This window comes from Nicotiana sylvestris, chromosome 7 (genome assembly GCF_000393655.2).
Source record: "Nicotiana sylvestris chromosome 7, ASM39365v2, whole genome shotgun sequence".
In the NCBI taxonomy this organism is placed as follows: domain Eukaryota; kingdom Viridiplantae; phylum Streptophyta; class Magnoliopsida; order Solanales; family Solanaceae; genus Nicotiana; species Nicotiana sylvestris.
The window spans coordinates 3088876-3233054 of record NC_091063.1 but is presented as its reverse complement, the minus strand read 5'-3'; the positions used below and the strand labels follow the sequence as shown (position 1 = coordinate 3233054).

The window sequence follows — 144179 nt, the reverse complement described above, 5'->3', positions numbered from 1 at the left end:
CACGTCATTGGCAGTGGGTATGAACCCCAAACCGAATGTTCCCCAGTTCTCGGGGAGAGATACTGGTTGTATAATTCCTTGCAAAGATAAACCCAGACCTTTGCCGGGTATAAAGCCATTCTTTAACATTTCATAAGCTACCATGACTGATGCAGAGGATATCTTTGGATTTGGAAGGTATTTCCCCTCTGGAATTTTCTCTATCGACACTGTGTCGGTCACTTGGTATACCCATGGTCCCTGGTCATTTTCTGTTCCCTCGACCGGTACAATGGTACTGCTGTGAGCATTTAAACTTTCTTCTCCATACACGACTACTTCTTGATGATCCCATTCAAACTTGACAGCCTGATGTAGTGTTGACGGGACTGCTTTAGCAGCATGGATCCATGGTCGACCCAATAACAAGTTGTAAGAAACAGTTATGTCCAACACTTGGAATTCCATTGTGAATTCAACTGGCCCTATTGTTAGTTCCAACACTATGTCGCCAAATGAATCTCTGCTTCCACCGTCAAATCCCCGTACGCAAATACTATTTTTCTGGATCCTCTCCTCTTTAATTTTTAATTTGCTTAAAGTGGAGAGAGGGCAGATATTTGCACTTGACCCATTGTCAACCAATACCCGGGTTACTACGGAGTTTTCACATTTCACGGTGAGGTAAAGAGCTCTGTTGTGCTCGGTACCTTCCACAGGTAATTCATCATCAGCAAATGTAATTCTGTTTGTCTCAAAGATTCTGTTGGCTATTTTTCCCAAATGATTTACAGAGATCTTTTCAGGAACATGAGCCTCATTCAGGATTTTCATCAAAGCCAGACGGTGCTCCTCTGAATGGATCAGTAATGACAACAATGAAATTTGAGCGGGGGTCTTCTTTAATTGATCCACAACAGAATAATCATGGAGTTTCATTTTTCTTAAAAACTCCTCCGCCTCTTCTTCCGTCACAGCTCTCTTTGTTGGCGTTGGATTATTTTTAGTTTTTCTTAACTCTTCGGGAGTAAAACATCTTCCCGAACGAGTCAAGCCTTGCACCTCACACACTTCTTCCTTGATTTCTTTTCCCTTGTACATTACAGTCACTCGTTCGTAGTTCCATGGGATGGTTTTGTTGTTGATGACCGGCAGCTGGATTACAGGTGCAATAATAACCCGATCTGTACGGGGCCCTTCCACAAATATAATGGGTTTGTTAGCAACCCCTAGTACTATCACTTTCGGCTTTTCTTGTTTTGCGGCAACTTTGCTCGATGATTCCTCCTCGATTATCATAGATGGTCCATTACCATTTCTGTTCTGCTTGGATACCGGCTTCTCCTCCATTAACTACTTATCTAGCTTGGTTTCATGAGACTTGATCATCATGATAGTTTGTGACGGCTTCTTTGTCTCCCCATCAGTTTGTATGATTTCTATCATATTAGCCTCTTGATGGGCTGGCATTGGATTTCTATTGATATTTGGGGCTTCGGGGGTTTGAACCTCGATTTTATTAGTATCAATCAGCTCTTGTATTGCATTTTTCAAATGCCAGCATTTCTCCGTATCATGGCCTGGTGCACCGGAGCAATATTCACAGCTAATGGTGTAATCCAGATTCTTTGGAGGAGGATTGGGTAGCTTGGATTGTATTGGTCTCAGCATGTCTAGCTGTCTCAGCCTGTGGAACAGACTAGTGTAAGACTCTCCCAATGGAGTGTAAGTTTTCTTTTTCTGTTCCCTTTCTCCCCTGAATGCTGGCCTAGGCCTGAAACCTGGTCCGGGATAGGCTCGTGGGTAAGTATTTGGTGTGACAGGAGCACGCCAATTGGTGTGAACAGGTGGCTGATTGTATGCTTGAGCATGGTTAATGGAAAAATGAGGCTCTGAAGGGTGATAGTAGTGTTGGGATGAATCATGGTGGTAAGCTGATTGGCGAGGTCGTTGTTGATTATAGTAAAGCGGTGAACCTCTGGGTCCCGGCCAAATTCCTGAATCAACTACTGCTGCTTCCTCCCTCTTCTTTCTTCCGATTCCTCCTACCCCGCCTTGAATAGCTTGAGTAGTTGCCTTAATTGCTGAATAGCTCATGATTTTATTTGTCTTGAGGCCTTCTTCCACCATACCTCCCATCTTCACTACTTCGTTGAATGATTTCCCAACCGCTGAAACCAAATGGGCATAGTAAGTCGGTTCCAAGGCTTGGAGGAAGTAGTCTACCATTTCGCTCTCCTTCATAGGAGGATCCACTCTTGCTGCCTGTTCTCTCCACCGAAAACCATACTCTCTGAAACTTTCATTATGTTTCTTCTCAAATTTTGTCAAAGATAATCGATCTGGGATGATTTCCAGATTGTATTGGAAATGGTATGTGAATGCCTGTGCCAGGTCATCCCAGGTGTACCATCTCCCATGGTCCTGGCGTGTATACCACTCCAAAGCTGATCCGCTTAGACTTTGACTGAAGTAAGCCATTAATAATTCATCTTTTCCCCCAGCTCCTCGCATCTTGCTACAGAAACCCCTTAAGTGGGCTACTGGGTCACCGTGCCCGTTGTATAAGTCAAATTTGGGCATCTTGAAGCCAACTGGTAATTGTACGTTTGGGAACAAGCACAAATCTTTGTAGGCTACACTGACTTGCCCACCTAATCCTCGCATGTCTCTGAACGATTGTTCTAGACTCTTGACCTTCCTGGACATCTCTTCTTGTTCAGCATTTTTAGCTGGCTTGTCAATTTCGGTTGGGAGATCAAAACGGGGAGTAGTTGAATGAATTTCGGAAGCTTTGAGGGTGGGCACCGGGGGGCAATATTGGTTGTCCTGGGCCTGGAATGTAGGCTCACTAGGAGATTTGTGGAATGTAGCAAGGGGAGGTGCTACGAAAACAGGAGTCATAGGTGGAGGAAAATATGGAACGGGTTTCGGAGGTGGAGACTGCGGTGTCTGAGAGGTGGTGCCTCGGTAGTGCTGGTAAATGGGGAAGTTTGGGGATAATTCAGTGGTGATATTATCCTGAGTTTGGGTCATTGATGGAGCAGGGTTATTTGGATAAGATGGGGGTAGCTGTCCTGTAGACCAGGCTTGGTACATCTCAGCCATTTGCTGCTTGAGCTTAAACATCTCTTCTTTCATTTTCCCGACATCCATCTCCTCTAGTTCCATACCTGTGTCAACATCTGGGATAGACATACTTTCGGGTATTGGTCCTTTTGATCTTGTGTGATAGTGATAATATGCCAGTATACTCTTTAGAGAAACTAACTGCTTGAATTCTGGAAATGAACAAACTTGTTAGTTTTGAGAGTTTAACACATATATAATCACACGTTGAGATGCAATGCTCCTAGACAAATAATCCCTTTCTATTATGCATTTGCTCGGCTGCTTGTGTCGTCCCAGCTTTCTTGAAATTTTTATTGTTATTCACTTTTATTTATTATATATATCTTTTATCGTGGTGGTCGAATCTTAGAGATTGCCTACGTATCATGCCCTTACATGAATCAGACCTTGCGTAGTTCGGACTAAAGGCAATCACTTTTATTCATTACACAAAGATGGAATTACATTTGAAAACTTTAAGAAAATGGCTTGAAACACACACACTTAAATCAAAATAAAAGATACAATTCTTAACATCTCACAACATGCCCCACTTTCCACTTTTGTTGTCAAATATTGGATTATCTGCTCAATGTGGGGCTTGACCTGGATGGCCTCCCAGCGTACGATACATCCTTTCCAACTCCATTGCTAGATGACGAGCAAAAGTGGGCGCATGCTCTGTAAACCTTTCATAATCCATTCCTTGGCAGTTTACATAACTTTGAGATGTGAAGACTGCCAGGTCGTGGATTTGTGCCCTGAAACCTTGGAGACGTTGGTCTTGGTCTTGCAATTGCTGCTGACGAGTGGTAGCTATATCTCTGACACGGTTTTCACGATCTAGAGCTGATTCTAATAGAGCTCGGAGTCTGGCCTGCTCTAATCTTGCTTGCGATCTTTCCCTGTCGAGGTCTGCTTATTGATATTCTCTGTTGCATCCTCTTGCCTCTTCTAGTTGTGCACGAAGCTGGTCTTCTGATCGCATCCAATAGTCTTTTTCCTTCTTGAATTGTGCCTTGTCTTTTTCGGATTGCCTATCTTGGCGTTCTTTGTTAGATCTGGCTTCTTCGTTTAATTGTTGGATCCTTTCTTTTGCTTTGCTCAATGCCCTTTCGTTTTCCGCAAGAATGGAATCATAATCTTGCATTTTTTCAAAGAGATTGGCGATGGTTTTTTGATCCTTCCAGCTCCTCTTTGGCGTTTCAGAAACTCTTTTCATTTTTTGGAATCGAGCATGAAGATTTTCATTCTCACAAGCTAGACTCTTTTTCTCGCCTTCGGCTTCTTGTTCTTGCAAATCTTTCTCCAAACTGAGGCTTCTTAGATTTTCTTTTAGGGCATGGATAGTTGCTTTGTACCCTTTTTCCTTTTCTCCCCAGATCAACCGTTCTTGGATTTTATCATTGAAGTTTTGAACATGGGGTCTTTTTGTTGGCCTTCTTAGCTCAGGCTCTGGTACATCATCCACGCGAGACCGTTTTTCAAACCACCTTGCATATCCAGGATTTATCTCACCCTTTGTAGCGTCTGGGACTTGAGTATCACTTTTCAAGTATCGGCACCCATTCCACATCTGCTGAAGTAGAGCCTCGGGAATAGTGGCTTCTGGGTGTAATTCGATTACTTGCACACTCAAATCTTCATCATCAGGAACTATTTGATATCTCCCTAATTGCCTTAGGACTCTCAGTGGTGCATACGGCTGAATGCTTCTCAATCCCAATAGTAGTAGATAACTATTTGAGGCTGACATGTGTATTACTTCCCTCATCGGGAGCCATCCCAGAGTCCATTCAATTTGATTTGCCGTTAAAGCCTTTAGATGAGATACCCATGCTTCTATCCCTTCTGGAGCCTGATAATTTTTTGTTCTTTCCTCATAGCTCTCGATGCAATTATCATTGTTTGACCCATACTGTATGATCTTGGGCTGTTGTTGGAGATGCTCCATCACCCACATTTGCAACAAAATTTTGCATCCTTCGAAGACCTTTGCTCCTGATTTACATAAAGTCAAAGCCCGATAAATGTCTGATAGAATGATGGGGACAAAGGTGTGATTTTCTTTGGTGGTGAGGATTTGCACAATTTTTGCGGTGCGAATATCAATTGTTCGCTCTTTATTTGGGAAGACCATGACTCCTAGAAAAGCCACCATGAAAGCAAATCGACGGTGCATCTGCCAAGTGTCTTTGTTTTGCTTATTAGTAAGGCCTTTCTCATGAATTTCGAACCCATCTGACTTTCCGAACCTTGAATACAAAAAGTTGAAGGAACAACATCCATTGATGACATTGCTTTTCCTGATTTGACTGCTGATGTTCAGAAGACCGAAGAATCGATGTACCGAAGGAGCCTTTGTGAATATCAAGCTTTGATTTCTTAAACTTCCGTCAAAACCAACATAGCCAGCTATCTCCTCTAATGTAGGAGTAAGCTCGAAGTCAGAGAAACGAAAAACATTGTGAACAGGATCCCAGAAAGTTACTAACGCCGCAATCAGATCATCACGGGGTTTAACTTTCATAATGTCCGTGAGATTTCCCAAATGCTTGACGACCCATTTTTGACCGTCTTCGCCTAAATCATACCACCACATTTGAAGCTGACATAGAAATTCTTCCGTACTTGTGGATGAGGGGCTTTGTGTGGTGCTCATTTTGTATCTGAAATTTAATTTTGATAAAGTCAAAATTCATTTTGAAAATTTATACTAAAAAAAATCATTTTCGAAATATTTTTTATTTATTAAATACCTTTATTTCAAAATTTAAAACTATATTTTTTTTTCGAAATTTTTAAAACAACCCATTTTATTCCTTTCTTCTTACCATGATTTTATTTAAGCTGGTCAACAAGCATGTTCGAGGCAAATGAATGCACAAGTAACAAGTAGGATGCATCATGATGGTCTTTTTATTTTGGGTTCACCTGTCCTAGACAGACCCAACCCCTGTGTTGAGTCTCCAAGGCCAAATGCATATGATGCAAATATTCGTTCCTACTAGGGATCCGGTACATGGCTGAGTTATTCTAAGTGTAAAACCTTAGGTTGATTGTTCTAAACCTGGCTTACCCAAACGGACAGTTTGAGCCGAAGCGGGGGCAACGTACCGGGAGCACGAAAGTCTGCCCGGCCTAGTTACTTGTCCCAACTCCGTCTTATTTGGTATGACTTTAACATAAAGGTGGGTCACGCGCACGTGTACACCATAAATTCAGAAGACTCAGAAAGAAAGGGGTTTCGTAGCAGTTGTATATATTCACAATTCAAATAATATTAAAGTAGTAAAAAAAACATTTAGCATGTTAAGCATGTAAACAGTTGAAAATCATATAGTAAATAAAGCCAATTATTGCAGTTATTTTAAGCTCGAATTCTTTAAACCCTGAACCAGTGGTACTGGGTTACAGTGGAAGATAGAAACCACTAAAAGTCCCCAGCAGAGTCGCCAGAGCTGTCGCACCTCCTTTTTACCGCACCCGTGGGGCGCGTGGGGAATTTTCTCCAATTGAAGGACAGTCGAAACGGGATTTATTTAATTATTTCAGAGTCGCCACCTAGGAATTTTAAGGCGTCCCAAGTCACCAATTTTAATCCCTGAATCGAGGAGAATATGACTCTGTTTATTATTCTGCGAACCAGAAATCCTGAGTAAGGAATTCTGTTAATCCGGAAGAAGGTGTTAGGCATTTTCGAATTCCGTGGTTCTAGCACGGTCGCTTAACTGTTTTTATTATTGGCTTAATTATCTTGATTTTTACTAAATACGTTTTTATTGCATGATTTTACTACCGCTTTTTACTTATTGTTTACAATTATATGGACGAATTACGCGTACGTATATTCGTATTATATATTTTTTATAAGTACCAGGGATTGTGCCACGCGTACGTGTACACAATAAAATTGTCCATGTTATATAAAAATATATATTCGAAAATTAAAAATAAAATCCGGAACATCATCATCCTTTTATTTGGACAATGAACTACACATCTCGGGTTATATGAAATTATTTTGACATCCGCGGAGAAATCCTTTAAAATATTCGCTCGAAATTGCGCGTACGCATAATCCGAATTTGCTTTTAAATATAATCAGGGTACGCGAACGCATCCCTAATTGCGCAAAATACTGTAATGATATTATGGAATTTCCACAAATTGTTTATTATATCACGAGAAATCTCCTTTTAAGATACCCTTTAATTCTTGAAAAAGAATCCACAATTTATTAAATGTTGCCCGTCGATTAGAATTTCCGCGTATAATTTATGTTCATCCAAGACTATTCAAATTCAAAATAAAGAATAAGAACATGATTAATACTATTCTTCACAAATACAACATATATACATATACCAAAGAATGAGGGACATATGAAACTCACAAAATGATTTATGAAGGGAAGAAGTATTTTTGAACAATTTTTATTTATTTCTTATTTAGTGCAAATTCTATTTCTACTTACCATTGATATAAGTATTGCAATTTATGCTTGTACACCTCATTTTATTCTCATATACTTGCTTTTGATCTAATTGGCCTAATTGTTTGGTTAATTTATTTATGAGGGTGAATAGGCATCAAGTTGATAAGAAAAGAATTATTATTCAAATTGATTGACAACATTGCCTTACATGCGACGTATTTGTATGTCTTGAAACATTCATAGCATTTTAACATCATAATGAGCCATAACAACTCAACTCACCATCCACTAATGGTTCTATAGATACCTGTTATCATACCACATAAGAACGTACAACTTATATCATTCCATCCATAACTAAATCAAGTATCAGAATAAACTAGCAATATGGTTTTGACATTTTCACTCTATTCTAACAACGCCACAAGGCCTAGTTAATGGCCAATCTTTATGCCATGTTTCCTACCTTGACAGTTCAAATATGACTAAACTAATGAGATGAAGGGCTAACATTATTACAAAGCTTTATACGAACTTTCAAAGTAAGACAATTAGCTCATAGCTATCAAATTGAATTCACTACTAATTAACTATCATGAAACATAAATGAAATTTAAACTGATGAACTTGGACAAATGGAAAACAGAATTTCAATTCAAGCTTCATTGATTAGTCATGTTGAATCTCTTTCCAACTTAAAATTTAAAAGACATGTACCTGAAAATGAAGGTAGAATGAGTAAATTTCAGCAGTAGTAGCAGTAACAAAATCAGCAGAATAGCAATCTTTCCACAGACTTGAGTAATAATGAGACCCGAGAAACCCAGATGCACAGTAACGGTATTTTTTAAAAGGAAACTTCAGATTTTAACTGAACTATGGATTCAAATAAATCCGAACAGATTCAACAAAGGGACAATATTTTCAGATTTCAGTTTCTTTTCTGTTTCAAATTCCTGTTTTTTTTTATTTTTTCTGTTTCTTCTTTCTCTTCAAATCTGATTTTTTCTTCTCAGATTTCTGTTTCTCTCAAATGTATATGTATTTCTATGTGTATTTTCTATGCTTTAGAAATCAGCTTCTCCTTTCTTTCTTTTTCTTTCCTCTCTTTTCTTTCTTTTTCTCTGATCTTTTCTCTGTCTGAAAAGCTCTAAATCAGATTTTTTCTCCTCTTCTCCTAAATCAGATTTTTCTTCTTCCAAAATCTGCCCTCTAAAGTCTGTCCAGCTCCCTGTATTTATACAGGGCTGGTCCTATACAATTTAGTGCTGGATGGACCCTTTTCTCCTTTAAAAATCAGAAAGTTTTTCCATTAAAACTACTTTTGAATAATTTAAAACTAAGTGCTATTTATCCTGTTTTTTTTTCAACAGCCCCATTACCCTTTGTTTCCCATTATCACTTTAAATAATAGCCACTAACTTTTCACTTTCAGCCCATTATGCTATCATGTTATCCTTACTGTTCTGTCTCAAAAATGTCCCAGAAATCCTACTGTGATCACTATTATTACTGCCTTAAATGCAAAATCATAACAGAATTTACAAAACAGATTTAAAAATCTGTTCAAACTTAATTATCAACCTGATTTAAAACAGCTATAACCAATTCTCTTAAGTTTGGACTGAATCCTAAGAATGTAAACCTTCTATCACAATTACATCTAATCAACATTTGTAAACTTGAATTCAAACTTGACAATATTACACTGAGTTCAGCATAATAATTCAAACTGAACTTCAAATTGAACTAAGATCAAACATACACAGGAGCATTGTCAATATACTGACAATGCCCTGTTCAGAAAACAACATATACAGCATACATTTGAATTCACTGATTCACAAACAAACATGATTTAATTGACGAGTATTAATCAGTTGACTATTTACAACATTTGTCAATAATTAGTCTAAAACAATAGAAGCAGACTGTTTTAGTCAGCATTTTCAGAAATGAAAATTCGTAATATAACTAATCGACGAACTTAATCGAGTCGATTACACACATTGTAAACAATCACAACAAACAGAAATAATTTCATATTTTGATCATGACGGGCATGAGACAAAGATGACAGAATTAATTAAAACAAAATATGAAAAATTAACAAGTTATTAAAACAAACGAAAATACATACAGAATATACAAACAGAAATAGAAAAGTACCTCTGAATTTTAATCAGACTCGAACTCAACTCGGCTTCGGATTTTGTTTGAAATCAAACAGACCTTAGTCGAAGTATTTTCCACTGAAAATACTTCGACTAAGGTCGATTAAACCTCAATCTTTACTCAATCTGAACAGAATCCAAAAGTTTGGTATTTTTAGGGTTCTTGAAAGTTCGATTTGGGATTTAACCATTTCTGGTCAGATTCGAGGAGAACCAAATATGATACAAGGGTGAGGGTAGCCTAGGGGTCATTTGGTGTCAGCTTAAAACGGATATGAGTTTGTTCTTGTTTGGGCCGAATCTTCAAAAAAAGATTCGAGAAACTCGGAACTGATTCGAGCCAAACAAACAATAGATCCATACTCAGGGTGGCTAGAGGAAGCTATGGTGTCGATTTGGGGCTGTTAGGTTTAGATTTAAACTCGGCTCGAATCTTCAAATGAAGATTCGAGAACCTTTAAGCAGATTCGAGCCAAGTGGCTAGCATAACTGGATAGAGGATGTTCAGGGGGTTCTAGGTTGTTAAGGTGGTGACCGGCGGCGTTGATGCCGCCGGGTTTCAGGCAGTGGGGAATAGGGGCAGCTAGGGTTAGGGGTCTGTTTGGGAAGACGATGAACAGGAGAGGAGGGGGGTGTTAGTTAGGGGGTCGGGGTAAGGATTATGAGTTTATATAGGGGAATGGTGGGTTAATCTTGACCGTTGGATCAAAGAGAATAGATGGCCAGGATTAGTTCATTTAGCCAAACAGTGTCGTTTGGTTTACTGCTGGGGTCGGGCTGAATCGGGGCATTGGGTCGGGTTACGGGTTAAGGGTAAAGGGGGTGAGATCTTGACCGTTGGTTGGATTTGATCCAACGGTCCCTGAAAAGCTACGACCAAACGCTGTCGTTTCGGCTCTTCTGGTTTGGACCAGACTTGGGCTGCCTGGATTGGGCTAGGGGGGGGTAATTTTGGTTTTGGGCCTGGATTTTAATCCAGGTCCGATTTTGTATATATATACATTTTTTTCATTTTTTTCTAATTTAAATTTCTAAGTTTAATTATAAAACAATTTTAACTTCACAAAAATATATTAATTACTCTATAACAATTATTTAACACATAGACAAAACATCAATCACACAGTGGAATATTTAAAATAGAACTATTGCATATTTTTTGTGATTTTATTTAAATTATCTTTTAAATGCATAATTAAATCCTATATGCATGCAACATGTATTTTATTTTATTTTTCATTTTATTATGACAAAGTAAACATTTATGGATATAACACAAATATTTAACACCACGCAAATTCAAGAATTACACAGTAAAAGAAATTTATTTGATTTTTGATTTATTTTGGAGTAGTTTTCGTAAAGGCAAAAATCACGTGCTCACATGATTGAAAGTAATTTAGGCCATAATTGAAATAGCCAGTTTTTCCCTTTTGATTTTATAAAAAAAATAGTGAAATGTTTAAAATCAAATTAAAAACACTGAGTTAATAAATAATATTTAATATTAATTTAAAAAATATTGGGATTGATTTTGTAATAAAAACGCTATCAAATCTGAAAGTGGGCTAAAAATTGCAATTATATGCAATTTAGTTTAAATATCAAATGGACTTGTAAAATTATGCAAAAAATCATGTAAATTATATTTTGGTGTAAATACGAGGATGGAAATAAATTATTCACCAAAAATGATAATTTTGAAAATAATTATTGGATTTTGTACTGCTAAAAATAGGCAATAAATTGGTTTAAAAATCATTAAAAATGCCAAAACCCTTCGGGGTGCTTATATACGCGCATATATGTCACTTTGAAAATATATATGGTAAAATTGGGTATCAACAAGAACGATCCACTATTGCCTCCTTAAAAACCTTGCCGGAAAAATGCATTTGGGACAAAGCCAGTTCAAGGGGAAAAGAGTGCAACGCATGCTTTCAGACCAAAAGACTTTGTGTCGCTCCTTGTCGATCACCTACAGGTGTTAGTCTGAAAAATAAAATAAAAAATAGACGGGGTCTTACCTTAGCAGTAATATCATTTTAGGTGAGTTATATTCCAATTGCTCGATAGTTGTTCCTCGTGCATCGTTCCGAGCTCATAGGATCCTTTCCTGGTGACCTCGAGAATTTGGCACGGTCCTTCCCAATTCGGACCCAACTTTCCTTCGTTCGAGTTCCGGGTGTTTAGTGTGACCTTCCTTAGTACTAAGGCCCCAATATTGAAATATCAAAGGTTGGCCCTTCGATAATAATACCTCTCAATCAGTTGTTTTTGAGCAGCCAATCGAACAAGGGCTGTTTCACGCCTTTCATCCAATAGCTCTAGGATCGTAACAGCCTCGACCTTTGAATTTTGATTCCTTTGTTGCATATCGGAAACTAATACTTGGCTCCCTTACTTTGATCTATATTAGAGCATCGACTCCATAAACCAATGAGAATGGAGTAGCCCCGGTACTGGACTTTTAGGTCATGTGATATACCCAAAAGGCTTTAGGCAGGATCTCCTTCCATTTTCCTTTGGCGTCGTTTAACCGTTTCTTAAGGTTTTGGATTATGGTTTTGTTGGTCGATTCGGCTTGTCCGTTACTACTAAGGAGATAAGGTGTCGATAAGCTTCTTTTGATCTTATGATTTTCGAGAAACTTGGTCACTTTGCTTGTCACGACCCAAATCGATGGGTCGCGATGGGCGCCTGAGTCTTACCTGTCAAACACCCCTAAGCATGCATCTAAAATATGAACCTGAATACATCTGCTGCATTACAAAATTAACCTATGTGAAAGAAGCCTTCCATCAAGGAATAGGTACGTATACAGGCAGAATACAGTGGGCGAGCCGGCAAGGCTGGTATAGACAACTATACATCAAAAACTGAAAGCCGACAAGGCCACATACAACCAAACTAGACATACTGTCTACAAACCTCTAACAGAAACATAACTATACAAAGACGGGACTGAGCCACATCATACTCATATACATATATATGTACAAACGTATCGTACCAATATCGAAAGCAGCTCCGGATCAAATGGAGCACGCCAACTCTCGCTGATCAGGGATCCTAAGAAGGGGGACCGTCAGCTTGCCTACCTGCACCTGCGGGCATGAAATGCAGGCCCTGTGAAATAGGGCATCAGTATGAAAAATGTACTGAGTATGTAAGGCATGGAAATTAGTACGTAAAAGACATAGATGAAACATGGAATACTGAAACACATTTTTAAATTTGAATAACTTTGTAAATACTAAAACGTTTATAACGTCATGCACGTGCGTGTAAATGTCATGCCATGCATAGGTATGGTGTACATAATATCATCAAGCCACTGAGGGCATCCCATCATATCATCTCGGCCACTGTGGGCAATATCATCAACATATACCAGCTGATCAGGTGGTGGTGCATATATAACGCCATAACCTTTCCCATATCCCATATACATATATATACATACATATATACGCGTATATAACGCCGTTTGAATCCTATTTTAGCCACTGTCGGTCATATCATCATCATATACTAACTGATCAGGTGGTGGTGCGTATATAACGCCGTAACCTTTTCCCATATCCCATATACATATATTTACATATATACGAGTATATAACGCCATCTGGTCATGGGTCAATATACATGTACGAAATGCATGAAAAATACGTAATAATCTCAATATTCCTTCCGGATAAATTTTTCCAACTGCATATTATTTTGAGACCCATGAACAAAAGAAAATAATAATTCTCATGGGGAATCAAGAATATAGACACCCCTACTATTTCTATGAATAGAATAATTTATAGAAACCGTGTATTTTTTCGTTTCTTTCGTATAATCTAGACCATGCCAAAAGAAAGAAGGGGGGGCCTTAACATACCTGTTCCTGAAATTATTTGAACGGAATGAAGCTTCTGCTTCCGTGAAATATGCTGAAACCAACGAATGAAGCTCTGCTTCTAAATGTGAATGCAATTTTTCTTGGACCTAAAGCTTCTGATTTCAACTTTTTTTTTATCTATGAAAGTTGCTTGGAATGAAGACTTTGTAAGGATTTCATTCGCCTCTAACTTAAACTAAGAAGGCAAGGCTTCCTTGTTGTTGGGATTTAAATCACACGTTCTGCCCCTTACCCAAAGCATGAACTAGACAACTTTTTTAGTTGTATTATTCAAAAGGCTTACAGATAGCCACCTAGGATAGTAGGCCTTAAGAGTCATTGCCTTGATTTTGCTGATTTTTGCCACTTTTTTTTTGGGGGGGGGGGGTAAATTTTATTAAATTTTTATCCACTTATTAGTTAATCAAGTAATGTCCTATTACCCAGTAATTAATTACCTGCATAATTTAAAAATTACCCCAAATTACTTAAAATTGTATTTATTTTTAAAAATACTTCATATATACTTTATATATTATACTACCATGGTCACATGGTACCTTGCATGGTACTAGTTTATAATTTTCGGGTATTATCGCTCGACCCGTATTTTATTCCAAATTGTCCACTTTCAACGAAACTCGTTTTCGTTAATCTGCGTACCCCTTTATCCCTCATAACACTTATTTATTGCTTGTTAATACGTTAATGTCAAGATGATCTCATCCCCGATTCTACGTCAGTTAACCGAAGACGAAACTTTTAACGTACGAAAATGTGAGATGTAACATTCTTTCCCCCTTAGAAACATTCGTCCTCGAATGTTCCACTCTCCGTGATCCATATAACTTTGGCAAGGTCGCCTTTTGTAACAATACTACTACCAACTCTCCCCGTAGAAGCTTAATAATTCAACGACACACAGGACAACGACAATAATCAATAGAAGAATTTATACACGCACCTTGAGGTTATGACGTCTCAGTTGGACCCTTCTATGGAAGAGGAAATAGGTAGGGACATATAGACTTCATGTTTTCCTCGGCCTCCCAAGTCATCTCTTTCACATTGTTGTTTCTCCAAAGCACTTTCACTAAGGCTACCTCCTTATTCTGTAGCTTGCAGATTTGTCGGTCTAGAATGGAAATCGGAATTTTCTTGTATGATAAGTTCTCTGTAATTTATACATCATCCATGGGCACTACTCGGGTAGGATCGCCAATGCACTTTCCTAACATAGATACGTGAAAACTGGATGGACAGACTCCAATTCTGAGGGTAATTCTAGCTCATAAGCTACTCGGCCCACTCTCCGAACGATCCTATAAGGTCCAATATACCGTGGGCTAAGTTTGCCTTTCTTGCCAAACGTCATCACACCCTTCATAGGCGACACCTTTAAGAATACCCAATCATCAACACTGAACTCTAAATATCATCGTCGCAGGTCAGAATATGATTTTTGACGACTCTGAGCTATCAACAGTCGATCCCGAATCAACTTTACTTTTTCTATGGCCTACTGAACTAGGTCTGGCCCGTATAATCCAGATTCTCCAATGTTGAACCATCCTATAGGCGACCTATACTTTCATCCGTAAAGAGCTTCGTATGGAGCTATTTAATTGCTGGAATGGTAGCTATTATTATACGCGAACTCAATAAGTGGCAGATGATCATCCCAACTACCCTTGAAGTCTATTACACAAGGTTGCAACATATCCTCCAGTGTTTGAATAGCACGCTCAGCCTGTTCGTCTGTCTGGGGATGAAATGTTGTACTAAGACTTACTTGAGTCTCCAATCCCTTTTGGAAGGACCTCCAGAAGTTAGCTGTAAATTGAGCTCCTCTATCCGAGATAATAGATACAGGGACACCATGCAGTCGTACTATCTCCTTGATATAAAGCCTCGCATAATCTTATGAGGAATATGTAGTTATAACGGGCAGAAAATGGGCTGACTTTGTGAGCCTATCAACGATTACCCATATTGAATCGAACTTACACTGGGTACGATGTAAGCCTATGATGAAATCCATATTGATTATTTCCCATTTCCAAGTCAGAATCTCCATAGCCTGCAATAATCCACCGGGTTTTTGATGCTCAATCTTAACCTGCTGACAATTAGGACACTGAGCAACAAATTCTGCTATATCCTTTTTCATTCCGTCCCACCAATATATTTCCCTGATGTTATGATACATCTTTGTCGCTCCTGGATGGATAAAATAACGGGAATAGTGAGTTTCTCACATAACCTGCCGACATAGCCCTGCAACATTAGGCACACATAATCGCCCTTGATATCTGAGAACCCCATCTTCGGTAATTTCAAATGGTGTCTTCTCCTTCTGAAGAGTGGTATCTCTATAATGAACGAGCACAGGATCCTCGTACTGACGTTCCTATACTCCAGTTACTAAAGAGGATGTTGTCGTATCCTAAAGAGTAATTCCAGTTTCATCTGAGTCCAGTAACCGAACTCCAAGACTAGCTAGCTGATGAACCTCATGGGCTATTCCCCTCTTTTCTGGCCGTAAATACGATAGACTACCCATAGATATACAGTTGAGAGCATCGGCAACTACGTTTGCCTTCCCCAGATGGTATAAATATAAACGTCATAGTCTTTAAGTAGCTCCAACCATCTCCTTTGACGAAGATTCAATTCATTTTGCTTGAAGATGCACTGGAGGCTCTTATGATCTCTATAGATATCAACATGAATTCCATACAAGTAGTGCCTCGACATCTTTAGTAAATGAATTACCGTGGCTAACTCTACCTCGTGGGTTGGGTAGTTCTTCTCGTGCTTTCTTAGTTGTCTAGAAGCATAGCCACAACCTTACCATGCTGCATCAGCACACAACCCAATCCAATGCTTGAAGCGTCACAATAGATAACATAACTATCGGTCACTTCTAGAAGTGTTAGAATTAGTGTTGAAGTTAATCTGTCCTCTAAGGCCTAGAAAACTCCGTTCACAAGCGTCGGTCCATTGAAATCTAGTTCCCTTCTAAGTTAACTTGCATATTTTTCCTAATCTTGCACAATTCAGGAAATTCCCTTCTTCGGAGGCCCAATCTTCATCTTTTATCCCTCACAATTGCGCCCTTATCCCACTATTAGGGCAACATTTCGTCTATTCTAAACGTTACTAGTCTTAGATTCCTTTGAGTTCATTCGGGCTATACTGAGCCTCTTATAACTTAGGGAAACCATCATCTCTCTTATGAGCTTAACCCCAAGGACTTACCCATTCCCGTTACCTTTTCACTCATCCTTTCTTATCCTTCCTCGTATCTTTCTAAAACCTTATCGATCTACCATACTTTTTAGCTTGCGACATACATATATCTATCTATACTTATTCGTAATCTTTCTTCATCTTACTTGAATCATAGATTTACTTATGTTATTCTGGAACATTAAGCGAGACAATTACAAATTTCCTGTAATATCCTGCCAAATGGAGAAGCTACGAACCTTCATCGGTGTTGTGGGCCTAGGCCAAGTCTTTACTGCCTCAATCTTTTGTGTATCCACCAGGATGCCTTCACCCAAAATGATATGCCCAAGGAAAGTTACAGAGTTCAACCAGAATTCACACTTAGAAAAATTTGCATACAACTTCCTTTCTTGTAGAACTCTGAGCACCGTACGCAGATGACCAACATGATCATCCTCTAAACGAGAATATACCAATATATCGTCAATAAATATAATTACAAACAGATCTAAGAAAGGCCTGAACACATAGTTCATCAAATCCATGAATACTACTGGGGCATTGGTCAGACCGAACGACATAACCCGAAACTCAAAGTGCCCATATCTAGTCCTGAATGTTGTCTTCAGAATATCTTCACCCTTAACCCTTACCTGATGATATCCGGACCTCAAGTCTATCTTTGAAAAGCACTTGGCACCTTGCAACTGATCAAATAAGTCGTCAATCCTCGGGAGCGGGTACTTATTCTTGATCGTCACCTTATTCAGTTGCCTATAATCAATACACATTCTTAAGGAACCATCTTTCTTCCTTACAAACAATACAGGTGCTCCCCACGGTGACGTACTAGGTCTGATAAAACCTTTTTCAAGCAAGTCTTTTAGTTGTTCTTTCAACCCTTTCAGCTCTACGGGGGCCATTCTATAGGGAGGAATAGATATTGGGTGAGTATCATACCTAATTAAAAGTCTCTAAGTAGGCATAACCAATATATATAAAAGTCGGGACGGGGCTCCCTACATCCTCATAAAACAACCAAACACCTTTAAAACCCTGTCATGGTAATATTCTAAGAAGAGGGGGAACTCACCAACCAAAAACTGACACTTGTAGGAAGCCTACAGTAGAGGGTCCTTGCCTCGTCCTGTATAAGAACCTCGATCAGACACACTCCGAAGTGGAATCCTCATGTCCTTATCAGTTACCTTCCTTCTCTTGGACCGACTACTATCTTCTTCCTATGCGTATCCCATAACATATACTGAAGAACCTTGATTGACGGACTCCTAAGACTGTGGACTATCCGGAACCTCAGAAGAGCTGGTGTCCTCAAATACCTTGACATAGTTTTGAGCCTGAGGGAATCCCGGCTGTGCCAATCCATGCACTACTCCCCTTATACCCTGACCAACGGGCTGTGAAACTAAGGGCCTTGGTGAGGTCGGAACTCCTTTGACCTTATCTACTGCCGGAGTGGTTGAAACAACTCGAACAGATCACTCATATGGATCCTCCTCAATAGAACCCATGATCTCTGATGGGTCTGAATCCATAGTATAACTTATCTCTCTTTCTGGCACCTTTGTAGCCTTCTGACCCGTGCTAGCGGCTAAAAACGTAACACATCGTTAGGAACACGAATGCTTATATTGCACGATCTAAGATAAGAAAAGAGGATAACATCCTATATGTCCTGTAGCCTCCTGTCTATAAGTGAGGTACACGACACACCCATAAATAAGACTTTACTAGACACGGTCTGTAGACAACCCTAGGATAGAACTGCTCTGATACCACTTTTGTCACGACCCAAACCGATGGGCCGCGATCGGCGTCTGAGTCTTACCTATCAAACACCCCTAAACATACGTCTAAAATATGAACCTGAATACATTTGCTGCATTACAGGCAGAATACAGTGGGCGAGCCGGCAAGGCTGCTATAGACAATTATACATCAAAAACTGAAAGCCGACAAGGCCATATACAACCCAACTAGACATACTGTCTACAGACCTCTAACAAAAATATAACTATACAAAGACGGGACTGAGCCACGTCATACTCATATACATATATATGTACAAACGTATCGTACCAATATCGAAAGCAACTCCGGATCAAATGGAACACGCCAACTCTCGCTGATCAGGGATCCTAAGAAGGGGGACCGTTAGCTTGCCTACCTGCACCTGCGGGCATGAAATGCAGGCCCCGTGAAATAGGGCATCAGTACGAAAAATGTACTGAGTATGTAAGGCATGGAAATTAGTACGTAAAAGACATCGATGAAACATGGAATACTGAAACACATTTTTAAATTTGAATAACTTTGTAAATACTGAAACGTTTATAACGTCATACACGTGCGTATAAATGTCATGACATGCATAGGTATGGTGTACATAATATCATCAAGCCACTGAGGGCATCCCATCATATCATCTCGGCCACTATGGGCAATATCATCAACATATACCAGCTGATTAGGTGGTGGTGCGTATATAACGCCATAACCTTTTCCATATCACATATACATATATACGCGTATATAACGCCGTTTGAATCCTATTTTAGCCATTGTGGGCCATATCATCATATACCAACTGATCAGGTGGTGGTGCGTATATAATGTCGTAACCTTTTCCCATATCCCATATACATATATTTACATATATCCGCGTATATAACGCCATCTGGTCATGGGTCAATGTACATGTACGAAATGCATGAAAAATACGTAATAATCTCAATATTCCTTCCGGATAAATTTTTCCAATTGCATATTATTTTGAGACCCATGAACAGAAGAAAATAATAATTCTCATGGGGAATCAAGAATATAGACACCCCTACTATTTTTATGAATAGAATAATTTATAGAAACCGTGTATTTGCTCGTTTCTTTCGTATAATCTAGACCATGCCAAAAGAAAGAAGGGAGGGCCTTAACATACCTGTTCCTGAAATTATTTGAACGGAATGAAGATTCTGCTTCCGTGAAATATGCTGAAACCAACGAATGAAGCTCTGGTTCTAAATGTGAATGAAATTTTTCTTGGACCTAAAGCTTCTGATTTCAACGTTTTTTTTATCTATGAAAGTTGCTTGGAATGAAGACTTTGTAAGGATTTCATTCGCCTCTAACTTAAACTAAGAAGGCAAGGCTTCCTTGTTGTTGGGATTTAAATCACACGTTCTGCCTCTTACCCAAAGCATGAATTAGACAACTCTTTTAGTTGTATTATTCAAAAGGCTTATAGATAGCCACCTAGGATAGTAGGCCTTAAAAGTCATTGCCTTGATTTTGCTGATTTTTGCCACATTTTTTTTGGGGGGGGGGGTAAATTTTATTAAATTTTTATCCACTTATTAGTTAGTCGGGTAATGTCCTGTTACCTGGTAATTAATTAATTACCCGCATAATTTAAAAATTACCCCAAATTACTTAAAATTCTATTTATTTTTAAAAATACTTCATATATACTTTATATATTATACTACCGTGGTCACATGGTACCTTGCATGGTACTAATTTATAATTTTTGGGTATTATCGCTCGACCCGTATTTTATTCCAAATTGTCCACTTTCAACGAAACTCGTTTTCGTTAATACGCGTACCCCTTTATCCCTTATAACACTTATTTATTTCTTGCTAATACGTTAACGTCAAGATGATCTCATACCTGATTCTACGTCAGTTAACCGAAGACGAAACTTTTAACGTACGAAAATGTGAGATGTAACAATGCTCCCGATAAATTATTTCCCGTTGTCACATAAAATTTCGGATGGCATCCCGAACAGACATATGATGTGGTCCCAAATGAAGTCGATGACTCCCTTCTCCCTAACCTTGTCATATGTCTGTGCTTCAACCCACTTAAAAAAATAGTTAGTCTTAAATAAGATAAATTGAGCCTTACCTAGTGCCCACGGAAGAGGGCCGACGATGTTCATTCCCTACTTCATAAATGGCCATGGTGACAAGACCAGATGCAACAGTTCCCCAGGTTGGTGAATCATCGGAGCATATCTTTGGCACTTGTCACATTTTCGTACGACTTCGCATCTTTTTCCATGTCGATCCAATAATATCCGGCTCTGATCACCTTTTGAACCAATGATTCAGCACCTGCATGATTTTCGCAAGTGCCCTCGTGAACTTCCCTCAAAACATATTTGGTATCTCCCGGTCCTAGACATATTGCTGGGAGGCCATGGAACATTTTTCTGAACAAGGTTTCGTTCTCGGACAAGCTGAATTGTGCTGCCTTTGTGTGCAGGGTTCTCGATTCTTTTGGATCTAAGGAAATTTTCCCGGTCTTCAAATACTTTACGTACTTATTTTTTCAATCCTGGGTTAAGCTTATGAAGTTTATTGGCATGACCTTCTTCTACTACCGATCTCATGAGTTGTACGACTGCCCCTGAATTGTGCTCGTCGTCTTCGACCAACGACCCTAAGTTTGCAAGGGCATCGGCCTCACTATTTTGATCTCGAGGTACGTGCTGCAAAGTCCACTCTTTGAACCGATGTAACCTTATATGTAACTTATCTAGGTACCTTTGTATTCGTTCTTCTCTAACTTCAAACGTTCCATTAACTTGGTTCACCACAAGGAGAGAGTCACACTTAGCTTCGATCACCTCCACCCCCAAGCCTTTGTCCAGTTTGAGACCTGCAATCATGACCTCATATTCAGCCTCGTTATTAGTCAATTTCACAGTTCTAATGGATTGTCTAACTATATTGCTTGTGGGTGGGCTCAATACAATGCCAAGTCTAGACCCCTTTGCGTTCGAGGCATTGTCTGTAAAGAGGGTCCAAATTCTCGAAGATGTCCCCGAGTTAACCAACAACTCTCTTTCGACTTCATGTATTAGGGCCGGTGTAAAGTCGGCCATGAAATTTGTCAAAAATTGAGACTTAATGGTTGTCCTGGGTTGATATTAGATATCGTACCCGCTGATTTCTATGACTCATTTGGCCAATAGCCCCGAGAGTTCAGGTTTATGCATTATATTTCATAATGGGTAAGTTGTCACAACACATATAGGATGGCACTAAAAATATGATTTCAGTTTCCTAGAGGTACTTAGTAAAGCGAGTGCCAATTTTTCTAGGTGAGGATATCTAGTTTCTGTCACGACCCAAACCGATGGATCGCGACGGGTTCGAGTCCTACTTGTCGAACACCCTTAAACATGCATCTAAGATATAAACATGAATAATATCTGCTGAACCACTAGAATAGCATACGTGAGGAAACCTGTCCAAAAGACATATATACATACACGTGCGAAATATGTATGGCGAGCCGGCAAGGCCACATACTATCCAACTATACATACTGTCTACAGACCTCTAATAAAAATACAACTATATAAAGACGGACTGAGCCATATTATATATATATACAAGAATATCATACCAAAATCAAAAGCGGCTCCAGATCAAGTGGAGCACGCCAATTCTCGCTGATCAAGGATCCTAAGAAGGGGGACTGTCAACTTGTCTACCTGCACCTGCGGGCATGAAACTCAAGCCCCGGAAAAAAGGGCATTAATACGAATAATGTACTGAGTATGTAAGGCATGAAAATCAGTACATAAAAGACATAGATGAAATATGGGATGAAGAAATTCATCCGTAATTCTGAATAGCTTTATAAATTCTGAAACATTTATACCAACTGATCAGGTGGTGGTGCGTATATAACACTGTAACATTTTCTCATATCCCATATACATATAAATACATATATATATATATATAAATACATATATATATATATATATACACACACACACACACACACACGCGTATATAACACCATCTGATCATGGGTCAATGTACATATATAAATGAATGAAATGCATAAAAATATGTTAAGCTCAATATACCTTTCGGATAAACTTTATCAACTATGTATTTTCTGGGACCCATGAACAAAAGATGTAATAATAAGATACATGAAAGTTGTGCATTTGCTCGTTTCTTTTATATCGTATAGATCACGCCAAAAGAAAGGAGGGCATAGCCTTAACATACCTAGATTAGAGAAAAATCCGTATAATATTCTTGGAAAAGATTGCATCGTACTCCTTTAGAACCGCAAAATTTTACGTTGCTACGATCCTAACAATTCTCGTTGGAATTGTTTGGTTGCAAGAATTTCGTTGGAAACTTTTTCGGATGGAGTTTAGCTTTTGTTATTGAAGTACTTTTAACTAAGGAAGAAAGATATATGATTCTTACTTTGTTATTTTCTGTCCAAATGAACCAAACTTGTTTAAAAAAGACCAAACTTTTTGTAACTTTGAATGTTTTACACGTTGATGACTTATTCACTTTAGGTAGTCACCTAAGCTCATATGACTACTTAGTCATATATCTTAATCGTGACCTACTTCCACGTGGGGGGTGGGGTGGGGATTTTAAATCTTTATCCACTAATTTATTAATTAATTAGGTAATGTCTCGTTACCCGATAATTAACCAATTACCCATATAATTAAGAATTATCTCAAATTACTTAAATTACTACTCATTTTTAATACACTTTATGTACCCTACTATCATGGTCATGGGGTACCTTGTATGGTACTAGTCCACAAATACTAAGTATTATGGCCCGGACCGTATTTTATCCCAAATCGACAACCTTCAATGAAACTCATTTTCTTAGTTTCATTTACCATTCATCCTTCACGAATCGCCCCAAGGCGGCAATGTGCCTGGTTAGACTTTGTACGGCCTTCACATTATCCACTACTATGATATCCTCGATAGCTTTGATCTTGTCAAGGTTGATCTCGATTCCTCTGTTGGATACCATGAATCCGAGAAATTTACCTGATCCGACTCTGAACGCGCATTTTTTGGATGCAACGTCATGTTGTACTTCTTCAATATACTGAAGGTTTCCTGCAAATTCTTTTAAATGGACCTCTGCTTGTAGGGACTTAACTAACATATCGTCAATATAAACTTCCATGGATTTCCCTATTTGTTCTTCGAACATTCGATTTACTAGGAGTTGGTAAGTGGCACCGATATTTTTTAATCCAAATGGCATTACGTTATAGCAGCATGTGCCATACTTAGAGATGAAGTAGGTCTTTTCTTGATCATCCTGGTTCATCCGTATTTGGTTGTACCCGGAGTAGGCATCAAGAAAACTAAGGATCTTATGGCCGGCCGTGGCATCGATCTTGCAATCGATGTTAGGCAAAGGGAAAGAGTCTTTGAGGCATGCCTTATTTAAATCTTTATAATCCATACACATTCTCAGTTTATTCCCTTTTTTAGGTACTACTAACTAAGTTTCCTAACTATTCCAGGTATTTGACCTCCCGGATGGAACCTAGCTATTTGAAGGAGTTAGTTACCTCGTCCTTGATGAAAGCATTCTTGATCTCAAACTGGGGTCTCTTTTCTGCTTGATCGAATGGAATTTCGAGTCCAGACTTAGCTTATGAGTAGTGATCTCTGGTGGGATCCCTGTCATGTCGAGTTGGAACCAAGCAAAACAACCCAATTAGCTATAAGAAATTGCATAAGTTTTTTCCTGAGCTTGGAAATTAACCTTGTGCCCAGGTATACCTTCTGATCGGGTAGATGTTTGATCAGTATGACATGCTCCAACTCTTCAACTGTTGATTTGGTAGCGTCGGAATCATCGGGGGATATAAAGGATCGAGGAACCTCGTAATCACCATCTTCGTTAGCCCCCTACTTGTCCGATTGGGTCGAGGCCGACATCAATGATTGCTATTTGGATTCATGTTGCGCTTTCGAACCTGGATCCTTTGTCTATGAGAGTGTTGATATCGGAATTACTTCACCAACAGCAAACATCTCCTTTGCGGCGGGTTGCTCCCCGTAGATCGTTTTAATCCCTTCTGGTGTTGGGAATTTTAATACCTGGTGAAGGGTCGAGGGAAAAACCCTCATGTGTGTGTATCCATGGTCTCCCGAATAGGGCGTTGTACCTTATGTCCCCTTCGATCACATAAAACTTGGTTTCCTAGGTGGTTCCGGCTACGTTTACCGGTAACTTTATTTCTTCCTTAGTAGTTTCGCAAGACATGTTGAATCTGTTTAGCACTCCGCCGCAAGCACGATTTGGTCCTGAAGGCCAAGTTGCTCTACGACCCTTCATCAAATGATGTTGGCTGAACTACCTGGATCAGTTAACACTCCTTTAACTCGAGTTTTATTCATGAGTGTAGATATTACCAGTGCATCATTATGGGTTTGCATGATTCCTTCTGAATCCTCATCGTTGAAAGATAAAGTTCCTTTTGATATGTAATCTCGAATCCGTTTCTCCCTCGTCATTGATACTTTGGTGCGCTTTAACATCGGACCTTGAGGAACATCAACCCCTCAGATGATCATATGAATGACGTATTGAGGGACTTCTTATTCATTAGAATCCCTATTTATGAAATGATTCTTGGCTTGATCGCTCAGAAATTCCTGAAGTTGCCCATTGTTGAATAACTGGGCTACTTCTTCTCTCGATCGTTGACAATCCTCCGTTACAGGCCACGAGTGCCATGATATTTGCACATTTGGTTGGGATCTCTTTGGGCTTGATCGGTTTGTAAAGGTCGAGGCCATTTGGCATCTTTAATGCGTCCGATAGCCGATACGATGGCAGTTGCATCAATATTAAAGTTGTATTCTGATAATCATGGTGCTTCTTTAGGTGCGATAGGCCTGTCGAAGCCGTTCTTGCTCATGAGCCCTCGAGAGCTCTCGCCTCGATCACTTCTCCTTTCATTTTGTACAGAATTTCGCCCAGATCCGCTGCTCCTATGATCTCCATTATATGGTTGGTATCTCTCTCTATTCAACCTTGGTTCTCAGTCAATATCCCTTTTGATTCTATTGACGGGTCTGATAGGATAAACGAACCCGGAAGGAGCCCTAAATTGATCTTCCTCGACCTTTATCTTCGATTGGTACTGATTATGTACATCATCCCAAGTGACAACTAGGTATTCTATCAGATTCCACTTCAACTGCTGCGAAGACACCGAGCTTCGAACATTGAGTCCTTGGGTGAAAGATTGAACGACCCAATCATCAGCGACCGGTGGCAGGTCCATCCATTCCATTTGGAATCGAGACACGAATTTCTTGAGCATTTCATTGTCCTTCTGCCTTACCTTGAAAAGGTCTGACTTCCTGGTTTCAATCTTGATGGCCTCGGCGTGTTCCTTTATGAAAGAATCTACAACCATAGCAAATGAGTCAATAAAATCAGGTGATAAATTATGGGACCATATCATAGCTCCCTTTGACAGGGTCTCTCCGAATTTCTTTAGCAAGACAGATTCGATCTCGTCATCCCCTAGATCATTCCCTTTGATAACATATGTATAAGAGGTGACATGCTCGTTTGGATCGGTTGTTCCATTATATTTAGAAATCTCGGGCATGCGGAACTTCTTGGGGATCGGCTTGGGAGACACGCTCAAGGGGAAAGGTTTTTGAACGAACTTTTTGGAGTCCATTCCCTTCAATATCGGCGGTGCCCGAGGGATTTGATCGACCTTGAATTTGTAAGTTTCCACCTTCTTGTTGTTTACCTCGATCTTCATTTCCCTTGACTCAATTTGTTTTGTCAGTTCTTCGAGCATCTTCATGATTCAGGATTGGTTTCCGATTCTTTCTCGTTTGATTTCCTTGAAACCGATTCGACCCTATGGACAAATTCCTGGGATGGCTCGGGCTTGATCATACTCGGTGGGTGATTCTGGTTTTGGAGCTAGTCTATCACTGCATGTTGAGCCGACAACATTTCGAAGATCACCCGCAGGCTGATCCCGCCATCTTCGCTGCCATGTGTGCTTTGAGCGGCTGATCGAACATCCCCACGGATGCTGGCCTCGGGATCGACGACCAAATTTGCGTTAATGGCTACATGTGAGCTGACATCGATTGGATCGACAACCGAAACTCCATCGAGGCCAACTGGGGGTATGTTGTTCCCAGGTGCTATGTTATCATTTTCACTGTGGTGGCCGAAATCATTGTCAATGTGTAGGGGTGCTGACTGAGAATTCGACATTTTGGTCCTGGAATCAAAGATACTTCAAAGAGCAAGTGTAAAATAGTGTGTGTTATGAAAGTTTATACCACGTAATCACTATTATCCTTAGCCCCACGGTGGGTACCAAACTGTTTACCCTCAAAATCGAATAATAATTAAATTTATACGCGGTTTTAAGGATATGTGATATGACTTGAAATTAAGAAAATAGATTAATATTGAAATTGATGTTAAGAAAATAAATACAAACCACACAAATTGAACAGCCAAGAAATGACTCAACTAACGTTAGAACAGAGCAACAAGATGGTAAGAACTAGAATTGATCAGTATATTGCTTTATTTGTGCGTGTTACAGTATCCTTTACAAATGATCAATCCTCCCTTTTATATAGTATAGGAATCCTATTCTTGATACAATTATATAAAAGGTAACCAATCTCACGATTTGCTAATTAATCGGTCTCTCCTTGATAAGTGCCGAGATTTCCGCCGTGATCTCCAACTGATTCCGAATATTTCGGCCTTCCGTTATTTGCCTCGACAAAGTCTCCTCGATCTTGTTCGGTCCTGGAGTCACGAGCTCAACGATTTAACTTCATGCCTTGGTTCGATATAACCCGGGCTCGATCTCTGACTTGTCACGTTTCAGCCTCGGCCGGTCATACAATAGACGAATCCGATTTCGACCATATACAATGTGGTTGATCAAAAACTTCTATACTAAAAACTAATATTCTTACTTTATTTAAAATAATAATTTACAATTTATAGTCATACAATTATAGTTGTATTACAACTGTTAATTATTATTTTTAAAAAGAAAACTCCGTACCCGATTAAACACCGTTACATAAAATAGGATGGAGGACTAAATTGCTACAGAAACCTAATTGACCATTGTATTGGTCCTTATTTAAATGAATTCTTCACCATCTTGTTTACATACAAGCAATAAATATCTAACATGTATTTCTTGTATGCACTCTTTTATAACTTAACTATGCTTACTTGATATGCATGGACACTTAATTCATTACTTCAATTTCATGTGAGATTTAGGGTAAACACTGGCTAGGTGCATGTAAGTTTTTTTTTTTCCTTTTTTAATATATATAGAATAGAATCGTCATTGGATATGTATAGAGTTTAAATAAAAAGCATAAACAACTTATGCGATTTTCTTTTTTTTTTAATAGAAAATAGCTACAAATGCACCGAAATATGATAGGAAGACCATAGGTTGCTTCAAACAGAAATTAAATGATACGTCTGACAAAAGGTTCCTTGACAATGAGGTTTTGAAGAATATTGAAGAAGAACGAATAATATTGTTGATTTTATAAAGAACAGATCCATTTACCTCATTGCAGCCTTAAGAAAGCAGGAAAAGAAATTACTACATTTTAAAGTTTAGTCTTTTTTTTTCCTTTCTAAAATAAAGAGTGATATCTACAAGCATATATGCATGCTCTCACATGGTTGATAAAAAGCAACAGCAAATACCCTTGAAATGAAATGATGGTCTTTACATCCTCCTTATCTGGAAACTCATTGTTCATTTTTGCTTTTTCCTTTTAATATTATCTTTCAAGTGTGACATCTAAACTTGCCTGGCTAAATTGTTCCTATTGGTGAAATTACAAGTAATTACAGTTGAAAAATAAGATGAAGAAAAATAAATAATATTTTTTCAGACTGAGGCACGGATATCTCGCTCTTTTTAAAGAGATTCAAGCCCACTGCAGTAGCATCTTCACCGGTACAGCAGTAATAGTCTTGACTTGTCCCCTCCAAGATATAACAGTCTGACAACGTCATATGACTCGAACAAACTCTGGACAAGTTGTTGAGTCCAAAGCTCCACCAAAATGAACACCTTCCTTCAACAAAATAATATTCTTTTTTGTAGAGAATAAGTTGAACATGATTGGTGGTTACAAAATTTTATCTTTAGTGGGTAATTATTGATAGATCATGGCATTAGTGGTTTCATGAGTTACACCAAAGTAATGACCACTTTCTTATCAATTTATAGTCACTATCTCACAAGAAATAATACACTTTAATATTATATTTAATATTAAAATGTACTAACATCAACCGTTCATGTTGAAGATTAGAGGGTAATTAAGGAGAGAAAATATCATTCTTAAAAATCACATTACAACAAAAGTATATCCGGTGACATCCCAAATTATGATGTAGTTTCGGTCACTTGAATCGGCCTTAAGCGGGCGATCGGTCCGATCACTTGGACCGACTTTAAGTGGACGCCTCTCCAGAAGTCACCAACCTAGCTAGCTAGGCCATGGGATTGTCTAAAAAAACCCATCATTAAGTATGTAAAATTGTTGATGAGACATATGTTTATAAACCATCATTAATTCGCTAATTGCACCACGGTGGAGCAGGCATCACATGAGTAGTAATTATATGGCGGTGATTACCAAAGACAATTTTTTGTTTCTTTTAAACCTAACACATTGTGGATTTCCAACAGATATGTTAAGAACAAAGGAGTAAATACATGTGAGAAATAAAACAACCTATCCACCCATCCTACCCAAAAAAAAATTTGTTTTTTGGAGGGGGTGGGGGGGGGGGGGGGAGAGCTCCAAATAAGAGACAACGTGTACATCAGGAAACTATTGTAAGCTTTGCAGTGTGGACTTGTTCAGGAGCGGAGTTAAAATTCTGGTTACGGGCTATATTTGATAGCTTTAATTCAAAATTTGTATTTATCTTCTAAATAGTTTATATATATATATATATATATATATATATATATATATATATATATACTCCATTAAATTGAACTACGTATATATTTAAAGATGTTGATAGTTTCTTGGAAAAGAGAAAAGAGAAGAGAGAGGAGGTTTGAAAATTCAAATGCCAACCACCTTAATTCCAAAAGTGTTCGGACAGGGACTCTACACTTCGCTCAATTTTGCATTCTAAGGTAAAAAACAAAGACATCGTATCATCTTTTTGTTGTCCTTCTAGAATAACTGCACTAGTAAATCTAAGGAGAAAAATGTGTGGCAAATTAATTAATTAATTCATCTTATCAAATGTAATCTTGATTAATTTTTCAATTACTTAGATTTTTTTTTTTTTGGATAACGTATATCTTTGGCCTTTCGGATGTCTAACCCAAATACGCCTTACAAAAAATTATCTTTCTAATTCTTGATAGTTTTTTCCAATTCTTAATAATTTTAGTTTCTTGATGAAACGAAAAATTATAGCCTAGATACCAACATCCATTTCTTTTTTAATAACATTTTTCTTCAATGAGAGGAAAAGGCCAACAATATTATAAGTTTAGTATATGTCTCGGTTTTTCTATTAAATAATAAAATGTGCATGTAGGCAAAACTAAGGCCCCGTTTGGCCATGAGTTTTGCCAAAATAAATTTGGGATTTATTTTTAAAACTCATGTTTGACCATAAATTTTGCGCACATTTTGACAAAATCCCAAATCCCAAACCTCAAAATCACCCCAATTGCTGATTTTGGGCCAAAATCCCAAAACTTGGGAATTATATACATGTTTTTCCAAAATAAAGTTGGATAATATGTTTTGAAAACGTATGTCCAAACACATTTTCATTTTCAAAACAAACTTTACCCAAATCAGATTTTTCAAAACAAATTTGAAATCTATGACCAAACGCTAGCTAGGTTGTTTGGCCTATTAAACTTTTGGTTCACTCCCACTTTGAACCAAATATAATAACTATGAAGTAAAAGATTAGGTTTGATTTCAAAGTATGCCAACCTTATCATGTAAGGTGCCAGAGTTTAAGTGGTTTCTTGGTTTTGAAGCTCACAAATTGGTTTAATTAAATTTTAAAAGTTGGCAGAGCTTCAATATGTTAATTAAAGACTAACCAAATATCCCTAGTATTCAATACTCATTGTTTAGAGTTTAGAGTTATAGGTCACGGGTTTGAAAGCAGCCACTAATACTTGTATTAGGATATGTTGTTTATATCACATCTTTTGGAGTGCGATTTTTCCCCGAACTCTGCATGAATACGAAATATTTTATATACGAACTACACTTTTTAATTAATAAATTACAAGTTACATACATTACATAGAAAAGTGGGAAGATAGTTATTCAACTTTTCAAGGTACTGATAATATTTAAGACCCACATAATCTTGTGATGCTTTTTTAATCAAAGTCAATCACACCTTTAGAGGCTCCTTGTTCAATTACTAATACACATTTTAAAGTCACTTTATGAGCTAGAAGCTATAAAAGAAATCCCTAAAAGAAGAAATAATTAGCTTTTGGACACTTTTGTTTAAATCTAATCTTGGACCTCGTTCTACACGATTATTTTATCGTGGACCACGTAATAATTTAGGTAAAAAAAAAAAAAAAAAAGACGGTGCTTTTAAGAAAACAAACAAATAAATAAATAAACTAGTATTAAGCTATAAAATGAGCCTCGATTGGTTATATAGACATTGAGTTCTAGTTTTCTTGTGATATTTTTTTGTAGTCATCATGTTCGTTTGAAATTTAAGAAGTATAAATTATCCAAAAACGAATTTTCTCGCAGTGCAATTATATTAACATTTACTAAAGAAATTTTTTTCCCAATATTTTTCAATCAACAATTAAACACTAAAAATAGTTGAAAATCATGTATTCAACTGAAACATATTTTTTTATGAAATTAGTTTTTTCGTATCAAACACATCTTTTAATGCAAATTACTGTATTAGAGCATTTTCTGATTCGATGGGACATTAGTCTTGTTAGCAAGTTATGCTTCAATGATCAAAAGATTCAAATCAAGTGAAATTATTTACAATTTTTTTTCTTCTAATAAATTTAGCAAAGCGTGCCAACTAATTTGCTTTGGCAGTGTATTACTTATCACATATTCCTAAGAAATAATTGAAGATATGAATATAATAAATTACGATTTCCGAAAAAATAATTTAAGAGGAATATATAGAAAGAGAGCAGTCTGGTGCACAAAGCATTCCGCGTTTACGCAGGAAGAACCGCACTCCAAGAGGGTGCGATGCAGACAGCCTACCATGATTTTCCAGTTCGAACTCGTCACCTATAGATCACACGAAAACAACTTGACCGTTGCTCCAAGGCTCACATTCAAAAAAATATAGGAAGAATTTTAAAAAAAAAAAATTCCAACAAAGTAATACAATTAATGTTTTTCATGAAAATGCCTTCAAATTAGATGGCCCTCCCAATATTGGCAATATCTTTCTCTGCTGTTACACTACAATTATGGGAATGATTTTAAACGCCAATTTTAATATCACGTTGAAAAGACAAAAATGGCCTTAATTGAAAACTCACTAAAGTATAACACAATGTAAGTCAAAGCAAAATCACATTTATTTGTTGGCCTCTTGCTTTGACTAATTGCTTGGCCATGCTTTATTTAGCTCCTTAAATGGACATCCACTAGTGGCCATGATTTTTATTTATTCTAATCGGAGTTTCCAAAATAAATGAATAAACAATATATATTTTTTATATAAACTTTTATTTATTGTTTAACAACGATTAAGTTATAACCATGTCAAAAAGTGAAAATTGTAGGTGGAAAAATAAAATAAAAGCCAAAATTGACAGAATGAAACCCAGTAGTCACTTTAGATGTACCTTAGGGGAGGGTCCATTAATATAGTTGGTTAATTAAAATGAAAAAGTACAAGACGATGAGGTGTCAAATTGCAGTTGACACATGCCCACACCACACACCCCAACTCACAAATCCCACTTCTCTTATGGTCAACATCAATTACCTAAATTCAGGATTCAAGTAAAATGAGTCAACAACCCAAATAATAATTTCAAAAGTTGGTTCATTCTCAATTCAGAATGTATCTTTTATATCATCCTAAAATAATATGTAGTATATAATTAGATCATTTAAAATTTAGTCACAAGTTAATATTTACACTAAACATAAATTGATTACATAGAAAATGTGATATGTAATATTTTTAGAGTTTCTTATATTATCAGACTATTCAAAATATATTTATAGATAAGCTTTCTTAAAATATGTGATTTGTAATCTAAAATAAGACATGTTACATGCTATAACAAGTTATAATATGGAATAGAGTAAAAATTTCTTGTACTAACAATATATACAACTTAAACTTAATTTTGTGCCTATGAGTCTAACACATGTAGCCAGCCATTTTGTGCTTTCTCCTATTTACACCCCAATAAAATAATAATATATTAGTACTAGTTTCCACTTGCAATAAAAAAAGAAACGTTTTTTTGGACAATCTCTCACTTAAATTCTTCTAGGTAAGTGTATTTTCGAAAAGAACAAAGAGTGATTTTTATAGTGTTCAATAAAATAAAGAAAGGAGCAGAATATAATAATAAAGGGCAGCTAAGCTTCCGCTATGAGCCGGGTTTGGGAAGGGTCGGAACACAAGATCTATTGTATATTCCTTACTCTGTAAGATTTTATTTTCGTGGCTCTAACTCGTGATCTCCTCGTCACACGATAACAATTTTACGGGTTATGCCAAAGCTACCTTCGGGATAGGGGTAAGGTTTGCGCATATATTATGCTCCCAAGACCCCACTTGTGGGATTATTGTGTTGTTGTTGTTGTATGCCAAAGCTACCTTCGAGCACAATATAATAATATGATGTAAAATTAGGCATCACAGTTCTCTGTCCTTTGTATTGGTGCGTCTGTTAAAAGGTGGCTGTTAGTTGTTACAGCAAAGAGTGTTTGTTGTGTTGTTTCTAGTTAAACATAAACTTAGCTGGTCGGTATTTAATAGAAAAAAAGAGTAGTTTAATTGCTCACATGGTAGCAGAAACGCCTGTGTATAGTATGCTAATCTCAAACTTGTGCCAAAAACAGAGCTTGTTATGCTCTAAGACAAAGCTGATTGCTTTTCTTACTTCTTTTGTTCATATCACCAAACCCATCTTTGGCCGTTTCAATAATCTCCCTCTTCATTGCTTGTTTCTCAATTTTCCTCCTTTAATCTAATTATAACGTCCCCTTCTTGTTATTGCTTCAAGTTTATCTAAAAGTTCCAATTTTTTTTATCATATTTTTCTCCTTTATGTTCTGATTTTGTACTTTCATTAGTTAGTATATGGGATGGGTGGGGTGAGGCTGCAACTTCTTTGCTTGGTGCTGAAAGTCTGTGTCTTTTCTTTGGTTCTTCAGGGATCTGCAGGTAATTCTTCCTTTTATGTAGTTCTTGATTTGAGTATAGATTCATGCATGTACCAAATTCTTTATCTTGACAAAATTTGTAGTGTATTTATGAGTTTTTTGCTCAGGAAATAATTTAGAGGAATGGGTCAGATAAATGTTCAGTCTTGGTAATGTTGATTTCTGGATTTGGTTGGAAAATTAAATACCTAGATATTATATTTTCTAAGGAATTAGATCAGAACCTCTGAATTGAGAATTTTACATTCTGAATTTTGTGTAGTCTTCTTGTTAGGCCTAAACTTCCCCTTTAATTTAGCAGTGCCAGGCTGAAAGTTTTAGCCTTTAGGTTCTTAAGCTTGCTTTTTGCATACAGGTGATTGAGCTAAGTTACTTTTAACTGTTCCATTGATTCACTGATTCTTCTTGGGTTTTAGAGGCCCTAATAATTTAATTGCAATTAAAGCTTCCTGGAAGCTTAAATCAAGTTGTAGAGCTCGTTGCACTTTGATTATGCAATGACTATTGTTCCCCAAATCCCAAACGGGAGTTTTTTTCCCCCCAATGGCGGAGAATGATGTGCGATCTTGTTGGAATGTATTGTCTTCTAGATTTTATTTGCATGTAGGCCACTGCAAAAACTGATAAACAGTCCACGTTCCTCACCATCCCTTTTATACACTCTAATCTTTAATGATTGTAGTTAATCTCTCTGTCTGCTGAAAGGGTAAGGCTGCGTACATCCTACCCTCCCCGAATCCACTTGTGGAAATTCACTGGGTTTGTTGTTGTTGTTGTTGTATGCTGAAAAGTAAGGAAATAATTCTGTTACTGTCTCTTCATCTGTTGTTGAGCTGTCATTTCCACTCAGCTTTGTGAAAATAGAGAATCTTATCAATTGCCATGATCCAGGAGTTTTCCTGAGATCTGGTAATGATGAACTGCTTATCACGCGTACTTGCTGCTATTAACTTCTTTATTCTTTTTCCTTATTTAAAAAAAAAATCATTTTAGGTTTCAGTTTATCCCCCTCTCCGTCAGCTTCCTCTTCAATTCCTCCTATTGAAGAAGGAATACCCTCTTCCGTCTCTCATGGGAAGGCATTCAGAAGTAATGCACCTGCTCCTGCATTTGAACTAAATGGTCTGACCGTGATTCTTGGATATCAAATCTTTTTACCAAATTCAATGTTTTATGTTATGCATCTTAAGTTTGTTTTGATCTCAGGGACGTCTTCTCCTCCTGCAAATGTGCTTCCACCGCTGACGTCTAACCCTGTTCCCCAACCGAAAGAAGCTCTCACTCCATCTCTGCAACCAAGCGCTCCTACATTATTGCCACCTCCCAGTTCAGCCCCACCCGCAATCTCTTCAGCTCCGCCACCAGCCGCTTCTCTACCAGCTCTTCCTCCTCCTCCGATTAAGTGGAATGGTCCTGCTCCAGTTCTTCCACCAAGTGCTCCTAAGAGAGAGCGTCAACATGCTGAGCAGCCTGTTTCTGTGCCAGAAGCTCCAGGTATGCGGCTGACTGTGGTCATACTATTGACATGACTTGATTTCTGTTTTACTTGAATATTCTTTTTTATGGAGAGCAGCACCAGTCTCGTCACCTGGAAGGAATTCACCAGAAGATGCACCAACTAAAGCTCCACCGCTACCTGGATCTAAGCCACCCAGTGAGAGCAGGGCACCAGAGAGTCCTCTCTCCTCAATTGCCCCGGGTAATTTTGGCCGATGAGAATTTTGGTTTTGACACAGTATATTAAGATAGAAAATGATTGTTACATTATTTTGCTTTCTTTCGTTGAATTTAGTCGTTAACATGCCAGCTCCACGGGGAAAGCCGCACAATTCACTGCCCACCATCCCAAGAAATCCAGAAGTTTCACCATCCATTCCACCAGGTATCCTTTTTTCTAGACAAAATTGTGACAATCCTGTTAGAATAGAGTTTTCAGTAAATTAGAGTTGATCATGGATGCCATTAAATTTTTTACATTATTTTGTGTTGCTGCTATTTAACTCAGTCCTGAATGCGCCTGCTCCAAGGGGAAATCCAGAAAATCCACTGCCCACCCACCCAATCATTCCAGAAGTCTCACCATCTGTTCCACCAGGTATTCTTGCTATATTTATCTAGTGTTCCCTCTGTTTCATTTTATATTGTGGTGTTTGAATGGACATGGAGTTTAAGAAAGAAAGGAAGGAAAGACTTTTGACTCATACCAAGAGTAGCCTTAGAATTTGTGGTCTTATACATGTAATGACATTTCTATGACTATAGGACCAAGTCACTAAGGGTAAAACGGGAAGTTCAAAGGTAAAGAGTCTCTTAATATAGAAATGTGTCATTCTTTTGCGAACAAACGAAGAAAGGAAGTGTGTCATATAAAATGGAACAAAGGGGGTATGTAAGCAAAATAAAGAGTAAATTAAATGTAATCATGAAGGCATAAAGGCTTACATGATTGAGCCTTCTCTCATTGCATTCAGTCCTTAATGCGCCTTCTCCAAGGGGAAAGCCACAGAAACCGCTGCCCGTTCGCCCAAACAATCCAGAAGTCTCACCATCCATTCCACCAGGTATACTTACCCTCTTATATTTATTGTGTGATATTCATCTTAAATAAATTGTTGGTAAGCAAGATGTGATCATCCATGCCATGAATTTGCAGCGATAGTTGCACCACCACCAAGGAAGTTACCTAACAATTCACCACCCAGCCATCCAAGAATTCCTCTAAAACCTCCATCCAGTTCCCCAGGTGACATTTGGAACATGTATTCAGTGCTTGCTAGTGTTGCTGATGCACATGTACTCTTCATATTCCAACCAAATAGTTTGTGGCTTGATGCAATCAACACATATTGTTGGCAACTGTACCTCAAGTAATAACCTCCTTGAGTAAAAAACCAGATGCACATGAGAATCTTAACTAGAATTTTGCTTGCTTCCAAATCGCTAATGATTGTCAATATAGAACTAGGCGAAGAAAAATGAACTGATGCTTATTGAATGTGTTTGTAGTTGAAACCGTCACTGCTCCTCTTTCTGGATTGTCCTTACCTGCAGAAAAACATAAGAATGTGTTTTGTTTTTTTTCCCATTTTCTGTTAAATAGCTACTTGTTCTCAAAGTAGCATTGACAGCATAGTTAATATGAGTCGGTGTTATTACTGTAGGTAAGCATGAGATATCCCCTGTATCAACTCTGTGGCCAAGCATCCACCACAAAAGAGCAAGTGCTCCAGCTGCTGCACCTCCTAATGGGATTATCAGTCAGCATCCAGCAAAAGGTATGTGCATATTTTTCTGCTTTCTTTTTCTTATTGTCAGCAATGACGAGAAATGGCCAATTATGTCACTGAAGGATTTCTTCTCCTCTTGTAGCTCCTACTGAACACAAAGCCATGGGATCCTCTACTAATGCTCCTCATAAATTCTTTAATTCTCCCCCCAAGGAAAGATTATATCCTCCTTTATCTGCACCTTCAACCTCATTTCAGAGGGATCACCGCCTAAAAGATAACATGACAGCAATCACTCCGTCATCTTATGAAGTTCATCCTCATCTTTCAACTGAACAAGGTTCTGTATCTTACCTGAGAAATATGTCGGTTGATATCCTCATTCTGATATATGCCACTGACAAAAATTCGGTCAATAATTAATGAAGGTCCATTGATACCTCCATCTCCTTCGTTTCACGCAAAATCATATCCAAAGACTAACCTTAGGCACCAATCTCATTCACCGTTAACTGCAGGTTTGTGATCATTCTAGTCATCCTCAGTTAGCTACCCATGTGCCTCTCTAAGGAGTTGCAAAAGAAAAAAAAAATATGATTCTGATAATTCCTACTTTACAGGATCATCGGTCCCACCACTTCTTGCGCCTTTAACATCTCCAGAAAGCCATGATTCTCCTGCAATAGCACCCTCTCCGGCTGCTTCATCTAGACCAACTAAAAGTAAGAGTATGTCATATTTTTCCTTTTCATGCAATCCATAATCAAGGCATAAACCTTACATTATATTTTTCTCCTATGCATAGTTGATGCTTATCTCTATATCATCTTTGCCATTGCAAGAGCCATTTCTTTCCCCTCCCCTTGGGTCTTCATCAAGGCATCCAAAGATACCGCATCCATTTCAAGCACTACCACCGCCACCTCCTAACGAAGGTAACTGTTATCTGTCTCAGATATCTCCTCTAAATGATATAGATCTTTTATGCACAAGTTGCCAGGTTTTGCCCCACTAACGATTTCAAACCATGATGTTGATGTTGCAGATTGCGCATCATTGGCTTGCGCGGAGCCTTTCACAAATGGTCCACCAAAAACACCTTGTGTTTGTGTCTTGCCCATGCGAGTTGGACTACGCCTTAGTGTAGCACTCTACACCTTCTTCCCTTTGGTTTCGGAGCTGGCTACAGAAATCGCTGTTGGTGTATTTATAGATCCAAGTCAAGTCCGTATTATGGGAGCAAATTCAGCCAGCCAGTATCCAGAAAAGACCATTGTCCTTATTGATTTGGTACCCCTTGGAGAAAAATTTGATAACACTACAGCATTTCTGACATCTCAAAGATTCTGGCACAAACAAGTTCTTATAAAAGCTTCACTCTTTGGTGATTATGATGTATTGTATGTGCAATATCCAGGTATCGTAATCATCCCTAATGCAATCATGTCATCTTGATGTAACTTGCTATGTCCTGAGTACTTGAATAGAATTGTTATATGTACAGGTCTTCCTCCCTCCCCTCCTTCAGCAGCTTCAGACATTGATACCATAGGTAGCCGACCATATCCTGGTGATAATAACGGAAGGACCATACAGCCTCTTGGAGTTGATGTGAGCGGGCAACGGCACAAAAGTGGGCCAAATCGGAGTGTCATAGCAGTAATTGTATTGTCAGCCTCTGTCGCAGTTATTTTATGCTGTGCCGTGGCATGGGTTTTGCTTTTCAGACATAGAGATCGCGGATGTCAGTCAGACCCAACTCCACCAACTACATTACCGTCCCTTGCAAAGTCATCAGGTTAAATTCTTCTCTTTACATGTATATGATATAGTGCAATCTGGTTTGCCTAGTGTTCTTATCCTCTGTCATAAGTTCTCTTAATTCGTGCCGAAAAAGAAATTCAAACAGTGAAATTCAGAAGTCTAACCTCCCTTATCATCATGCCTTTGTAGCATTCCAGGTAAATACTATATTAGGGGAAATTAAAATCATGTTGTAGTTTTGAATATGCTATGTGTTGCTCAATGCAGTTTCTTTTACTTCTTATCCTGAGCATACAATGGAATGAATGTCCAAATATATGAAATGGCATATAGAACAAGTTAACTGGTTAATTCTTAATGATAATATGGTGAATCATCCAATGTCTTTTGACTGGAATATCTTAAGTGTCAACTCTTAATGGGTGCTTCAGGGAACCTTTAAGCTTCACAATTTTATCGTGTGAACCAAGCACATCAATTGAGTAGTTAACATGCATTTAAAATGTGGTCAAATTTGTGGTTCTCATGATTCTCGTGTAATAAAGACCTACAGAATTAGTTTCTAATCTTTATGCATACTGTAGGGATTGCAGCCTCCATGATTGGGAGCAGGCCAAACTCTCCTTCATTATCCTTTAGTTCTAGCTTTGCTGCTTATACTGGTTCAGCTAGAACATTCAGTTCAAGTGAAATTGAGAGAGCAACTGACAACTTCAATGAAGCAAGAGTACTAGGTGAAGGGGGATTTGGTCGTGTTTATAGTGGTGTGCTTGATGATGGAACGAAAGTGGCTGTGAAAATCCTCAAGAGAGACGATCAGCAGGGTGGTCGTGAATTTTTGGCTGAAGTAGAGATGCTGAGCCGCCTCCATCATAGGAACTTGGTCAAGTTGATAGGCATATGTATTGAGGAACGCAGTCGCTGTTTAGTTTATGAGCTCATGCCAAATGGCAGCGTAGAATCTCACCTTCACGGTAATATTCAATTTGGGCCCCTCCTAACTTTTTGGGTGAAGCCATGTAGTATTTAGATTTCAGACTGGCTAAATCTGTCTTTCAGGTGTTGACAAGGAAATTTCTCCACTTGATTGGCATGCCCGAATGAAAATAGCACTTGGTGCTGCCCGAGGCCTGGCCTATTTGCATGAAGATTCCAGTCCCCGTGTCATACATAGGGATTTTAAATCTAGTAACATCTTACTGGAACATGATTTCACCCCAAAAGTGTCTGATTTTGGTTTGGCTAGAGCTGCATTAGATGAAGAAAACAGACACATATCCACTCGAGTCATGGGAACTTTTGGGTAAATATTCATCGCTGACTTAAATTCTTATTTTCATTAGGCCAGCCGTCTCGCCATTCTTTGTTGCTTGCCTGGAGTATAATTATTTTAAATGCCTTATTTGTTATATTCCCTGAGTATGGGTTAATACACAGTCGATGACATTGAAATTTGACTATAAGTAAACCTCTACCATCTGTGCTAACAATTGATTCTTCAGATGTACATTTCTGACTTTGTTATTATACCAGGTATGTAGCTCCAGAATATGCTATGACGGGGCATCTCCTTGTAAAGAGTGATGTTTACAGCTATGGGGTTGTCCTACTTGAGCTGCTAACCGGAAGAAAGCCGGTGGATATGTCCCAACCACCTGGTCAAGAGAATTTAGTGGCTTGGGCACGCCCACTCCTAACGAGTGAAGAAGGTCTGGAGTTGATTGTGGACTCTACTTTGGGGCCTGATTTCCCTTCTGATGACATTGTAAAAGTAGCTGCTATTGCTTCAATGTGTGTTCAACCAGAGGTATCGCACAGGCCTTTCATGGGTGAGGTCGTCCAGGCTTTGAAGTTGGTGTGTAGCGAAGGTGAACAGACAAAAGAATTCGTGTCTCGAAGTTGTAGCCGAGATGATCTGTCTATTGACATGGACGCTAGGATGAGTACAGCTTCGGGCCAATTGTTGATGAACCCTCGATCCCCCGTGTCTAACTCCGACAGTGAGCTGGATGTTGAGAGGGGACTCTCAATGTCCGATTTACTGAGTCCATTAGCAAGATTTGGAAAGAAAGATTCCAGTCCATTTAGGAGGTACTCAAGCTCAGGTCCTTTCAGAACAGGAAAAACCAGGAGGCTATGGCAAAAAATGAGACGATTATCTGCAGGTAGTGTAAGCGAGCATGGGATGATGTTTGGGTTGCAGTGTGGATCCCACTAATCGTGGTTGAAGTTTCTGTCTTTCGTTTTGATAAAAATTTTGCTGCAAAATGTCAATATCTTTCACCATCCATGCCGGATGGTGAAATTGTACAGCACCTTCTTGAACAAGAGATAGAATGAGGAAGCAAACCAGCATTCTCGAGTTATTCTGAATGCAGTCGCGTAATCCATGAGTATGATAAGCCCTCCGCTAAAAGCTGGGAAGGACCGTGCACGAGGAGATATCTGAATAGGGATTTCGTCTTATTGTAAGGAGATTGTATTTATTGTAACATGCTAATTGTTCATAAAAGGAATCATAGTTCTTTCTCTTATGGTATTGAATTCAAATCTTGGGAGGCAAAAGAGTAAGTTGCTGCTAAGATATGCTAATGTTGAAGGTTACTGTACTATGCAAAACATGTTTTCTTCTTCATCTCAGGTATTATGGAGCATTTTTCTGTATGTAAATGAACTATAATAGAAGTTATAGCTTCATGACTTCGTCGTTGGTTAAGGTCAAATTTGCTAAATTGCTATTATGTAGGGAACAGACATTGGTATTATTGTCCATCATCCAATTTTAAAAAAATTTAGTATAACAACAACTAGGCCTCAGTTCCAAGCGAGTTAGGGTTGGCGACATGAATAAGAAACAAAATTTATTGTTGTCAACCAAGTTATACAAGGTCCCGAGCAAGCAAACATCATGGGACGTGAAGCTTATAGCCTGTTTGGCCAAGCTGCAAAAATCAGTTTATTCTGCAAAAATCGGCTTATTTTGAGGAGTGTTTTTCTCAAAAGATTTTTTAAAAGTATTTTTGGTGCGAAGCAGTTCGTGTTTGGCTAATTAATTTGAAAAGCACTTATAAAAACTAATTCTAAGAGCCCGTTTGGCCAAACTACCAAAAACTACTTATTTTGAAAAGTACTTTTTTCAGAAGTACTTTATCCAAAAGTACTTTTGAAAAAAAAAATAGTTTATGTTTGGCCAATTCATTTAAGAAGTACTTTTTGCAACATTTGGTAAACAAATTGTGTTTGGCAGATCTTTCTAAAAAGTACTTTTAAGTACCAAATTACCAAAAAGGATAGTACCAAGGTCTTATAATTATTTTAAAGAGAAAAATTAAATTTAATATTAATCGTAAGAAACTTTTGTTATTATTATTTTATTTAATTAAAATATAAAATATAAATTAAACATATATAATAAAAATTTAAATCAATATAACATACATAGTTATACCAAAGCATATAATATTATATAGTATAACTATTTATTGTTTACATGATTATTTGAATAATCAAAATACATCATTCAGTATGAATTAGGAGTCTATTCCACCAATTACTATATATTAATAATCCACTATAAAATAATAAGCAAAGTCACTCACACATAAAAATATTTTTCAATAATTGCATCTCTAATTCTATCACACGACGCCTCCATATTAGTAGAAGACTTGCCTTGCATTTCTAAAGGAATACCAGAAGACTCATCTCCTTCCTCAATTCCTGCAGTGGTGTCTTCATTAGCATAATAGTTGAATTCCTTATCGGTAGAAGTATGTTGTCGGATGAAATTTTGTATAGCTATTTTGAGTGTCAAACTTGAAAGATGGCATTGAGCATAAAACAGAAATAATTTTAAGTATATAAAAATTTATTATTTTCATAAAAAAAATAGTTAAATATGTTTAAATTCACATTCAAAAAGAGTAACTAATTATAACAACACATAATGCATATATTTTTTTAAAATTTAAATCCAAAAAAATTATTATCTAATCTAACTAACTTTGTCCTAAATTGCCATGTGGCATATTGTGAGGCTGCCAATTGGCTTAATGTGGAGGTTTTTTCTTTAAATTTAAAAGAATGGTAAAAACTAAAAACAAAAATGAAAAAATACTTAAATCAATAGGGATAATTGGAAAATATAAATTTATAGTGAGGATAGTTTTGTCTTTAATAAATTAATTTTCTGCTTCTGCTTCTTGGATGAGCTAGAATTTTCTACTTCTTCCCAAAAGCAAGAAAACTGCTTCTGCTGCTGGCCAAAAGTACTTCTCTGTCTTGACCAAACAACTTAAATTTTTTCAAAAGTACTTTTTTAGGGCGCGGGGGGGGGGAGGGGGAGGGAGTACTTTTGGCCTCCCAGAAGCTTGGCCAAATAGGCTCTAAATGTATTTTTCTCAAAAGTGCTTTTGGAAAGAAACTACTTTTCTCTCCTTCTCCAAACTGCTTTTGCTTCTCCTCAAAAGCATTCTATTGAAAAAAAAATGCTTCTAGGATTGGAGAAACTTGTCCAAACAGACTATAAGACAGTTGAATGGCCTTTCATTAATTCAATTCATATCTTGGGTTCGTGTTAACTATAGCATGATTTCCTCAAACAACCTAGTCATTTCAACGCCACACCTTTGCAATGGCGGATTCTAGATTTAAAGTTAAATAGGTCCTACAATCACTCTAAGTTGTTCACTGTTTGACCAAAAAGTGTTGGGCTTTTTGTTAAACTAATTAATGAAGGAGATAGATGATAAATTTTAGCCCAGGATAATTAACTCTAGATCTAAGCACATTGAATAAGAGAATAAGATATAATCAAGCTTATAAACTTTCTGGGATCTTATAAGATATCAAATATAGATGATAGGCTTACATTCATGACATATTATCCCATGATGTAATGATAAAGACGAAAAAGATGGAATGCCTTCAACAGTAACGAGATCTATCTTTGCTAATTCAATAATCAGAATTACAAAGATTTGTATTCACTATCTAAACCTTTTCTTGGTTTCCTTCACCTCTTCTCTCTCTAGGAGAGGAAGCCCCCCCTTTCTCTTGTCTTCTTACCTCCTATATATATTATCAGTATCCTTTTTTGTCAAACGGTCCTTAGCCAGAATGCATCCATCCCTTGAGTGTACTCTATGTCGCTCCCCCTAAGTATCATGACATTTACTTTGCCGTACAAATTTTCCGATGGCTCGATCTCGGCAGTGTATGAGATACTCGTTATTATTACGCCTTGTGGGTACGACCACGGCTTAGTCAACCCCTTACCATTCCTTTTAGCGTTAATCCACATGTGGTCAGATTTTGACCTATACAGTTAGTCCCTCCGCCCGTTGGGGTCGCCTCTTGGCGAGCTCGATGGGAGGACTTTGTTGATTCAAAAATTGGGAGAAATCTGAATGCTTTATGCGAGGGGCGAGAACCCCATGGTGAGGTAGCGACGTGGCATTTTGATAATTGCGTTGGACCGTTACGTCAGTTCAAAATTGGAACATCACGTCAATTCAGGATGTCATCAATATTCCTCATGCGTCATTATGGCACACGTTTTCTAGGTATTGTGTCATTTCCCATGCCCTTTTTGTTTTCTAACTGGAGGCTCTTGATTTTCACGCTCAATAAATAGGGGGAGCCTCTCATTTGAATGTTATGTTTTTCAATTGCTTAAGAAAGAACTTCACAAATCTTCTCCTCCTTCTCTTTTTTTTAGACTTACATGTTGGAGATTGAGAGTGCTCGTAGGGCTGAGACACAGACAGAGATTTTTCTGAAAATGGCCGAGACGTATCGGCGTTATCGCAACAGGTGCCGTGAGATGCACGAGCAGCTTAGAGCGGGCGCTAGTACCCAGTCCGCCAGGGAGGAGTTGGAAAAAAGAGATGAGGAACTGATGCGGTCTATCTGCAGATGTAGTGAGCTTGATGAGCTACTTCACACCAAAGACGAGGAGCTCGAGGTGGGCAAAGGGGTTGCCGCAGAGTGCGAGGACCTTCATGCGAAGGTGTTGTCTTTACAAGGTGAGCTTGAGCAAAATGCTACTAGAGTCGACGCTCGTAGTGCAGAATGGACGGAGAAGGTGATTGAGCTAGAAAAGAAAGTGGCCGATTAGAGAGTGCCGAGGGTGCTCGGGTGTCGGCTTTGGCAAGGGCGGCGGCGTTGGAAGACACTATCTGTGTCCTCAAGTCCGAGTAGGAATCTGAGAGGGTGACAGCCACGCTGAGAGAGACACGACTTGAGGAGCGGATTGGTGAACTTGATCGGGATGATTCGAGCTTGGGAGACCGAGTTGCAGCTCTTGAGGCCGAGAAGGTGCAGTTATTGGCTCAAGCCCCCCCTCAAGAGTCTGCATCGGCTACTGTTCCCCGCAGTCTGTATGAGCTATGGGTCCATGTTGACACCCAACGTGATATATGCAACGGTTTGTGGGATGCGGAGAGCATTACTAAGGCCTCCTTTGAAGATGCTCGGGTGAAGGCGTGCGAGGCTCGTCTCGCCTGTGGTTATGACCCTGCGACATCGGAGGCTGGTGAGGATGCTGATACTGAAGATGAGATTCTTTCATATGACGATGATGCTGGGGAGAACGACGGTGGAGATGATGCCGAGTGAAAAAATTCTTTGCAAATTTTGTACTTAGTTTATTTTTGTTGTTGTTGTTTGTTTTCACCTTTTTCTTTGGGGCTTGCTTTTGGCCTTTTGTAAGGGCGGAATTGTTGTGTATGTATATCTGAATAAAATAGTCGCTTCGCCTTCGGTTACGTATCTTTTGGCTTTCTCTCTCCTTTCTTTTTCTTTGAACAAGACCTTCGAATTTCCCAGTAATGAGTCCCTAATTTTTAATTGGGAATTCGAATGAGGTCGGGCTTAGTTTTCTTGATCCGAACGAGATCGGATCTCATTTCATGATTACGAATAAAGTCACCTTTGATTTGCAAATTCGAGCGAGGTCAACTTTTGGTTTTCCAATTTGGGCGAAATCAATTTTGACTTGTATATTCGAGCGAGGTCGAACTTAGAGTTGCCAACTTGGGCGAAGTCAATTTTGACCTATATATTCGAGCGAGGTCGAATTTAATTCGATCAAGGTCGAACTTAGAGTTGCCAACTTGGGCGAAGTCAATTTTAACTTATATATTCGAGCGAGGTCTAACTTAGAGTTACCAACTTGGGCGAAGTAAATTTTGACTTATATATTCGAGCGAGGTCGAATTTAATTCGAGTGAAGTAAATGTGACTTATACATTCACATGCATAAAATCTTATGATCTCTATTTTGTATGTGCACTTATGTTATATAGTTTGTTAATCACCAAAGTGGTCAAACTAGTTTTTTTATGAAAATATGCATACATAAAATTATAGTTTATCCATGAAATTAATGAAATGCCTATATTTAAAAATTAGTGGATAAATTAATTTTCACTATTGCTAGAACTTAAGGATTTACCCAAAGGTGAATCAATTATTCTATGAATAGTGAATATGATGAGGTAAATTAATATTCTTAGTCAAATATATATTGTTTGTCCAAAGATGGCATATATATTTAGTTAATATTATTTAATTATCTATTAAAGATTAAATGGCACTTAAATTATGATAGTGTGTTGTAGTATTTACCCAAAGGAAAATTGCGATATGCTTTAACTTTTTGTTGAATCCATATTAATTTGTAAGCATGTATTATCTATTTTGCAGCTATTTCTTTTCATTCGCTTGCTTCGTCTATTATTGTGGTCAACAGATTGAACTTCCCTGAATGGCGTGAACAAGTCCAGTTCCACTTAGGTGTGATGGATCTTGACTTGGATCTGCTGAATGATAAGCCCGCTGCCATTACTGATTCGAGCAGTGTGGATGAGAAGTCTTTCCATAATGCATGGGAACGCTCTAACATACTAAGCCTTATGTTTATGCGAATTAATATTGCCAACAACATTAAGAGTATTATTCCACAAACAGAAAGTGCCAGGGAATACCTGAAATTTGTGGAAGAACGTTTTCGTTCTGCAGATAAGTCTCTCCCTGGTACACTAATGGCTGAACTGATGACCATGAAGCTTAATGGGTAGCGTAGTATGAAAAACCATATCATCGAGATGACTAACATTGCAGCAAGACTTCAGACCTTGGGGATGAAAGTGGATGACTCCTTCTTGGTTCAGTTTATTCTGAACTCGTTACCTCCTAAGTATGGACCTTTTCAAATTAACTATAACAGTATTAAGGATAAGTGGAATGTTAGTGAATTGTCCAATATGCTCACTCAGGAGGAGTCAAGACTTAAGAAACAAGGAAGCCATTCAATTAACCTCATGGGTCAAGGAGCTGGTAAGAGACTTAAAGTGAAGGCCAACAAGTTCAAGAAGAAGAAAGCACCTACTAAAGCCCAACAGGATGCTAACAAGGAACATAAGACAGATATGTGTCATTTCTGTAACAAGGAAGGACACTATCAGAAAGATTGCCTGAAACGTAAAGCTTGGTTCGAAAAGAAAGGTACAATTAGTGATTTTGTATGTTTCGAATCAAATTTAGTATAAGTTCCTAATAATACTTGGTGGCTTGATTATGGTGCAATTGCTGATGTATCTACTACGTTGTGGGAATTCCTTACGATCCAAACCACAAATCCAAATAAGGATTTCTTGTTCATGGAAAATCGTATGAAGGCTCCAATTGAAGGCATAGGGACTTATCGTTCGATCATGGAGACTGGACGTCACCTTGATCTATTACAGACTCTTTATGTACCTTCAATTTCTAGGAATTTGATTTATCTTTCAAGACTGATGTTTCTGGATTTGATTTAAAGTTTGGAAATGGATGTTTCAATTTATATAAAAATGTTATTTTTTATGGTTCTGGTTTTCTTAGTGATGGTTTATATAAATTGAAACTCGATATTGGTTTTTCTGAATCCTTTCTTACTGTTCAAAATAATGTTGGAATTAAACGTAGTTCACTAGATGAAAGTTCTACTTACTTGTGACATAGACGTTTGGGTCATATATCCAAAGAAAGGTTAGAAAGATTAGTAAAGAATGAGATTCTTCCAAACCTAAATTTTACCAATTTTACTATATGTTTGGATTGCATTAAGGGAAAGCAAACCAAGAATAGTAATAAAGGTGCCACAAGAAGCACCCCACTTCTTGAAATTATATGCACCGATATTTGTGGACCCTCTGATGTTCCATCTTTTGGTGAAGAGAAATATTTTATCACTTTTATCGATGATTTTTCACGTTATGTATACATTTATTTGCTGAAAGAAAAATCTCAAACAGCAGATACTCTCAAGGTGTTTGTTACTAAGGTTGAAAGGCAATTAAATAAAAAGGTGAAAATTATTAGGTCAGATAGAGTTGGTGAATATTATGGAAAATATAATGAGTCAGGACAATGTCCAGGTCCATTTGTAAAGTTCCTCGAGGAATGTGGCATATGTGCACATTATACTATGTCAGGAATACCTCAACAAAATGGTGTTGCAGAAAGGCGTAATTGAACACTTATGGATATGGTTCGGAGCATGATAAGTAATTCCTCATTACCCAAATTATTGTGGATGTATGCTCTTAAAACCGCTATATATTTATTAAACAGGGTTCCTAGTAAGCCAGTTCCAAAGACCCCTTTTGAACTGTGGACAGGAAGGAAACCTAGTTTAAGTCACCTACATGTTTGGGGTTGCCCAGCGGAAGCTAAAGTCTATAATCCACAAGAAAAGAAATTAGATTCTCGAACAGTAAGTGGTTACTTTATTGGTTAACCAGAGAAATCCAAAGGGTATGTGTTTTACTGTCCAAACCATAGTTCGAGAATTGTTGAAACCAGTAATGCAAGATTCATTGAGAATGATGAGGTTAGTGGAAGTGTTGAAAATCAAAGTGTGGAAATTAAAGAGGTGAGGGTTAATATTTTATTATCCAAAAATGTGCCTACTTCCACACAAATACCAAATATTGTTCCAGTTATTGAAGAACACTTTGACAACACCGAACAATATTTGGATGGGACACTTCATGAAGAAACTAACTCACAAATATCTGACACAAATGAAACACAAGAAATTCTATTAAGAAAATATCAAAGAATTAGAAAATCAGCTATTTCGGATGATTACGTGGTTTATTTGCAAGAGTCAGATTTTGGCATTGGTCTTAATAAGGATCCGGTTTCATTTTCACAAGCCATAGAAAGTAATGAGTCTGACAAGTAGATTGATGCCATGCAGGAAGAGTTAAAATTCATGGAATACAATAAAGTCTGGGATCTCATTGAATTGCCAGAAAGTTCTAAAAGAATCGGGTGTAGATGGGTCTTTAAGACCAAGCGCGATTCAAATGGCAATATTGAGAGATACAAAGCCAGACTTGTTGCTAATGGTTATACTCAGAAAGGAGGCATTGATTATAAAGAGGCACTTTCACCGGTCTCAAAGAAAGACTCGTTAAGAATTATTATGGCTTTGGTGGCTCATTATGATTTAGAGTTACACCCAATGGATGTGAAAACTGCTTTTCTTAATGAAGATCTCGAGGAGGAAGTTTATATGGCCCAACCAGAGGGTTTCGAAATTAAAGGAAAATGTCAAATGATATGTAAACTGAAGAAGTCAATATATGGATTTAAACAAACTTCACGACAATGGTATATAAAGTTTAATGATACCATAACATCTTTTGGATTTGTGGAAAATACCGTTGGTCGGTGTATATACCAAAAGATCAGTGCGAGTAAGTTTATATTTTTAGTCCTATATGTTGATGATGCTCTACTTGCTGCTAATGATTTAGGCATATTGCGTGAGATTAGAGATTTTCTCTCTAAGAATTTTGAAATGAAAGATATGGGTGAGACATCCTATGTGATAGGAATAGAAATATTCTGTGATAGATCACAAGGATTATTAGGATTGTCTCAGAAAGACTATATCGAAAGAATTCTAGAGAGATTTAATATGAATAATTGTTCAGCTGGAATTGTTCCAATTCAAAAAGTGGACAAATTTAGTCTCATGCAATGCCCGAATAATGATGTAGAGCAAAAAAGAAATGGAATCAATTCCTTACTCTTCTATTGTTGGTAGTCTGATGTATACTCAGACTTGCACAAGACCGGATATTAGTTTTGCGGCTGGAATGTTGGGAAGATATCAGAGTAACCCAGGAATTGATCATTGGAAAGCTGCAAAGAAAGTTTTGAGGTACCTGAAAGGAACGAAGGATTACATGCTCATGTATAGGAGGTCCAAGCATTTGGAAGTTGTTGGATACTCGGATTCAGATTTCGCTGGATGTATTGACACTTGCAAATCCACGTTTGGTTATTTGTTCCAATTAGCTGAAGGAGCAACATCGTGGAAGAGTGCCAAACAGTCTGTCATTTTTACATACACGATGGAAGCAGAATTTGTGGCATGTTTTGAGGCCACAATTAATGCATTATGGCTGCAAAACTTTATTTTAGGACTTGGGGTTGTCGACACCATTACCAAGCCGCTGAAAATTTACTGTGATAATTCTGCAGCAGTATTCTTCTCCAAGAACGATAAATACTCCAAAGGTGTCAAACATATGGAATTAAAGTACTTTACCATCAAGGAGGAAGTTCAGAAACAAAGAGTGTCACTTAAGCATATTAGAACTAATCTCATGATTGCAGATCCATTAATGAAAGGTTTACAACCAAAGATATTTAAAGAACATGTACATAGAATAGGTCTTGGCTGTATTTATGATTGATGTATTTATGATGTTTTGACACTCTGAGCTCATTTATATGTTTTTGATATGCATTAGTGATTTCCTGTTTCTCATAATGGTGTACACATTATTGTTTTGAGATGTTACAGGATAAGTTTCAATGAGATATTATTGTGGACCATAATATTTTATAGCTTATGGACCTGATACGATAAGTAGCTAATGTTGTAGTATATGGAAGGGAGTATGTAGATAAATTATATATAGCCGCCATAACTCACACTTAGTAGTTTATCGTATTATGGTATTTATGATGGACATTATAGAAGAGATTTGTTTATGCGCAACTAATGTTCCTATATTAAATATTAATATTATGTGGTTATTGGGCCAAGTGGGAGAATGTAAGATTTTTTTACGTTAATTTATTGGTGGCCCAATAAGATTAGGCCCATAATTATATTTAATTAATGAGCAAATCTCATCTGTCCGATCGGTTACTTGATGGACGTACCGGATTAAATAAGAACCTCTATAAATTGGTCATCTCCCCACCCATTAGGGTTACCGTATTTTATTCTCTCTTCCATCACTAAAGTCGACGGTAACGAAAGCTAGGTCAAGGGGCGAGAAACCAATTTCAATTAACGCTTCCGCTTCAAGATAATGAATTCCGCTTCAGATATGTTTTCTATGACGATTATATGTAAGATTATCATGTTCATTTGGCAAAAACAATTCCTGAAATTTCATGAATATAACTAACAATAAGTTGACAGTTTGGCTTTTGATGTTTTTAGTTTCTTTAGTTTTCATTTGATGTTTCATTTTTTTCTCAACAAAATAAAACATATACATACATATTTAGAAATGATAATTTTCTTTGCTGATTTGTAAATTCGATAATGAAAAATGCAGTTCGTATAATATGTAATTCCAATAAAAATATTATCTATGTAATTAATACATATAATAAATTACATTTGTATGCACATACAAGAAAAATTATCTATTCTATAATGAATAAACTTATAAAAAAAATTAATTCTAAATTTACTAATAGTTTTTTTATAACCGCTCGAAGCGTAGACAAATTCATTAGTTGATTTATAATCGCATATCAAAAATCGATTTAAAAATTGTATTTTGTTGAATGTGGTCTATAAGTCGCATTTGTTGAAATACTATTTATATCGCTAATACAAACATTCCTTAGTTTTCCTCCCCTTCTCCATTTTCATTTTTCCTAGACAAATTAATGAGTTATTCTTCAATATAGCGTGACTCCTATATTTACTAATGTCTTAAAAGACGCAACTGATAGAGCAAATATTGAGTACACATGCATCAATGGATTTATAAGTGGACAAATTAAAGGACATAATTTGATTGGGATTTGAAAAAAAGTAAGATTTGAAGTTGAAGAAGGGTATTTGAAAGTTTGTTGCCAAAATTTTATGGCTAGACGAGTAGAATTGACAATCAATGATCATACAGGGGTTACCGTCATAGGAGTTAAGTCACACTTATTATTTTTTATTATTATCTAGAAACATTTAAAAGAAAATTTAGAAATATTTACATAGTAAATAACTAATATAAAAGTCAAAAATAGAAATGCAAAAAATCGGTAAGATGTTGGAGGCCATAAATCGCATTCTTTAAAACTATAAACGTATTAGTCGAATGTGACTTATAATTTAACAAAATGCGATTTATAAATAGCATTAGCTGCATACGATTTGTAAAGCGCATTCAGAGACGACGATTTATAAAACACATTCATTGAAGCTAACTTATAAATCGATTTTATAACTCGTATTGTCGACTTGTAAATCATATTTAGAGACAATAACTAATAAAAGTATTCAGCAAACTTATAAATCGGTTTGAAATTATATATCGTATTGTCGGAATGCGTTTTATAAAGTGCATTAATCGAGCGCTACTTACATATTGAATTTATCAGCATTTCAAATAAAGTGATATAAGGATTGACTACCAAAGAATGTGGTGCAATGGATGAGACTACTCTTCCCTTAACCAGAGGTCTCGAGTTCGAGCCTTGGGTATGGAAAAATCCTTGGTAGGAAACGCTTCTCTCGAATGGGGGCCCACGCAACGCGAATTCGGATATAGCCGGGCTCCAATGTAAGTAACGGGCATCGTGTGGAAAACAAAAAAAAAGATATAAGCATTTCAAAGAAAGCACATTGGCGAATGAGACTTTTAAAGATCGTTCGCCTAATGCGACTTATATGAAAATGCGATTCATAAAACGCATTTAAAGAATGCGACTTATGGGTTTATGGTCGCTCTCAAATGTATAAATTCCGTTCTCAGTACCAAGGAGAGAAAAACAAAGACTTGGGAGTTCGGAGTAATCTACAGACGAGTCCGGTCGAGAAGATCTGACTCCTTATTATTGGTTTCAGAAATGGTATGAACTTCACTTCATTGTTTTTAGTTTTATCATGGTTTCATTTCATTGAGTTTGTTATAGATTTTGATTATTTTTTTCGGAATTTATTTTGGGAAGTCTCAATCAGCAAAACCGATCTCTAGCCCAGTCCCTGAGTCGTTGTACCCAACTCTAGCCGTGTTCATGCTCGCTATTGGTCTTGTCGTAACGGCTTCTTTCCTCATGTAAGTGCTCGATCTGATTCATACATGCTTCAATTGTTGGTTATCTTTTTCTGATTCCTGAATTATTATTATTTTGCTTAATCTGTCTATATAATTCAAGTAATGAACTACCCCAGGCAAAACTTGTAACTCTTTTTTTGATCATTAAGATAAGTATTATTGATATCCAGCAACAAGTGAGACAGTAAAGGGCAGCCCGTGCACTAAACTCCCGCTGTGCGCGGGTCTGGGGAAGTGAGACACTGAGTGCTGTAAATGTACGGGGGCAACATCATTACACGTCGTGTAGCTAGCTTAACGATTCTATCATGGCCTCAATATCATTGGCAATTGCCATGTTACTCTAAAAAAAAAGTAGAGAAATACATATGTACTTCATGATAATTTCAGATTCACATTTGCTTTAAAAAATTATTGCATTCCTTTCCTTCCAAATGGTCCACCAGACTGCTGCAGGAAGTGCGTTCCAAGTTTTCATCTTTACCTTTCCTAGCCCCTTCCTTGACCAGCATTGCAGTAACACTTTAGTTGTCCTCGGCATTGACCAGTTAACCCCAACAATGCTTAGAATAAAGTTGCATATCTGTTTGGTGAAGGAGCAGTGAATGAAAAGGTGGTTGAGATCCTCAATCTGCCTTTCACACAGTGAACATCTACTGCAAAGGTTTAACCCTCTTCTCTGGAGATTATCTTGAGTTGGACATGCTCCTTGGACCACCAACCATGTTAAACATTCCACCGTCAAAGGGGCTTTGTTCCTCCAAAGGCGCTTCCATCCAGTTAGGGATGGTAATATTAGAGTTTGCTTAAGTTCTGATAGCAACTTATAACAGTAAAACATGTACCACCTTATCCAAAAAAAAAAACAGTAAAACATGTACCTTATTTTCTATGAAAACATTTTACGCCATACAAAAAGGAGCCTTCATTGGTTGCATCTTGCTCATCCTTCCTTGAGCAACATTGTTGGAGGGGGAGGATTATGGGTGTTTCAGATATCTGATCTGATGATAGCAACTTGATGATGATGTGCTTTCTGGATGACTTGAAATTTTACAAGTCACATGAACTTCCATTTAGCATTCACATGGATATCCTTACAATCTCGATGTAGCTAGACATTGGAAACATTCTTTGTTTGTTCCTCCTTTTACACGGTTCAAAAGTCTTCAAGGAGTGTTATGGTTGTGAAATTTTTCTTTACAACGTGAATGTAGACTCACCTGCCGCACCACATCATCCTAAAGCGAGGTTTGTATATACTCGAGCAAAATATTCTCCATAATAACTTGTAACCTATGGGATCCTCATTCTTGCTATTCTTTGTTGCTTGCCTTTAGGGGGTAACTTGGTTCTCTCGGACAATTATAGTGAGATTGTAATGAAAGGATGTGATGAGATTATCGGAAGGGATTTTGGTATGGGTTTATCTTTATTTTTTTGATGACCGTGGTGTTCGGACTTCGGATCAGCTTGTGCGTACCTCAACTAATCCACAAGATACCTGCTACCTCCCACCGGCACAGATACCGGGTATCTTTGTCCACCAAGGCTTGACAAATGGAAAGAAATCACCTAGTGTTTTTGTCTCCGCTGGGATTTGAACATGAGGCCTCATAATTTTTTAAATTTTTTGATAAAGACCCGAGACGTCATGGTTGTCAACCCTTTTCATTGATCGCTAGGCCAATTTTATCCTATTCAGAGCAATTGTTACTCAGCATGATTGTTAATGGCTTAAGACTTGGTCAATCTTTCTCTTTTTTGGGGTTTTGGGTTGTATACTTCACTGTATACTGGATGTTTTCTGTTCACTTTGTTGGCACCGCCTCGGTGTGTTCTTAATAAATTCTCTTAGCCATCAGAAGGGGGGAAAAAGCAAAAAAGAAGGGTTGACTAGGAGCCTTGAAGTGGAAGCGGTAGAGTAGCAAATGGTTGGGAGGGTAGATGAAATGTGCCTTCACAAGTGATATTTTAACAGTTTGTGTCCTTCTTAAGGGAATGAATGGACTATATATATACTGAAAACTAGATTTTCTGGTTGTAACTCAGTTGAGTTTTCTGTCCACCTTTTACCTTATTAAAAAAACTAGATTTTCCAGTCCTTGTCTGGAAAATAAATGCAGGAAAGTCATTTGGCCTTACCTTTATTTTCATTTTTAGAAAATGTCTCTATGGTGTGGGGCTTATCCTAAGGAAATCGTAAGCTCTGCTTGTACTTCACTTGATACATGTTAGTCTGATTTTGGAGTATACAACAATATTACATAGACTTTTCTGCTTTAGTACTATTTCCTTCCTTTTTGATCACTTTTCAACAGTTGATACAGATTAAAGTTGCACCTTTTCAAAATGAAGATATGACATGTGAGAACGTGGTACAGAACTTCTTTAATTCTTTTACATTACTATTGAGCAAGCTAGAAGAGGTGTAAGGACTTCCCTTCTAGCAATATTTGATTATGAGGTTGCTTTCCTCAAAAACCCAAGATTCTTAGATGATCATGTTATCTTTTAGATAAGCATTTCCTTGTCTTCCTATTTAACTTGGTTACAGTGCTTGACGCTCATGTCTCCAAATCCTTGTACAACATAGCAGGTTAAGCATTGGAAAAAAATATATTTGCGTAAAGCTTGTTTCTGGTTGAGAATACTGAAATACTTCTAACCATCTTTAAAAAATGAAAGCACTTAAAAATATGAAAAATATGAAACAGATTTTGTCCTATGATTGTGTTGTATAATCAAACCTATTAGTGGCCATGAAATATATCCTCTTTAATGAGTAATTCCAGGGAGTTACTCATAACTGGGTTATGGATTAAAGAGCATCAGTTTGCCGCATTAGTGAGGTTCTCCATTCTACAGGTTCTCTTGCCTTTTTGTCTTTGTAACAAAGCTATAAATGTGTAACAGCTATGAAGCTACTTCAAGGAAGAATCGCAGCCTTGCAAAAGAGCTCACGAGTGGGGCAGTAGCATCTGTTTTCTTGGTATGTCGCAAACTCACAATTGTGATTTGATTTGTCCTTTCTGTATTGGATAACTGATCCCCCCATCTCAACCTGATGCAGGGTTTTGGATCATTGTTCTTGCTGCTTGCGTCAGGCGTGTATGTTTGATTTGCAGACATGGATAGAAACGAGATTTTGTATTCAACAAAATGAATGCCATTTTGACTGTTCTAGAACTATAACAGATTGTCACCTCCTTGAGTAGTCTGGGAGTTAGGGAACTGAACGACAATCAGGACTTCTGTTTTCTTTTTTTTTTTTCTTTTCCTGTAAGGGATCTCAGTTTTAATTTTTGTATCTTTGTATTTTTGCTCCAGTTTTATAACTGGTGTAATTGCTGCTGCCTTTCCTTAGCCGAGAGTCTTTCGAAAACACCCTCTCTGCCTTCTTGAAGCCGAGGGTTTTCTCTTTTATGTCCATTTTGAGTCTTCTAAATCTTAAGATGTTCTGAAAAAGTGAGCTTGCAAAGTCACATTTGTTTGAGTTTTCGCAAAAGTGTTTGTTTGTGTATAATAGACCCTTGTGGTCCGGCCCTTCTCGAAACCCAGCACATAGCGGGAGCTTAGTGCACCGGGCTGCTCTGCCCTTTTGTTTGTTTGAATTATATTTGGAGAAAAAAAGATTAAATTTCTTTTTATTGAAGATTCCCATATTTAGTTTTTCAAATCTTTCAAAAACTCGAAGTGTGGAAATAAACCATTTGAAATATTTGAATGCCTTGTTGTAGCCTTCTACCACGTAACGAGAAGAAATTCCATATTCATTTCCTTCCCTCCAAAAACGGTTACAAATTTATAAGGAAAAATGACATAGTATAGCCGTGGTAAAAATAATAGCCAAAAAAATGTATAAACTTTATATATTTTTTTGTATATATATACATTCTATATGTTATATATAAAAAGTATATAAATTATATATATTTTTTTGACTGTCAGATATAAATAGTTTCTGGCTCTGGCTAAAAGTGATAATACCCTAACTTACAATCAAAGTCTATTTCATTTTAGATTAAAAATAAGGAGTGAGAATAGCCCCAAGCCAATCGCACTTCTAATGCATTGGGATGTCTCCCAAGAGCTAAATAATTATATGAGTCCCTTCTCACTCTATTCACATAGTAAATTCCTTTGGCTGGGATTGAGGGTTAGCCCATTTGGTAAGCTTTTTACCTTTCGTAGTTAGAGGTGAAAGATTTAAACTCTGTCAATAGAATTTAAAATATATATATATATATATTTCGTTTGATAGAAAATTTTACATTGGGATTCTTTAAAGAATCCTCTTGATTCCTTGAATATAACCAACTTGTTGAAAACATAATGGATACTTATTTTATTAACCATTATAATTATTTATTAAATTAATTATATGTATTTTTTAATGTAGGGGTAAAGTTTGCGTATATACTACCCTCCTAAGACTCCATTTATGGGAATATACTAGTTTCGTTGTTGTTGTTTGTTGTTGTATTTTTTAAACTATAAAATTAATTAGTAGTCTCGACTTCTGAGGAAACAACCTCTATACTCCTTCGGGATAGGGTAAGCTATGCGTACATACTAACCTCCCCAAACCCCAGTAGTAAGAATTTACTGGCTGTTATTGTTGTTGTCGTCTCTGCTTCCATTTTCTAGTACGATATTTTGTTTTGGGATATATAAATAGAAAAGACACTTATAGTTAATTTCTATTAATTTTGAGACTGAGACATTATTATTGTCCTGAAACTCATTTATTTATAGAGAAGAAGAGAGGGAAAGGTGGAGCAAATGCAATTTTGTGTTTCAAAAATCAAATACCTTTCCATAATTAGATCCAAGAGAGAGACCGAGGAGAAAAAGGCAGAGTCTATCAGGTTTTATTTCTGTTGCTGCCATTTTTCATTTCATTTTCCTATAAAAACCCTTTCTAACTTTCAACCGTCACTATTCATTACTGTTGTTTATAATTTGTAGGTCCAAGTTCTGTTCCAAGGGTTTTCTTCTAAGGGTTTTTAACTTTCCCCCCAAAAAATTTCTGCCATGGAAACAACTCCTTCTTCTCAGCCAAAGAAGCGTGGGAGGCCAAAGGGTTCTTCAACCAAAACCAAAGAGGAAAGAGATAAGGAGCCCCATAGGATGAGAGGTAGTATTACTGATAAGAAAGCTGCTGCTAATGCTATCGACGAGAAATATGTTCAGTGGAAGTCACTCGTCCCTGTTCTCTACGACTGGTTCGCTAATCACAACCTCGTTTGGCCTTCCCTCTCTTGCAGGTATACATATTTCCTATTAAACCGCTCATTTTGTGTGTTGTAAATTTCGAGAACCTCTGTGTTTTGGTTTGGTACTTTTGGAACCCTAGGTGTGTGTCTACTATGTGTACGGGACTCTGTTTTGCTAGGGTTTACGGTGATATTTGATACTCCTGGTCTATGATTTAACGCATCAGCGTGAAAATCTTAGCTGTTGTATTCAACTCGTATGACGGTTATTTATGAAGAAGCTTGCACATTGCCCTGTTGTTTGTGTTATAATGACTGTGCTGCTCATTTTTTCAAAAAACAAAATTGAATGAGAAGGTATAATTAATTTGTAATCTGCTCATAAGTGTGGCCCCGGTGTTCTTAAAAAGTAAAATCGAAAAAAATTCATGCAACTAAGCGAGACATGAAGTTAACATTTCTTTGAAGTGAAGCACACAACTTACGGAAAATTAAAAGTTAGTAGAACATATGTAAATTTGGTCCTATAATAATCAAATTTCAAGTTTTTTTTTTATAATTGAGAAACTCGTGAGGGCAATGATGAGCCTGTCCCTCTACTCTTCTCCATTGAAATTCCAGGCTTTTGTCTGCAACAAGGTTCAAACTCGTGAGGTGTTGCACTCTTACCAGTTACCTCTAGGCCAAAGTCACTAATTTCATGTTTTCAACATGTAATATACAATAATGCAGATATTAATCCAAATCCTTAAAAACACTATTAAAATAATTGGCCGTTTCTCATTGGGATCATTTTGCGCATCATTGATTGAAGCACACTTCTCTAAAGCTATGAAGCGATAGCTGTCAAACACTGCCTACACCAATTTTGAACTGTCATCCATAGTGGATTGTGGGTAGTTTTCCTTATGTCGATTAAGAAAAATTTATGTCAGTAGTAATTTGGATCTTTGCCGAACTTGTCTGTCTTGTTAGTATATATGACAAGATCCTATGTTTGATTTCCTTAATCCAATACAATCACTATAGTAACTGAGTTTTTGTAACCGTCCGTAATTATCAACTGCTAACATCTCCTTTTTTGCTGGCAGTTTCTTACTTTGTTTAATAAATTACCCCTTATTAGAAGTAAATAGGCCTACTATATACCTTGATATGTGGTGTCACACTTTATTGATGTGTTCACACTTGAGGTTGACTGTATGAATATAACTTAGGGATGTTTGTTGTTGCTGGACCATGCTTCAATTATTTGTACCACTCTGTCGGGCGAGATCTATGTTTTGCTAGTTTTTGCTTGCATGGCTAATGATTTGGTCTATGAGATATGTCAGCTATTTCACTAGATTGTTGTGCTGTTGCCGATTTCCTTTAGAGTTTTGACCTGCTGATTTCTTTGACTTGGCTTTAATGTAGCTCTATATCTATCTAGGAAACTACAATTTTCCAAGAGGAAGGGCTTAAATTAATGAAATTACTGATAAAGGTTATTGGTATCTTGTTTCTTAAGCTGAGATGAAATTTGAGGCAACAATTGCTTCAACCATTGTAAAATAGGGTAGTAACATAGATGGTAAATGTTGCTTCCGAAATTGCTAAAGTAGTGCTTACAACAATGTGGAAATGCAACCTGCCTTTTAGTAGAGGTTTAATGAAGGGTGATATTTGACTTATTTTAACTCTGGAGTTAATCCAATTAATTATTCGTTGAACTGCTCGCTTTTTGGAAGTATCCGCAGTTCATTAATATAATGACTCCACATTTAGGGGTAAATTCGTCCACTAATTATACACGGTGAAACCCTTATTTCCATCTCTTCTTCTTTTCGCCTCCTGCATCCGCCTCTCCCATCATTTGTGCCTTTGCAAGTAATTTCAGGTTCTTTCTTGTGCTTGATTTTAGTGATAATCTTTCTCACCTAATCACTCTTTCATGTTATATATCTATAGATGGACACTCTCGCTTTTCATTCTTTATTTGCTAATGGCATTTCATCATAAAAGCCGAAGCCGTGTTTTTTCGCTACATTGTGTATCTTCAATAACTATTTTGAAGGTTATGAGTTTTACATCCTTGATAAATAAAGATTTTCCCCCCTTGATAAGTAATGATATCATCTTTGTTTTCATCTTCCGATCTTAGTTACTTTTCTTTGATATGCTGACTGACTGGGTGTTATCTATCATTACTAATATTGGATTTTCTTATCGTTATTTCTATTTTTGGTTGGTTCGGTTTAAGACTCAAGGACTGCTAACATTTTTATCAAATCTTTCTAAATAAGTTATCTTTTACCTCTAATATAATACAATTTTAGCTTCATTTGGATGTATTGATGGTTTTCCTTATAATTTTTTTTAATGGTTTTACTTGATAAGGCTGGCCTCATCAGTTAACTATTGAATTTTCAAATTCGAGTTCATTTCATTTTCCAATAGTTCTACGGTTTTGGTGGATCTAACAAGTAAACTCATGTCATAGGTATTTTGCCTTTTTCGTTTCCGTAGTGTCTAGTAAAAGATATTTTGAGCCTTCAATCTTTCTTTTTTCCGCTTTTTCTTTCCTTTCCTTTACTATGCGAGGCTTCACTTTTTTTATTTTGTATTTTTCGCTTAAGAAGTGTCATGAAAATTTCTAAGAATTTGTCAAAATTGCATAAATGCATGCCTCCATACCTTTATACAAATACTAGTCCCTCTGTTCCATTTTATGTAACTTCTTTCTTTTTAGTTTGTTGAAAAAGAATGGCACCTTTTATTATGATTTAATTTTAAACTTCTCATTTTACCATTAATGACAAGCTTTTTTAGCCACAAAAGTGTCATGTCATGGGTAAGACTGCAAGTTTCATTAGTCTTCCTTCCTTTCTTAAACTCCGTACCTAGTCAAACATTGCCACATAAAATGAAACGAAGGAATAACATTTTTTCTTCAATTATACTCCTCAGAGCATAAACAATTAGAATTCACATAGTCAAATGAAGTTTTCATTTTCCTTTATTTTCTTAAAAAGTGTGTTATGTTCCAATTTTGAAAACTTTCATAAAAATATTTTAATGAATACTTGCAAAAAGAACAAAAATTGTTCAAATTATTCAGTGGAGGGTCAAAAGAACAAAAATTGTTCAAATTATTCATGGAAGGTCAATTCAGGATGATTGTAGGTTGCCATAGACTTATTAAACCAAAGAATACTTTTCGTGTCTTGCAAAGTATTTTGTGTGAAGGCTTTATAGTTTCTTCTTCGTCTCAGTTGTGTATCCAGACAGTACTTTCCCTAATATTTTTCTCACATCACATGAGGAGGTCATTGCATTCCACAAGGATCCAAGAGCATGAAATAATCACGGCAGCTATCTTCTCATTTTTGGTCATTTCAACTTAATAAAGTTGTTTGAGGATATATATCCATTTTGAGCCATTACAACATTTGCTGGCTCTTGCTTCTGTTTATTGTATAGATTTGATCCATCTACAAACCAACATGGTAGTTACCCAGAGTTCTGTAAGAGAAAAGGTAGACAAAAGAGAAGGGGCTCTTAGTGGATCTAGTAGTGAAGGTGGGGAGAAGAGTTGCAAGTTTGGTGAGAAGTATCTGACGTGGAAGTCTAATATCGCAATCCTGTATGATTGGTTCACTAATCATAGCGGTTTATGGCCTTCTCTTTGCTGCCGGTATTATGAATTTCTTTCTTTTGTTCGCAATATACTATAGTTTTATTATGCTGAACCAAGTTGTACTGATGAGGATGTAAGTTGGTTATGTATTTCCTTTACTAGGCATATAGTTGATCTCATGAAACAGGATATTTGTGTATGTTATTTATATGTAATTATGCATGTATAGTTGCAGGTAAACGATTAGCATTCACAGATTTTGACGAGATAGTTAAATATGTACGTGGAATGTTAAAAACTTAGGTAGTTCTTGTAAGGAGGCATTATAAGTAAGTTTTATAGTTTTAAAATGGAAAACTAATCTTTTAAAGGGGTAGATAGAAACTACATTTGGTATATTATCTATGATACGCCTTTTGATTGTTCCCTTTCCTCCTTATATTGTAAATCTCTTTGGGAGATTTTGTAACCTTTAAAGTTTAAACCAAGACCTGAATTCCAAACCAAAAAAAGGAAAAGAAAAAAGAAAAAAAGGAAAAATATCTGAATCTTGGTGATTACTTTCTTTAGGATCTGAATGATAAGTACACATGCTTACATATTTATTTGTATGTCCATACTTGCACATGATTGTTAGATACGACGTATGTAGTAGAGTATATACATCTTGCACATGGTTGACAAACTCTATGTATGTGATATCCTTTCTACTTGTGAGCTTGTTGGTTTCATGGTTTATTTTTTTCTGGTCACGGTGCTTAAAGTTCTGATCTTAAATTGAGTAAGTGGGGTTAAACATAAACGGTACATGATTTTTCTTGCTGTGTGTGTGTGAGAGGGAGGGAGGGAACGTGGCAATTATTCCTAAGTGATGGTTGTGCAGAAAACTTTTAGCTTTGCATTTATATGAAGTGGATAACGATCATGTTTTTCTTTATTCATATCTGAAAATTGGTATCGAGCTGTCTCATGATCTTGGTCTTATCAATTTGTATGCTCTTTAAAATGGTCAATCATATTCTCGGTTATACTGTTTTGACAACAGGTGGGGTCCAATAGTTGAGCAGGGTGCTTTGAAAAACCGCCAGCGACTCTATCTCTCTGAACAGGCAAGCTAACATGGCACATGTTGTTCTTTTTGGTTAATATTTTTCAGTCTTCCTGTGTATTTTACATTGATGTCCCAAAAGATTTACCATACGACCAAGATTTTGTAAAATACACTTTTTCCTTAATATAGAAGTACCGACTCTTTAGGGTAAAGAGATCTGTGTGTCTAACCTTTTTTGGGGAGGTTGGGCAGACAAGGCACTCTTACCACACATGTATTATCATCGTTGTTGATATTGGTATTATCAAATAATGTCATTATTATAGTTTTCTTTTTGACTGGAAAGTGTTGACTAATGATAATTTATTGTTTCATTTCATGTGCAGTATTTGAGTTGAGTTTTTGGATTCTGTAATTTGTCTGATCTCTGTTTTTCCCTTTTATTTTTAAACTCTCTTTTCTTTCCAGACGGATAAGTCAGTGCCTAACACTTTGATCATAGCTAATTGTGACGTGGTGAAGCCCAGGGTTGCAGCAGAAAATCACATTGCAAATGTAAGGATGTTTTACTATTTAATTTGTCTTAGTTATACTCTAAATCAATCATAATGACTGGTTTTTAATGGCTTGGTTCTAGTTCAATGAAGAAGCACGTTCGCCATTTGTGAAGAAGTACAAAACCATAATACACCCAGGAGAGGTAAGAACTGCGTGAATACTGGAAAAAATACTGAGCCTGCATGTTCATACTTCATAGACAAACTAAGTTAACTACTGGCTCAGTGGCTCTTGATGCAATGTTGTATTAGGTTCCTTTGCTGCTGCCTGCTGAATTTGATATTGCTCTTATGCAAAAATGTTGTACTAGGTTCCTTTCGTGTCCGTGCTGTATCATCTTTTTCTCTACATGCTGTAATCAGAATAATACAGTTTCCTACATTTTCTCTAGAGAAAATAGGACAAGAGCTTCTATTTGCTTAATATTTTAATGATCTCTCTCCGTGGAACCAAATGGATATGCCACTTCCATGCTTTTTTTTTTTTGTTTTTTCCTTGAAAAGTATGCTCAACAATACTAGAAGTATCTTTTAGAAGCTGTAATTTTACTTTCAAATTCCTTCCAGCTCCAACCATGTTACTCTTCATTTTGACAAGGAACACAAATGCAGGGAATACAAGTCTATCACAGAATTAAAAATGAAAAAAGGAAGAAAGAATACTTGATGTTTGAGAATATAGAATAGTTTTGATTATGTGCTTATTCTTTCGTATGCTTCTCATGTGATATAATGCATGTAGCTGATGCTATTGAGAACAAAAGGAAAATAGTTATTCATTCCTTGTCTACATATTTTTTTGCATTGCCAATTTCCTACTGAATTTCCATTTCTTGATTGTACTGCATTGGGGGCATTAGATTAGCTCTTTAGGGTGCAAGGTTTTAGTTCACGCTGAATTTTCAATCCTATAACTTTCTCTGTGTCATGGTAAAGTTGAGATTTAATTGCATTTGTTGTTTTGTGCTTTATGCTAAGGAGTCCTTGAATTAAACAAAGTTTGAATAAAGAAGCTAAAAAAAAGATGTTTTACATATTTACCTTGTTGCTTGTGACATTCTATGAAGAAGAATACTTCGTGAAACTTATTTAAGATTAGTCTCTTGCATAAAAAATTATGCAGTTTGGTTCTCCGGAGAGGAATTCTGATTGAATCTTTGTTTGGTATACCTCTTCAGGTTAACAGAATCAGAGAACTCCCACAAAACAAAAACATAGTGGCAACCCATACTGATGGTCCTGAAGTAAGTGGCCTCTCAAGGTGTTCTGTGACAGTCTTTTGTAAAGTCACTGTGGCGTCTTTCTATTTTAGGCATGTCAATACTTTTTAATTCGTACAAGTTTGTTATTCGTGCATCTAGGTTCTCATTTGGGACATTGAAGCTCAGCCCAATAAGCATGCTGTCTATGGTGCTGCTGCTTCGCGTCCGGATCTGGTCAGTGCTCTTCCTCAAGCTTTTATTGATTGATCTATATTTTGGGTGATTTTCATTATGTTCATCACTCATCTTACCTCTTTGGTGGACTTCATAACTTTTTGCTTGTGGAATGTGCGGTGATCTTTGATCCCGTCGCCTGTCAACTGCCACCAGCAATTTGATTTCTCAGATCTTAATCTATAGATCAACCTTTTTGAGTAACATTAATTGTCCTTGCAGGTATTGAGTGGCCATCAAGACAATGCAGAATTTGCTCTGGCACTGTGCCCAATGGAACCCTTTGTCCTCTCTGGAGGTTTGAAGTTCTCTTCTTTTAGATGTCTAAAGTCAATATTTTTCATCTAGTTATATTTAGAATCAGGTATCTGCATTGCCATCTTGTATTCCAAATTAAACTTCATCTGATCAGATTCAGCTTTGGATATGTAAGGTTCATAATTTGAACTTGTGCTAGTAGGAGTAAGTATTGAGAATTATATTAAGAACTTTGATTCTTTTGGTCTGATGTTGCATTCCTTACAATGTTGTCTGTAGCCTATTTATTTAATATAGTGGTAGAAAAGTGATTTAGCCACTTCTAGTATCTTCTCATTAGAGGTAATTTTCTATCAGGAAAGGACAAAACTGTGGTATTGTGGAGCATTCAAGACCACATTTCAACATTGGCAGCAGATGCAACCAAGCCTGCTGGATCAGCTGGCTCTATAATTAAGTCTGCTGATAATCCATCTATTGGTCCACGTGGTATCTTCCAGGGCCATGAGGATACAGTTGAAGATGTTCAGTTTTGCCCTTCAAGGTAATGTCAACTTGAATGGTTAATTTCTTTGCTGGATCCCATGGTAGGTTGTCTAGGTAGCTTTTTTTTCTGATGATGGAGTGAGGTTTATACTTGGGCTTTCAGGTTATTGAAGTTTCTGCTGGTAAATTTATCTTAAGTTTTCTTCTTCTTTGTCAATCATCCACTTCTACTGAGTTATCCTCCAGGAAGAGAAATATAAGAAACTGTCCCGATGACCTAAGCTTCACCTGTTGCTTCCCATTTGCTTTGTCATCATGTTCTTGCTACATCCTCTTTTGTCCCCTTCGGATTTTAGGTAGTTTTAACTTTTAAGAAACTGAAACAATTAAGGTTGCATTGATCAGTTTTGGCGTTGATATTTAAGTTCTTGTGTCGGACGCTTTCGAAGAACATTGTGGAGTTACTGAGAAAGACCAAAGATAAGCTAAGGTTCTGCGACTAGTGTACTTCAACATTTGGTTCTTGACACATCTTCTGTGACATCCTAAGCCGAAAGGGTGAATAAGTATTTAAATTGCAGGATTAACATGTTTAAAAGTATCTGATAAGTCTTCTGAAACTGAAATTTTCTTTTGACCTTCATGAAGTTCACAGGAATTTTGTAGTGTTGGTGATGATTCATGCCTCATATTGTGGGATGCTCGAGTTGGTAATAATCCTGTTGTGAAGGTATGATAATTACTTTCTTGATTGTTTAGTGGAAAATTTTATCTGTGTATGAGATTGCTAATAATGTAGAGATAAGTAGTATATCATATGTCAAAACAGCCAAATGTGCAACTCGTCTCAGGCTTGTGGAGATATATGTTGAATGCAATTAGATGTGTACTCGTCAATGATTTCTTGAACATATGTGAAAACATAGGCCGAATATCTTCATCAAAAACAACATATACCAAAATAGATACCATTTGAGCATGACCCTGTTAAGCCTTTTCCTAGATATTCATGCATTATTGCTCTTTTCATGTGGTATTGATAACTGATTTTGATTCACGCTAGCCATATAATGGTGTCTTGTACCAAATATAGTTCTAATCTATCATATAGCCGTTTCTATTAAAATGTTTTTAGATATTTTTGATTGTCAAATTTCAGTTGATAGGCCTCCACGAGTAATATCTAAAACTATTGAGTATACTGGTATTTGCTGCTTTTACAGGTTGAGAAAGCGCATGATGCTGATCTTCATTGTGTTGACTGGAATCCTCACAATGACAATCTTATCATAACCGGGTATGATGTTATATAGTATTCTTATCCTATAAATCATGAGGAGGCGCTTAAACAACCTTCCCCCCCCCCCCCCAAAAAAAAAAAAAAACCCCACCCAGCCATCCAACAAAAAAAATGAAGAAAGAAAAAAGAGAGCAATCATGTAAGAGCGTAGTATGGGGTGTGTACTGCTGCAAGTTTGCTTTTCTTTTTTCTTGCAAATCAAAATCGTGCCCCCAGGGCCTAGCTCAAGTGGCAAAGGGTGGTGGATTTTTGTCTTAGGTCACAGGTTCAAGCCCCCACACCATGTAAAACAAAGCCTGGTATTTAAGTGGAGAAGGGTAGAGGGGCGGGCCCATTATCCACCGAGTTTTGAAGGTTGCGGTTGGTCCAAAGGATCGGCCCCAGACGGATTTCTCGGTCATCGAAAAAAAAAATCGTCCCTTCCATGTTATATCATAACTTTATATAATTTCACTCATCAGCAGTCATCTAGATACTGCCTATTATGGTGAGTACCGTTGCTTGGGTGCTTTTCTTTAATGTTTATCTAGTGGCAGGGTTTAATACTTAGCATGTGTAACTCAGATCCGCTGATAATTCGGTACGCTTGTTTGACCGGCGAAATTTAACTTCGGATGGGGTTGGATCACCGGTCCATAAGTTTGAACATCACACAGCCGCAGTTCTCTGTGTTCAGGTGTTTCATTTGCTGTGTTTTGTTCATCAGTCAAATTGTGATTACTGGATATCTCTGCGTTTTATTGCCGTTATGTAACTGATAACCTTTCCTTTGCAGTGGTGTCCTGATAGGGCTTCTGTGTTTGGGAGCTCCGCAGAGGATGGCCTCTTAAATATTTGGGACTACGAGAAGGTAGAGATTCTCCTGTCATTGCCACTTTGTCAGACTCTGCCTCTTCCTCTCTTTACCCTTCTCTCTTGTGTGTTACTCCTCCAGTTCCAAGTATTTGAACTCTTCTGGGAATCCAGCTTCTTAGAGAAGGTTTTTTATTCGTGAATCCTTCTGTATGATCGTCATCTTCTGTAGCAATGCTAGTCTTCGGGTATTAAAGAGTTTGACTGCAAAAGAATACATGGTAACTGTAAAAGATTCTGAAAAATGCACAAACGATGGAGAGTGGAGACATTTTAAATGATAGATGGCTTCTGTGATTCCAACTAATATCTTCACTGCCGCAGAATAAGAAGCAAAATGAAAACTGCTCATGATACACTATAGATATATTAACATAGGAATCATCACTTGTCAAATTTATATCTTGTCGGTCTTTTGATGCTTTATCATGTAAAGACTGATTCTCTATAATCTGTTAAGTTCAAGTTTGAAAATTTTCTTCTTGACCGGTGGCTCCGGTGTTGTACTATGGATTACTTATTTATATATTAGTAGTGCGAAATTGGATGTGAATATAATTTGTTAAACTTTCGATTGGATGTGAACATAGGCAAGTAGTATTCCATTTAAAATTTAATAAAGTAGGCCAACAAAGAATGGAGATGTTCTAGATTGATACATTATTCATTTGTATGCATCTTTTTAATTAGATAACCTAGGCGTTCTCCTGATAGTTTTAGTTAATTTTCTTGCCAGGTTGGTGAAACAACAGACACTGAAGCGAAATCGCAAGATGATCCTCCTCCAGGCTTATTTTTTCAGCATGCTGGACACAGGTAGAACCTTTAGGGGTTGCTGCTCTAATCCTTTAAGCTTACATTGCTTTTCCCTTGGAACTTAAACAAAACACAGAATAGACTATATAGCTATGTTGCTCGGACTCTCCGAAAATGTTGTCGGGTGTGTGTCATATTCTCCAAAAGCAGTGTATTTTTGGAGAATCCAATACGGGTGCGGCAGTTTCGGAGAGTCCGCGCAACATAGCTATATAGTCTGTATTTTTAGTTTACATTCTTAATTCCTCTCTTCTTGGTGTGTTTTTTTTCGGGGGTAGGGGACAAATTTCTCAGTTTGATGCCACTTTTTGGTCTTAATGATGATACCATATAGATGGTGGACAAACTAAGCGACGAATACTAACTGCATACTACTATATCCTGGAAACTTAAAATCTGTGAGGGGTGAAATTTTTTGGTCTTTTTTTTCTCCCCTTGGGTGAGTGGGCAAGCAATCGGCTTCTGATACTTTTTCAGGTTCTGTTTATTGACAAGTAATTGTCATGTAAATAATGTGTCTCCCCATCATATTTCCGTTACTGTTGCAATTACTGTCGTTCCTGATTTTTTCTGGTTTGGCCTAGGGATAAAATTGTGGACTTTCACTGGAATGCATCGGATCCATGGACTATTGTTAGTGTATCTGATGACTTGGAGACCTCTGGCGGAGGCGGCACACTACAGGTTTCATAATCATTCATGTTCTGCCATTTTCAGTATAATTTAATCTGCCTCTAATCGTTAAATTGGATCTTAAACAGATATGGCGCATGAGTGATTTGTTGTACCGACCAGAGGAGGAAGTTTTGGCTGAGCTGCAACAGTTCAAGGACCATGTGAGCAAGTGCGCTCCCAAGCCCTAAGCCTGAGGTATTTTTACGCAATGGTGCTTCCAAATGAAATGTAATTGTAGGCCCTAGAGTACACCATATGAGTTGTTAGCAGTATCTGTAATAGTTGAATGGATTTAGCTTTTGGACTATTGATGTTTGCCCGTAGCGAAATATGTAGGAGCTATGCTTGAACTTATTATAAGCCAGTAGACGGTAAGCAGTAAAGTATCCGAGACTGGAGAGCATGATGTTGTATGTATTGGATATATCGTGCGGTATTTTGCTACTTGGATGTTTGACGTTCTTATATTGTGAAATCATGGTGTGTTCTGTTTGGACTTGAAAAGATCAGGCCCCTTATCTGGGAGAACGCCAGAAGTTACATCCATTCTCGGCGAAACAGCCATAAAACCTTATGTTCTGTGGCACCAGATGCAAAAACCTTCTTTATTGGGTACTCCCTTCCAGTTCTATTTACTTGTCTCTTTTGCTAAAAATAACTGTATCAAAATCCTTGTTTTAGATAATCAATATTAATTAAATTTTTTCCGTTTTAACTTGCTAGTCTAATTGATGTTCTAGAAAAAGAAGTACAAAGATTGGGAGATCAAAAAACAAATAAGAGTAATTTAGTCAAATAGCTCTAACTATTAATGTTTCTTAAAGGTTTTGCAAAAGACTCAAGTCAAGTAAATAGGATAGTAGGTAATTGGTGTTTGGTTAGGAAGCTAGGATCTTAATGGTGGCAATTTGAGATCCGAAGGTCATTTGCTCTTACATGTCATTAAATCGCCAATTAAGGCAGCATTAAATAATTGAACAAACCACAATTTTATTAAACTAAGTGCCACATAGTAAGGGACTACACGTTTATGTCGATCATAATAAGCTACAACCAAACATTTGGTGGCAATAATGTTCGTCTCATAGAGAATTGCAGCTGCCAGTCATCATGGTCAAAAGGATGCAGATAGAATTTTATTCAACAACCTGGAATTCTCTGTTTCATTAATGAAAAGATTTTATTTGGAAAAGACCTGTCAAGCTCCTGTGTCCTATTAAGGGCTCGTTTGGTACGAGGGATAAGAGATAATTAATCTCGAAATTAAATTTGAGATGAGTTTATCCCATATTTGTTTGGGATAAAATCGTGATATAACTAATCCCGTGATTAATTATTCCGGGATTGTAGTGATTTTTTTCCTTTATGGGAGGGAGAAGTAATCTCAGAATAATTAATCCCGAGATATTTAATCATGGATAATTTATTTACCAAACTAAACGACCCGAAGCATTCTATTACGTTGTGTACTACGTACTATTAAAAAAAGTATAAATTTGAATAGATAAAAATAACCTTACACAGATCTCTTGGTGACAAAAAGAGCTTGGCACTTCCCATATGGCGTCCCAACTCCCAAGTGTTTGCAAATGCCTCGTCTCTTAAGGCCATTGACAAAAATGACACGTCACCATCTTTGTAGGCAAGGGCATAGCCAAAATTAGAGACAAGTGAATTTGAAAAATGCTAAAATGTCACGATTGAGATAAATTCCTAGTTAGACTTGACGATAGTTTCTCTTATTTCCATACACCAAAACTCTTTTGGCCGTGAGCTCAGAGCTTTTAATTAGGATCTATTACCCTAAGGTTAATTTAGCCAAGCTTCTCAGCTGAAAAGCAATTATTTTTTTCTTCTAAGTTGGAGTGTTTGGCCAAGTTTTTAGGAGAAAAAATGCTTTTGAGAAGCAGAAGCAGAAAAAAGTAGCTTCTTCCCAGAAACACTTTTGAAAAAATATATCTAGAATTACTTTTTTTAAAAGCTTAGCCAAACACTACTTAAAAATGCTTTTCAAATTAATTAGCCAAACAAAACCTTTTTCTCACCATAAGTACATTTGGAAAAAACACTTCTCAAAATAAATTGATTTTTCCAACTTGGCCAAACAAGCTATTAATCAGCTATTGAATGAACAATTAATGATGCTTGCTACTCTCTCCGTCTCAAATTATTTGTGGTGATTTCTAAAAATAATCATCTTAAATTATTTGTCATTTTTAAAGCTCAAGACAAATTTATTTATTTTTTCCTATTTTAAGATGTTCTTGAAGACTACAAACACCTTAATTATAGGGTATTATTATAATTGTTCAAACCTCCTAGTTATTAATTTTTTAAGAGACGTATGAAATAAAAATACGACAAATAATTTGACACGGGGAAGTAATTTCGGGTCCGGAACCTAAATAATGTGTGTTTGGACTCAAAACACACAAATAAGTGTATTAAAAAAACGACATTTCTATATATAGCATGCAACAACAACACTTTATATATTAACGATAACATCTGCCGTTAAGTATAGCGTGTTGTTGTTACACGCTATATGTATAGCGCACAAACAAAAAACGATATCCTCTGATTTTGGCCTCACAAATAAGTGATCTGACAATCACAATTATTTCAATGTATAGCGTGTGTTTAGAAAACACTATATATCCAAATGTTCTCCCTCCAGGACTAGCCATTTCCTATATAAAGTGGTCAGAGTATTTGAAAAAATCGTTCACATACAATTCTAATTCTCTTCAATATTTTCTTATTGTTAAACTTTGAAGCATTTTTTCCGCAATGTCTGAAGAGCGTAGAATAAGAGTTTCATTATATTGGGGAGGGGAGGGAGGTTGTGACGGAGAATAACTCTGTGATGTATAGTTTATATCCATAGGGTCATGTTAAATTACCACTAACACTAGAGTACGATAAATTAATATCGTTGTTATGCAAAAAAATGGGAAAGAAGAAACGTTTAGTGATACTTAAAGTAACTGGAAGATATCTGTATTCCGTCACTCTGCAAGGGGCTACTTTTTACTCGGAGTTAAACATCTACAATGATGAAACTTTGAGGGATTTTCTGAGGACTCCGGATGAATACCGGGAATATCTTATAGTAAATATGTTGGATATGTACGTCAAGGTCAAAGATGTTCCAAACAATAAGGTGGTCGGACATGTTCCGGATAACCCCCAGTCATCGGCTAACTATTCTGGAGGAGTTTTTGCCGGACATGTTCCTGATGAAAGAGTTTTTCTTGATTTAAACTTATCCCCGCCTGCTTTATATAATTCACAAGACGAGTGGTAAGCTACAATTTTCCTTTGTGGTATGATGTACAATGTTGTTGTATTCAATTTCTATTAACGCTCATATATTTAACAGGGGGTACATGCCAGATATGAGTTTTATAAATAATGAACCGAGCATAGTTTTGGTGTGTTCGATCAAAGTGGTCTATCCGGGAGCTATCACCTACATAAAAATGTCCATCATGGAATTTCATCACATTACGACTTGTAGGTGAAGTGATATGGCTATATGAAAAGTATTTTGTAAATTTAGCATCTTATTAATTTGTTGATTGTGCAGTAAAAACGAGCAAGTTGAAGCAAATGTACTCACTCAATTGCCCGAAGACGATGTATTAAATCGGGATCTGGCAGATGCACAGAGTGAGGAAGAGAACAGTGATTACGACAACAATGCTGATGAATGTGGAGACGATACACCCTTTCATCGTGAGGATGGTGATGAGGAGGATGAGAAAGGAAGGACCTGATTTGACGAGAAAGTATGCTCCACCCCCTCCTAGACGAAGAGTGCATGAGTCCCAAGTGTCGTTTCATTCAAGGGATGTTCCTTACCTTGATAACTTGCCAAACATGCCGGATGTGGAAGCTCTAACAAAGGATTTTGATGAAATTCGGACAGCAATGTGGGATGAGTCTAGACCAATGGTGTTGGCAAAGGGCATGCTTTTTCCTGATAAAGTGTGCCTAAGTAGGGCTTGTAAAATGCACAACGTAAAAGAGTGTCGTGAGATGACTGTATGGGAGTCAAGTCCGGTTGTATACAAGGTTGTTTGTCGCAGGTGGTTTTGGCCATGTCATTGGATGTTGTGTGCGATGAAGAAGAAGACAGGTCTGTGGAAAGTGGGTAAATACATTCCCACCCACACATGCGAAATAGACACATTCAACGGGAATCATTTCAACTTGGATATTGACTTGATTTCTCTTGTTCTTATTCCATACATCAAAGCAACCATAAGGCATAAAATCAAAGAGTGCATTACAGCAGTCCACCAGGAACATGGCCATACAATTACTAAAAGAAAGGCATATCTTGGGCAGAAAAGAGCGTTTGAAATAGTCTATGGTAACTGGGATAAGTCATTTGTAGATCTCCCTAGGTACATGGCTGCACTGCAGCAGTTTAACCCCGAGACGGTTGTTGAATGGAAGCTTGAGCATATTCCAGGTAAACCAGAATATATGTTCAATTACGTTTTATGGGCGATAAACCAGCAGTTGATGGTTTTTCGCATTGTCGGCCCTTAATATCCATAGATGGCACTCATGTCTATAGAAAGTACGATATCAAACTGTTGATAGACGTGGCAGTCGATGCTAATGGACAGATATTTCCTCTAGCTTTTGCTATTTGTGCCAATGAAAGCCAAGAGATGTGGACACTATTTTTGAACCACTTGAAAGAGCACGTTGTGAAACAACGTTCCGGTATTTGTCTAACATCCGATCGGCACGGTGGTATCTTAAGTTATGTAGAGAACTTGCCTGCATGGCTAGAACCTTATGCCTATTATCGTTACTATGTTAGACACTTTAAAGCTAATTTTCAGAAGGCATATCCCAAAAAGGATCTCCATGATTTGATGTGGATGACAACAACAGACCACCAACAATATAAATTCCGGATGCACATGGAATATATCAGGCAAGAAGACGAGGCAGCCTATCGTTGGTTAATGCAACATGACCCTGAAAAGTGGACGTTGTATGCGGATGGTGGCAGACGATGGGGAACTTTGACTACAAATGTGTCAGAGTCTTTCAACGGGTTATTGAAGTCTGCAAGAGGATTACCTGTCACAGCCATGGTGCGGTTGTCATTCCAACAGATGGCGGAGAGGTTTGTTGAAAGGTCTGCAGCTGCAACATCATTGATGGAAAAGGGTGTTGAATTTATGCCAGTACCTATGAAAAGATTTGAGAAATATAGATGGCGAGCGCATTGGCATTCATTTTTGCAGTATGATAGCGAAAGAAATGTTTTTGAAGTTCGCACCGTTATCCATCAAAATCGAGGTAATAATGTACATACTGTAAATGAATCTAGAAGGTTATGCTCTTGTGAAAAATGGTCCATCTACCACATGCCTTGCTCACATGCCATCAAGTACTTTCAACAAGTTGGTTTGGGTGTAACCAACTATGCTGATCAACAATATAGTGTTGCGAAGTACCTAAACACATATAGTGGGCAGTTGCAGCCAGTGGGTGCTGAGCATTATTGGACGCCTGAACCATTTAAAATGGTGTGTAACAAGTCCTATTTGCGTCGAATACAGGTGAAGAAGAGAACACGTATACGGAACCAAATGGATGTTAGTGAAACCGTGTATGCACACAGATGTGGTATATGCTCGCAAACAGGACACGACCGTAGAAAATGTCCTTTGGATGGCAACAGTAATCAAGCTCGGGGTGGGTGTTCTTCTAGTGTACCTAACTATCCATGAGTTGATGTTGTAATAATTAGTTGTTATGCCTGTGTTGCAAGATTTATGAAATAAAATTATGCTTGTTAATTATGATTTGTATTTTTCTATTTTACCTATTTAAATAATAATTTAATTTAAAATTGTCTTATCAACATCATGACATAAAGTTGACAAGACATAAAGTTGTCTGAAATAAAGTTGACGAGACATAAAGTTGTCTGAAATAAAGTTGACGAGACATAAAGTTGTCGAGACATAAAGTTGTCTGAAATAAAGTTGACAAGACATAAAGTTGTCTTGTCAATATCATGATATTTAACACGTAAAATATAGCGCTATTACATAGTACATTATGTATTTAGCGTGGTTGAACACTACGTTATATGTGTGTTGTCTCGCCTATAAATAACGGGCTCATTGTAGTTATTTTGTGTGATCAAAATTTACTAAACGCAAAAATTTCATTAAAAGTAAGGTTTTTTTACTAAAAGCAAATATTTCCCAAATGACTCAACCTCTTCGTCCACCAAAGTGCAATTGTGGAAAAGCATGTTTGATGCAAAATTGTTGGGACGGTTGTGAGGTTGGACGCCGCTACTGGCACTGTATGAATCAGTTTTACAAGGTCCCCGGTGAACCTATTTGTGATTTTGAGAAATGGGTTGATGAACCATGTTATCAAGATTGTTACAGAGAACAACTACAGTTTCTTCATAATATGTGTTTAAGACAATGGGAAGTACAAAAAGAAAGCGATAGAATGATTGCAGACTTGAGGGCGAAACTGAAAGAGGTGGGAGAAAAATAATGGAAAACACAATGGAATTGTGATGCACAAAAGGAGCGTAAATAAAAATATATACGGGAACTTGCGGAGGTGAAGGCGAAACTAAAAGAGGTAGAAGAAGAAAAAGAACAACTGGAAGAACGATTTAAGTGGTTGGAGCGGAGAATAAATGACAACCAGGGCTAAACATTGGCATGTATGTGTTTAGTGTAATTTTCATATTTCATGTATTTTTATTATGTTGGCCTACTATATTTGTGTTTGTGCTAGTATTTGTGCTATGTGTTTAGTAATGAACTTTTCTTTCACTCATTGTAATGGAATTTTACTTCTTTACGACTTGTGTTTTTTTTGCAGTACGAAACTAGCTACTTAACGGAGAAATCAAAAAGTAATTCACATAGTATATAAAAGTTGTTTTAAATGTACATATAATGCCAAATAAAAATGAATAAAATCAGTACGTCCCGCATCCAGTGTGCCTCAATGCAGCCGCTGGCCTGAGGCGCATTGCATCCCGCCTGGGGATGCTATCAAGATCGTCATCATCAAATCGCTGCCTTATAGCCGGATGCGCCACTGCATGATCATCAGTGGTGCTGACAGGATCAGTAGAAGAGGCCGTCAGTCCAGTAGAAACTTACATAAGAGTCAAAAGCTCAGAATAGCAAAGTATATAATTCGTCAGAACAATTTGAATTGTTGTACCACTATTTCCTCGGGCTCCTGAATGTAATCATCAGTGGTAACCATGTTAACATCGCGTTCAGCCTTAAAAAGGAAATTAACAAAGTTATGAAAAAAAAGACAAACTATAATTCAATACGCTATGAAAACCATACCTGCGAACGTGATGATGAACCATAACTCAGTCGGTGCCCACCACTTAAATCTCGGGTCGGTCGATCCTCAGCAATGGTAGACGGTCCTGGAAAGTATGTATCCCAATCTACTCTAGAAAGCTGCATTCCCGTGATCAATAATTGACCTGATGGGGTCACTTGCGAAGTCCCTAGAGTGAGATCCGTCCCAAGGCCACCCGACATATCGGCAGGAACATAATCATCAGGGGCCTCAACTCTGCCTTGCTGGGGACCACCTCCTCTCCGCTCGCACCACGTCGTCCGGCACCCCCGCCTCGTCGGGCACCACTACCTCATTGGGCACCCCCACCTCGTCGGGTACCACCACCTCGTGCCACACCAGGACCTCGCTCGTACTGATCTGGCTCCACATAATCAGGCATGTGAGCCAAATGTTGATCCTCCCGGGCTCGCTGCAGTGTCCGGGAAGCCAACTCTACAAATCAACGGCTATAATCCTGCAAGGCATCCGCATGATCTCCGATATAGTCCTGCATCTGCATTTCCATTTGGTAGATTGTGTGTAGTCCAATAGCCTGCACAACGTATAAAATATAAACTACGTATATTGCACTAAAATATTGTTATATGATGAATAATAATAGAAAACATACCAGGGCCTCGTGTCGCCCGGCGTATGGAACGTACCGACCGCCAACCTGATGAATAGGGTTCCCGATAAAAACTCGGGTAACATGCCGATACCAGGACATATACCTCTGAATATCCACCTCCTGGTCCCAAGTATGTGGGGGCGGAACCATCTCCTCTCGATGGTCCCAACTCTGGATCTGCCCGGCTAACCATGCCATAAATGCGTCGTCCGCCTGGCTACGATCATCCCTCTGATAATGCGTAGGCTCCCATATAGGCCCCTTCGGTATATACTGTGGGCGGCCAAACTGCCGAAGTACCCGCTCCGAGGCATGATGCTCCACAATATCAAGGCATATAAGTGGGGCAGAAGTGCTCCAAATATGTCGACCAGCCGAGCAATAAGGTGGCAGGGAAGCTATCAAATCCTTGTTGTATGGCGTCCAGATGAATTATCAAATAAGAACATAAAACATGAGTATGCGCAACACTAAGTTAATCCACACAAGGTAAGTTTAGGTACATATTTACCTGTGTGCCCTCCAGCAGATCCAATGCATCCCTGCAGAGGGGGAGATTATGATGAGCATTATACTCTTGTAATAGTCTACGGCGGAGAACCCACCTCCTGGCTAGAGGGAGAAACGGAGGTGCTACAATAGAAGGTAATTGTGGTCGCGGTGGCTGAAACTGCAAGAACCTCTCCCAGGCCCAAACCTAACATACAAAGTTGACGTAATGGTTAAGATAAAGTCTAACTATGTAGAGTTGGAAATGATGAACACTTTATTGGAATATGTTGTCACCTATAGAAGCGACATAAAACCACAAACATCTCTCTGAGTGGCCATGCTCGCCCGGCACATCTGCCTATACATGTAGCCGAGAACATCAGCACCCCAGCTGTAATAGGGTAATTCATCCAGCAGCTGAAGATGATGCAAAAATCTAAGGCTGACGAGGTTTTCCAAAGTATTAGGGAACAAGACCCCTCCAAATAGAAGAAGCAACAACAACCTCGTATAATGAGTGATATGCTCCTCCTCTGTATCGTCAATGATATCGGGTTAGAGTAGCTCCAGGTGCTGTCTAATAGGGGTCAAAGCCAACCGACTAGCACCAGACGATGCAGCCTCGTCCTGAGGCCTGAAACCAGTGAGCTGATGCAACATGTCCAAATAATGATCACGCGACATATATCTCATAGCAATAGGCAGTGAAACGACCATGCCATATAAAACCTCAACGTCCTGTATTGTGACGGTAGCCTCGCCAATGGGCAAACGAAAAGTATGCGTCTCCGGTCACCACTGCTCAATCAACGCCGTGATCAACACCCAGTCAACCTGTGTCCGGCCGATCTCAATAATCCTATAGAATCCCGTGGACTGGAGGTGATGGGCTACACGCTCGTGGAGAACTCTATCATGAAGAAAATCCCACAGGTCGTCCACTCTCCTAGCGCGGAGAGTCTGGGAAAGTAACTCTCCATCCCATATATGGGCGGACCTATGATCACCCTGAAGCACTAATAGCTCACGAGAGTAAGCGCCGGGATGTATAAGCACGTCCATGTCGTCAACTGTAAATTAAACAACATTAATTGTATGTTAATTATTAAATTGTACAAAGTATATGTAACAATTTGGGTCCAGGCTCGATATTTTAGGCCCAGTAGCACCAAATTTTCATGAATATTTATGTGTGTCAATTTCAATTTTTTTAATAATTTTGTGTGTGTTTGTTTTATAATTTAAATTCTATATTTTTTAGAGATTTAATTGTATAAAGTATATGTAACAATTTGGGTTCAAGCTCGATATTTTAGGCCCAGTAGCACCAAATTTACATGAATTTATGTGTGTCAAATTCAATTTTTTGATAATTTTGTATGTGTTTGTTTTATAATTTAAATTTTAAATTTTTAATTATTAAATTGTACAAAGTATATGTAACAATTTGGGTCCAGGGTCGATATTTTAGGCCCAGTAGCACCAAATTTTCATGAATATTTATGTGTGTCGATTTCAATTTTTTAATAATTTTGTGTGTGTTTATTTTATAATTTAAATTCTAAATTTTTTAGAGATTTAATTGTATATGTAACAATTGGGTTCCAGGCTCGATATTTAAGGCTCAGTAGTACCAAACTATCGTGAATATTTATGTATGTCAAATTTAATTTTTCGACTATTTTGTGTGTGTTTGTTTTATAATTTAAATTCTAAATTTGTACAAAGTATATATTTTCATCTACCATTCTAAAATACTTAAACTACAAGGATTCTACGCTAAAATACTATACAGTTTACTACGCTAAAAGTTTTTACATTTTACTACGCTAATAAATAAACTAAATATAAACAACATATGTATTTTATTCACATAACATTAAAAAAATAGTTACAACAATACTAGTTTCGCAAATAAAAAACACATAATGACATAGAAATACTAATATCTAAATACTTATATTAACATAAAAAATTAAATCTAAATTTTACACTAATATCTAAGTCCGGATAAATATAACATACTAGTTTTGCAAATACAACACAAAAGGACATGGAAACACATTCAATGGACAGTGAGATATATTATTATACAAGTTTGGACATAAAATAAATCGAAATACCTCGATGTTGTGTGTGTATTGCGTGAAAATTTGAACACGAAGGAGATAAACCACGAGTCCAGAATGCTCTACTACGATGGAGGACCTACGTTCCTGACCTTTTGTGTGATGGGAGGGTCCCACAATTTTTTTTTAAAATGGTCGAGCAGTTGGAGGTAGGGGGACCAGAAGGAGAAGGGAGGGCTTGTAAAAGAATGTGGGAGGGTTCTGTCGAGGAAGAAGACGAGTTCAAATTAAACGCTATATATAGCGTATGATTTGAAAACGTTATATATAGCGTTTAATTTGAACACGCTATATGAGAAGTCAAATCGTCTGACACATATAGCGTGTAACAACAACACGCTATACTTAACGGCAAACGTTACCGTTAATATATAGCGTGTTGTTGTTGCACGCTATATATAGAAATGTCGTTTTTTTTAATACACTTATTTGGAGTCCGAAACCTTTTTAATCATTTTTTGACAAAAAATACTTTTGTACTACTTTAAAAAAAAGTTACATAAATGAGTAAAACACAGTATTATACTGCGAATTACGTTAACGGAAATTTTGCCGTTAAAGTAATTCGCAGTATAGTACTGCGTTTTACTTAAAAAATTTTTTTTTTGTAAATCGCAGTACTATACTGCGTTTTACTAAGATGTTGGGCACAACTATATTTTATTAAAGCTGTTCGTAGTATTATACTGCGTTTTACTTAAAACGCAGTATAATACTGCGAACAACTTCAATAAAATATAGCCCTTCTTCTTCCTTGGACCACTGAACTGAAGGACCTCAAAAACCTTCGATTCTGCTGGTCCCCCCCCTCCCCCCGCGTCAAAATTCAAAAAAAAATGTGGGCCCCACCCGTCACCTAAAGAGCAAGGAGTGTAGGTCTCACATACAAGACAAGCTTTGGATTCCTTCTTTCGGGTGCAAAAATTCGATTTCAATCAAATTTAAAAAACTTAAATCGAGGTATTTCAATTTTGTTTATGTTGAAACTCGTATAGTACATGCATATTTGTATTGTTTAATGTGTTTCCATGTTAATTTGTGTTATATTTGTGTTTAAATTTGTATCTTATTTATACCCGGATTTATTTATTAGCTTTGGTACAAAAAATTGTTAAAATTTGATAAATTATTTGTATTGTTAAAAAATTAATATTATTTATTTTGTTTGTTGTTCATATTTGTATTTTATGTTAGTTGTTTTTATATGTAATAGTGACCTTTTAGCGTAGTAAAATAAATAGTCTTTTAGCGTAGTAAAATATAGAGTCTTTTACTGTAGTAAAATATAGAGCCTGTTAGTGTTGTAAAATATAAAGCCTTTTAGCGTAGAGTCTATGTAGTTTAAGTATGCAGTAATTGCAAACTCTATCCAATTACACTTTACAAAATAAATTATTTAATTATAACAATAAACTTACAAAAGTAACAAATTCCTATATGTTGTAAAATTAACTCAAATATCGAGCCTGAAACCCATACATAATTATTCTGTCCAATTTTAAATATAATTAATTATTTAATTTATTAAGCTAGCACACACAATTCTAAAAATGTTAAAATTGACACGCATAATAATTAAGGATAACTCGGTGCTACCGAGCCTAAAAAATCGAGCCTGGGACCCATACATAATTATTCAGTCCAATTGTAAACATAATTAATTATTTAATTTATTAAGCTAGCACACACAATTGTAAAAATATTAAAATTGACACGAATAATAATTAAGGATAACTCGGTGCTACCGGGCCTCAAAAAATGAGCCTGGAACCCATACATAATTATTCAGTCCAATTGTAAACATAATTAATTATTTAATTTATTAAGCTAACAGACACAATTCTAAAAATGTTGAAATTGACACGCATAATAATTAAGGATAACTCGGTGCTACCGGGCCTCAAAAAATGAGCCTGGAACCCATACATAATTATTCAGTCCAATTGTAAACATAATTAATTATTTAATTTATTAAGCTAACAGACACAATTCTAAAAATGTTGAAATTGACACGCATAATAATTAAGGATAACTCGGTGCTACCGGGCCTCAAAAAATGAGCCTGGAACCCATACATAATTATTCAGTCCAATTGTAAACATAATTAATTATTTAATTTATTAAGCTAACAGACACAATTCTATGCCCGCGTAGTCGCGCGCCTACAGGCTACGGGATTCTATAAGATTTTTGAGCTTGGACGGGTGCAGCTTGATTGGTCTCTCATCACGGCCTTGGTAGAGCGGTGGCGACCGGAGACACACACTTTTCACTTGCCCACTGGAGAGGCCACCATCACGCTGGAGGATGTTCAGGTTTTGTACGGGCTGCGCGTAGATGGACGGGCCGTAGCACTGCCCTAGTACATTAGATCCATGACGCGTGCACAATTTTTGGATATGATGATGCATTTTACTGGTTATAGACCTCAGGGTGACGCTGGGGGCAGTCGCGTTGCTTTGTCAGCCATCAGAGATCATATGGCATTTTTGCACCCAGACATTACCGGCGAGACGGAGGATCTCCATATTGAGAGGTACACGCGGTTGGCGCTGCTCCTGCTTTTCGGGTGTGTCTTGTTCCCGAACACTTCGGGGAGTAAAGTGAGTATGCGCTTTCTCCACCATCTTCAGGAGTTGGATGGTTTACCCCAGTACAGTTGGGGTGCTGTTGTTCTCGCATACCTGTATAGGAGCATGTGCCGGGCGAGCATGGGCCCAGCGGTGGACATATGTGGTTTTCTGTCTCTCCTACAGGTGACAACATTTTCGAATACTCTGTTCATTTCTCCGAATTCTATATGGTCGAAATGACTCATAAATTTTACATCAACCTTTTATCTTAGGTTTGGGCCTGGAAGCGGATCATGCCGTTGCAGCCACTTCTACCAGCACTTGCGCCTGGTGAGGCTTATCCGTTTCTCCCTCTATCTTCTAGGTGGATTCTCATGCGTGGGAACTACTGAGGGGCCGATGCTCATCATAATCTCCCCCTTATCAGGGATGTGCTAGATATGCTGGTGGACGGACAGGTAGATATGTACCTACACTTACTTGTTTAAATTGAGTTGTGTTGCACATACTCACTTTTATGTTATTATTTGGCAGTTCATCTGGACGCCAAACAGCGACGAGTTGGTAGCTCAGCTGCCCTTTTATTGCTCGGTCGATCGAATGCTTTGGAGCACCTCCGTCTCGAGGATCTTCTTCGATATGGTTGAGTATCATGCCACAGAGCATGTGCTTCGCCAGTTTCACCGTCCCCAGCCTATATCGAGGGATCCTGGATGGGTGGCTATACACTATCAGCGGGATGACCGTGCCAGGCTGGACGATATATATATGGGATGGCTAGAGCAGCAGGTCCTTATTTGGGAGGAGCACCGAGCTGACCGTATTCCGCTAGCACCTACATTTACCCAGGAGGCCACTATTCATATGTATGTATCATGGTACTGCCGTCACACCCGACTGATTATCGGGAACCCCATTCATGTACTTGGCGAGTGCTACAGACCATACGCCGGGAGACACGAGGCACTGGTATGTTTTTTGGCTTATTAATATCGTATAATTGTGATATTGCGTTATTTAATTAATATTTTAAATATTTCACAGGCTATTGGGCATCATCACCTCTACCAGTTGGGACAGGAGATGCAGCAGCATACTGACATCCCTACAGTCGTTGACTATGGCCGGCGGGTGGCACAGTTGGCTCGTCGGACCCTGTTTCAGGCGAGAGATGCCGTGAGGTTGGACCACGAGGCTCAGTATGTGGCACCAGAGGACTACCATCGGGGTAGGGGTGTCCCACGAGGCAGGGGTAGGGCACGAGGGAGGGGTGCCCCACGAGGTAGGGGTGCTCCACGGGGTCGCGGGGGTCGCGGGGGACGGCGAGGAGGTGGTCCCCAGCAAGGGGGCGTTGAGGCACCTGTCGACCCACCTGTTGAGGGACATGATGAGGACTTTGGAGTTGTGGCGCTTGGAGATGATCAACCGGGTTATATACCTCGACAAGATGAGCCTTCCAGCAGCATGCCTTCGTACAGCCTTCAGCTATCTCTGCCAGCATCGCAGGTCACTATTACATATAAAAACAACTAACATAAATACAAATATGAACAACAAACAAAATAAATAATATTAATTTTTTAACAATACAAATAATTTATCAAATTTTAACAATTTTTTGTACCAACGCTAATAAATCAATCCGGATATAAATAAGATACAAATTTAAACACAAACATAACACAAATTAACATGGAAACACATTAAACAATACAAATATGCATGTACTATACGAGTTTCGACATAAACAAAATTGAAATACCTCGATTTAAGTTTTTTAAATTTGATTGAAATCGAATTTTTGCACCCGAAAGAAGGAATCCAAAGCTTGTCTTGTATGTGGGACCTACACTCCTTGCTCTTTAGGTGACGGGTGGGGCCCACATTTTTTTTTGAATTTTGACGCGGGGGGAGGGGGGGGACCAGCAGAATCGAAGGTTTTTGAGGTCCTTCAGTTCAGTGGTCCAAGGAAGAAGAAGGGCTATATTTTATTGAAGTTGTTCGCAGTATTATACTGCGTTTTAAGTAAAACGCAGTATAATACTGCGAACAGCTTTAATAAAATATAGTTGTGCCCAACATCTTAGTAAAACGCAGTATAGTACTGCGATTTACAATTTTTTTTTAAAGTAAAACGCAGTACTATACTGCGAATTACTTTAACGGCAAAATTTCCGTTAATGTAATTCGCAGTATAATACTGCGTTTTACTCATTTATGTAACTTTTTTTTAAAGTAGTACAAAAGTATTTTTTGTAAAAAAAATGATTAAAAAGGTTTCGGACTCCACTTATTTGTGTGTTTTGAGTCCACACACACATTATTTAGGTTTCAGACTCAAGTAATTTCGTTTATAATGTGTATTCTCAATGTAGTATGATTGTTTAAGCAGGGATGATCAAAAGATGAAAAGAAGAATATATTTTTTTTGTTGACTGAAGGCCTGCAATGTGTACTTATGATCCAAATCTTCTGATTTTGCAGCTTTGCTTTCTTTTAGTAAAGGACAGAAAAAAAAGTAAATTCTGATTTTGACTTTGCGTACGTTATAGGTGCAAAGTTGTACTGAACGAGTGCACCACCGGTTGCTTCCTGGAAATTTCAGAAGTCACTTTTTTGGGTTTTCCCTTTGTCCTGCCAAAAGCATATTGCTTCCCTTGCTCATTCTAATGAGATGCTATTTTGGCCAAGTTCAAAATAATTAGGGCAGCATAATATTGATGGTAAAAAGTTAATGTATAGTGGAGAAATTTTTGTGATAAAATTTGAATAATTTATTGAATTTGAACTCTCAAAAATGGCATTGTAATTTCAAAATGATAGTAGTAGTATCATATAAATTGAAATGAAAAGAATAGTGTAAAAAGGTTTATATTGAAGTAAAGATTTAACATTATTTTTGATAATTAAACAACGATTGACCCCGTAATCACATCAAGGGCATCCAACACTTTACTCATCCTTCATTGTTATGTTTTCGACTCTATATCGCGGGCCTTAAAGTTCTATATTAAGGGTAAATTGTTCTCTAAATTTTTTTTGAATACGAGACCTTTGATACTAATTTCGTAACTTCTAATTCTATTAAATTCGCATAAATTAAGTAGAGTTCGATATGGGAAACCAAATACAATGTTACTAATATTAACCTAATTTATGTGAAAATTAATACAAATTCATGTCTAGTAGAAAGTGAAAAAGAAGACTTATACAATAATTATCGCATAATTAGGGATGACAATGGGGCGGTGCGGGTGCGGGGCAGTTTTAAACATATGCGGTTGCGGGGGCAGGGTGAGGCGGGGCGGGGCAAAATATTTTTTTTTAAAATTTATGCGGGTGCAGGTTTAAAAACTTCATCAAAGAAGGAAACTCAATTTTCTAACTTTCTGAATAGGGATGGCAATGAGGCGGTGCAGACGTGGGACGATGCGAGTTTCATCTTATGCAAGTGCGAGGCGGGGGTGGATGGATGCGGGGCAGTGTGAGTGCGGGGCGGGTTGAATATTTTTTAATTAAAATCAATGCAGTTGCGGGTTTTGGAGTAATTTGATCTTTCCTAGAATCTGATTATAAAATTCTTCCTCTAAGCCGCTAAACATGTAGTTTTGATCAATCTTCCTTATTCCTTTAGGCTTTACCACATTATATCCAGTGTTTATTCCCTCATCTTAAATTGATGTATCACAAAAAATTTACTATATCTAGTTTGCATTGTCAAACCAGTCTATGCATTTAAATCATCATTATTACTACAAAACCAATTTACTTAATTGAATTCATATTTGTCGAGAAACTAATCCTAAGAAGGCTTAAAAATGGTTAGAAGAGATAATACCAAAACGTTTTACTCCTTCAATTTTTTGGATTTGCTTTCTTTCTAATAATACTTTTGATTCTTGATTTTAAAAGCCCTAAAATAAAAATAAAAAAAACTGACTTTGTTAGTACAAGTTAACAGAAAAATATCTGGAAAACAATACTCATTAAAATTAATAATTAAAAAAAAGAGAAAATTTTGTACTATGCGGGGCGGGATGGGGGCGAGGCGGGGCGGGTTGAAAACATAAATTTTGTTATACAGTACGGGGCGGTGCAGGTTAAAGCCTTTGCGAGTTGAGGCAGAATCCGCCCCGCAACCGTCCTGCCCCACCCCATTGCCATCTCTATTTCTGAAGATGAGATTGATTCCACATAATATATTGAAGCAAAATAAAGTTTCATATTGTTTGAACTTTGAACTCATTGCTTACATGTCAAGTTCTTATTCTTTTATGACAAATTCTAATAATTTAATATCTAACACATAATTATTAATCAATTATAAATCTATTTTATTGATCAAAGTGTTATTCCTTATTTTGCTCAAATACAAGAGCTGCGACTAATGATTAACAAAAAAGAAAATATCTATTAATTGATCTTGACAAAGATTTTTGTATTTCTAACGAAAGCTTGAATATGATAAATTAACATATATATTTTTAACAAATATTAAAAGTAAAAAACTAAGAGGTATTATGATATTTTTGTTAAGTAACTTTAATTATATACGTGCAAGATTTAATTCTCTTATGTATTTTATCTTCTTCTTTCCATAACTGAAGTCTTTCGCAATCTTTAGAATTAATAAAAAGCATGAATACATATAGTAAAAGTGTAAAGAAAATTTCAGCCAAAAAATTAAAAAAATTAAAACTAACAAAATGAAGAAAAAAAAACTTATGCGGAGCGAGGCATTGCGGGTGTGGATGCGAGATGGGTGAATACTAGTACAACTGCTATGCTGGTTAAGAGAAAATCCGTCCAGCACCCGCACCGCATCACTCGTCATCTACGCATAATTGTTCAAATTCTTATCACTAATATTTGAATGATTAAAGTATAAACCAAAGGATGGCTTCACTAATCTCGTTAGTCATTCCACGTCATTTTTCCAATCCCTTTTATTCCATGTGGCATCCCCCATAGCCGCGGCGCACCTGCCTATAAAAATCACTCACATTAAATTAAACTCGACATCCCACTCTCCAAACTCCTCGTTTCTCTCTCTCTCTATATAAATAAAGATATCTGTGCACACTGAAAAATGTTTTCCATTTAAGCTCACTCTTCTCTAGAACAGTCTAAGCTCTCTATACCTAATGGAAAAAGCTAACCGGAAAACACATGGGAGTACTGATCCCGGCGCCGAACACACTACCACCGGTAAACGAGCTAAAATGCAAAATGACGATGAAGAAGAAGAAGAAGGCGATATGATGGCTTGGTTAAGCTTGGACGACGAGAAAATGACTGAGCTTTCCAATGTACTGGACCCTGATACTGCGTCGTTTCAGCAGTCGTTCAGAGTGAGGTTCATTGAAAACCCGTACATCCCGCCGGTGATCGTACAGTCCTCGTCGGGTTATATTACTATAAACGGCAACGAGGAGTCATGTGGCTCGTCATTTTCCGACTTGGACTCGTCGGCCATGGCGAGTGTAGATAGGGGGAGCTTGAATGGGATTTTATTCGAGGCGATTAAAGGAAAAGGTGTCGCGTGGGGTTCAGACGCCGATGAGGCAGGTGGATGGATGGAAGAAAATGGTGATGACGTGGCGTCGTGGAGTTGGGGTAAACAAATGGACGATGAGGATTTGTTTGGTTGTTATGGCGGTGAAAAGATGGACGATGATGATGATGAAGCTAGCTGCGGTAAGTTTCTGGGGGAAGACTTGTTTGGAAATTGGGACACTGTAGAAAATTGGTGAAAATTATTTTGGGGGGATTTTGTAATTACTTAAAACTTATAGGACGATGGTGAAAAAACCAGTTTTGGGGTTGGGGCTTTACAAATGCTAATATTAGATATATTTGTTAGTACTTCTTTTCTAAATGAATATGGAAGAGTTGTGCTTTTCTGTTCTTTTCCGTATTAGGAATTTCTACTTTTTCTGCTTTTTATTTTTAGTTTTTTGTCATCTTCTTTTATCGCCCTAATTTCTACTTTAGTATTATTTTTATAACATATACAATCTAAAAATCAAAATTTTAGTTTTGTATACCCTTTTTAAAATAGTTCTATATCATCAACCTCTAGTTTTATTAAGTTAATAAACAAAAAATTAATTACCAAAAAAATAAAATTAAGTTAATAACCAGTATGCGTACAAGAACTATGACTATGCTGAAGTAGTTATAGTCATCAAGTAATACTTTTCCAATATAGTGGTCAATATATTGAATGGACCACGTTATTTGGCAGGGACATATAAACGTAGAGCACGTTTTTTTTTACATGTCACTTTCAACTCAAACTATATAGTTAAATACTTTAATTTATGAATTGATGTTGAATTCACGTCTGTGTGCACCAAACAGTTTTGGAGTTGTGAGGTTCCACAATTACTACAACAATAACTATAACACATTCAATGTTATCCCATAAAGGACAAGAGGCGGAGTCAGAATTTCAACCTTATGAGTTTTGGATTTTGGGACCATGATTTCAAGTGTTAATGACTGAGTTTTAGATTTAATATTTATACATATTTCATAAATTCAGAACACTAAATACACTGTTTAAGCAAAAATTACTGGGTTCGGCCGAACCGTAGGTCGGTTTATGCCTCCGCCCCTGTAAAGGACAGCTCGATGGACAAGGTATTTTGTGTCCCTGTAGGGTCCGGGGAAGACCAGACCCCAAGGGATGTGACGTAAACAACCTATCCAAATACAAACATTAGTGGTTGCTTCCACATTTCGAAGCCGTGACCCATAGATTACACGAAGGCAACTTTACCATTGATCTAAGGCTCCCCTTCAGGTTCCATATTTTCCAACTTATTAAAATCTTGTAGTTATCCTTATTTTGTGGGTGCGTAAAATTACTGTTTTCTAACTACAAACGAGTATGGGTGAGCATCGGTCGGTTCTGTTGGGTTGTGAATGTTATTGGTTCAGCATATTGATTTATAGATATGCTACACAGATAACCGAACTGATAAGATAATGATTATCGGGTATCGGTTATCGATCCTTATCAGTCCGATCATCAGTTTACCCGATAAAGAATCAAAACGTCCAAAAAAATCATGTTTTTATTATAGAAATCGTAATGATATTGTCAAAACAAGGAACTAATTTTTTTTGTTCTTAAGAAAGGATTAAATTTCAACTTTAAAAAAGAAAACTTTCTTTGGATTTAAAAATCCTAATGAATTATTTCAATTTTCAAAGTTATAAGTTAGTAGGAGTAAGGAATAATTTAATCTTACTATTCCCTCTGGTTCACAATAAGTGACCAATTTCCTTTTAGCACGCCCATTAAGAAAATGCTAAATCCTATACAAAAATACTTAGTATGACTAAACTATATTAAATATTGGTCACATAGTTATACTGAGGAGTGAATTTTTTTTAGGGATATGCACATAAGGGTAAAAGAGTAAAAACAAATTGAATTTTTTTTTATTACCTAACTGGACACTTATTTTGAACCAAAATGAAAAAGTAAGCTGGTCACTTATTGTGAACCGGAGGGAGTAATTATCACTTTGGGGGGGGGGGGGTCATATTTCATTGAAAAATAATAAAATTCTAATCTTGTAAATGCTAAAGAATCAGTGCCAAAAAAATTAAATAGAAAAAAAACAATCTGAACAATTAATTTTTAAAGTTTAAAACTAAAATCTTAACTGAAGAATTAAGATGAAAAATTCAGAAAAGTTTAATACTTACTCTAAAGATTAAGGTCTGAAGATGAAAAATAATTGCTGAGAGAATTGAGAGAATGAGAGAATAAATCCATAAGGTGGTTTTATATACTTAATGGGTAAAATTATAATTTTGATATAGCTTATTAGGTTATTGGTTAAACCGTTATTAAAATTGGATAAAATCGAGGCCCGAATCGATAACCTAGTAATCAAATAACATTAAACTATTACTGAGTTATTTAACCAATGACCCAATATCGATAACCCAAGATTATTTTATCGGTTCGAACTATCGGTTATACCCAATATATGCCCCGCCTTCAAACGAGTTCGTGGTCTATTTGAAAATTGGGTAGCTGCAGCAATAGGAGAACATAGTGTTGTTTGACAAGAGAAACCAAGGATTGAGGTTTTTAACTAACCAAGTTAGGTGTGTGAAAATTCTATCTTAACTATAGATAAGTCAAGTCTATTTAAAATTCGGGTCGCTATTTTAATTAAGTGATTATAGATGTGATACTTTTCAAAATAGAAACCAAGAAATGTGGCCTTTAACTAACCAAATCAACCCCTTTCGGCAAGAAAGCAGGCGTACATGAAAGAGATTAAAAGATGAAATCATGAAAAGCTGATTATCAAGACCATTAGAAATAATCATAAGCCTTTATAAAAAATTACCCTTCCCCAGAAATGTCAAAGTTTGAAGTATTATGAAAGCAAAATCTATTTTGTATGTAAATTTAGACATTACTTTCTTCGTTTTTACAACTAAAAATTTATATACAAGTTATTAAACCAATATTTTTAGAAAATAGAAAAACATATTTGGACAAGTCTGGGTGTTTATAAGACTTCCACAAATTTTACGTGTGTCATTTGACTAAAAGGGACAAGTTCAGGGGTAATTATATAACACTCTCTTAAATTTAGGTAATTATTATGTACATTTAAACAAAAGGGGATAAGTTGGGTCTAAACTCTTTCTGATACGAGGACTGGGCAATCTCCATTTTCAAATAGTTAATTGGGCAGAATAAGACCTCCTGATGAATTGGAAGTGCACGTGTAGTCATTTTTAGGGATGCTATTTAGAAATTAGTCAGTACTTATTTTATTTTGAATTTTTAAACAAAAAATTCTAATTTTAGGACAATTCAGAACATTTTGTTCTAAAATTTGAATTGAAAAACTGAAATTCAGAGTGCACTGACTAATTCTTAAATAGCAGTCCTTTAGAGTGACTACCTGGTGTCATTTCTACTGAATTTGATTAAATTTCGTTCCTATACCATATAGGAAACCTTATTACCAAATATGTTCATAGTTTGCATATTACCTTCATGCTAATAGTATTTCTACATAATATATACAATGTATTAAATAAGGAATCATTATAGCTGTAAGATTCTTTATTTAGGCGCGCTAAAAAGGGGAATTAAATATTTTTCAGATCTTTCAATGCAATCACGCACAGTAATCACTATCGTCGACTTCGTTACAAAATTTCCGTACTCTGTTTTTTTGCGATAAACTTTGTTTCAATATTTTCTCTGATTTCACAAATCAAAATCGAAAAAATCTTCTACAATTCTTCTACAACAAAAGCAATTATGGCGAAAATACAAAGCAAAGGAAAAGAGAGCAGCAATTCTACCATTGACAGCCATTAAAAAACTTTGAAGCTTTGAATTCAAATTTGGGTTTTAAAAAATCATTATTTGTTTGGATTGGGTGTTGTTGAAAATAATTGGGAATACGGTTTGGAGTTTATATCTCAATTTTGAGAGGTTTTGGTGAAGATTAGACTTGGTTTTGACTGGATTTCAGATTGAAACTCGAAGAAGAAGAAGAAGAAGACATGACATACATTATATTGCAGAAATTGTAGAAAAATTGTAGACAGTTTATTTATTTTCCTTTTATTCATTTACCTATTGTATGAAAGTTGAACAACATTGTATAAAAATTGTATTTAAGTGGACGATTTAGTACTGTTTTGGACAAAAATATGTATAAAAAATGTAAAACATACATTTCAGGGGAAACATGTCGAGTTTAAATATGTACCCAGTTTGTAGATATTTTGTAGATAAATTGTAGATTATTTGTATTCTGATTGTAGATGCTTTATTTTCTGTTTTCACAAATAAAAACGACTAAAACTTCTACAAATCTTCTGAAAAACGCAATTATGTCAAAAATCTCAATTATGCTATAATTGAATGGGAATTGGGATATTAAAATTCAATGTATGAAGTTTGTAGATATTTTGTAGATAAATTGTAGATTATTTGTATTCTGATTGTAGATGCTTTGTTTTCTGTTTTCACAAATCAAAAACGACTAAAACTTCTACAAATCTTCTGCAAAAAATGCAATTATGTCGAAAATCCCAATTATGCTACAATTGAATGGGAATTGGGATATTAAAATTCAATGTACCCAGTTTTCAGATATTTTTTAGATAAATTGTAGATTATTTATACTCTGATTGTAGATGCTTTGTTTTCTGTTTTCACAAATCAAAAACGATTAAACTTCTACAAATCTTCTGCAAAAAACGCAATTATGTCGAAAATCCCGATTACAATTCTGTGATTCTCCTATATGCTCTTGTTACTCCTTATGAAACTGCTATGCTAAATATGAAATCCAAAAAAACATGATGAAGGGATAGATCTTCCTAAGAAATTTTGTAGATAATTTATAGAAACATTGAAATTCTGTATTTTCATATTAATTTTTCAAATGATATGTAGTTTTGTTGTATATTAAATGTAGCAAATAATCCATTGTGAGTCTTATTTGACTCATTCCTCACATTCAACCTATTCTACAAATTTACGCCTCTTTAAATACAATACAACCATACTTTCTTGAATTTAAAGGTATAACAATATGTATAACTTAAAAAACATCTTCTCCTTTGCACAAGTTAACTCCAAAACAGACGAAGTGGAATAACAAGCTCCCATCAAAACTTTTAACACAAAAACACAAAGCTCAAAAATAAATAAACAACAGTCTACAATTTATCTACAATTCTGCAATATAATGTATGTCATGTCTTCTTCTTCTTCTTCTTCTTCTTCTTCGAAATGAATTGGCTTATTCGAAAAATTTTAATCTGAAATTCAGCCAAAACCAAGTCTAATCTTCACCAAAACCCCTCAAAATTGAGATATAAACTCCAAACCATATTCCCAATTATTTACAACAACACCCAATCCAAACAAATAATGATTTTTGAAAACCCAAATTATAATTCAAAGCTTCAAAGCTTTTTAATGGCTATCAATGGTGGAATTGCTGCTCTCTTTTCCTTTCCTCTTATATTACTGAAATTTGGGATTGCGAGATAGATAAAGACGTAGAGAGAATTCTCAATTCTTTACAATAATATCCAATCCAAACAAACAATGTCTTTTGAAAACCCAAATTCGAATTCAAAGCCTTTGCTATGAAAGAAATAATGGGATTTTGATACAGAAATCGTGGGTGTAGGAGGGAAACGTAGGTGAAGATGTGGGAATTGGAGAGAGAAATGTGAGGGGAGTGGTATTAGAAGGAATATACGGTACCATTAAATTAGGAGTGTCATTAATACCCTTAAAAACCACTAATGGTATATAATTAGTAATTAGGTATACTAAATATAATTATATCAAACTTTAAACATTGAGGGTAATATAGTTTCCTATATGGCATAGGAATGTAAATATTCCTTCCTTTTCTCACAACTCCACAATGTAGTGGGCTTCATTCTTTTTCGTTTTCGTACATTTTCTTTGGGTCAAGCAATAGTAATTCTATGCCACGGGCTGTGTTTTCTTTTGAAGAATTAACCCAAATAATCGGTCATTCAGCCACCTAAATTAAAAAGAGCCGATGAAGATATAATATATGCATAATTTATGTATTAAATGTTTATAATTTTGTATAATATATGTATATTGCTAGAAAAAGTAAAAAATGAATATGACCGATTATTTATGTAAAGATCCCCCTTCCTTTTTGCATTAGGAAGTGGAATCATTATAGCTAGCTCCCCGTAGATATTCCCTCCGTCCCATTTTATGTCCAGGTGTTTGACTCGACATAAAATTTAAGAAGATTTTGTTTTGAAATTATGGTCTAAAATAAGCCATAAATATTTATTTGGTTGTGAATCATCTTTAAAAGTTGGAAGTTTAAAGTTAAATTATTTCTAATTAAGAAAGTATGATATTCTTTTTCTGACATACTAAAAGAGAAAGTATGCCACAAAATTCGGACAGAGGGAGTATGCTTAGTATGTTTATATAATGCACTAGTTATTTTTTGGATAGCCATGTTGTCCGAGTCAAATTGCTCGTTAATTTTATGAAATACCTATTATCAATGTATCAAGTAAGTTTGTCGGCCAAAGCTTGGACAACACACTAGCTCTTGCACTAGGAAGTAGATTCCTTGTACCGCACAAATAGAGATAGAGAGGAAAATATTCAAGTGAAGTCATTAGTTATGAAGATAATCGAGTAAAGTCATTTTTGTTTTTCTTTTATAATAACAAAATCACCAATGTTTTGCCTGTCATCCCAAAAAAGTAATCTTGAAATCTTAGGATATGGATCCAGTCATTTTCTTTTAATTTTTTCAAATCTATTTCTCAGAAAATGCAAAAAAAGGAAGCAGAGATACAGAAAGATGAGAAAAAGAGATATAAATAAGATTTAAATTTGATGTGTTCATTATTTATGTTCTTATCATTGAACATGCGGATCTAAATGGAATATTATGAGTGCTTTAGCACCCATTATCTTTGACCAAATTTAGTAGATTACATAGGTATTTATCAAAATGTTTAAATAAGTATTAAATGAGCACCCATAATTAAGCTCCTTTTCCCTCTTCTTTTAAATTTTTTCTCGACGAACACCCATAACTTCAAAATTTTAAATCCACCACTGTCAAACCTATGACACTTTTAAAATTGTGAATTCAAAATTTGATATTTGTTGAATTTTGTGATTTTTTAATTATATTTATACTCTATGTAAAAAATATTGTCAAGATCGACACTAAGAATCAATAGGAACGAGTTCGACCATACCTGCAATAGTGGAGAAATGAAGCTTTTAGAACTCAGCATGAGAGGAGGGAAGAAGAGAGAGTGAAATTGGTGAACTGAAGCTCAAGCTTTCATTGATTATATATACACATGCTTCCAGCTGGCACTAAAGCTATTACCCTAACTACTAACTAACCGACATAACCCACTATAACAATGCCTAACTAATTATTAAATAATATACCTCAATACACCCCCTCCCCTCAAGTTGGAGATGGTGAAAACACTGCCAACTTGTCTAAAACACTAGAATGTTTGATGCCTGTAAGAGCTTTTGTAAGAATATCTGCAAGTTGATGGTCAGTAGTAATATGATGCAAAGAGATAAGGCCCTTTTGTAGTCGTTTCCTCACAAAATGGCAATCAACTTCGATGTGTTATGCATGTTCATGAAATACAAAATTCTTAGCTATGTGTAGGGCTGATAAACTATCATAAAACACTGCAATTGGATGAATGAAGGGAACTCTTAGCTCATCTAGTAGCCTACTCAGCCAGAACATTCACCAACCACTTTCCTAAGCAACCTGTACTCTGCCTCTGCTGAGGATAGTGAAATAGTCTCCTGCTTTTTAGATTTCCAGCTGAGATGACTGTTTCCTAACAAACCAATGTACCCACTCACAAACCTTCTTGAGTATGGGCAAGAATCCCAATCAGAATCATAAAATGCTCTAACAGACCAGTCTGCAGTATTGGACATAAAGACTCCCAAAGTAGGATCACCCTTGAGATATCTCAGTAAGTGATAGACTGCCTTCAGGTGAGGTTCCCTAGGGTCTTACATGAATTGGCTCAAGTGTTACACACCAAAGGCTATATCAAGTCTTGTGTTGGTAAGAAAGTTTAATTGCCTATCAACTTTCTGTAGGAAGTGAAATCCTCTAATGGTTTATCCTCCTTGGCCTTTAACATTTCATTAGGATCAAGTGGAGAACTCAAAGCACTATACTCCAATCAGTTGTATTCTTTTAGTAAATCTAAAACAAACTTCCTTTGAGAGATAATCACACCATCAGGCTTGTATAGGACTTCCAGACCTAAGAAGTAATGCAAGTTGCCTAAGTCCTTTATCTTAAACTTATCATGAAGGAAAGCTTTTAATTGACTTATTTTCTCCTGATCTGCACTTGTGACCAAGACATCATCTACATACACTTCCAAATAAATCACTGAATCTCCTTGCTGCTTGTAAGACAATGAATAGTCATTCATGGAGTGATTGAAATCTTTGGATCACAAAGCCTCAGTTAACTTCTCATAACACTCCATACTTGCTTGTTTTAAAACATATAGGGATTTGTTTAACTTGCAAACCAGAGATTGGTCTTTTACCACGAGACCTGGTGGAATCTGCATAATATACTTCCTTATGTAAATCTCCATGAAGAAAAGCATTGTTTACATCCAATTAGAACATTGACCAGTTATTCTTTACTGCATCTGCAATAAGTTTTCTCACTGTAGTCATCTTTACTATTGGAGACCAGCCTAGCTTTGAACCTTTCTATAGTACCATCAGACTTGTGTTTTACTTTATAGACCCATCTACAACCTATTGCCTTCTTATCAGGAAAGAGTGGTACTAGATTCCATGTGTTGTTAGCATAGAGTGCCACAAACTTCTGGACCATTGCTGCTTGCCAAGCAGGACTAACATCAGCTTCCTCAAAGGAAGTTGGTTCATTATCATTACAAATACTACTTACCAAAGCCTGACTGTTAGGAGTTATTGATTTAGGGGATACATGGTAATGATTAGAAAACACAGTGTTAATAGAGAATGAGTACTTGTCAGGATTGCTAACATTATGTACATAATCTTTTAGATAGGTAGGAGTTTTGTGTTCCCTTTGTGACCTTCTTAAAGGTTCAGAAGAGTAATGTACTGGAGGAGAACTAAGAGAGGGAGATGATCATGGAGGAGAAGGTATAGAGGTATCAAGAGGGGAAATTGGAGAAGGAGGTAAATAAGGTGAATTTGAAGAAGGAGAAGAGGATACATGATCAATAGGATAAGATGATTGTTGATACCCGATTTTTTAATATATATATATATATATATATATATATATATATATATATATTAGCTTTACCCTACACAAACATTTCTCATAATTTTAAAAAGCTTTAAATTGATTTATTTCTGCATTTTATTATATAAATATTCAATAATTATCCTTCAAATTATTTTATAATAATTTACTCATCTAAATCTTATTATTTACACCTACATTAATGTTTTTAAATATTTTAATATATTTTTTAAAATTACATTTGCATTTTATGGCTAATTACATATTTTTGCAATTATAGCCCATATTAATGTATAATTACATTATTTATGTAGAAAATAATTTTTTATATTTTTATAATATTAATTAATTATTTTAAATTATTTTTAGTACACAAATAATATTTTTTTTTATTTATTAACTATTTTTATAAATTATTTTTGCTAAATATTGGGTATTTAAATAATAGCCTAATTCTAAACCTATTTTCGGACCTAAAATTAACCAAACCTCAGCCCAATTACCCCATACACTGGCCCAATAACCCATATCCCAAACCATACTCAACTCGGTCGGCACCCATTTCTTTAACCTACCCTTTTTATTACCCAACCCCAAAACCTAATTCCCCATTCCCTCTAAACCCGCCGACCTTAAACTCTCTCAACTCTCTCTTCATCTCTGTCAAACCCTAGCTATCTCACCCCCAAATCCCCTATCCTAATCCCGTTGATAATGGGATTTTACCATTATTTGCTTGCCATATTTGGTTTCCTTTGGTATTGGTTACTTGATTTTGGTATCACTTAGGTATTTGCCTAGTTTTGGCAAATACCTCTTCTATATTGGATAAGAATCGAATCAATCTGGAAGATTTGTTTGATATTCCATCCATATACACGAGATAAACTGGATCCTTCATACCAGTTGTCTGATTTCGAGTTTGAAACTCTAACTAGGGTTTGGAGTTTGATACTTTTTCCTTTTTTGTTATTTTACTGACTTGCATGTGAGATTTCTCCCTTTTCTTTGTCTGTGTCTACTCGATTTCTTTCCTTACCTATGTTTAATCAATTATTTTCCTTGTTTTTGCATCTGATTTTACTACTATATAATCCCCTCCCCCATTCCCTTTAGACAGACCTGAATCGAGATAATTTTACTAAAAACTTGAGGCTTCACTATGTGAATTCCTTATTATCTTGCTCTTTGTTTTGTGGTGGCCGGCTGAAAGCCAAGGCCACAACGAATTTATTGTTCGAATTCTTCTGGACTCTTGTGGATCTTTTGCTCTTGTTTGTTGTTCATTTAACTAGTAAGCGACTTGACTCTTACAGTTTCATCCCTATATGTTCTTGATTTGCGTATGTTCTCACCTCTGAAATTCCTGGCTTAATATATTTTTTGGATTACTTTTGTGCACGAGTTTGTTAATTCTACTTTGTTCTAAGTCCGTTTAGCATCTGACTTTCCTCCTAATGCTACTAGTTCTGTGTTTGCCTAAGCCTAACTTGGGTAATTTGAGTGCAGGGGTCTAGATGTTTCCTTAATTTATGCTTATTTGTTTTGTCTTTAACCTCTATAGTGAATGTTAGAATGTCTGTATGACATGTTCACTTGCTATTTTGTCATTCATCATGCTCACTTAATCCCCATACCCATTAGTGACTGATTGAGATTTTAACAGTTACCTCAACCTGTTTTTCCATGCCCTACTCGAACCATTTTGTGACATGACTTAGCTCTTCTCTAGTTGTTTAGTCTATTATGACAATCCCAGAATACCCATATGTGATATTTGGTATAAGTTTGATATCTTACACTGTTCTTGTAATGTTTGCTCTGCAAGTACAATGTGTTGCAATTTGTATTAAAATTATTTGCTATCGACTATGATCCTGCTTCTATGCTAATATGTTTTCTAGTCTATCCTTTGTTCATTTGATACCTTGTTCTCCCAGTGTTTATCACAAAGTATGTTCCCTATCATGTCTAAATACTGATTAATATGACCCTAGGATGCATGTTTAGCTTAATCTGAACCTTTTAAGCCTCAATTAGTTTAGTGTCATGACTGCGAATCCTGCAAACTTGTTTCTTTCTCCCAACTCTTTCAATGTGTGGTTATCTGTCACGACCCTAGTTCACCAACCGTGAACATGACATGATGGCACCTAGTCTCCGTGACCAGGTAAGCCTAACACTTGCGGAAATATAATAATTGCGGAAAAATAGAACACCATATTTAATTATCTAAAAAGGAAATTGTACTGAATGCCGCTCGGCATATACAACTCAATATCTCAAGACTAAAACAATCCCAAAACCCGGAAACTCACGGGAAAACACAGGCTACAGAAATGTATAGTGAGGCTCCAAACTCCAGAATATCTAACAAACAGAAGGAAAGAGAACTAAGTACTAAAGATAGAATAAAGAGGGAGACTCGTCAGTCTGCGGACGCATCAGATCTACCTCGAAGTCTCCGTAGTCCTCCTGCCTCACTGATAGTGCGCCTGAGTAGAGGTACCTGGATCTGTACATGAAAAACATGCGCAGAAGAGGCGTGAGTACACCACAGCGGTACTCAGTAAGTGCCAAGCCTAACCTCGATTGGGTAGTGACGAGGAAGGTCAGGGCCCTACTGAGGTTATATAAAATATAAAGATGGCAGGATAAGATAAGCAGTGCAATTGAGAACCTACAGTAAGAATCTATGCAGGATAATAAGAGTACAATAATGGAAACAATGATGAAAGCAAACCATAAGGAAAGTAACCGGGGATCTCTAAGTATCCCGAGGATCTCTTAGTATCCTCGACATGTACTAGGGATCTCTTGGTATCCCGAGGATCTCTCGGTATCCTCAATATAAGCCAGGGATCTCTTGGTATCCTGAGGATCTCTCGGTATCCTCAATATATGTGCGGGGGATCTCTCGGGAATCTAACCCGTAGTCCCAAAGTAAATGTGCAGGGGGAATCTCCCGGGAATCTAACCCGTAGTCCCAAAGTAAATGTGCAGGGGGAATCTCCCAGGAATCTAACCCGTAGTCCCAAAGTAAATGTGCAGGGGGAATCTCCCGGGAATCTAACCCGTAGTTCCAATTTAAAATACAGAGCAGCAACACAAGAATATTAAATTAAACGCTAATTTCGTACCAAGTAAACATTTACTTCTAGCCTAACATGCATCACATAATGCAATTCAGGCAATTTAAGCAAATAGGCAATTAAGTCAACTAAACATGCCTTTCTAGACTAGCAACATGCTAAATTCACAAGTAGAATAAAACAAGAAAAGAACTCAATTGAAATACTTAAGGAAAAATCGGATTTTCAACAATTAGCTCAAGTATGCGCTCGTCACCTCACGTACATGGCATTTCAATTATCAAATATAGCACATCCTAAGGGGAAAGGTCCTCTACACAAGGTTAGACAAGTCACTTACCTCGAACCGGCTCAAAATCAACTAAAAACCACGCTTTTTCCACGAGTATCCGACTCCAAATGGCCCAAATCTAATAAATTCAATTGCATATCGTAAATATCATCCCAAACAAATGATCCTATGTTTTAATTCAAAGCTAATACGCGCAATTATGGAAAATGACCAAAATGCCCCTCGGGCCCACGTCTCGGAATCGGTAAAAATTTATATTCCCAAAAACCTCGCACTCTTACAAGTCTAACCATATGAAAATTATACAATTCCGACACTATTTGATCCTTTAAATCATCATTTTACATTTTTGAAAGGTTTCACAATTTTCTTCCCAAATTCCCTCTCAAATCACGAATTAAATGATGAATTCAGTGTTAGATTCATGTATTCTAGCCAAATCTGAGTTAAAATCACTTACCCCGATGAATTTCTTGAAAAGCCTTCGAAAAATTGCCAAAATCCGAGCTCTCTAGGTCAAAATATTAAATAAAACCCAAAACCTCGTATTTATAGGTACCCCTCAGGTATCAGCTAGTGCGGGCCGCACCAAACTCATGTGGTCCGCGCAAAGGCAACGTGCGGTTGCACAAGCCTCCTTCTATAGTAACAGGCTTTAGTATTTTGGCCATAACTTTTTCTACAGATGTCCAAATTACGATATATTTACCTTTTTGGAAACTAGACACGAAGGACTACAACTGTTGTTTTTGAATCACCTCAAAATTCCTTGTATATTAAAAGATATGATCTTCCAAAATAGGACCAGCGGATCGTTCCCCACCGCGGCCGCACACCATTTTGTGCGGTCCGCATGACACCTACCGCGGCCGCACACCACTTTGTGCGGTCCGTACAACACTCAACGCAAGCGCACCTATTTTTGTGGACCGCATGGGTGAGTTCTGGGGCCTGCAACCCCTGTAGACCTGCTACAACTATGATTTTTGCACTAAAACATCCCGGAACCTGCCCGGAACTCCCGGAACTTCAAACCAATGGTACCAACACATCTCATGACATCGTTGAAACTTGCTCAAAACTTCGGAACGCTCACAACAACATCAAATCACCAATTTAACATAGGATTCAGGCCTAAGAGCTCCAAGAACTCTTAAATTATGCTTTCGATCAAAAGGTCTATCAAATCTCGTCCGAATGGCCTGAAATTTTGCACACACATCCCAAATGACACAATAAAGCTACTGCAACTCTCGGAATTCCATTCCAACCCCTATATTAAAATCTCGTCTATCAGCCGGAATTTGCCAAAATATCAATTTTGCCAATTCAAGCCTAAATCTTCTCTACAACTCCAAAACCCATTCCGATCGCGCTCCTAAGTCACAAATCACCTCCCGAAGCTAACCGAACCCTCGGAACTCACTTCCGAGCCTTCTAACACATATGTCAATATCTGGTTGACTTTTCCAACTTAAGCTTTCTTAAAAGAGACTAAGTGTCTCATTTCTTACCAAATCCTCTCCGAACTCGAACTAATAAACTCGATCACATAAAACACGAACAACGAAGCGTAAAGAAGCTGAAATAAGGGAAATGGAGCGGTAACTCATGAGACGACTGGCCGGGTCGTCACATCCTCCCCAACTTAAACAAACGTTCGTCATCGAACGAGTCAAGAAACATACCTAAAGCCTCAAACAGATGAGGATATCTGCTCCGTATCTCCCGCTCGGTCTCCTAGGTAGCCTCCTCCACGAGCCGACCTCTCCACTGCACCTTTACTGAAGCTATATCCTTTGACCTCAACTTCTGAACCTGGCAACCCAAAATAGCTACTGGCTCCACATCAAAGGTCAAATCATCATCCAACCAAACCGTGCTGTAGTCCAAAACATGAGACGGATCCCCACTATACTTCCGGAGCATAGAAACATGAAATACCGGATGCACACTCGACAGGATGGGTGGCAAAGCAAGATCATAAGCCACCTCCCCAATCCTCCGAAGCACCTCAAAAGGCCCAATGAACCGAGGACTCAACTTGCCTTTCTTCCCAAATCTCATAACACCCTTCATGGGCGAAACCTTCAGCAAGGCCTTCTCACCGACCATGTAGGATACATCTCGAACCTTCCGGTCTGCATAACTCTTCTGACATGACTGCGCTGTACGAAGCCTCTCCTGAATCACCTTCACCTTCTCTAAGGTATCCTGAACCAAATCTATCCCCAATAGTCTAGCCTAGCCGGGCTCGAACCAACCAACCGGAGATCTACACCGCCTCCCGTACAAAGCCTCATATGGAGCCATCTGAATACTCGACTGGTAGCTGTTGTTGTAAGCAAACTCTGCAAGTGGTAGAAACTTATCCCATGAACCTCCAAAGTCAATAACACAAGCACACAACATGTCCTCCAATATTTGAATAGTAAGCTCGGACTGTCCGTCCGTCTGAGGATGAAACGCTGTGCTCAACTCTACCTGAGTACCCAACTCTCTCTGCATGGCTCTCAAAAACTGCAAAGTAAACTGAGTACCTTTATCTGAGATGATGGAAACAGGAACGCCATGCAACCGAACAATCTCCTGGATATAAATCCCTGCCAACCGCTCTGAAGAATAGGTAGTACACACAAGAATGAAGTGCGCAGACTTGGTCAGCCGATCCACAATCACCCAAATAGCATCGAACTTCTTCAAAGTCCGAGGAAGTCCAACCACAAAGTCCATAGTGATTCTCTCCCACTTCCACTCGGGAATAACCATCTGCTGAAACAAGCCACCCGGTCTCTGATGCTCATACTTCACCTGCTGACAGTTGAGACACCGAGATACAAATCCCATAATATCTTTCTTCATTCTTCTCCACCAATAGTGCTGCCTCAAATCCTGATACATCTTCGCGGCACCTGGATGAATAGAATACCGCGAACTAAGAGCCTCCCCCAATATCAACTCCCGAATACCATCAACATTGGGTACACAGACCCGACCCTGCATCCTCAATACCCCATCATCACCAATAGTCACATCTCTGGCATCACCGTGGTGAACCTTGTCCTTGAGGACAAACAAATGAGGGTCATCATACTGCCGCTCCCTGATATGGTCAAACAAGGAAGACCGAGAAACCACACAAGCTAGGACTCGACTGGGCTTCGAAAGGTCCAATCTCACAAACTGGCTGGTTAAGGCCTGAACATCCATTGCCATAGGCCTCTCTAATGCTAGTAGATATGCCAAACTCCCCAAGCTCTCCACCCGACGACTCAAAGCATCGGCCACCATATTGGCCTTGCCCGGGTGATACAAGATAGTGATGTCATAGTCCTTCAGCAACTTTAACCACCTCCTCTGGCGCAAATTTAGATCCTTTTGCTTGAACAAGTGCTGCAAGCTCCGATGGTCAGTATAAATCTCACAAGGTACACCGTATAAGTAATGGCGCCAAATCTTCAGGGCGTGAACAATGGAAACTAACTCAAGGTCGTGAACATGGTAGTTCTTCTCATGTATCTTCAACTGTCTGGACGCGTAGGCAATCACCCTACCATCCTGCATCAACACCGCTCCGAGGCCAACCCTCGAGGCATCACAATAGACTGTATAAGACCCCAAACCTGTAGGCAGTATCAAAATTGGGGTTGTGGTTAAGGCTGTCTTGAGCTTCTGAAAGCTCGCCTCACACTCCTCCGTCCACTGAAATGGAGCACCCTTCTGGGTCAACCTGGTCATAGGGGCTGCAATCGATGAAAACCCCTCCACAAAACGACGGTAGTAGCCAGCCAAACCAAGGAAACTGCGGATCTCGATAGCTGAGGATGGTCTGGGCCAACTTTGCACGACTTTTATCTTATTCGGATCCACCTGAATACCTTCACTCGATATCGCGTGGCCTAAGAATGCCACTGAATCCAACCAAAACTCACATTTCGAGAACTTAGCATATAACTTCTTCTCTCTCAGAGTCTGAAGCACAGTTCCCAGGTGCTGCTCATGATCTTCCCGACTCCGGGAATACACCAGAATATCATCAATAAAGACAATGACGAACGAGTCAAGATATGGCCAGAACACACTATGCATCAAATGCATAAAGGCTGCTGGGGCATTGGTCAGCCCAAATGACATAACAAGGAACTCGTAATGGCCATACCGAGTCTTGAAAGCAGTCTTCGGGATATCTGGTTCCCGAATCTTCAACTGATGGTAACCTGAGCGCAAATCAATCTTAGAAAACACCCGTGCGCCCTGAAGCTGATCAAATAGATCATCAATACGAGGCAAATGATAACGGTTCTTAACTGTAACTTTGTTCAATTGGCGATAATCAATACACATACGCATAGAACCATCCTTTTTCTTCACAAACAAGATAGGAGCACCCCAAAGCGATACACTAGGCCGAATAAAACCCTTATCAAGCAATTCTTGTAACTGATCCTTCAACTCCTTCAACTTAGGAGGAGCCATACGATATGGGGGAATAGAAATGGGCTGAGTACCCGGCAATAGATCAATGCCAAAATCAATATCTCTATCAGGCGGCATGCCTGGAAGATCAGCTGGAAACACATCGGGAAAATCCCGTACTACTGGAACTGAATCAACTGAAGGAGTATCAATATTGACGTCTCTCACATAAACTAAATACGCGACACACCCCTTTCCAACCATACGCTGAGCTTTAAGAAAATAGATAACTCTACTAGGAGTGTGATCTAAAGTACCACTCCAGTCAACACGCGAAATACCTGGCATAGCCAGCATCACGGTCTTGGCGTGACAATCAAGAATAGCATAATGGGGCGACAACCAGTCCATGCCCAGAATAATATCAAAATCAACCATGTTGAGTAACAATAGATCTGCTCTGGTCTCAAAACCACGAATAGTAACCAAACATGATCGATAAACGCGGTCCATAACAAGAGAATCTCTCACAGGAGTAGAAACATAAACAGGAGAACTCAACGAATCTCGGGCTACACCCAAATACAGAGCAAAATAAGAAGACACATAAGAATAAGTGGAGCCTGGATCGAATAGAACCAATGCATCTCTGTGATAAACTAGTACAATACCTGTGATGACGGAATCAGAGGTAACAGCCTCGGTACGAGCAGGAATGGCATAATATCTAGCCTGGCCTCCCCCTCTAGGGAGACCTCTACCTCCCCGACCTCCACCTCTAGCTGGCTGAGTAGGTGGGGTAGCAACTGGAGCTGTAACCATAGCCTGAGAACTCTACGGGCCACGCTGTGGCTGAGAAGTCTGTGGAGGTACACCCCTCCCAAGTCTAGGGCACTCCCTCACCAAGTGGCGTGTGTTACCACACTCGAAACAAGCTCTGGGAGGACGTGGTGGCTGTGACTGGCTAGGGCCAGGTCTGCTAGACTGACCTCTGAAAGCACCCCGCGTAGGAGCCGCGCTAGAAACCGGAGGTGCATAATATGGCTCCTGAGATCTGGGAGGAGTTGGAGCATTGCTGGCTGCTGGAAGAGCTGATTAAACGGGGCGACTCATATTGCCCCTACCATGATGACCTGTAGCTGGGGTACGGGCACCAAAATAATGGCCCGACTCACGAGACCTCTTGGGCTCCCTCTCCTCTCTCTCTCTAGCATGCATACCCTCAATCCTCCTAGCAATGCTCACCACCTGTTGATAAGAAATGTACATCTCCAACTCATGAGCCATGCTAGATTTGATGGGAGGAATAAGCCCCTCAATAAACCGGCGAACCCTCTCGCGGACAGTAGCAACCAAGGTTGGTGCATGCCTAGCCAATCTGGTGTAACGGATAGCATACTCTTCAATAGTCATAGCTCCCTGGCGCAAATGCTCAAACTCTTCGCGCCATGCTTCCTTGAGGCTCTGAGGAACGAACTCTCTCAAGAACATATCTGAGAACTGGGTCCAAGTAAGTGAAGCAGCCTCGTCTGAACTGTCTAACTCATAGGTGCTCCACCACTCATAGGCTGCTCCCCGAAGTTGGAAAGCATTGAAGGAAACCCCGCTCGATCCGATAATACCCATAGTGCGAAGAATATGGTGGCAATCCTCCAGAAATCCTAAGGCGTCATCTGTCGCTAGTCCACTGAAAACCGGAGGATCATACTTCTTGAACCTCTCAAGTCTCCGCTGCTCATCCTCAGAAGCAGCTGCCCCATCCTCGGGCTGAACTGGTACTGTAGTCTGTACAGGAATGATCTCTAGGACCTGATCAACCTACACTCGCTGCTCATGAGTGCGGGCGGAGAGCGTCTGTGCCCCTCCCTCGGCCTGGGATGTAGCTGCAGCAAGGGGAAGCAACCCTGCCTGAGCCAGCGTGGCGTACATACTCATAAACTGTGCTAATGTCTCCTGAAGGGCTGGAGTTGTAGTGATTGTAGGCGTGTCGGGTGCCTGAACTCTGGCTAGATTTGCTGGCGGTACCTCAGTGGCAGCTCGCGCAGGTGCTCTGGCTGCACCCCGTGCGCGTCCACGGCCTCTGCCCCGACCCCTGCCTCTGACGACTGCAAGAGGGGGTGCGGGTGCCTAATCGTCCCGAGTAGCACGTGTCCTCACCATCTGTGAGAGAATAGAAGACAAAAGTTTAGAATTGATGTCAAAAATATCGCACGACAAGGAGATCAATGAAGTGAAGAATTTTCCTAAACAGTTACATAGCCTCTCGTAGATAAGTACAGACATCTCCGTACCGATCAACGAGACTCTAATAAACCAGCTTGTGTTCCGTGACTCCTATGAACCTAGAGCTCTGATACCAATTTGTCACGACCCTAGTTCACCAACCGTGAACATGTCATGACGACACCTAGTCTCTGTGACCAGGTAAGCCTAACACTTGCGGAAACATAATAATTACGGAAAAATAGAACACCATATTTAATTATCTAAAAAGGAAATTGTACTGAATGCCGCTTGGCATATACAACTCAATATCTCAAGACTAAAACAATCCCAAAACCCGGAAACTCACGGGAAAACACAGGCTACAGAAATGTATAGTGAGGCTCCAAACTCCAGAATATCTAACAAACGGAAGGAAAGAGAACTAAGTACTAAAGATAGAATAAAGAGGGAGACTCGTCAATCTGCGGAAGCAGCAGATCTACCTCGAAGTCTCCGTAGTCCTCCTGCCTTACTAATAGTGCGCCTGAGTAGAGGTACCTGGATCTGCACATGAAAAACATGCGCAGAAGAGGCGTGAGTACACCATAGCGGTACTCAGTAAGTGCCAAGCCTAACCTCGGTTGGGTAGTGACGAGGAAGGTCAGGGACCTACTGAGGTTATATAAAATATAAAGATGGCAGGATAAGATAAGCAGTGCAATTGAGAACCTACAGTAAGAATCTATGCAGGATAATAAGAGTACAATAACGGAAACAATGATGAAAGCAAACCATAAGGAAAGTAACCGGGGATCTCTAAGTATCCCGAGGATCTCTTAGTATCCTCGACATGTACTAGGGATCTCTTGGTATCCCGAGGATCTCTCGGTATCCTCAATATAAACCAGGGATCTCTTGGTATCCCGAGGATCTCTCGGTATCCTCAATATATGTGCGGGGGATCTCCCGGGAATCTAACCCGTAGTCCCAAAGTAAATGTGCAGGGGGAATCTCCCGGGAATCTAACCCGTAGTCCCAAAGTAAATGTGCAGGGGGAATCTCCCGGGAATCTAACCCGTAGTCCCAAAGTAAATGTGCAGGGGAAATCTCCCGGGAATCTAACCCGTAGTCCCAAAATAAATGTGCAGGGGGAATCTCCCGGGAATCTAACCCGTAGTCCCAATTTAAAATCACAGAGCAGCAACACAAGAATATTAAATTAAACGCTAATTTCGTACCAAGTAAACATTTACTTCTAGCCTAACATGCTTCACGTAATGCAATTCAGGCAATTTAAGCAAATAGGCAATTAAGTCAACTAAACATGCCTTTCTAGACTAGCAACATGCTAAATTCACAAGTAGAATAAAACAAGAAAAGAACTCAATTGAAATACTTAAGGAAAAATCGGATTTTCAACAATTATCTCAAGTACGCACTCGTCACCTCACGTACAGGGCATTTCAATTATCAAATATAGCACATCCTAAGGGGAAAGGTCCCCCACACAAGGTTAGACAAGCCACTTACCTCGAACCGGCTTAAAATTAACTAGAAACCACGCGTTTGCCACGAGTATCCGACTCCAAATGACCCAAATCTAATCAATTCAATTGCATATCGTAAATATCATCTCAAACAAATGATCCTATGTTTTAATTCAAAGCTAATACGCGAAATTATGGAAAATGACCAAAACGCCCCTCGGGACCATATCTCGGAATTGGTAAAAATTTATATTCCTAGAATCTCGCACTCTCACGAGTCTAACCATATGAAAATTATACAATTCCGACACTATTTGGTCCTTTAAATCATCATTTTACATTTTTGAAAGGTTTCACAATTTTCTTCCCAAATTCTCTCTCAAATCACGAACTAAATGATGAATTCAGTGTTAGATTCATGTATTCTAGCCAAATCTGAGTTAAAATCACTTACCCTGATGAATTTCTTGAAAAACCTTTGAAAAATCGCCAAAATCTGAGCTCTCTAGGTCAAAATATTAAATGGAACCCAAAACCTCGTATTTATAGATACCCCTCAGGTATCAGCTAGTGCGGGCCGCACCAAAACTCATGCGGTCCGCGCAAAGGCAACGTGCGGCCGCACAAGCCTCCCTATGCAGTCATATGCTTTAGTATTTTGGCCATAACGTTTTCTATAGATGTCTAAATTGCGATATCTTTACCTTTCTGGAAACTAGACACGAAGGGATACAACCTTCGTTTTTGAATCACCTCAAAATTCCTTGTATATTAAAAGATATGAGCTTCCGAAGTAGGACCAGCGGATCGTTCCCCACCGCGGCCGCACACCATTTTGTGCGGTCCTCATGACACCTACCGCGGCCACACACCACTTTGTGCGGTCCGCACAGCACTCAACGCGGGCGCACCTATTTTTGTGCGGACCGCATGGGTGAGTTCTGGGGCCTGCAACCCCTGTAGACCTGCTACAGCTATGATTTTTGCACTAAAACATCCCGGAACCTGCTCGGAACTCCCGGAACTTCAAACCAATGGTACCAACACATCTCATGACATCGTTGAAACTTGCTCAAAACTTCAGAACGCTCACAACAACATCAAATCACCAATTTAACATATGATTCAGGTCTAAGAGCTCCAAGAACTCTTAAATTATGCTTTCGATCAAAAGTTCTATCAAATCTCGTCCGATGGCCTGAAATTTTGCACACACATCCCAAATGACACAATGAAGCTACTGCAACTCTCGAAATTCCATTCCGACCCCTATATTAAAATCTCGCCTATCAACCGGAATTTGCCAAAATATCAATTTTGCCAATTCAAGCCTAAATCTTCTCTACAACTCCAAAACCCATTCCGATCGCGCTCCTAAGTCACAAATCACCTCCCAAAGCTAACGGAACCCTCAGAACTCACTTCCGAGCCTTCTAACACATAAGTCAACATCCGGTTGACTTTTTCAACTTAAGCCTTCTTAAAAGAGACTAAGTGTCTCATTTCTTACCAAATCCTCTCCGAACTCGAACTAATAAACTCGATCACATAAAACACGGACAACGAAGCGTAAAGAAGCTGAAATGGGGGAAATGGAGCGGTAACTCATGAGACGACTGGCCGGGACGTCACATTATCTAAGTGGTGTTTTCCTATGTGTTAAAATCCCGCTGAACCTGCAGGCCTGCTTGATTAGTTGCTCTCTATGACTATGTCTGCTTTAGGTTATAAGTGTGTTCCCACTTCTATCCCTCAGCTATTGTCCATTCTCCTGCATTGTCACTTATGCTATTCTGAACTCTTTATTCTTAGCCGGCTGAAAGACAAGGTTATCAAGGTTCTTACTACTGACCTCCCTAGTGTGAGCATTGCTCGGGGTCCATTTGAGGCCCTTGTGAACTCTAACACACTAGGAGTTGGGGTCCTTTAGTCACTCCCTCTACTACTAAAACATGCACTGTTCCTGACACTCAACTCTCTCTTCTTATGTTCTACTGAATATGTAAATCGGTTGGTCAGTCTATGGATATAGGATCTAGCTTAATTTCTGCAATGAATTCTGGGTTGTGCTGATTCCTGGTATGCTTACTGAAGGCCCAAATGGTGTTGGGTATTTTAGTTGGGCCTGCTAAAGGCATTGTCATCATTTTTGTAAAATACTTTGATTTTATTCATTATTGGGCTTGTAATAACAGTTGTATAAACGATTGGGGTGCTAGCAAAATGGGAAATGGGTAGAACTTAATACTTGCATACAAAATTGGTAGATAACATGCCTATAAGACTTGATAATTATTTGCTATATGTGTTGTTCAATTACTATGTGCATTATAGAAACCATGTCATTAGAGAAAAGCACGCGCATATACTGTCTGCTAGTAAGCACATGTAGAAAAAATGTTGCATTATGTTTATTGCTATATGTTATTAGAAATCCTGCCTATAGGACTCTAATTATTTTATTTGATGCTCTTCACCTAGAAAATATGCTCATAGAATTAAGATATATACTATTCATTAGATATCATGCCTATAGGGAATAAACGCTAATAACAACCCTTTTAATCTGCACCATACACTAGAAATCATGCCTATAGAAATTTGATCACTTCATTATTGTCTTGCACTGCTCACTAGAAATCATGCCCATAAGATTAAGTATAACGATAAAAAATATTAAGCATCAACGGTTAGAGATCTTGCCTATAGGGTATGATTGCTCGTCCAGATGGACCTCTAAAAACCCCATTTACTATATGTTCATATCGCTGTCAACTAACATGAATAATTTTGAGATTCTCCTAATAGACTTCCCTATCATTCAACGTGTAGATCACTTAGGGTTGCAATATCTATAAGGTTTAATAACTAGAAAACTGTGATTTCGATAATCAACTTATAACAACTGTATAATCCCTTCTACAAACAATGTCTTGTGTCTGAAACTGCCCGTACTTTGATTCAAAGTCACCTAGAAATCATGTCTATAGGTTCAAGGTTCTAAATTCTGAGATCTCCTAATTTGCATATGTGTTTGCGTGCATTTGCTGTCTAAGTATGGGGGTCAATGTGAGCACTTAGTTGACTTTATGTGAGGTTTTTATATGTTTTTTCTGTCACTTAGTTTTATCATTTTGAGCAGCCTAAGTAAAGTTTAGAACTACCCAAATAGAGGTCCAAAGCCTCCTGGACCGTAGGCATAGGACGGGTAGTGTATGAGTTATAATTGAACTTGTACGCTTTAGGTAACAACTTAAAGTTAGTAATTGGGTAGCAGGAGATGATAGTCTGTGCCCGCTAAATAATACGAGTAACACCCCATCTGGAGGGAGTTATAAAGTATTATTTATGTTGCAGGGGGTGATCCTTTAGGCTAAAAAACTTAAGAGTCCCCCTTATTTTCTTTCTTTTCCTACTAGAATCGAAAATAGTTACACCCTCTGTTCAAAATCTGTTTATAATAAACTTCTTAAATTTTTTGCTCTCTCTTTTCATTTATTTGATCACATAGACTAATTTATATAATTCGAGTTCAGCCGGGACCCACAGTTGTGGACCTCGAAATGTGCCTAACACCTTCTCTTCGAGGTAATTTCGAGCACTTACCCGATCTTTGGTGACACAAACTGGTTAAACTTGAGTTATTTGCAAATAAGTGCCCTAACACACCTCAAACTCGTTAGGTGGCGATTCTCTATTTTAGCACCTTCCTTAAAAGAGTTGTCACTGTCACACCTCCTTTTTACCACCCGAGAGGTGATATAAGGGAGTTTTTCCAATTAAAGTGACATAAATCGAAATTGGATTATTTATTTATTTTTCAGAGTCGCTACTTGGAATAATTTATGGTGTCCCAAGTCACCGGTTTATTTTAAATCCCAAATCGAGGAAAATTCGACTTTCCTTTTGAAGTCTGCGAACCAGAAATTTTGAATAAGGAATTCTGTTAACCCGAGGGAAGGTGTTAGGCACCCTCAGATTCCGTGGTTCTAGCACGATCACTTTAAACTATTATAATTGGCATATATATGATTTTATTACATGTTTTAGCCTATGGTACATTTTAACTTATTAGCCGCTTTTAATTAATTTTAGGAAGATTCAATGTTATTTAAAACACGCATTGAACCACGCCACATGAAATGCACCCGTGGTCCACGACACATTTTATTTAACGTTGTTGAGAATTGGAGTTGAGTCACATGAAATGCACACCCAAGTTTAAGGAAATTAATTTAAATTGTGCGCCTAAAGCAACTATGCACTTAACAAAGTTTGTGTGGGCCATGGAAAATTCAATTGATGTCACACCCCAATTTTTAAAGAGTTAGTATTAATTACGTGAGGGCCATGGGTTATTTCATGAAAAGGGCACACCTCAAATTTTTTATAAAAGCTAACTAGTTTTGTGAGGGCCATGGGCTTGTGAGTTTTATTTGGCATGACACGCCTCAAATTATTTCAAATGGTTTTATTATTCGAAGTTGTTATAATCGGATTACATGAAATGCACCCCGAATTGAGATTCGCGTATCGTAACCATGCTACAAGAACCGTACCCATGGCCACGATATATTATTATTATTATTATTGATCGCGCCTAAAGCAAGCTACGATGTTTATAAATTGATTAATTGTCTAAGTTGGCGATTTGAGCTTCTCGTAAGTTCTGTCACCATGGTTATGAGATGGATTGACAAGAAAAATGTTCAGTCACATTATCCGAAACAAAGCAGTCAAGGTAAAGACATTCTGTTAACTTTATTATCTAATGTTCTTATAAGAATTCCTTATTTTAGCAAAATTTACAACAACATAAAAAAAAAGAAACAAAGTAAAAAAAAAAATAGAAGAGCTTCTTCATCCTTACGCTCTTTGCCATCGAATCCATGTCCAGAACAACAAACGGAAATTATTAGTGAATTACATACCAACATTCAAATCAGTGTTTCAACATTCATCTCTTGCTTCTCAGATTAAACTCATGATGAGGTTGAATCTAAATTTGCATAAGATCTAGTTAAATGCAAATCACATAATTTCAACACAATCTCAACCTAAAAAAAAATCAGAGCCTAAGCTTAACATGAAATTAGCTGCAATCGATTCAAACACATAAGCACAGACATAGCCGAAACAACTCAGATTTCCATTCATAATCAATGAAGCATCTTAGGCAAAGGTTTACATACCTAATCGCAGAGAATCAACGGGCATGGACCAAACACAGGCCACAATACCATTGATGGGGTTCCGAAGCAGCAGCAGAAACAGAGTGTTTCCAACCCAGCTAAACCTTTTTTTTAGTTTCAAATCTACCTTTTCAAAATCTTCAAACATGCTTCTGATTATATATATTGTTTTGATCGACTTCTTCTTTTCTTTTTTTGTTTTTTTTTTTGATTTTTGAGTGAGGTTAGAGATGAGTGGCTGTTTCTCTTTCTCTTAGGATGAAGCTAAAAATGGTTGCTATCCTTATAACCATACAACTCTTTTCAACAGACAGTAGAAAATGGAGAAATTTGAGAGCTACTGGGTTCTCATTATTAAAGAGCTGCTGGGTTCTTTTTTGTGTGTGATTTTTGGGAAATCAAAAAGAAGAATAATAGAGTTAGAGGGTGTCATTTTTTTTACAGGAGTCTGAGTAGAGAAGAGCTCTCATTTTCCTTTTTGCTCTATGTGCGCCGCTGCTATCTCTTCTTTTTTTTTTTGGAAAAAAGATTTGATCTCCCCCTTTACGTCTAGGAGTTGCTAGGTCATTTTAATGTGGAGGAGGGGTCCGATTGGGTAGGTGGGTCGGTTCATAGGTGGTTTGGGTCAAAGGGAAGTTTTGGATTAGATCTGGGCTGGGTGAGAATTGGCCTAATTTCACAAGACAAACTTTTTTTTTTCCAATTCTTTCTTTTATTTAATAATTTTTCCTTTTCTTTTAATTAAAATCCTAAATTATCCAAATGTGTGAAATTAAAATAATTAGCTAGTTATAAAAATTATAAACATCACTTAATTCTAAATTAAAAGAGGAAAATCAATAAACTAAAATTAAAAGACAAAAAATGTAAAAATGAGCTATTGTTGTGATTTTTAAATTTTTATAAAGCAAATAATTACTAATTAATTCCAAAAAAATGTAAAAACAAATCCTAAATGCAATGCATGATATTTCTTCTTGATTTAAATAAAACTTAAACATGCACAAAATGCAAACAATTTAAATAAAAAGCCTACAAAATCTTATAAAATGGCAAATAATTGAAAAAGTCTATTTTCTTTGATTTTATAGGAGCAATTCATATAGGGCAAAAATCACGTGCTCACAGCTGCCCTCTTTGCTCGGAAACATGAAGAGTTTTCAGGCAAAGATAAAGTGAGCGGTTACGAGCAATTTTTGCCCATTTGAGTACTCCGAGGGAAGCATTTTTTGAAAGATCTGACCGAACCTTGCTTCTGAGGTTGCCTACATATCCTTGGCTATAAAGGAATCAGGTCAGTGTAGTTCGGAAAGTTTTGGTAGCTGGGACTACCGGGAAACTGTAATTTCTCTGTTGTTGCTGTTGTTTATGCTTATTGAGCTCCTTATTACACCAAAATGAAAAATAAAAAGCTAAACTAGCTAAGCATACCAACTACGAGTTACAAGATTCCTATCTATAAATCTTCTAAAGCTTGATCTCGAGTCTTGGCTGGTTCTTCCTGCAGACTCTGATCTGAATCTTACTGCTTGTTAGTTGCAGGTGTTGGTTCAATCTTTTTCAGCTTTTTCGGATCAAGACGGTATATGCAAAGCTTGTGACTTCCATCACGTCTTGAGTAGTCCACATCTTTTCTCCGCTTCTGCACTTTGGATTCACTTATTTTTTCTTTTTTCTTTTTTTTTCTTTTTTCTTTTTCTTTTTGGATTGAGACTTCTTCTGTTGATCATCTCGGATTGTTGACTCGCATCCTTGCCACGGGCTTCTGCTACTTCTAACTTGAATTGAATTCTGAAATAACTTCCCTATTCTCCAGGTGGGCGCCTGATTGCTAAAACTTGAACTGACTTCTGTTGAAACTGCTTTCCCTTGAAACTTGAGTTGTCTTCCCTTGTTCTCCAGGTGGACACCTAATTACAACAAAACAAACAAAACAAAAGAAATTTTTTCTGCCCCAGTTTGCACTAGGAAGATTTGTGAGTTGTTAGCAAATTTGTAAACCACGTGTACTATTGATGCAATGATGAGAGTAAACTAAAGAATAGACTAGGAAAACTATAAACTAAGCTTGACTAAAGTAAAGACTGACCCTATTGCAGGCGGGCCCCCCTGATTTCAAGAAAACTAAACATTGATAATCTTAAGAACACTAAAAATTGACCCTTTTTTTTTCAAGTCTAGACTTCCTTTTTTTTTTCAAATTATCCTAGGAGAAAATTCGTCAGACTAAGTTTTCTATCTTAGGAGAAAGATTCTAAAAACTAAGACGTTTATCCTAGGAGAAAATTCATCAGACTAGGTCTTTTTTCTCTTTTTTTTTTGGTATCTTAGGAGAAAGATTCATCAGACTAAGATTTCTTTCCTAGGAGAAAGTTCATCAGACTAGGTTCTCTATCTTAGGAGAAAGATTCATCAGACTAAGATTTTGATCCTAGGAGAAAATTCATCAAACTAGGTTTTCTATCTTAGGAGAAAAATTCATCAGATTAGGATTTGGATCCTAGGAGAAAGTTCATCAGACTAGGTCCTTTTTTGTTATCTTAGGAGAAAGATTCATCAGACTAAGATTTTGATCCTAGGAGAAAATTCATCAGACTAGGTTTTCTATCTTAGGAGAAAAATTCATCAGACTAAGATTTTGATCCTAGGAGAAAGTTCATCAGACTAGGTCTTCTATCTTAGGAAAAAGATTCATCAGACTAAGATTTATATTGGGAGGAAAATCCATCAGACTAGGACTTTTTATCCTAGGAGGAAAAATGTGAAGATCAATGGCAAGATTTTATGCATAATAGTAAGATAAATAAAGGCAAAGATTTGAGAAACTTCCCTTTGTCGGCTCTTCTCGTCTTTTCTTTTTCATATTTTTCTTCTCTTTTTTCTTCTCTTTTTTCTTTCTTTTCTCTTTTCCTTTCCCTTCTTTTTTTTCACATTCCTTGCACTGCTTTGTTCCTATTTCATACAAAGAAAAATTTGTCAATTTTGAAAAGGGTGGTCGGTTTGTGGCCTTGAGTCTTGAGCAGCTTGGCTTTTGCTCGATCATCTTGAGTCGATCTCAAGAAACTTTTGTTCTGCACCAATTCTTATTGTTTCACACCCGATACCATTTGTATTTCTGGCTCAATCAGCGTTATCCCAACTGGAGATCTTTTCTTAGATGACCTTTTCTGATATCTTGAATGACTTCCTACTTTGCGCAATTTGTTTGTTATAGAGAATCACAAGTTATCTTTGTTTGTGCCAAGCAGGCCGACAAGAGTCTTTTGGGGGAGCCTTTGTATGAATCCTCAAGGCATGTTGACATTAACAACTGAGTTTGTTGGCCAAATTTACTTTGTACAACTAAAAAACTGGTAGCAAATTTTGAAATCTTTTCTTGCTTGTTTTGAGAAGGACTGACTCAGGGTAAATGACACTAATGATGCAAAGAAACAAGTATTAACAAGAAATGCCCCTGTAGGAAGGACAGAAGGAAAAGTTTTTTTTAAATAACCAGCCTTAATGAATCATGACATGCATTTTGGACTCAACGGCCTGATCTATCAAACAATCCAATCTTCCCTTTTACCATTCTTATGATCTTTGAAGTCGGGCTTGTTCGTGCCAATCCTTTGCATCAGCTTCATGACTCACTTTCGACTAGTGGTGCCCCGAGAGGTTTTCACCAACAAGTCTCTCTTATTTATTTTTCTCTACTTACCGTCGCCTTACAGTACCGGTGAAGGTTTGCACTAGTAAGACTCTCTCATTTTTCATTTTCTTTTTCTTTCCCTCTTTTTGTGAGCAGCTTGACGATGTTCTATGTCATGTGACAAATGTTGCTCATTGCATGCGTCTCTTGGCATTCTTGAAGGTTGATTAAGAGGTCTTTATTTGGAAGACTTTTGGATATGGGTAGGAAGAAAGGACGGCATAAAGGCTCAAAGTAGACTCAAAATGAGGTGTTGTGGACTTACAACTCTGGAATCGACTCTTTCAAACGTGAAATAAAATCTCTGTCCCAGTTTCAGATACTGGGGATTTTTGGATTTTTCTATTTTTTTTCTTTTTCTTTTTCTTCTAAATTCTTATTTGGTTGGACCAAATCGTGAGGCTGCCTACGTATCCTTATTTTTTAAGGAATCAGGTCGAACGTAGTTCAAACATCTGACCTAACTATAATTTTCATCATTCTTTCTGTTTTTTTTTTCTTTTTTTCTTTGTTTTCAAAACAAGTTGCCCCAGCTTCTATTTTTTGGGGGCATGGACCTTTGCCAGTTCTTTTCTTCTCATTTTTTTTCACTTGAACTTCCTAAGAATTTCCCCAGTTTCTTGGAACATAGACTCTCTCTCTTTCTCTCTTTTTTTCCTTTTCTTTTCATCTTTTTTTTTGTATATATTTTTTTTACTCTTGACTCTAAACTTGATTCCAAAAGAGGGTAGTCAAAGAAAATAACATAGGCTCAAAAGGGGTAACGAAGGATATAAAGTGTTTGGATAGCAGAAAGAGGGCCTCCCAGCCTCGGGAACGCCAAACGTAGTATCCTATCGCGATCACATCATTGATGAACATGCCTATCTTCTTGGTGTTTCATGGCCACAAGACACTTTCCATCCCTTAATGTCAAACTTTCCAACAAACTTTAATTGATTAAACATCCTCAACCCTGATCTTCACAATGATTTGAAGGTGAATTTTACTCGACCTTAGTTCCAAAGTACTTCAACTCTTTATTCATCTTCAAAAATGCCTTATCCTCAGTTGTCCAATTCAAACTTAAATCAATTTTCTAAGATCTGGCTAAAATTTCCGCATGCATGTCATGTCATTAAAACTAGCGGGAAAAGAACTAAGCATGGAATGACACAAAAGGACAAACTGTATTTCATTGAGTAAACAACAAGAAAAACAACCTAAATCCGAGTTACAACCCTAAATAACCCGGCTAATGAAAATAGCATTAGAACAGAAAGACAAGACTCACACAAACAAAATGGAGGGATAGAAGGGTTTGACTAAATAAAATCTGGATCACAACTCTGAAATAACCCAGATAATAAAAAAAAACATCAAAACAAACTACCAAGATTCCTTCCTAGTGAGGAGGGAATGTCTTTTCAATTGCTAAGCTTAACATTTAGCCACAAATTTGCTCATCAGAATCAGTAGAGCCTTCTGCAATTTCAACATCATTAACTTCGGTTAGCAAATTTCCGAGAGGATTCTCATACTCCCTATCACCACGTATCATCCCCAAAAAGTATGCATCATCATGTGCAGGTAAAGGATTCTGCGCGATATTCTGGTTGTCACTGTCTTGGATCACAATCAGGTTTTCCTGGATCATCCTTTCTATTTCTCTTTTCAAATCCCGACAGCTTTCAACATTGTGCCCTTGGGCATTGGAATGGTATTCACACCTTTTAGAAGGGTCAAAGCTTCTTGCACGTGGGTCCACATGATTTGGAGGAATATGTGCAATCATGTCATAATGCTTTAATTTCTCAAACAAGCTTGCATAGGACTCTCCTATTGGTGTAAAATTATCTTTTAACTTTTGTTCCCTTCTATACCTCTGGCCTGGATGTGGGTTATAGGGTACCTGAAAATTTTGTGGAAGCTGGTGGAGATTTTGTGATGCTCGTGCTCGCCTTCTGGGGTGTTTTGGTGGCTGGACAACATACTGATATGGAGCGACACAATATTGTGGGTTCTGAGGTGGATAGCAATGCTCAGGGTAGTCATGGGAAACCTGATGAGGCTGCGCATACCTTCGAGGTGTTTTCCTGGGACCTCTTCTCGAACCTGTTGTCATCATGATTTCTTCATCCTTCTCATTCGTGCCACTGAAATTATTAGATTCAACCTGGACAGCATGAGTTGCGGCTTTAAGAACTGCTTGACTTATAATTTTGTCTGTCTTAAGACCATTCTCTACCATTTCTCCCATTTTGATTGCTTCTGAGAAGGATTTGCCCACTGTGGACATCATGTTTTGAAAATAATCTAGCTCTTGAGCGTGAAGGAAGACAATGATTAGCTTGTGGTCGTCTATGGGTGGCTTAACTCTAGCTGCTTGCTCTCTCCATTTAATGGCATATTCCCTGAAACTTTCAGTTGGTTTCTTCTTCAAGTTTGGAAGGGAATTGCGGTCTGGGGCAGTGTCAATATTGTATTGGAATTGTTTGACAAAGGTCTGTTCCATGTCATCCCAGACATACCAGCGAGACGTGTCTTGATCCATAAACCATTCGGAGGCTACTCCCGTAAGGCTTTCCCCAAAATAAGCCATCAACAATTCTTCATTTCTTCCCGCACCTCTCAGTTGATTGCAATACCTTTTCAGGTGGGCTATGGGATCTCCATGTCCATCATACTTTTCAAATTTGGGAGTCTTGAAACCAGGCGACAAGTGGACATCGGGGAACATACATAGATCTTTGAAGGAAACAATCTTTTGATCTGCCAACCCTTGTATGTTTTTCAACCGTTGTTCTAAGCTTTTCACTCTTTGGGTAATTTCTTCCTATACCATCTTTCGGGCAGGCTTCTCAATATTTGCAGGAAGATCAAACGAGTACGAGTGGTACTCAGGAGAGTGGTACTGCTCTTGCTGTGTGACAAATTGTGACTCATAACGAGGTTGTCCTTAACCACTGGCCCATGCTTGACACATTTCGGTCATTTGTTGTTTCAGCATTCTTTTTTTCTCAAACACAGTAGACTCTTGTTGAACCCTCTGACCTTGAGTCTCTTGAGCACTTGTAACAACTTCGATGTCAGTTATCATTTTTCCTTAGATCTTGTGTTTCCAGCTTACCACAAACCGACCACCTCAACTTTCTTCACAATTCAAAACAAAACATGTTAGAATGGACTCAGTCGGTCCTTATTATTAGCAATTTTTTTTCATTTTTGTTTTTTTTTCATTTTTTTTCTTTTTTTCATTTTTTTCTCATATTTCTTTTCAATGGTTGATCGAACCTGATGTGGATTGCCTACGTATCATGTGGGAACATGAATCAGATCTTGCGTAGTTCGGGAAGATCATGAATAAAGTAAATAAACTAACTTTTTTTTTTTATTTTGAATTTTTCATTTTATTTTTTCGAAAGAAAGACTTATAAAGAGAATATTTTTGGGATTTTGATTTTTCTTTAAAATTTTGCAAATAAAGACTTCTAAAAAAAAGAGATATTTTTTTTTGAATATTGACCTCTTTTTTTTGGAATTTCGAAGAAAAACTTCTAAAGAAAAAGAAACTATTTTTGAATTTTTGGACTTTTATTTTAAAATTATGAAAGAAAGACTTTTAAAGAAAGTATTTTTTGAATCTTGAATTTTCTTTTCAATTTTTGAAAGAAGAATGAAAATATGTTTGGATTTTGAGAAGAAATTAAAAGAAAATGTTTTTGGATTATTTTTTAAAAAAATAAAAAAATAAAAAATTGGGGTCTTAAAGAAAGACTTTCTTAAAGAAGGAAGTAAAGGAAAATATTTTGGATTTTTTTAAAAATTATGGGCCGGAACCGATGAGGTTTGGCTACGTATCTCACATCCGGTGAGAATCACACTTGCGTAGTTCGCCCGTTTTGACGGAACAAGGGAAACGTGACACTTGAAAATTTTGGCTTATTTTGAAATGACTTTTCTTTTTTCAGAATTTCGACAGAATTTCAGAATTTTCTAAATACCTACCTTGCTCTTCTTTTATTTTATTTTTTTGTTTCCTTTCCCTATTTTAGAAGCCGGTCAACATTCAAACCGAAACAAATAGATGCGCAAGTAGCACATAAAATGCATCAGGATGGTCTTTTTAATTTGGGTACACCTGTCCTAGACAAACCCAACCCCTGTGTTGAGTCTCCAAAGTCAAATGCACGTGATGCAAACAAGTGTTCCTACTAGGGATCCGACATGAGGCTTTGTTATATTAGGTTTAAGAACCTGGGTGTATTGTTCTAGACCTGGCTTACCCGAGCGGACAGCTCGAGCCGAGGGGGGGCAGCGTACCGGGAATACAGAAGCTTTACCGGCTTTGCAACTTGTCCGAACCTCGTTCCAAAATTGGGATATGACTCTAACAGAAAAGAAGTCACACGAAGTGCACACTTACCAGATGATTTAGAAGACTCAGAGAGAGGAGGGTTTCGTAGCAATTTATATACAATCCAAATAATATCAAAGTGCTAAAAAGTGGCAATTAGCACATTAGGCTCAACATGTAAAAATCAGATTAAACAAGCCAACTATAACAGTTATTCTAAGCTCAAATTCTTGAACCCTGAATCGAAGTTCTGGGTTTGGTCCCCAGTAGAGTCGCCACCTCCTTTTTACCACCTGAGAGGTGATATAAGAGAGTTTTTTTTTAATTAAAGTGACATAAATCGAAATGAGATTATTTATTTATTTTTCAGAGTCGCCACTTGGAATAATTTATGGTATCCCAAGTCACCGGTTTATTTTAAATCCCAAATCGAGGAAAATTCGACTTTCCTTTTGAAGTCTGCGAACCAGAAATTTTGAATAAGGAATTCTGTTAACCCGAGGGAAGGTGTTAGGCACCCCCGGATTCCGTGGTTCTAGAACGGTCGCTTTAAACTATTATAATTGGCATATATATGATTTTATTACATGTTTTAGCCTATGGTACATTTTAACTTATTAGCCGCTTTTAATTAATTTTAGGAAGATTCAATGTTATTTAAAACACGCATTGAACCACGCCACATGAAATGCACCCGTGGTCCATGACACATTTTATTTAACGTTGTTGAGAATTAGAGTTGAGTCACATGAAATGCACACCCAAGTTTAAGGAAATTAATTTAAATTGCGCGCCTAAAGCAACTATGCACTTAACAAAGTTTGTGTGGGCCATGGAAAATTCAATTGATGTCACACCCCAATTTTTAAAGAGTTAGTATTAATTACGTGAGGGCCATGGGTTATTTCATGAAAAGGGCACACCTCAAATTTTTTATAAAAGCTAACTAGTTTTGTGAGGGCCATGGGCTTGTGAGTTTTATTTGGCATGACACGCCTCAAATTATTTCAAATGGTTTTATTATTCGAAGTTGTTATAATCGGATTACATGAAATGCACCCCGAATTGAGATTCGCGTATCGTAACCATGCTACAAGAACCGTACCCATGGCCACGATATATTATTATTATTATTGATCGCGCCTAAAGCAAGCTACGATGTTTATAAATTGATTAATTGTCTAAGTTGGCGATTTGAGCTTCTCGTAAGTTCTGTCACCATGGTTATGAGATGGATTGACAAGAAAAATGTTCAGTCACATTATCCGAAACAAAGCAGTCAAGGTAAAGACATTCTGTTAACTTTATTATCTAATGTTCTTATAAGAATTCCTTATTTTAGCAAAATTTACAACAACATAAAAAAAAAGGAAACAAAGTAAAAAAAAAAATAGAAGAGCTTCTTCATCCTTACGCTCTTTGCCATCGAATCCATGTCCAGAACAACAAACGGAAATTATTAGTGAATTACATACCAACATTCAAATCAGTGTTTCAACATTCATCTCTTGCTTCTCAGATTAAACTCATGATGAGGTTGAATCTAAATTTACATAAGATCTAATTAAATGCAAATCACATAATTTTAGCACAATCTCAACCTAAAAAAAAATCAGAGCCTAAGCTTAACATGAAAATAGCTGCAGTCGATTCAAACACTTAAGCACAGATATAGCCGAAACAACTCAGATTTCCATTCATAATCAATGGAGCATCTTAGGCAAAGTTTTACATACCTAATCGCAGAGAATCAACGGGCATGGACCAAACACAGGCCACAATACCATTGATGGGGTTCCGAAGCAGCAGCAGAAACAGAGTGTTTCCAACCCAGCTAAACCTTTTTTTAGTTTCGAATCTACCTTTTCAAAATCTTCAAGCGTGCTTCTGATTATATATATTTTTTTGATCGACTTCTTCTTTTTTTTTTTTTGATTTTTGAGTGAGGTTAGAGATGGGTGGCTGTTTCTCTTTCTCTTAGGATGAACATAAAAATGGCTGCTATCCTTATAACCATACAACTCTTTTCAACAGACAGTAGAAAATGGAGAAATTTGGGAGTTACTGGGTTCTCATTATTAAAGAGCTGCTGGGTTCTTTTTTGTGTGTGATTTTTGGGAAATCAAAAAGAAGAATAATGGAGCTAGAGGGTGCCGTTCTTTTTACAGGGGTCTGATTAGAGAAGAGCTCTCATTTTCTTTTTGCTCTATGTGCGCCGCTGCTATCTCTTCTTTTTTTTTTGGAAAAAAGATTTGATCTCTCCCTTTAAGTCTAGGAGCTGCTAGGTCATTTTAATGTGGAGGGGGAGGGGTCCGATTGGGTAGGTGGGTCAGTTCATAGGTGGTTTGGGTCAAAGGGAAGTTTTGGATCAGATCTGGGCTGGGTGAAAATTTGCCCAATTTCACAAGACAAACTTTTTTTTTCCAATTCTTTCTTTTATTTTCTAATTTTTCCTTTTCTTTTAATTAAAATCCTACAAATTAAAAATCCTAAATTATCCAAATGTGTGAAATTAAACTAATTAGCTAGTTATAAAAATTATAAACATTACTTAATTCTAAATTAAAAGAGGAAAATCAATAAACTAAAATTAAAAGACAAAAAATATAAAAATGAGCTATTGTTGTGATTTTTAAATTTTTATAAAGCAAATAATTACTTATTAATTCTAAAAAAATGCAAAAACAAATCCTAAATGCAATGCATGATATTTTGGTATTTTTTTTATGATTTATATAAAACTTAAACATGCACAAAATGCAAACAATTTAAATAAAAAGCCTACAAAATCCTATAAAGGCAAATAATTGAAAAAAGTCTATTTTCTTTGATTTTATAGGAGCAATTCATATAGGGCAAAAATTACGTGCTCACAGTCACGACGGCACAACCCGATTTCGCAAGAAAAAGGGGCACGACAGCATGGCGACTCTACTGGAGATATTTTTAGGCTCTTACCATAAGCGAGCTTAGTCTATATGAATTAGTTTTCTCTGATAAACGTGTCTTTTTTATTTTTGTTGTTACATGAATACTCTGCTTTCGTTTCCCTTTTACTGCTACTTGTACACCCTTTTCCCCATTTCCCCTTTATTTGTATTCTCAAATCTCTTCTCAATTTGCCATAACATGCATTTTCCTTTAGATATTTTTTTTTAAGAATTGCTACATCATGTCTCTCCCCACTCTCACTCCCTTATCTGCTTTATTACAATTTCCACATTTTGCCTAACTTCTTCCTTGTTTTTCTTTCTTTTTGTGTCTTTACGTTTCATTCAGTACTGTATTTACTGTTTTCATGATGCAAAATATTTGACAACGTGTTATCTTTGCATAATTCCACTCGTGCGTAATTAATACCATAGCAGTTTTCCGCTTAAGGGTACCGGTCTAGACTCTTCTATAAACCTCCACTCTAATATTAATTGTGCATGCATCATGTCCAAACCTAGTATGGGTTAGAACGCTGTCCGCGTAATAACTCGCTAAGGCAAGCCTTGTCCAAAGTCTGCCAGGATTTCATAATTCCAATGGATACAATCACGATCTGTGCATTATTTAGAGAAAACATGCCAATATGTTGATCATTAACATGTAAATAGCGAAATCTGGAGGGGGAAAGGGCTAACTCTATATGTTTTGCAAAAATGAGGCACGAAGTCCCCAGGTTCGGCATGGTTCAAAACATCCCACCTTTGCTGCTATTGGTGGGAAAATCTCGCACCAAGTGGCAAAAACCATGTGAAGAGAGTCCTCAGAATTTACCCTGTATGTTAGATATTCAACCAAACAATGCATTAGTTAAGATTGCCACCATGTTTTGGGATGAGAAGAGAGCCATTTTCCGTTTTGGTGACATAGAAATGACTCCCCTTTTCGAAGAAATGGGAGGTTTCACTGGGATCCCATGGATAGCCCTAGTTTGGTAGTACCAGAAAACCGCACTTCTCGAGGTTTCTTGAAAATGATGGGTTGCAGGAAAAATGATGATTTAGTCTATTTGAAGAAGTCTTACATACCATTCAATTTCCTCTATGAGCGTTATTGGCACAACAAGTCATACCGCTTTTACCATGATGAGTTTGCCATCACTTCTTTGCATTGGACTCACCATCGATTTTTTGTATTCATTGTCTATTTTTTGGGGATACTGGTATTTCCAATACAAGGAGAAATGATCCACACTCGCCTAGCTATAGTCACTAAGACTTTAATGGAGGGGATTGAGGGGCAAACTTACACTATTGTCCCTATGATTCTGGCTGATATGTACCGGGCTTTAGACCGCTACAAAAGGGGTATAGGCATTTCGAGGGTTGCAATCTGTTGCTGCAAGTATTGTTATTGGAACACCTTCAGAGAGGAGAATACCGTCAGGAACTTCTGCAACGACCATGGAATGACCACATAGCTTATCACCATCCGAAGAGAATGACTTTTATCCTAAATAGGTTTGTGCAACCAGAAAACGCTGTGAGCTAGGAACATTTCTTTAGCAATCTGACTAATGACAAGGTACATTGGATGTTCGAGTGGTTCCCTAGCAGTGACTTCATCATCAGGTCGAGAGATACTCCTCATCTAGTGCTAATCGGACTGAGGGGAATCTATCCTTATGCTCCTATCAGGGTTATGAGGCAAGCTGGGAGAAAACAAGTTATACCACGAGTCTCTAAAATGGTTCAGTACAAAACAAACTTCCAGGGGAGCGACATTCCATTCAAGTTCGAGGCACAACACATGTGGCATCAAAAGATCATTGTGGAGAAAGATATCATCAAGTCAGATCGGTATCATGCCGGCCATGTGCACTTCTATCCATCATGGTTGGTAGATGATATAGTCGGGGAGTTCAAGCCAGGTATTAATCTAAAAAATAGGGTTGTAGACGACGCTGCCGAAGCACAAGTCAAATACATGATGTTGCGCAAAAGGGTTTTCGAGTTTGAAGCCAGGCATTTGGAACAACATAAAGTGGGCATGGAAGCAATCAACGAGTGGAGAGAATTCTCTACTAAATCAATAGAGAGGTTGGAATATTTAGAGCAGGTGTTGATGAAGCTTGAAGGGAAAATGAGAAAGAGGGTTGCAGGCTATCAAAACATGGATGGCAATGAAGGAGGGCTCCTATCAAGGGCATATCTGCTATTGGACATGCGCGACATGGGGAATCTGATCGATGGAGCAAAGTAGGCCAAGCATGGAGAAGGTCCCTCTGGGACCAAATAGATTAGGAATGATGTTTTACTTACTTTCTAAACTCGTTTTAGACTTTAGTTGTAATAAGGCAAATGCCATTAGTGACTCTTTATCATTATTGTCGTTTTAGTAGAGATTTGGTTCATTTATCATATTAATAAAATGACGCAGTTATTGGCATCGATTTTCTCCAAATCTATATGTCACTTAGGCCTACCTCAGGCACAATGAGGTCCCCAAATTAGGACCCAAATTTATAATTCCGCAATATGTGTTTAGATACCACAAACATCCTTTTAATACTCCTTACTAACTTGTTTACCTTTTTGTTTTCTTCTTTTCTTTATTTGTTTATTCCCATCCCCCAAGTTTGGTTCGTGCATGCTGGCATCATCAGCATATCATACCAGATCTAGAGGTCCTCCACCACCTCCTCCTCTAAGCGATCTTAAAATCAAGGGAAAAGCCAAAATGGATGATATGAATGATATCAGGAAAGACAACGCTATGCATGCAGAGAATGTCAAGACTTCGGATGGTCGGAGTACTTCGTCACAGAATGACTTGGTTTTATGGTTAGAACAGAAGATATTGGAGCTACAAGGGGAACTTGAGTAGGTCCCGAACTTGGCAAACTTTTCCTTACCCTGAACGTTCCCGACGTCAACCAACAAAATGTCCAAATTCCAGCACCTCCCTAGAACACACAAACCCAACAAAATCCTCCTGCACCTCATTAGTACGCCACACCTCTTCAAAATCCTAATCCTTCACCAGTACTGACCCCTCCACAACATCATCACCATCCGACCCAGTACCCACAAACCACCACCTACCATACTTCTCAAAACGCACCACAACCTATCCCTGATCCCCAAAACTCAACCAACGACCATCACTACACCCAAATTCCTGGAGTCCATCAAAGCAACCCCATATACGTGGAAACCTTACCCCACACTCCAGAACAAACCCTATACATACCTGAATCCGCCGAGAAGGATCTGCTCATCAAGAATATGGCAGAAGAGCTTAAGAAACTTACTAGTCGAGTCCAAGGTGTTGAAGGCGGTAAAGGCATCAAAGGTTTGAATTACAAAGATTTGTGTATTCAGCCGGACGTAGAACTACCAAAGGGTTACAAACCTCCTAAGTTTGAAATGTTCGATGGGATAGGTGATCCAAAGGTACACTTGAGAACATATTGTGACAAGCTCATAACAGTTGGTAAAGATGAAAGAATCCACATGAAGTTGTTCATGAGGAGCCTCACTGGAGACGCCCTGTCTTGGTACATCAGTTAAAACCCAAAAAAATGTGTTAACTGGGTAAGCATGGCATCAAATTTTATGGATCGATTCGGGTTCAATACAGAAAATGCGCCAAACATCTTCTATATTCATAATATTAAGAAGAAGCCAATAGAAACTTTCCGTGAGTATGCTACTCGATGAAGATCAGAAGCTACAAAAGTAAGGCCAACACTGGAAGAAGAACAGATAAATAAGTTCTTTGTCCGAGCACAAGATCCACAATACTACGAAAGGTTGATGGTTATTGAAAACCATAAATTTTCTGACATCATCAAATTGGGAGAAAAAATAGAAGAGGGAATTAAAAGCGGAATGGTAACAAACGTTAAAGCACTACAGGCTACAAAACAAAGCCTTACATTTGGGAGGTATCTCTAAGAAGAAAGAAGTTGGTGCAGTAATGGTAGCCCAAGGTCCGAAGTCTCCCCTCACATACCAAACACCACCCACATATCAGCCTCCATCTCCAGATACCAGCAACACGCCGTCACTTAGCATACTTACAACACCCAACCTGCATATTACCACTCACCACCACCATCCCACCAAAACTACCAAAAACCCAAACTAAATTTCGACCGTAGATCACCTAGACAATACACTCCTATTGCTGAACCCATTGATCAGTTGTATGAAATATTGAAGGCTGCCAGTTATGTCACTTCTACTCCCTCCGTTACCATGGAAAATTCCTCTAAGTGGGTCAACCCAAACAAGACATGTGCCTACCACTCGGGCATGAAGGGTCATACTATCGATGAATGTCGCACTTTGAAGGATAAGATCCAGACATTGATTGACACCAAGGTTATACAAGCAAAAGAGGTTGCACCTAATTTCCACAACAATCCTCTCCTGGATCACAGGGGCGAGGGGGTAAATGTGATCGAAACTGATGAAGAATGGGATTCAGAAGGATCAATCGGGCTCATTCGTGAAGGGGATGAACCTAAAATACCTCCAGTCATGCTCCCACCTATTGTGGTGCAGATTCAGTCACCAATTGAGGTTGAAATAACCACACTGACCCCGTTTGAGGTTGAAGTAACAACGCCATCAACTACACCAGGCCATAAAGTTTGAATGAAATCATCAGAAAGTAATTTACGGGGACGACAACAATCCTATTTATACCAATCAGATTGTTCCGGTCGTCGAGGATAGGAGAAAGTTGGGTGGAGAAATGTACCATCGCATCGAGCGCGTCAATGCAATTGAGAAAGAAAAATGGTGGAGTAATGAGATTGAAAGCATATTGTTATGGACATGGTATGAACCCGGCAAGGGTCTCGGCAAGAATCTCCAAGGGATCACCAAACCAATACAGCTAAAGCGTCACGGCATAACTTTTGGGCTTGGGTATGAATAAACTTGGCATGAGTATTATAATTGGTCACCACTATGGCGTGGTCCTTATTACCCTATTGAACAGCCAATACCGCATTTGCACCAGACATTTCAACAGACTAACGTGATATGGGGATCCTAAGAAGATGAGTCTTTAGCTAGCCTGAGGAATCTATTTCTGGACGATAAAGACATGGATTGCAATGCAATAGTTGAGGAGAAGGAGGAGGCGGAGGAAGACCTTACAATTTAGATCGTGGGAAAAGGAGTTGTTCTCAAAAACTGGACTATTGCACCGTCCCAGGCCCATCGAGTTCCTGGGTAGCCTGGCAATTAGCATGATCTATTTTTAAAAGTAATTTCAAGCTTTTTTTAAAAGCAATTTCAAGCATTTAAAACATTTAAAGCATTTAAAAGCAATTTCAATATTTTGTTTTGAATGTATTTTGTTTTGAAACAATTGCTCGAGTCATCGAGCTGTACTTGTTTTAATGTTTACATGATTTATTTAATGCATTGCTATTTTTGTATTTATTATTATTCTTTACATTTTCTCTCTACAACATTATTATTACTTATCCTGATGAACCAACGACTGTGACATGTAATGAGACAATGAAACATAAGGATAGTGATTCAGAGGAAATAAAAGAAGAAGAAGATCCAATACCTGAGGAAATTGTGAGAGAGGTGGAAAATTTTGAGAACAAGCCTAAGTCCAATTTGAACGAAACCGAGATAGTCAATTTGGGAGATTCTGAAACAGTCAAAGAAACTCGCATAAGCATTTACGTGTCACCATCAGAGAAAGAAAAGTACACCTATTTCCTGAATGAGTATGAAGATATTTTCGCATGGTCTTATGATGATATGACTGGTTTGAGCACATCTATAGTGGCTCTTAAACTACCTACCAATCTAATGTGCTCGCCTGTATAGAAGAAGATCAGAAAGTTCAAGCCATATATGAGTCTGAAAATCAAAGAGGAAGTCACCAAGCAGATCAAAGTCGAGGTTCTTAGAGTGGTCGAATATCCTACATGGTTGGCTAACATCATTCCAGTTACGAAGAAAGATGGGAAGGTCAGAGTATATGTCGACTATCGGGATTTACAGAGCAAGTCCCAAGATGATTTCCCATTACCCAATATACACATACTAATCGACAACTGTGCCAAGCATGAACTCCAATACTTTGTGGATTGCTTTGTGAGATATCATCAAATCTGGATGGATGAAGAAGATGCCGAGAAGACATCCTTTATTACACCATGGGGAGTGTATTGCTATAAAATGATGTCATTTGGTCTGAAGAATGCTGGGGCTACTTATATGAGAGCCATGACAACCATTTTCCACGACATTATACACAAGGAGATAGAAGTGTACGTAGATTACGTCATCATCAAATCCAAGAAGGGTACAAATCACATAGCAGAGTTGAGGAGGTTCTTTTATCGGATTCAAAGGTATAATTTGAAATTGAATCCCGCAAAATATGCCTTTGGAGTCCCTGCTGGAAAGTTGTTAGGATTCATCGTCAGCCGCTAAGGAATTGAGCTAGACCCGTCAAAGGTCAAGGCTATCAAGGATTTGCCACTGCCAAAGAATAAGAAAGATGTGATGAGCTTCTTGGGGCATCTCAATTACATCAGCCGCTTCATAGCACAAGTGACCGTAATTTGTGAGCCGATTTTCAAAATGTTAAAGAAGGTGCCCTAACGAGTTGGACTGAAAACTGCCAGAAATCTTTTGACAAAATCAAGGAATATTTGTCCACACCACCAGTCCTGGTCCCACCAGAACTAGGAAGACTTCTGCTACTCTATTTGTCCGTACTAGGTGGGGCTTTCGGTTGTGTCTTGGGACAACACGATGAGACGGGAAGAAAAGAGCAGGCCATATATTATTTGAGTAAGAAGTTCACACCCTATAAAGCAAGGTATTCTTTTTTGGAACGCACATGCTACGCCCTAACATGGATAGCTCAGAAATTGAGGCACTACTTCTATGCCTACACCACATATCTCATATCAAGGATGGATTCTCTAAAATACATTTTCCAGAAACCCATGCCCACATGGAAACTTGCAAAATGGCAGATACTGTTGAGTGAATTTGATATTGTCTATGTGACTTAGAAGGCGGTCAATGGACAGGCGTTAGCAGATCGTCTTGCAGAAAATCTTGTAGGAGGAGAATACGAACCACTAAAAATGTATTTTACCGATGAAAAAGTATCATTTGTAGGAGAAGATATCGGCGAAACCTATGACGGTTGGAGAATGCTATTTGATGGGGCTGCAAATTTCAAAGAAGTAGGTATTAGAGCTATTTTGGTGTCAGAAACAAGCCAACATTATCCGGTATCTGCAAAACTCAGGTTTCCGTGCACCTACAATATGGTAGAATACGAGACTTGCATCTTGGGACTTAATTTGGCCATTGATATGAATATTCAGGAATTGCTGGTAATTAGTGATTCAAACTTTCTGGTGCATCAAGTTCTAGGAGAGTGGGCTACAAAGAATACCAAAATACTACCGTATCTGTATCATATGTAAGAGTTGATGAAGAGGTTCACAAAGATAGAGTTCAAACATGTTCCGAGAATTCAGAATGAGTTCGCAGACGCATTGGTCACTTTGTCCTCCATGATACAACACCCGGACAAGAGTTTTGTCGACCCTATTCCAGTGAGGATCCATAATCAACCAGCTTATTGCGCTCACATTGAAGAAAAAACGGATGGGAATTCATGGTTCCATGATATCAAGGAATACTTGGCAAAAGGATAATATCCGAAGCATGCAAATCATACTCAGAAATGCACACTCCGAAGATTATCCAACCATTTCTTCCAAAGTGGAAGAATTCTGTACATAAGGACTCCAGACCTTGGGTTATTACGTTGCATTGACTCCAATGAAGCTTCCAAACTACTAGAAGAGATACATGCCAGGACTTGTGGACCACACATGAACGGTTTCATTTTAGCCAAGAAGATATTGAGGGTAGGATATTTTTGCATGACTATAGAAACGGACTGCATCAGGTATGTCCAAAAGTGTCACCAGTGTCAAATACATGCAGATATGATACGGGTACCACCAAATAAACCCAATACAATAAGTGCACCTTGGCCTTTTTCTGCTTGGGGAATGGATGTCATCGGTTGATCGAGCCCGCCACTTTAAACGGGCATATGTTCATTCTAGTAGCCATAGACTACTTCACAAAATGGGTTGAGGCTACATCTTACAAGGATGTAACTAAGAAAGTCGATGCTGATTTTGTCAGGGATCGTATTGTTTGCCGATTTGGGGTACCAGAATTCGTCATCACCGACAACGCCGCCACCCTCAACAACGACTTAATGAAAGCTATGTGTGAAACCTTCAAAATCAGGCATAAGAATTCCAGAGCATACAGACCTCAAATGAATGGAGCTGTGGAGGCCGCAAACAAGAATATCAAGAAAATATTGAGAAAGATGGTAGACAACCATAAGCAATGGCACGAGAAATTACTATTTTCCTTATTGGGATATCTAGTACAATCCTCACATCAATCGGAGCAACTCCCTAATATTGGTATATGGTACTGAAGCTGTCATTCCCGTTGAGGTCGAAATTCCTTCTTTGATAATTATACAAGAAGCAGAACCCAGTGATGCAGAACGGATAAGAAGCCGCTACGAACAAAAAAAATGAATGTGGTATGCCACGGTCAACTTTATCAAAACAGAATGTCCATAGCTTTCAACAAAAGGGTCAGACCTAGACATTTCACACCAGGGCAGTTGGTGTTGAAGCGGATCTTCCCACATCAAGATGAAGCCAAAGGGAAATTTTCACCTAATTGGCAAGGGCCCTACATGGTTCAAAGAGTACTAACAGGAGGAGCACTCATACTTGCAGAAATGGACGGAGAAATTTGGCCAAAGCCTATCAATTTAGACGCAGTCAAGACATATTATGCTTAGATGGTTTGCATTTCTTCATTTGATGTAACTGAACTACGCTTGACCCGATTCCCGTTTAAGAGGGGATACGTATGCAGCCCTGTGGGTTCGGTCACATCTTAATAAAATCTTCATTTTCCTCATGGTCAGAAACTGGGGCAGAATTTTGAGGAGGACCCTTAAAATTCCAGAGCAAGTCCAGCCAATTTCATCATATACGGAACAACCGAAGAATCACTTATTGAACTGGGCAGAATTTTGAGGAAGATCCTCAAAATTCTAATGCAAAGAAGTCGCAATCTCTCTAAAATGTCACAGTCATTGGTTCATCTAATTTACTTGATATTGCATACTACTATGTTTTTTTAATAACTACATTCATCAAATGCACACATATTTTTTGAAAAATTTTATTTTTATGATAGCCAGATGTTACCCCGGATAACTCAAACAGAATCTCAAGACAGGAGCAGGGCAAGCAGAAGACGAAGGAACGAACCAACCTTTCCCGCAAAAGTCATGATTTTTCTTTGGATGTAGGAACAAGGAATATTCGTAAATACGTACACACATCAAGAACCATAACGTCAAGTCGCCAAATGCAAATGTCTCATGATAAGAAAATACTCTGCTATCACTCATTATCTTTCTTTTCATGGGGCTAAGCACTGCCTCCCATTTTGCATGAGGCTAAGACCTACCTTCTCATAAGGCTAAGCATTGACTTTCCCTACATGAAACTAAGCCTTGTCTCCTTTTCTTGAATAAGGCTAAGCATTGTCTTTCCCTTAATGAGGCTAAGCCCTATCTCCTTTCTTTGCATAAGGCTAAGCATTGCCTTTCCCTGCATGGCCTTGTCTCCTTTCCTTGCATGAGACTAAGCATTGTCTCCTCTTCTTGCATGAGGCTAAGTATTGCCTCCCTAATTTCATAAGTCTAAGCACTGCCTTTCCTTGCATCGAGACTAAGCATTGTCTCCTCTTATTGCATGAGGCTAAGCATTGCTTCCCTAATTGTATAAGGCTAAGCATTGCCTTTCCTTGCATCGAGACTAAGCATTGTCTCCTCTCCTTTGCATGAGACTAAGCATTGCCTCCCCAATTGCATAAGGCTAAGCACTGCCTTTCCTTGCATCGAGACTAAGCATTGTCTCCTCTCCTTTGCACGAGGCTAAGCATTGCCTCCCTAATTGCATAAGGCTAAGCATTACCTCCCTAATTGCATAAGGCTAAGCATTTCCTTTCCTTGCATTAAGACTAAGCATTGTCTCCTCTCCTTTGCATGAGGCTAAGCATTGCCTCCCCAATTGCATAAGGCTAAGCATTGTCTTTCCTTGCACCGAGACTAGGCATTGTCTCCTCTTCCATGCATGAGACTAAGCACTGTCTCCTAGTTGCATGAGACTAAGCACTATCTCTCTTTCTTGCATAAGGCTAAGCTCTGCCTTTCCTTGCCTAATACCGAATGCTATGCTACTTGAAATCTAGCACTATTTTGCCTTCCCGGGGCTAAGCTCTGTCCCAATCTTATGCAAGACTAAGATCTATCTTGTTTCGCTTCTTATATGACCCAACATCATGTCTCTGCATTTCATGGGCTGAAACGTCACCATTTTTGTCCAAAGACATCATAGTCCGAAGGCATCATCCTCATAGCCAGAAGACGCCATGCCATGGCCTGAGGATCTCTCAATATTGCATATCATTATTCAAAGGCATCATGGTTCAGAGGCACCATTCTCATGGCCCTAGAACATAATTTCATGGCTTGAAAATCCCTTATCTCACGATTCATGGCCCAGGACGTCATGGTCCAAGGACATCATCCTCACCGTCCAAAGACAACCTTCATGGTCCAAAGGAAATTTGCATCATGTTTAAATTCTCGCAATAATCCATATATATTTGCATGCATCATGTTTTAAGTTTTGCAGGTAATCCAGGAAGCATTCTTCAAATGGGAGCAATCTTCGCTCTAGTTTCTGTTCATAACATTCACATTCTGCAAATGTTTTAAACGTAACTGACCATCATCAATTCCCGCTTCTTACTCTATGTCTATTCAGATACTTGCTCTATAACACATTTGGTACGTTTTAGATTCACATTCATAACTCCGCATAAATCCATTCGATACTATCCTTCCCAAAAGAATCCTTTCCAAAACACACGACCATTCTTATAACAACTCCATCGATTTCGTTCACCGTTAGTTCCAGAACTACACACGACCTGATTCCTGTAACACCAGGGATATGTAGGCAAATCAGGAACCAGAGTTCAGTCCCATTTTTATCACATCATTCCTCGTTCTATTCGGCCAAAATTGGTCATTATTTTCTTTACCCGACAATTCTTCCATCATTCCCGGGTAAAGAGGGGCAGTGTTGATACCTAATTTTTCCCTCATATCTTTTAATTGTATATATATATATATATATATACACACACACTTTCAAAATGGTATAGATGCATCATCATTTAGCTTATAAGCCTATACAAGCATTTTTCATAATTTTAAAAGGCTTTAAATCGATTTATTCCTGTATTTTATTATATAAATATTAAGTAATTATCCTTCAAATTATTTTATGATGCGTTAATCATTTACACCTGCATGAATGTTTTTAAATATTTTTCTACATTTTTTATAATTACATTTGTATTTTTAGGGTTAATTGCACATTTTTGCAATAATAGCCCATATTAATGTATAATTACATTATTTATGCAGAAAATGACTTTTTATATTTTTATTATATTAAGTGATTATTTATAATCATTTTAGTGCACACATAATATTTTTGTTATTTATTAACTATTTTGTATAAATTATATTTTCTAAATATTGAGTATTTAAATAATAGCCTAATTCTAAACCTATTTTCGGACCTAAAATTACCCAAACCCTAGCCCAATTACCCCATACACTGGCCCAATAACCCCTATCCAAACCATACTTAACCCGGTTGGTACCCGCCCCAGTCTCGCTTTAAAATCCTGGTCGTTGACCTAAGATCAACGACCTACAATTAACCTGTCATTTTTATTACCCAATCCTAAACCCTAATTCCTCATTTCCTCTAAACCTACCACCCTTAAACTCTCTCAAAGATCTTTTCATCTCTCTCAAACCCTAATTGCCTCACCCCCAAATCCCCTTCCTAATCCCGTTGATAATGAGATTTTACCATTATTTGCTTGTCATATTTGGTTTCCTTTGGTGCTGGTTACTCGATTTTTGTATCACTTAGGTATTTTCCTAATTTTGGCAAATACCTCTTCTATATCGGACGAGAATCAAGTCAATCTTGAAGATTTGTGTGATATTCCGTCCATATACGCGAGATGAACTGGATCCTTCATACCAATTGTCCGATTTTGAGTTTAAAACTCTAACTAGGGTTTGGAATTTGATACTTTTTCCTTTCCTGTTGTTTTATTGACTTGAATGTGAGATTTCTCCCTTTTCTTTGTTTGTGTTTACTCGATTTCCTTCCTTACCTGTGTTTAATCAATTATTTTCCTTATTTGTGCATCTGATTTTACAACTATATAAACCCCCATTCCCTTTAGATAGACCTGAATCGAGATAATTTTACTAAAAACTTGAGGCTTCGCTCTGTGAATTCCTTATTATCTTGCTCTTTATTTTGTGGTGGCCGGCTGAAAGCCAAGGCCACAGAGAATTTACTGTTCAAATTCTTCTATACTTTTGTGGATCTTTTGCTCTTTTTTGTTGTTTGTTTAACTGGTAAGCGACTTGACTCTTGCAGTTTCATCCCTATGTGTTCTTGATTTGCGTATGTTCTCACCTCTGAAATTCCTGACTTAATAGGTTTTCTGGATTATTTTTGTGCACGAGTTTGTTAATTCTACTTTGTTCTAAGTCCGTTTAGCATCCGACTCTCCTTCTAATGCTACTAGTTATGTGTTTGCCTAAGAATAACTTGAGTAATCTGAGTGCAGGGGTCTAGATGTTTCCCTAATTCATTCTTATTTATTTTGTCCTTAACCTCTATAGTTAATGTTAGAAAGTCTGTCTGACACGTCCACTTGCTATTTTGTCACTCAGCATGCTCACTTGATCCCTATACCCCATTAGTGACTGATTAAGATTTTAACAATTACATCAACCTGTTTTTCCATGCCCTGCTTGAACCATTTTATGACATGATTTAGCTCTTCTCTAGTTGTTTAATCTATTATGACAATCCCAGAATACCCATATGTGATATTTGGTATGAGTTTGCTATCTTACACTATTATTGCAATGTTTGCTCTATGCACAATGTGTTGCAATTTGTATTAAAACTATTTGTTATCGACTATTATCCTGCTTCTATGCTAATATGTTTTCTAGTCTGTCATTTGTTCATTTGATACCCTGTTCTCCCAGTGTTTATCACAAAATATGTTCCCTATCATGTCTAAATACTGATTAGTATGACCCTAGGATGCATGTTTAGCTTAATCTGAACCTCTTAAGCCTCAATTGGTTTAGTGTCATGACTGCTAATCCTACAAACTTGTTTCTTTCTCCCAACTCGTTCAATGTGTGGTTATCTATGTGGTGTTTTCCTATGTGTTGAAATCTTGCTGAACCCGCGAGCCTGTTTGATTAGTTGATCTCCATGGCTATGTCTGCTTTAGGTTATACGTGTGTTTCTCACTTCTGTCCCTTAGCTATTGTCCATTCTCTTGCATTGTCACTTATGTTATTCTGAACTCTTTATTCTTAGCCGGCTGAAATCCAAGGCTATCAAGGCTCTTACTACTGACCTCCCAAGTGTGGGCACTGTTCGGGGTCCATTTGAGGCCCTTGTGAACTCTGACACACTAGGAGTTGGGGTCCTTTAGTCACTCCCTCTACTGCTAAAACCTGCACTGTTCCTGACACTCAACTCTCTCTTCCTATGGTCTACTAAATATGTAAATCGGTTAGTCAGTCTATGGTTGTGTGATCTAGCTTAATTTTTGCTATGGATTCTGGGTTGTGTTGATTCCTGGGTATGTTTACTGAAGGCCCAAACGGTGTTGGGTATTTTAGTTGGGCCTGCTGAAGGCTTATTGTCATCATTTTCTTAAAATACTTTGATTTTATTCATTTTTGGGCCTGCAATAACAGTTGTATAAATGATTGGGGTGCTAGTAAAAGGATAAATGGGTAGAACTTAATACTTGCATACAAAATGGGTAGATAACATGCCTATAGGACTTGATAATTATTTTCTATATGTGTTGTTCAATTACTATGCGTATTATAGAAACCATGTCATTAGGAAAAAGCACGCGCACATACTGTTTGCTAGCAAACACAAGTAGAAAAAATGCTGCAATTATGTTTATTGCTATGTGTTATTAGAAATCTTACCTATAGGACTTCAATTATTTTATTTGACGTTGTTCACCTAGAAAATATGCTCATAGAATTAAGGTATGTACTATTCATTATATATCATGCCTATAGGAAATAAACGCTAATAACAACCCTGTTAATCTGCACCATACACCAGAAATCATACCTATAGGAATTTGATCACTTCATTATTGTCTTGCACTGCTCACTAGAAATCATGCCCATAAGATTAAGTATAACGATAAAAAATGTGAAGCATCAATGGTTAGAGATCTTGCCTATAGGGTATAATTGCTCGTCCTAATGGACCTCTAAAACCCCATTTACTACATGTTAATACCGCTGTCACCTAGCATGAATAATTTTGAGATTCTCCTAATAGACTTCCCTGTCATTCAGCGTGTAGATCACTTTGGGTTGCAACATCTGTAAGGTTTAATAACCTGAAACCTGTGATTTCGATAATCAGCTTATAACAACTGTATAATCCTTTTGTACAAATGATGTCTTGTGTCTGAATTTGCCCGTACTTTGATTCACAGTCACCTAGAAATCATGCCTATAGGTCCAAGGTTCTAAATTCTAAGATCTCCTAATTTGCATATGAATTTGCGTGCATTTGTTGTCTAGGTGTGGGGGTCAATGTGAGCCTTTAGTTGCCTTTATGTGAAGTCTTTATATGTTTTGTAGTCACTTAGTTTTATCATTTTGAGCAGCCTAAGTATAGTCTAGAACCACTCAAATAGAGGTCTAAAGCCTTCTAGACCGTAGGCGTGGGACGGGTAGTGTACGAGTTATAATTGAACTAGTACACTTTAGGTAACAACTTAAAGATAGTAATCAGGTAGCAGGGGATGATAGTCTATGCCCGTTGAATAATATGAGTAACACCCCATTTGGAGGGAGTTACGAAGTATTATTTATGTTGCACGGGGTGATCCTTTAGGCTAAAAAACTTAGGACTCCCCTATTTTCTTTCTTTTCCTACTAGAATCGAAAATAGTTACACCCTCTATTCAAAATTTGTTTATAATAAACTTCGTAAATTTTTTGCTCTCTCTTCGTTTATTTGATCACATAGACTAATTTATATAATTCATGTTCGGCTGGGACCCACAGTTGTGGACCTTGAAAAGTGCATAATACCTTCTCTTCGAGGTAATTTCGAGTTCTTACCCGATCTTTGGTGACGCAAACTGGTTAAACCTGAGTTATTTGCAAATAGGTGCCCTAACGCACCTCAAACCCGTTAGGTGGTGACTCTCTCTTTTAACACCTTCCTTAAAAGAATTGTCACGATGTCGAAACCCGATTTCGCATGAAAAAAGGGCACGACAATTATCTTATATATAAAGAGTTAGGTGATGAGTCATTAGTAGACACACTGGTAACATTGTCATTACAAGCAATCACAGGTTCATCAAAAGAGATAGTATCAAAGAATGTAGGGAAAGATACAGACACAGATATAGACTTAGAGCAGATGTCAAATGGAAATACAAACTCATGGAGCATTATTTTTCTGGTAATATTTATTTTTCTTGTTGACAAATCAAGAACTTTAACCTTTGACACCAACGGGATAGCCAAAAAGACATGTGGAACTGTCCTTGGCTCAAATTTGTTTCTGTAAATCTTAGGTGTTGTAGGGAAACATAAAGAAACAAAATTTCTTAGCTGTGTATAGTCTGGTTTCTTACCATATAAGACTTCAAAGGGAGACTTTTTTTGGAGATATGTAGTAGGTTACCTGTTTATAATGTGAGTGGCTGTCAGAACACATTCTCCCTAATACTTTAAAGGTAGTTTAGACTGGAAAAGTAAGGCCCTGGCTGTTTCAAGAAGATATTTGTGTTTCCTCTCTACCTCTCCATTTTGTTGTGGTGTGTAGGGACAAATTCTTTGGTGGACAATTCCTTTTGACTGAAAGAAAACAGTGGCTTCAAGATTGTTAAATTCCAATCCATTGTCAGATCTAATGGATTTTATATTGGTTTTAAATTGGTTTTCAACTAAGGAGACGAAGATCATGATTGTTTGTAGTGCATTGCTTTTGCATGCTAGCAACTGATTCGAAGTAGTTTTACTATAGTCATCTACCATAGTGATGAATTATTTATATTTGGCATATATGTGTTCATGATAAGGTCCCCACAAGTCTACATGGAGTAATTCAAAAAAATTGGAAGAGGTACTGACTCTTTGGGGAAAGTGCAGTTTGGTTTGTCTAGCCATGTGGCAGATTGTGCATATGAAAGGTTGTTTAGGGGAGAATTTAGCAGGTATAATGGAGATACCTTACATCTTTACAAATATCACATGTCCAAGTGTATTGTACCATAAAAGGTTCACATTGTTGTCCTCAGAAACACAAGAATTAAAACCAGAACAAGAGACATCAACATTCAAAGAAGAAGTATTAACAGTTGAAAGGGAAAGGTTCTGCATTTGATTCAGAGGTGACTTATTTATAAATAAAGGTGAATGCCATTGCAGATTATTCAAAATGGAACTATTTATATCACAAGAGTGATCATAAACTGCAGTGGAAGAGTTCTTGTCTCTTAAACACTTGGAGCAAAGCAGGTACAAGCTATCTGTTATTCTACCAATATCTAGAGGCCTCTTCACTGAAGGGGCCTGCAGAAAACAAGTATCATCAATAAAGGATGCCATGCCTTTAAGATGTTTGGTTTACCAATCGACTGACACAAGATTGAATTTGAAAGAGGGAACTAAAAGGACTTTATACAAGACTATTTTTGATGTGAGAACAACATCACCAATCTCAGATACTTTGACTTTATATCCATTAGGCAGGACTACTAGGAGAGGGAGACAAACAGGCATATTCTTAGACTGAAGAAGTAGTGGCTACCATTGTAAGGTAAGATATTTATTTTAGATGGTAAGGATATATTAAATGTCATGTGATTGGAAGCCCCTGAATCTAGTATCCATGTATCAGTTTTGGATTCAAAGCATTTGCATGAAAGTTTGCCAAAATCAATGGAGGAAGTACATACTATCATACCTGCAAAGTTGACAACATTGGCACTAGATGAATTTGAACTTCCTAGGGATCTCCCAGCACCTCTATTCCCCATGTGAAAAAGTTAAAGTAGGCTCACAAGATGTCTATACTGTTCTTCTTCGGCCAGGTTCACATTGTCACACCTCATTTTTTCGAAGGGATAGGGAGTTTTTCGATTAAAGTGACATTAACCGAAATGAGATTATCTATTTAATTAGAGTATCCATTTGGAATATTTATTATGGTGTCCCAAGTTACTGATTTATTTTAAAATCTAAAACCAAGAAAATTGACTCTATTTAATGGTCTGCGAACACAGAAGAACATATAAGGAATTCTGTTAACCCGGGAGAAGGAGTGAGGCACTCCCGGATTTCGTGATTTTAGCATGGCCGCTTTAATCATACCTGGATTAATTAATTATTTAATTGTATATTTAGAACCTATGTGTATTTTACCTTTCACCGCTTTTTATTATGGCGTTATGGATTTATCTTTCAAAGGGATTACATGTGTGTAAATCCATTTTATTTGGGCGCGTTAGAATCATGTCACGCATACGTGTACACAATTAATCATGCTTTATTCTTTACTAAGATTGTTCGGCCAAAGTCGCGTGAACGCGTACCTTGATTTATTTTGGGAATCATAATTATGTCACGTGAACGTGTACATAATCACGATAATAGATTAATAGCACGCCTAAATCATTCTAGCGTATTATGAGTTATTTCCCTAAAACTAATTTGATATTATTGTAAGGCGATAAATTATGGACATGGAATTGTTGGAGGTCGTGAAGTATTTTAACTTTTGGAATTATCAAACTATTATTATAGGAGAAATCGGGTCTGCGAGCCTTTGTTTTTGAATGGGCTCGACAGATAGTAAACCACTCAGCCTCATTCTTGATTGAAATCAGTTTAGTCCATACGGAGGAATAACTTTTCAAACCTAATAACATTCAACATATTATGAATTTGTGGATTCAACCTTAATAAAATAACTGGATAAATTTAGAAACAAATCCTACAGCCCTCTTATCTTTTTGGTTAACAAAAATGTAAAGAGTTAACTTAGAAAATTATATAAACAATCCAACATTAATGAAATCAAATAAAGGAGCTTAAGCATTCACTGTTGCCCAAACTCTAAAACACAATTCAGTTCACAACGAAGCACTCAAGGAAAATCTAACCAAAGACCCTATATCATAAGCATTTAACAGAAGTCACACAATACATATGGATAGAAATTCATGAACAAACAATATGGAAAGAAATGATTAAGAAATCCGAGTACGGAAAAGGTACGATGGGTTTTCAATATCTTTGCCTTATGCTTCTTATGTTTTGATGATCTAACAAACTTATTGTGAAGAACCAGATAGAGAACCTGACCCACATGGTATACATTTCAAATGAATAATGTCCAGACTGATCTCCAGCAAATGAATG

General features: G+C 37.6%; 7 protein-coding genes across 11 annotated transcripts; 5 read left to right on the top strand and 2 right to left on the bottom strand.

Moving 5' to 3' along the window:
- Positions 1-25706: 25706 nt before the first annotated feature.
- Positions 25707-26492, bottom strand: LOC138872682 (uncharacterized). The gene has a single exon (XM_070151092.1). The coding sequence runs from the start codon at positions 26490-26492 to the stop codon at positions 25707-25709; it is 786 nt and encodes a 261-aa protein (XP_070007193.1).
- A 7115-nt stretch (positions 26493-33607) lies between these two features.
- Positions 33608-41748, top strand: LOC104249795 (receptor-like serine/threonine-protein kinase ALE2). Of its 5 annotated transcripts, none has more exons than XM_009806279.2 (18): positions 33608-34123; positions 35116-35244; positions 35329-35616; positions 35696-35821; positions 35930-36004; positions 36128-36217; positions 36594-36683; positions 36776-36865; positions 37284-37397; positions 37492-37689; positions 37778-37867; positions 37970-38071; positions 38192-38284; positions 38395-38766; positions 38854-39147; positions 39698-40087; positions 40173-40416; positions 40647-41748. In XM_009806279.2, the coding sequence occupies exons 1-18, from the start codon at positions 34045-34047 to the stop codon at positions 41329-41331; spliced, it is 3549 nt and encodes a 1182-aa protein (XP_009804581.1). In that variant the 5' UTR covers positions 33608-34044; the 3' UTR covers positions 41332-41748. The 5 variants fall into 5 exon arrangements, with proteins under 5 accessions (XP_009804581.1, XP_009804585.1, XP_009804579.1 ...); XM_009806277.2 differs by having other exon boundaries at positions 33623-34123; positions 35915-36004; XM_009806280.2 differs by lacking the exon at positions 36776-36865 and having other exon boundaries at positions 33623-34123; positions 35915-36004.
- An 11346-nt stretch (positions 41749-53094) lies between these two features.
- Positions 53095-56911, top strand: LOC104249794 (uncharacterized). Its single transcript, XM_009806276.2, has 4 exons — positions 53095-53273; positions 53373-53479; positions 56396-56471; positions 56553-56911. The coding sequence occupies exons 1-4, from the start codon at positions 53142-53144 to the stop codon at positions 56598-56600; spliced, it is 363 nt and encodes a 120-aa protein (XP_009804578.1). The 5' UTR covers positions 53095-53141; the 3' UTR covers positions 56601-56911.
- A 1325-nt stretch (positions 56912-58236) lies between these two features.
- Positions 58237-70252, top strand: LOC104249793 (WD-40 repeat-containing protein MSI4-like). The gene is made up of 16 exons (XM_009806275.2): positions 58237-58350; positions 58451-58749; positions 63363-63426; positions 63837-63923; positions 64006-64068; positions 65104-65169; positions 65287-65361; positions 65584-65659; positions 65977-66163; positions 66754-66835; positions 67329-67402; positions 67970-68081; positions 68181-68255; positions 68994-69073; positions 69658-69757; positions 69835-70252. Exons 2-16 carry the CDS (start codon positions 58517-58519, stop codon positions 69934-69936), a joined length of 1476 nt encoding a protein of 491 aa, XP_009804577.1. The 5' UTR covers positions 58237-58350; positions 58451-58516; the 3' UTR covers positions 69937-70252.
- Positions 70253-73630: 3378 nt separating this feature from the next.
- On the top strand, positions 73631-75510 carry LOC138872681 (uncharacterized). Its single transcript, XM_070151091.1, has 2 exons — positions 73631-74228; positions 74318-75510. The coding sequence occupies exons 1-2, from the start codon at positions 73631-73633 to the stop codon at positions 75508-75510; spliced, it is 1791 nt and encodes a 596-aa protein (XP_070007192.1).
- A 12463-nt stretch (positions 75511-87973) lies between these two features.
- LOC104210725 (uncharacterized) lies at positions 87974-88863 on the top strand. The gene has a single exon (XM_009759688.2). It carries the CDS (start codon positions 88095-88097, stop codon positions 88701-88703), a length of 609 nt encoding a protein of 202 aa, XP_009757990.1. The 5' UTR covers positions 87974-88094; the 3' UTR covers positions 88704-88863.
- Positions 88864-96250: 7387 nt separating this feature from the next.
- On the bottom strand, positions 96251-97158 carry LOC138872680 (uncharacterized mitochondrial protein AtMg00810-like). The gene is made up of 4 exons (XM_070151090.1): positions 97078-97158; positions 96752-96945; positions 96615-96706; positions 96251-96447 (listed from the first exon to the last, which is right to left on the bottom strand). The coding sequence occupies exons 1-4, from the start codon at positions 97156-97158 to the stop codon at positions 96251-96253; spliced, it is 564 nt and encodes a 187-aa protein (XP_070007191.1).
- Positions 97159-144179: the final 47021 nt, after the last annotated feature.

Excerpts from the sequence above, each read along its gene's own strand:
- LOC138872681 (XM_070151091.1), top strand. The coding sequence starts at position 73,631 with ATGCCGGATGTGGAAGCTCTAACAAAGGATTTTGATGAAATTCGGACA. Across the intron at positions 74,229-74,317 it reads GAAGCTTGAGCATATTCCAG|ATGGCACTCATGTCTATAGA; the intron begins GTAAACCAGAAT and ends TAATATCCATAG.
- LOC104249795 (XM_009806277.2), top strand. The coding sequence starts at position 34,045 with ATGGGTGGGGTGAGGCTGCAACTTCTTTGCTTGGTGCTGAAAGTCTGT. Across the intron at positions 35,822-35,914 it reads TCTCTCCTCAATTGCCCCGG|TCGTTAACATGCCAGCTCCA; the intron begins GTAATTTTGGCC and ends CGTTGAATTTAG. Across the intron at positions 38,285-38,394 it reads ACCGCCACCTCCTAACGAAG|ATTGCGCATCATTGGCTTGC; the intron begins GTAACTGTTATC and ends TTGATGTTGCAG.
- LOC104210725 (XM_009759688.2), top strand. The coding sequence starts at position 88,095 with ATGGAAAAAGCTAACCGGAAAACACATGGGAGTACTGATCCCGGCGCC.
- LOC138872682 (XM_070151092.1), bottom strand. The coding sequence starts at position 26,492 with ATGAAGATGCTCGAAGAACTGACAAAACAAATTGAGTCAAGGGAAATG.
- LOC104249793 (XM_009806275.2), top strand. The coding sequence starts at position 58,517 with ATGGAAACAACTCCTTCTTCTCAGCCAAAGAAGCGTGGGAGGCCAAAG. Across the intron at positions 65,170-65,286 it reads CCCATACTGATGGTCCTGAA|GTTCTCATTTGGGACATTGA; the intron begins GTAAGTGGCCTC and ends TCGTGCATCTAG. Across the intron at positions 66,836-67,328 it reads GTAATAATCCTGTTGTGAAG|GTTGAGAAAGCGCATGATGC; the intron begins GTATGATAATTA and ends CTGCTTTTACAG.
- LOC138872680 (XM_070151090.1), bottom strand. The coding sequence starts at position 97,158 with ATGCTTTTCTTCATGGAGATTTACATAAGGAAGTATATTATGCAGATT. Across the intron at positions 96,946-97,077 it reads TGGTAAAAGACCAATCTCTG|CAAGGAGATTCAGTGATTTA; the intron begins GTTTGCAAGTTA and ends TCTTACAAGCAG. Across the intron at positions 96,707-96,751 it reads GTGATTATCTCTCAAAGGAA|TGCTTTGAGTTCTCCACTTG; the intron begins GTTTGTTTTAGA and ends ATTGGAGTATAG.
- LOC104249794 (XM_009806276.2), top strand. The coding sequence starts at position 53,142 with ATGGTCGCTCTCAAATGTATAAATTCCGTTCTCAGTACCAAGGAGAGA. Across the intron at positions 53,274-53,372 it reads TATTATTGGTTTCAGAAATG|TCTCAATCAGCAAAACCGAT; the intron begins GTATGAACTTCA and ends TATTTTGGGAAG. Across the intron at positions 53,480-56,395 it reads GTAACGGCTTCTTTCCTCAT|CTATGAAGCTACTTCAAGGA; the intron begins GTAAGTGCTCGA and ends AATGTGTAACAG.